The sequence below is a fragment of the Spermophilus citellus genome, assembly GCF_964194105.1.
Source record: "Spermophilus citellus genome assembly, chromosome: 2".
Lineage (NCBI taxonomy): Eukaryota > Metazoa > Chordata > Mammalia > Rodentia > Sciuridae > Spermophilus > Spermophilus citellus.
In genome coordinates, this window is record NC_138183.1 from 990,044 (window position 1) to 1,115,219 (window position 125,176).

At 57.8% G+C, this 125,176-nt stretch overlaps 4 protein-coding genes and 1 long non-coding RNA gene across 10 annotated transcripts; 2 read left to right on the forward strand and 3 right to left on the reverse strand.

The window, feature by feature from the left end:
* Positions 1-10,825: 10,825 nt before the first annotated feature.
* LCN12 (lipocalin 12) lies at positions 10,826-14,754 on the reverse strand (the record flags this gene model as incomplete). The annotated part of the gene is made up of 4 exons (XM_081269469.1): positions 10,826-11,193; positions 11,326-11,546; positions 12,899-13,219; positions 14,675-14,754. 4 exons carry the CDS (start codon positions 14,752-14,754, stop codon positions 10,826-10,828), a joined length of 990 nt encoding a protein of 329 aa, XP_081125595.1.
* Positions 14,755-15,107: 353 nt separating this feature from the next.
* Positions 15,108-18,220, reverse strand: C8G (complement C8 gamma chain). Of its 2 annotated transcripts, XM_081281048.1 has the most exons (7): positions 17,735-18,220; positions 17,446-17,582; positions 17,235-17,305; positions 17,054-17,161; positions 16,711-16,812; positions 16,602-16,640; positions 16,341-16,519 (listed from the first exon to the last, which is right to left on the reverse strand). In XM_081281048.1, exons 1-7 carry the CDS (start codon positions 17,963-17,965, stop codon positions 16,488-16,490), a joined length of 720 nt encoding a protein of 239 aa, XP_081137174.1. In that variant the 5' UTR covers positions 17,966-18,220; the 3' UTR covers positions 16,341-16,487. The 2 variants fall into 2 exon arrangements, with proteins under 2 accessions (XP_081137173.1, XP_081137174.1); XM_081281047.1 differs by having other exon boundaries at positions 15,108-16,640.
* A 147-nt stretch (positions 18,221-18,367) lies between these two features.
* Positions 18,368-22,819, forward strand: FBXW5 (F-box and WD repeat domain containing 5). 2 transcript variants are annotated; one of them, XM_081281045.1, is made up of 9 exons: positions 18,368-18,515; positions 19,352-19,567; positions 19,869-20,026; positions 20,348-20,522; positions 20,593-20,741; positions 20,832-21,261; positions 21,576-21,723; positions 21,813-22,025; positions 22,105-22,819. In XM_081281045.1, the coding sequence occupies exons 2-9, from the start codon at positions 19,375-19,377 to the stop codon at positions 22,346-22,348; spliced, it is 1,710 nt and encodes a 569-aa protein (XP_081137171.1). In that variant the 5' UTR covers positions 18,368-18,515; positions 19,352-19,374; the 3' UTR covers positions 22,349-22,819. The 2 variants fall into 2 exon arrangements, with proteins under 2 accessions (XP_081137171.1, XP_081137172.1); XM_081281046.1 differs by having other exon boundaries at positions 18,381-18,515; positions 19,410-19,567.
* Positions 22,820-29,993: 7,174 nt separating this feature from the next.
* On the reverse strand, positions 29,994-110,978 carry TRAF2 (TNF receptor associated factor 2). Of its 4 annotated transcripts, none has more exons than XM_081282566.1 (12): positions 110,909-110,978; positions 103,218-103,436; positions 101,485-101,563; positions 101,099-101,197; positions 94,194-94,355; positions 93,242-93,316; positions 88,754-88,828; positions 86,214-86,495; positions 85,633-85,810; positions 36,372-36,520; positions 32,704-35,597; positions 29,994-32,669 (listed from the first exon to the last, which is right to left on the reverse strand). In XM_081282566.1, exons 2-11 carry the CDS (start codon positions 103,403-103,405, stop codon positions 35,379-35,381), a joined length of 1,506 nt encoding a protein of 501 aa, XP_081138692.1. In that variant the 5' UTR covers positions 103,406-103,436; positions 110,909-110,978; the 3' UTR covers positions 29,994-32,669; positions 32,704-35,378. The 4 variants fall into 4 exon arrangements, with proteins under 4 accessions (XP_081138692.1, XP_081138689.1, XP_081138691.1 ...); XM_081282563.1 differs by having other exon boundaries at positions 101,485-101,566; XM_081282565.1 differs by lacking the exon at positions 110,909-110,978 and adding an exon at positions 108,346-108,366 and having other exon boundaries at positions 101,485-101,566.
* A 183-nt stretch (positions 110,979-111,161) lies between these two features.
* LOC308641990 lies at positions 111,162-116,479 on the forward strand. The gene is made up of 3 exons (XR_014020477.1): positions 111,162-111,626; positions 112,509-112,588; positions 115,295-116,479. It is a non-coding gene; the product is annotated as an uncharacterized lncRNA (long non-coding RNA).
* The last annotated feature ends 8,697 nt before the right edge of the window (positions 116,480-125,176 follow it).

The following is a 125,176-nucleotide window of genomic DNA, read 5'->3' on the forward strand; positions in this document are numbered from 1 at the left end:
GATTCAGGGTCCTCTGCTTCCCAGGCTTCCCCGGGCAGTGGCCTGTGGCCGCCTGCTCTGCCCTAGGAGCTCCTCTGGGTGCTGTGCAGCAGGTGGGGAGCACCAGGGGCCTGGAGGCAGCTGACAGCCCAGAAGCCTGGGGCAGTGCTTCCCCTGGCTCCCCACCCTGGCTCAGTTGGTCGATCCAGGGAGTGGCCGTCACCTACCCTCAAACCCAGTGCCCCCGAGAGCCAGGGTGCCCTGCCTGTAGCTCTCTGGTGGCCAAAGCCCTGAAGGCCCAACAAGGAAGAGGCCCCAGAGCAGATTCTCGGGCCGGGGACCTGCTGCGGTGTAGGTGTGCCCTGTGTCCCAACAGCTACAGCGGCTCATGCCACCCCAGGGCGGAGACACCGGGACTCACAGGACACAGCCCCAGTGGGACACCAGCCCACCCTGCACAGCGCCTGGGATTGCTGGAGTCCCCCGCGCAGCGGCCCTGAGGCCAGGAGGAAGGAGGGAGGGGCCGTGGGGACAGCCTGTTTGCTTCTAGTGGAGGCCAGGACCCCACAGGGGCAGAGCCTGGGGGCGCAGTGGGGAGGACAGAGAAGGATCTGGAAGTAGGGGGTGCAGATCTGCCCTGTGGACTGAGCCTGGGCAGTGCACACTGTGTGAGGGGACATTAGGTCCAGCCTTAGAGGGGACAGTGCAGTCAGGGAGGGTCTGGAGGCCTGGGCCTCACTGGCTAGGCCAGGATCTGGAGGGGAGGATGCACCTGTGCCCACAATGTGCCACCCCTAAACCTCGGGTCCCCCAAGGCTGCTTCTTTCTGGGAGCTGGCCCCTCACCTGCCCTCTCCCTAGAGTCCCAGTGAAACACTTGCCTCGTGTGGAATTTTCGTTCCCCAAACTCAGAACCCTACGTCCCCATTCTGCAGCATCCCTCAGCACTGAAGTCCCTGTGCCACTGGCTGCCCGTCTGCCACCAGCCCAGGCCTCCTCACCTTCCTGGGGTTGGCCCTGGGCCCTCCTCTAGCCCTAGCCCCTGGGCCCCGGCTTGGCTGGTCCCCGGTGATAGAGCTTACTCCCGGTAGGCACTGCCTCCACCCCCTGGAAGTCACCCTCTGTCCCCTGCCAGCCCAGTCGCCTCATCACCTGGCAGGACTTGGTCCCACCTGAGTGAGACAGGAGTGATGGGCAGCTGGTGGCCCCTGAGTCTGAAAGTCGCCATCTACACCAGGAACTAGGCTCCGTCCTTGCTCCTAAAGGTGTTGCTGGCCAGGCCAAGGACCAGCCACTCCCCCTGTAACTATAGAGCTGGTGACAGGCAGGGGCAGGCGCACAGTTCCAACCTCCCTGAGCAGCCCCGGCAAGACCCCTGCCCAGGCAACAGACTCTGGCATGAGGCTGCACCAGTGGTGCTGGACCTGGGCTGCAGCTTCCCCATGTGGACAGAGGAGTTGTCCCCTGTTGGTGGGCTCCCAGGATGGGGGAGTGCTCACGGTGGCTGGAGCTGGCTGGGCGCCAGCTCTCCTCTGCCCCTGCCTTGGTGCCCCCCCCCCCAGGCTGGGACGTAGGCAGACCTTGTGGAAGGGCAAGTTTGGGGCCTGGGGACGCGGGTGCCCCCAAAGCTGTTTGGGGCCTTGGCCCTGAGTCTGCCCAGTCCCCAGCAGAGGGGGACCCATCCACAAGGGCTCCATTCTTGGCTGAGGAGGTGAGCCCTGGGCAGCACTGCAGGCCGGTGGCGGGTGCAGTGTGGGGTGAGGACTGGCCTCAGGCTCCTGGTAACAGTTCACCTGCCAGCCCTGCCCAGGACCAGCCCCGCCCTGGACCAGCCCCACCCAGGACAAGTGACTCAGATACAAGAGGAGTAAGATTTTCCCCTTAGGTCTTCTTGGCAGGACCCAGCAAGGGGCATGGCAGGAAGGGCAGCGGATCCTCTGACTTGGCCAGCAACAGTCAGGGAGTGGGTCTCCCATCTGCCTTCCCTTGGTCCCTGGATCTCCTCCTGGGGAGGGTGGTGCCTGCAGAGACCGGAAGGTCCCAGGCCGCCCTTTCCCCACAGGCCCCAGCCCTGCCTGCACTTCTGTCCCCCAAGACCATCTGAGCCCCACTCCGGGCACCAGGCCAGGGCAGAGCTCCCAGCCCAAGTCTGGCAGAGCAGCAGCCAGCATCTGTGAGGGTCCACTGTGTGCCCAGCACTGCGATCCTGTCTGGCACAGCCTCTGCATTCACCACCCCCGCCTGGGAGCAGGCCAAGCCGGTCCCTGGTCCCTGCTCCCTGGGACAGGAGAGCAGGGACAGCGTGTGCTGTGCTCTGGCCAGCCCAGCACCATCCCACTCTGCCCACAGGTTCAAGGCCACTGTCCCTGCCCCAAACCTCCTCTTCCTTAGATGCACTTGCTCTGCTCCCAGCCCCCCTGCCGTGGTGGCTGCCCGAGGACATGAGATTCCCACCCCCAGCCTACCCTCTGGTCCCTCTCACCAGCTGCTGAAAGGGGCAGCTGCCAGGATTCCCACCAGCTGAGTCCTGAAAGGGGACCCTGGGGTTGGGCAGACCTGGGAGGAGCCTCAGAGTGACCTTGGTCTTGGTCTCCTGCAGCCCAGTTCTCTGGGTCTGGGGACAAGGGAGTTTGGTGGCCCAGACCCTGAGCTGCAGGAACACCCCCATCCAGAGACCATGACTCATGCTGAGGCAGCCCTCCGTGCTGCAGCCCCTTAGCACCTTGCGCGGTCACTGTCCTCTTCCAAGGTCTGAGCAGCAGCTTAGAGTGCAGCCTGGGCCAGCAGAGCTGGAAGGACTCATGGGCCCCTGGTGTCTGCCACATACCTGGCTGCTGATAGACATTCAGAGGCCAAGAGGATGTACACACAGAGCTCGGAAAATGCCCCAGCTAAGGACACCCAGGTAGGCGTCTTTGTGCAAGTGTAAACAGGTGGTGTCCATGTGGGCTCTTCGGCAGAGACCATGAGGCAGACGGGGTCACTGGTGTGGCCTTTGGACATAGGGTGACCTGGGCCTCTCAGAGGATGCAGTTGCCTGAAGTCCCAGGAATGAATGTTTGATTCTCAGCTTTAAACTTGCCGAGGAGATGTGGGCAGTGGGCAGCACTCTCACCCGCCCTGGACCCCTACGCCAGCGGGCGCTCGTCACTGTCACCATCTGGCACGGAGGCGTGGGCCCTGCCCTCTCTCATCCAGACATCTCCGCCTCCTCACAGACTTCTGTCAGCATCCGCCCAGGACCCTGGTGCCTCCTGGCACTGCTCTGGGCGCTGGCTCCTGGGCTTCACGACCACCGCGGTTGCCAGGAGCCCTGGCCAGGCGTTTTGTCCACTCTATCTTATGATTCAGGGTGGTGACAGGAAGATTCTGGAGGTGAGGACATGGCCTGGTCACCACAGTGCATGGGGGTCACCGTCCACACAGCCTTTCCTGGCTGATGTGACCCTGGCCACCTGACCGAGTCTGTGCCCAGGCTCTCCTCCCGAAGTCACTTCCCATCCCTCTCTCACGCTGGCTCCTGCAGGAGCATCACCGGGGGCAGCCCATGGCCAGAGCAGGCCCTGGGACCCCTCCTCCTGGGGTTTTGCTATTTACGAGTCACTCGCAGGTTTTCTGCATGAGAGATCTGTCCCTCTTTTATTTCCTTTCTCAACTATCGGTGGACCTCGGCGTGGCCTCGGGGCCGTCTGTTCTGTACTTTGCAGTATAAAACCTAATGCTTCACTGCTGACTCTGGTGCTAGGATCTTCCTCACTCTGGCTGTTGGGAGTTGGGTCATTTGACCCCCGTGTCCTTTGACATGGCTCCCTCTGGGGGGGTTTCTCTGTTCTTTATTTCCTTGGCAATTTGAGGTGTGTGGAAACCCACAAAACCACCCCTGGAATCAGGATCTCGTCTGCACCCCAAGACCCCTCCCACCACTCCCCACCCCCGGGCCTCTGGCTGTCCCCACTGAGGCTCTACTTGGTCCTGTAGGTCGCTGGCACTTCCAGGTTTCCTGAGGGGTGTCACACCTCAGACACTGGACGACTTCCTGCACCTAGCAGCCATGGATCCTCGGGTCACCTGGCCTTGGAAAGGGTGGTCACTCAGCTTCCTGTTGCTGTGTCCAGGTGCGAGGATGCTCCGCGGTCGGTCCTCCTTCTCCTGTTGATGGACATGGGGTGGCTTCCAGCTTGGGGCTGTCACCAATAAAGCTGCGGGAAATCCAGGCAGACCCCTCTGGGTATGTGCTCGGGTCCTCATGAGGACACGGAGGGCCGTGGTGGCCATGGGTGGGGCTGAGCTGAGGCACCGCCAAGCTGCTCCCCAAACTCCCCAGGCGGGCTCTTCTCCTGTGGCCACCAGAGGGGAGCAGGAGCACCTGGGGGACCTGTGGGGTCTCTGGTCCACTGCTGCCAGGCTGCAGCTCAGCCCAGGCCCCGCGGCCCCCCGAGGGAAAGAAGGTGGTCACAGGCATGCGGGCAGCCAGGACAGGACTGGGCCATGGACTCAGCATCCAGCTTAGACTTGGGACAGAGTGGTGGGGCTGCTCTCACGGTGGACCCCGGGGCCTGAAGGCCTTCTGGGAAGGGAGGCTCGGAGGCCCCAGGAACGGAGGCGGAGAGGGTGTGGGGGCACGCTAGGCAGTCTGAGGTCTGAGGCCTCCTGGCCTGGCTGGCGGGGTGGGGGGCTCTCAGGTCCCAAGGCCTCAGGGCCACCCCACAGGGGCAGTGCCACTGTCTAGCAGGGCTTCTCTGGCCCCACAACACACAGACCCCACAGAAGGGGCCTGGCTTGCCCTGAGCCCAGAGCCAGGCCTCCTGGCCCCTCAGGGGATGTCTGCTGCCACCCGGGCCTTCCCCACACTGCCCCTCCTGTCACTGTGCAGTGCCCTCACAGGACCAGGGGATCCCTCAACGTCTCCTGGCAAACTCTCCAACCCTCCCTAGATCCCAGCCTGATGATTCCTAGCACCCTGAGCCCCAGCCCAGGGCAGAGCCCTCATGGGGATGCAGCTGGGGACGCGCCGATCACAGGAGGCCCGATGGAGAAACCCGACCCCTGTTGGTCCACACAGAGCCAAGACGCAGACTGCATCCTGGCTGGCGCAGCCACCCGTCCCCAGGAGGGACAGCAGCTGGGCAGAGGCAGCCTGTAGTGTGTGCCTCTGCATGCCTGTGCCCGCACCTGCCAGCCTCCTCCAGATGGCTTGGGGACCACAGCTTCCTCTCAAGGTGGCCGAGCCCACAGACCCTGTGAGCTCCAGTGAGGCCCACTCCCATCTCATATGCCAAGAGGACACCAAGGGGGTCCCAGGGTGCTGAGTGTATCTGGTGTTGCTGAGACCTGCCCTTGGCCACAGGTGGCTCCGGCCACTGTGCATTGTGGTGAGGGACCTCAGCATCTGCAGCTTGTGGGAGGCCTGAGGCCCCTGCCTGTGGCAGTAGGCTGGAAGGGTCCCCAAGCCCCGGCTTGGACTTTGGTTTGGTGGCCAGGAATGCCCTGGTCTGCCTCTGGCTCTGGGTTTCGCTCACCAGGCACCCCCTTCCTCACTCCTGAGCTGCCCCAGGGCAGGATCTGGATACCCCAACGTGCTGACCACTGGGGCCCTCCCCGTCCTCCAAGCCTTGTGTAGGCGGGGACTAGCCATGTGGTGGGTCCTGACAAGTCAAGAAGGCCCTGCCTGCTCAGGGGGTCTGCAGGGGTCCAGGCTGAGGGTCTCCTTCCCAGTCTAAGCTCAGGTGAGGACGTCAGCCCTGTCCCCAGAGGTGCCAACCTGCACCAGCCTCTGCCCCTCTCTAAGACCACTGGGCCTGGGCTGCCCTTTCCAAAGATCCCCCAAAGTCACCCCCTTCCCAGTGAGGGGTCTCCAACACAGAGCCCTGAAAAGAGGGAGGCTATGTATCCCACCTTTCCCCAAGGGCGAGGAGGGACAGAAGGATACCCCCATGTCACGCCTGCATCAGGAGCGGGGCTGCCAGTGGACAAGCAATCTTGACCCTGTGGATGACCCCTGGGGCACCCTAGGGTGGGAAAAGATGGGGTCTCCCCAGGGAAGAGGGGGCAGCTGGGTGGGCCTCGGGACCCAGGAGGGAGGGTGTCAAGAGTCGGAGACCAGAGCAGGAACTCAGTGCAGCTCCACCGCCACAGGGCTCACCGTGGGCTGACCATGCTGGCCCCCACCAGGCCCAAACCTTCTGACCCAGCTGCCCACTTCCTCCTCCAGTAAACTGCAGGCTCAGCTCTGGAGGCTGCAGGAGCCGGTCCAGGGCCAGCAGGCCCAGGTGGTGCCTGGAGAGCCGCACTCTCAAGCCAAGGTAAAGACTCCAGGGCCTGAGGGTGGGGACGCTGGCCCCAGGAGGGCTGGGCAGGCACCACCCAGGGTCCAGAAGCAGGGGCCAGCCAGAGCTGCCCACCTGAGGAGTAGTGTGTCCAGGCCCCAGCCCTGTCCACATCTCTGGGCCAAAGTTCCTGGACAAGCCCTGGAAGCCCCTGACCCTGCAGATCTAAGGGGGGCCGGGAGGGGCCAGGTCTTCCCCTGGCACTCTCTCACAAGGCTGGCCTCCTCCCACCTCTCTGAAGGCCTCTGTCCTCTCTGTAGTGCCACCAGCAAGAGTGAAGGTCCACGTGGGGCCAGCAGGCAGCAGAGGGACCCAGGACCACCGCCAGTGCTCACAGGGTCCTTGCCCGCTGCCCATCTCTGTGCACAGCCTCGCACGGGTCTCCCGACTCTGCACAGCCAGGTCCACCAGGGCCCTGCGGTGGGGCCCCCGACCACACTCAAGCAGCCGAAGGTGGCAGGGTGGCTTCCTGAACACAGCGACAGTGGGTGGACAGGCTCTGATCTGAGAATGTGGGTGTGAGCAGGATGCTGTCCACCACAGCCAGAGTCCAGGACCCAGAGCCAGCCGAGGTGGCTCTCTGCAGGCATGCAGCTGCCCACAGGGCTTTGCTTCCTGTCCAGCTTTCAGCTCTGTCTGGTGGTCTGGGGCCTCCATGCCACCAAAACTATCAGCATCAAAAAGTGCCTCTACACTGACTGGAGAGACCCGTGCCAACGGCCAAGGTGGGTCCTGCCACAGTGCGCGAGGTGGCCGTGCATGGAGCCAGAGGTCCTGGGTGCCCCATGGTGCCTCCCAGTACCTCCAGGCCCACTGGTGAAGGTCCTGAAGACTGAGACTCTCCAGGATGGAAGGCCCATGAATGTCAGTCCCCCTTGAGTCCCTCGGGCTTCCTGGGCTCTGGCACCAGGCTGAAACCAGGCCCACTGCTTGTAGCAGATTATTTATGGTGTTTGTGTAAAAACCACTATGGTCGTTATCCACAAGTGTGGCTGAGTGTATTGGGCCCGTAGTCAAAGACGGGTAAGATCCAATTACAATGGTACCAACCTAAGACAGGAGGCTGACGATTTGAGGTCAGACCATCCAATGACGGGTAAGGACCATATGTAGTATTGGACAACCTAAAACAGGCACGGTCCCTAAGCCACATACTTGTTCTTTAAATTAAACAAAAGGGGGAGATGTTAGGGTCCGTAAACAAGTCAAGATGGCACCTGGCACTTGGCCAGAGGGAGTGGTTTGTGAAGTAATGCCAGTGAGCCATTAAGATGATAGAGATTCCTTAATGACTGACTGCTGTGTCTAGATTATGTCAATTAAGTTAAGCTGTGTGTAATCATGAAGATGATGAGGATTCCTTATTGGCTGACTGCTGTACCTAGTTTATGTTAATTAAGATAATTAAGACAGTTAAGTATATATACCTCTGCCGTCCAGCAATAAAGCGGCTCCCGCTGTATCAATCCTCACAAGTTGCTTGTCACTCCCCCTGGTTATTTTGCTGCAGCCAGACTGCAGCACACCCAGAAGGCTGTGTGTTACAGTGATTATGACAATGTGTCTTTGGCCCTGAATAAGCTACACGCCCACATATCACTACAAAGTTGGCCCTATTGCCTCAGCTTCAGTTGCTCCTGCTGTGTGGACATGGAGATGTGGAGGGAGGAGCACTGTGTCCAGGCTGCTCTCCAGCAGGCCACAGTAGCTCCATGTCCTTTGCACTGTGGTTGTGGGCTCTGGTTACAAAGTGTCCCCTGATGTGCCACCAGGGGACATTACAAAAGATGGCATGGTAAGATTGTGGGGCCTTGCAGGCACCGTGAGTAGAACGTGCCATCCTGAAGGAAAGGAGGAACACCATGTCCCTCTCCATGCCTGAGCACTAGCGGGTTCAAGGACAGGAGCATGGGTTTGGGCTGCAAGGTCCAGATGTGACTTGTCCCGAAGGACGTGTGCTGTCACAGAGTGACTCCCTGCACACAGGCCAGGCTCCTCGGGAGCTGGTTGCCACTGGACAGGGCCCCAGAGGGACAGAGGTGTGCTTTCTGGGGAAGTGCTGGAGGTAGCATGAGAACCATGACCTCAGGTTGTCCTCATGAGCATCCCACACCCCGTCTCTGTCTCTGTGGGGTCTTTGGTGTCTTGATGACCTATCTCACTGCCCAGAACAATGAGGCTGCGGACAGTGAGAAGGGAGGAGGGAGGAGGGGCAGAGGGCAGGAGGGAGAGGTGGAGAGGGTGAGGAGCCGTGTTAGGAGAGAGGAGGCGCTGTCGTGACAAAGCCTGGACGTGGCGCTGAGACACTGCGCCCAGCTCCCTGTGGGATGGCAAGGGCGGTGCCCCGGGGCCCCCGACTCTGTTAAGCTGAAACACGACCAAGACGGAAAGTCGGGAGGCCAAGAGGCTGGGCCCACCTGCTCCAGCGTGGATGAGCTTCGGGGCAGCCGTCCTGGGTGCCAGCCGAGCCAGGGGCTGGAGGCCTTCCCTCAATGCTGCTTTGTGCCAGCCGTCCCTGCTGGACCACGAGCAGGCAGAAGCCCAAGGCAGGAAGGTGAGCTCTTCCTCCCAATCTCTCCACTGCGAAGGGGCCAGGTGCCGGGTAAGGAAGGTCAGCAATGGGATCTGGAGCCAGATCCAGGAACTGACCCCGTGCTGGACACCGCTCTCGCCCCCTCACGGACTCGTGGACACAGTGGACGTCTACTAATTCACTTAAGGAAACCCGCCATCCTCACACATGTGAGGGGCTCTTGCTTCTTTCCCGGAACGAGGACCCACGGGGCCACACGCCCCCAGAACCCTCACTTGGTGTTGTTGACCCCTCAACTCCAGGCCCACTGAATGTTCTGTCTCCAAAGCTGGAGTCGAGAAGCTGATCTCCAACAGCCGTGGAGAAACAGTGGAGCCTGAGAGGGGAGGCACAGGGGGCAGAGAGCAGGCCGGGCACCCCTGCCCAGCCGCACGCTCAGAGCCTCCATCCTTGCTGGGTGTGCTTTCTTCCTGTGGGGACGGAGCCAGGCCTGGCACAGGCAGGGCAAGTCTCTGTCACGGAGTCACCTCAGCACCTGGGTTGGGTTTCAGCCTGGTGCCGGAGCCCAGGAAGCCACCATGTTCTTAGTCCTAAAGCCTGGGTGTCAAGGGAATTAAGGGGGCTTTGGTTGTCCCCTGACCCTCCCAGGGACAGGGGAAGGGCTGGAGGGTCCATCCAGGCCGTTCTCCTCAGCGCCTGGGACAAAGGAGGCCAGGTTGTGGGGCTCAGGACCTGGCTGTGCAGGGGAGCCCTGCTCTGGGGGAGCACAGTGGGCCAGCAGGAGGGGGCAGGGGGCAAGGCAGGAGAGAGTGAAGCCAGCGATCCGGGACCTGTGCCCACCACCCAGTGGTGGGAAGCCACACGAATGACCACACCTTCCAGTCCTGATGCCTCAGATCCTGACCGACCACTGCATTCACTCGGATAGTAAGGGGTCTTCTTTGTGGGATGTGCCTCCAGCGCTGAGTCACAGCCACCTGTCCCCGGTAACCCTGCCCTTCTGGCCTTTTGGGGATAGGGCTTTCTAAAGAACCAGAGTGCCCCCATAACAGCTCCCCTGCGAACACACTTGCTCCCACCGGGCTCTAGTGACTTTCCCTCGCTCTCCCTCTGGGGAGCCTGAGGCCAGGAGCGGAGAAGCCATCCTGAAGCCTGTTCAAAGTACAAGTGTGCGTCTGTGTTTTATTTGGTGTCCGTGCAAGTTCCCATGAGTGACCTTAAGTTCAGGTCCCGCGCAGGTTGGGGTGGCACCTGGTAGCCAGCCCACCCATGGGGGAGAGACCCTTCCTGGGCACCTTTAGGAAGGGCCACCCAACCATGGCCCTTCTGCCGCAGCCTTCCCAGGGTCGACTCCAGGAAGATGGCTGCAGATGTCTGACCCCAAGGCCCAGGTCCTCATTAGCAGCTGCAGTGCAGAGCCAGGACCAGGGTGGTCTCTGTCCTCACAGGCCCACACGTGTCCCAGCACTTCAGACCAGACGGACTCATGGCCTTGAACCCCAGCCTCCTGACCCAGAGCGCAAGACCAAAAGAGCAAAAAACCCTCCCTCACCCCCCATCATCCCTCTACCCATACCCCTCACCCACTACCAGCCAGCCTCCCTACGGCCAGTGGGGGCCAGGCCTAGACTGCTTATCCCCACTCCACCTCCCATCTCCCAGCCCCAGGCATCCGCAGGGGCCTGCTCCTGTCCTGGGGCCCTGCCTGCCCGGCTGACCAGGGCAGAGGCCTAGGGACAGCCTGGCCCTGTTGGGCCCCCTCTTGGCTGCCCAGAGCTCCGCTGGTGGAGTGCACACTTGGGGGTAGTGAGGGAGGCTGGCCTGTCCTGGGGTGGCCATCATGGCCCTGCCTTGCCATGGGTCTCTTTGTCCTTGCCTCTCACTGACCCCAAGGTCACAGCAGCCACTCTGGGGTCCTGGGCACAGGGCCTTTATTTGTGCTGACAGTGGGGGAGGGCAGGGCGGGTGAGGCAGGCCCTTCAGCAGCGTCAGCAGGCAGGGTCGGGCAGCTCATCTGGCGGGGTGAGGGACAGTGGGATAGGCCATGAGGAGAGGAGAGGGGTGGGCCTGGGAGGGACGTGAGGGGAAACAGGCAGGTGACTGGGAGGGGGCGGAAAGGGGACCAGGGGGAGGGAGAAGGGACCAGCCTGCTCTGGCGTAGGGGCTGGGGACATCAGCCTGGGGTCCTCTGGAAGGCCCCGCCCAGCCTGCCTGCTCTCCATTTCCCACTGTCCACTGCCTGTGAACGCGTTACCTATGGCACTTGGGAAGACGATGTTGTCCTTGGTGAGACCCTGAGCTTTGACCAGGCAGGTGAATCTGTCCAGTGTCCAGCGGGGCAGATTCCAGTGTCTGCCTGTGCTGACCAGTAGGAGAGCTCTCAGCCACTCAGATGGGTGGGTGGGAGAGCCAATTGTCCCCAAGTCACCCGGTCAGTCCCAGCCCCCACCAGGGTCACCACAGGGCTCAGAGCGAGGAGGGGGCTCACCCAGCAGACTGATCCTGATTGTGGTCTGTCTGCCCATCCGTCTGACGGACAGCAGAAGGGCAAAGACTGTGTAGTCGCCATCGACCACCTGGACGTCTTCACTGAACGTGCCGGTCCCCGCCCTCCCGCCTGGGTCAGCCTCGCCCTTGGTGTCCACGGTGAAGTGCCCAGGCTGGGCTGCTGGGATCAGCACGTAAGACCAAGTGTTGCAGTGCTTGCCCCTGCGGGCGGGCAGGCAGGGCAGAGAAGGCTGAGAGGCTGGCCAGGCCCAGCCCAGAGGCCCCCAGGGAGACACAGAAGGCTGGAAACTGTCCCACAGCTGGAAACTGTCTCAGCCCTGGACCCCTCAGTCCCCCCTCTGCAGCCCACCCATCCACATGCAGGCGGCTACCCGTCAACTTGGCACAGAGCCCCCAGTCCACAGTATGTGCAGTGGGAGAATGGCCTTTTCTGGGTCAGCCCTGCTCTGGGGCAGCGTGGCTGGACTCCATCCTGCAAGCCCTGGGCCAGATGGTGTGGGGGTGAGGGGTCCGGAGGGCCAAGGGCAAGCTGTCCCTGGCTGAGGCCAGCAACCCCATGTGCCACTCTCTTGGGCCTCAGGAAAGCGCCCAGAGCCTCAGGGCTTCTCAGGGAGTTTGCTTATTCAGAGAGCCCCAGGGGCAGTCAGACTGCGGTGACACGGAGGCGAGAATGGACCCCTCGCTCCCCCAATCAGGCCTGACCCGACCCAGGCCAGTGAGATCTCCAGGAACCTGAGGCCTGGGAGGGGTTCTGAGTGCAGCCACACCCCCGCGGGTGACTTCCAGCCTCAGGGCTCTGTGCCCACCTGCCACAGGCTGGGCCAGTGTGACGTGAGGCTGGGGGAGGATCTGGGGACACACACCCAGGTGCTGCCTGCCACCAGCCTGGGGTCCCTAGTCTGTGTGGCAGCGTCCCCTGGCTTCAGTCCAAATCCCCAGAGGCTGGAATGCCTCTGCCTCCCTCCCCTTGGTCTGTGTGGCAATGTCCCCTGGCTTCATGATCAGATACTAGGTGGACTCTAAGAGTCCTAACCAGAGCAGTCACCTGGCCCTCTTCCCCCGCAAGCCAGCCAGGTGCTCAATGAGGCGGCCAGGCTGCGGAGGGGTAGCAGAGTTAGGATGCTGTCCCTGGCATCCCCAAAGGGCGCCCCTCCCCCGGAGGTTCCCATAGGCTGTCCCCCAAGGCCAGATGCTTCTCCAGCCAGGTGGTGGGCTCTTCATCCAGGTGGGCCAACGAGAGCACCTGCGGCCCTGGGTGTAGCAGCTGGGGGACACTTACTCCAGCAGGGCCACTTGAAGGTTGTCCCCGGCAGACCATCTGGGGCTGCCCACTTCTCTCCTAACACTGTGAGATGACAACCGGATTGGACAGAGGTTGGGCTGAGGCAAGCAGAACTGACCCCGGGTCTATCAGCCTGGAGCTCACTGAGCAGCCTGTGCACTGGACAGAGGCCTCAGGACGTGACGCTGCAGCCCACAGTATGACGGAGGCCATGGTGGCTCCTGGGAGAGGACCCAGATCCTCAGCTTCTCAGACAAGAGAGCCCACTCACCGGGTCATGGTGTTGGAGACCTCAAAGTGGCCCTTTTGGTTGAGCCCAAATGTCGTGGAGAAGGTATTCAGCAAAGCCCGGTCTTCTCTCCTGTAGGTGTTACTTGCCAGACCAAGGACAAACCACTGCCCCTGGAACTGCAGGACGGGTGACAGGAGGGCCAGCAGTCCGTACCCCACCTCGCCATACCCTGGACAGCCCTGAACCAGGATCCCTGCCAGACAGCCGCCCCAGGGCTGGGCCTGCACCGCGACTCTGGCAGCAGTCACAGCCTGTCCTGCATCTGGCAGGGACTGGGTGGCCTGGCCAATTGCCAGTGGCCTTCCAGAGCCTCAGTTTCCCCACATGTGCAGAGTCTATGACCTGTGGGAGCCACAGGAGGGAATGTCAGTGTCCTGCTCTGTTGGAGGCCAGGGGAGCCTGAGAGAAGGGCCTGCCTGCCTGGACTCCGGGGCAGTGCCCGCCACCCTCCTCCCTGAACCTGAACTTGGGCCCCAGCCCACTGCCCCGCCAACCCTGTACCTGTTTACTTTGGAAGTTTGCCACCTGTGGTGGGGTGGTTGGGTCCTGGCCCTGCAGGACTGTTGGCAGGGTGAGTGACAGCAACAAGACACACCCAGGGCCCATCCTGGTAGCCACTGGCCCCAGAGGGACCTCTTTAGGGCTCACCTGGCGGGTGCCCCTCCCAAGGGGGTGTGGCGGAAGAGATGTGGAGGGAAGTCTTGGGGAGGCAGGGCAAGCAGGACGGTCCCTCCTCAGACCTCTCCGGCCATGGTTCCCTGAGTCCCTGGGCAGGAGGGACTGGGAAGTCCTGTTGGGCCTGGCCTGGGCCTGGCCTTTGGATCCCTCTGTGCCTGCGCCCCCTTTCAAGTGTCCCACAAAGGTGGGGGCCCTGCCCAGCCCTGCCCTGACGACCCTTCCCAACACAGAACGTCCTGTCCCAGGCAGAGAGCATGACTGGAGCAGTCCTGATGGGATATCTGCCCCACAGAGCTGTCCCCAGCCCCCAGGACTCCACATGACCCCTGTCCTGAGTGAGTGTGGGTGGCACACCAGCTGGCCCTGCGGCCAGGAGGGCATGGGCGGAGCCAGCCAGAGGGGAAGGGGAGGCGGCCTGGGCGCACCAGGGCTCCCAGGTGAGAGCGGCAGAGACTTCCAAAGGGACCTCTACCCAAGCTGAGGGCAGGGGCTGTCCCTCTAATGGAAGTAGGGACCCTGCCAGGGTCCTGCCCAAAAAAGGTCTAGCGAGGAGGACCCAGACAGTCATGGGCTTCCAGCTGCCCTGGCCCTTTGGAAGTCAGGCCTGAGAAGTAAATGCCCCTCTATGGACACTCCTCCTCCCACCCACTGGCAGCTGAGGAGGTCAGGAGGCTGTGGCCAGGCCCCTGCCTGACAGGGCACCTCCTCTGCGAGCTCCCTGTCCTGGCCATCTCCTCCTCTCTCCTGCCAGGGTCCCTGGCCATCTCCTCCCTCTCCCAGCCCTGCTCATGGGGGACTTGGGCCCATCCCAGGAAGTCCCTGGCCTGGCAACCTGTGCTGGGCAGGAACCCCACCACAAGGCTGAGGGCCTCAGGGCCAGACTTGCCCTCGCCTGGCAAGGGGGCAGCCTGCTGTGCTGACTGGTCCCCATGACTCCTGGCCTTAGTCACCCAGGAAGAGAATGGTATGAACCGAGCACAAGACTCCTCTGTACCCTGAGGTTCCAGAAGCACCTTTCTACTCACATCTCCTGGGGCCTTCGGGAGCCTGATCAGCAGCCCCGGGGCCCACTCTCACCTGGCCAGACACTGCTCCTTCCCAGCTGTCTTAGTCACAGGGCACTCTGGGGAGATGTGGGGAGCAGCAGTCAACAGCATGTCCCAAGCACAGGGACAGCTGGGCTCTCCATACACACACCCAAGCAGGGCCCTGTGGTGGACAGGGCACTGGGGACCCCGAGACAGCCCCTCACCCAGACAGGACCCAGGGCAGCCCTTGCCCCCGTTCCCGAGGCCCTCCTGCTCCCCCTCCCTGACACAGGTCTCAGAAAAGGTGACCAGGGAAGCATTAGTTTCCACAGATTCTTAAAACAATTATTCTCTTAAGATGTTGCAAACCACCTATCAGAATTCAAAGGCAAAATACAAACTATAAGAGCTCTAAGTAAAAAAGATGCGCAAGGAGCTATCGTTGTTTAACAGAACGGTTGTTCATTTTAACGCACGTCAGTTCTAATGTGCTGCATCTTCTTTTCCCAGGTCAGATCCACAATGCGGTGCAGACCTCCAGGGCGGAGTCGTAGGGTCAGGCCACTCGGTCTTTTGGAAGGGTCTCTGGCACCCCCCTCAGAACAGAGAGAAGAGCACGCAGAGTCTGGCGACAACGCCATGGGGGACAAGGCTCTCTGTGGCTGAGAGACCTTAGGGTCTCTCGGGGTCCTATGTGATGTGGTTGCTCTTGGGGTCCCTATTCTGGGGTCTCTGGGACATGGAGCTGGAGGGCAGTCTCCTGGGTGGGGCCTGTCCCTCGGTCCCTGCCTCCCCTCTCCCTCCAGCCCTACTTCCCTGCTCTCCTGAGTCCAGCTGCACAGGGACCCTGGGGGGAATGGCAGGGGGACCGCCCACAGGACACGGAGCCCATTGGGCAGCTGCTGGATCTTCCTGGTAGCCACCCACCCCAACCTGAGTCCCTCTGCTCTCTCTGAGAGTGGCTGGGCCAGCAGAAAATGTCCAAACACCAGACAGACAGCCATTCCTCTGTGGCCCAAAGGTCACTGGGCACCCTGGGTCTTGGGCCTGAGGAAGGAGGTTGTTGGAAGGGAGGGCATAGAGAGCAGGGGCCCAGCACAAGGTCCTGCCCCCCCCCCCCCCGCCTCCCTGTCTGTGACCTTGGGGGACTCTGGGTTTGCCAGGGGGTCCTCCCGCTGTCCAGAGTCCCCATGCTCACCTTATCTGGCCCAAGCAACAGCTGGCTTTCTCCTCAGAGACTCCCACCTCTCTCACCTGGGTGCCCTCCCCCAGTGTCAGGGCACCCAGGTGGCCAGTCCTGCTCTCAGAAGCCCCTGGCTCACAGTGTGCAGGACATTGAGGCCTCAGCCCAGCCAGGCACCGTGTCCAGGGATGGTGAAGCGACCTTGCTGTCCATCTCTGATATGCCATCCTACCTCAGGCTACAGGGCCCCTGGGCCTCTGGCTCTTCAGCTTCCAGTAGGGGGTCCTGACAGGAGCCCCTCCTTAGGGAAGTCCACCCTGGGCAGGGCCCTGGGGCCCAACAGGCTGTTGGAGAGGGCAGCCCAGAGGCCAGCACAGGGCAGGGGAAGACAGCTGCTGCAGGGCCACGCTGAGGGGGAGTCAGGGCCCAGGGGTTCTAGGAAGCTCCCCAGCCCCACCTTGCTGGGGAGGGGGGTTCTCAAATGATGGGGGAACAAGCCTCCTCCTCCTCTGGTGCGAGTGGGGACTGAAAGGAGCCAGGGGTCCACTGTGATGTTTAATGAGCTCCCAGGGGGAGGTGGCTTCTGAGAGCAGACAGGGGAGACTCCTCAAGAACCACAGGGCCCTGACCTTGACCAGCGCTGCTCTGGTGCTCACCGAGGAGGGCAGCAGATGACCCATCACGGCTCCCGCAGGCCTTGCCCCCTCACTTCTGTAGCAGACAGGAGACTCAGCAAGGGGCAGGAAGGAACCTGCACTGTGGCCACTGGCCAGCTGCCCTGCTGCCCACTCACCATCCAGGATGTGGAACTGGTCAGCAGCCTTGCAGAAACCTGGGGGCCCAGGCAGTGGTCAGGGAGGGCAGGATGTTGGCCAGGAGGGGGACCTGCTGGGGACACTCACCATACTTGGGGAAGTATAAGATCTGGTCTTCAGTCAGGTTGGCACTTTTGACCTGCTGCTCGAACACACTCAGGACAGAGTCACTCACAGGCAGTGATCGGGCTGTGGGATAGACAGGGCCACTGATGCAGGAGGGTGTGGGGTGCTCCAGGAACAGAGTCTGTGTGTCCAGGACTAGCTGTCTGTGCCCACTCCCACCCTAACCCCACACCAGGCCCATCCAGCAGCTCCTCCCTGGGCACCAGCACAGGAGGTCAGGATGGGGTGGCAAAGGGGAGGGTCTGTGAGGGCCCCTTGCATTTGCAGGGCCTGGGATCCCAAGTGGACACAGGCCATCACACACCGTATAGCTTCACAGACAGCTGCCTCGCCCGCTCCAGGTGCAGGATGGCGAAGCCCTGGTAGTCAGTCGCAGCAACCACCATGTGCACAGGGGCCCGGGCTCCTTGAGCTGAGGCAGAGCCACGGCAGGTATCAGTCCCTACCCAGCTCTTCAGCCCTACCCCCTCACCTGCTGCCCTCACCTTGGAGCAGGAAGTGGCCAGGGACCTCTGTGTCTCTGTAGAGCTGTCGCACCCGCCAGCAGATCCCATCCCTGGGGATGGGGGGAGTGGGAGGAGGCGCCAGGCACCAGGGACCCCACCCAGGTGGGACCATGTGGGATATCAGTACAGGCGACTGCAGGGCTGGGGCCAGGGGACTAGGGCAAGGGTAGTGGACCATGCCAGGACTCACAGCTTGCGGGAGGTGTTGATGACCATGGCTGCACCCTGGGGAGTCACGTGCAATGTGGTGGCCTCAGCCTGGTGACCCTGCTCCTGTAGGAAGCGGCAGGCAGAGCCCACACCCACGAGGAGCCATGTCCCTGAAAACTGGGGTTAGGCACCAGAGGGACTCCAGGACACTGAGGGGAGAGGGTGGTCTGGACCCACCCTTGTAAAGCTGGGCAAGCTCCTGCCCCCCATCTACCTCTATTACCTGCCCCCACCTCCCTCCTTCCTCCCCCTGTCCCCCAGCTTCTCACCTGCTGAGCATTGAATCTGGCCTTGGGCTGGATGCTGCTGATGAGGGTTGGGGACCAAGGGGGTCGAACCCTCTGGGCCAGTGAGTTGGCCACCAGCAGCAGGGTCAAGAGCAGTGGGGTCTCAAGGGGCAGCATGGCGATAGTGGCAGCGATGAGGAGGCCAAGGGCAGCAATGTCCCAGGTCAGAGTCCACTGTCCAGCCCCACAGGAAGCCCAGCCCAGGAAGTCCATGGCTGTCTCCTACCTCCCCAACCCCCCACCCTGAGCAGTGGTCCTCCCAGCCTCCTCAGGAGCCTGGTCTCAACAGGAACCAGGCCCCAGGTCCTGGATACACGGCCCCGGTTGGCCTTAGACTCCTTGCCCATCTATTTCTACAACCTTGATTTCCACCGGGTCAGTGCGCAGCACCTTGCACATCTATCACCTTTAAACTACCAAACTCCGGTTTCATCCTCACAGTCAACAACTCTGGGCTCCTGGAGCTCAAGGCCAAGGCAGTAGGCCCAGGGCAGTCTCGAACCCGCGGACCTAGAGCCCCGCCCCCGGGTGCATCGCCGCCGCCGCTCCCCCAGGGGCGCTGTTCCGGAAGAGCACGGGAGCGCGCAGGCGCACAGACGCGCAGGCGCGCGAGAGGCCGACCCGGGCTGCTGGGCCGTCGGCCCTCCGAGGCCATCGATGCCTCGGGGCTCGGAGCGTCGGGCCTGGCGGCCTCTTCCGTAGAGACGCGGGGGCGGCGGCGACGGAAGCGGCTCCGCGCAACGCAGCGGGCGGAGGCGCTGCGGTGAGTCCCGCCTCGGCTCTGCCGCACTCGCCGGCGCCCCTGGCCTTGTCCACGCCTGGCCTGGTCTTGTGCCCCGGTACCAGCCTTGTCCCCAGCGGAGTACCCCGCCTGCGCCGGCCCGGCGAATGAATGTGCTGCCGGCTGCCTGTGCCCTGTCCCGCCCCGCGGCCCTGCCCGGACCCTGTCGCCTGCCCCTTCACACCCTGACCCGCTGCCCGCACGTCCCCCACCTGGCCAGGCCCTTAGGGCAGAGGCCAAGGGCCTGCCGGGCCCCTTCTAAGAAGGAAGTCTGTCTTGAACTGACAGTCGTACACCTTGGGGCAGCAAGGTCAGCTCAGGGGGTCACTGGCCCTTGACGGCTTAAACTCGGACCGACCAGTACAGGCAGCCCAGACCTGCTTACCTGCCCTGGCACCCAGCTGTTTCCCTGGCCCCGGGTTGGTGGGGGCGGTCAAAGGGCCCCATCTGAAGGATGTGACCTGGGCCAAGGCCTTTTAGAGTAGACAGATCTGGGGTCCAGCGGCCCACCTGCGCTCCACCTCAGGCTGCCCCAGGCCCAGCCGTGCTGAGGTGCCTGTGCCTGCTCCAGTGCTCTAGCAAGCCCTAGGAGCTAGCTGCAGGGGTTGGGGAGAAATGGCTGTGCAGGCTTGTCATGGAGCTGCAGTGGTCAGTGCAGCAGTACCCTCCACAAACACCCAGTCCAGTGGAATTCCCAGCGTGGCACTTGGTGGGGCTGGAGGAACAGTGGGGCTGCCACAGCTTGAGCTCCAGGTCTGCACCTCTCCTAGAGGCTGGGGTAGAGGTTTGGGTTCAGGGCAGCCTCTGGTGGATTTCAGGGCTGCCTGGGCAGAATGTCACGATGGACGAGGGGGGCACGCCCCTGCTCCCTGACAGCCTCGTCTACCAGATCTTCCTGAGCCTGGGCCCTGCGGACGTGCTGGCTGCTGGGCTGGTGTGCAGACAGTGGCAGGCTGTGTCCCGGGATGAGTTCCTATGGAGGGAACAGTTCTACCGTTACTACCAGGTGGCCCGCGATGTACCCCGACACCCAGGTCAGTACCTGCACATGCCCCAAAGCCCATTCAGCAGCCATGTGGGAGGCCAGGGCTCTCCCTGCCATGTTCTGAACCATGCTGGGGAGCTCCTGCAGCCTACCTGCTGGGGCCATGGACCATTCAGGCAGGAAGGGCTTCAGAGCAGAAGATGCACTCCCAGCTGAGTCCTGATTCCAGACTGGCTGGCTCCAGAGGCACCAGGGCCCTCACTCCTGGTGGCCCCACTCTTCAGGGTGGTCTTGGCTGTGAGGAGGAAGGGTTGGGACCAACACTAACAGTGACGCCGTCCTGCCCACAGCGGCCACGTCCTGGTATGAGGAGTTCCGTCGGCTCTACGACATGGTACCCTGCGTGGAGGTGCAGACTCTGAAGGAGCACACTGACCAGGTCCTGCACCTCAGCTTTTCCCACTCTGGGTACCAGTTTGCCTCCTGCTCCAAGGACTGCACTGTGAAGGTGAGGATGCCCCACCCAGGCAGGTGGGTTGGGTGGGAAACGGCCAGTCTCTGCATCCAGCAGAGAGGCTCAGCTAGGAAGAAGCACTTGCGCTGGGACCTGGAGCCCCAGCCTAGATCACAGGACCCAGTGCTAGGACATCCCTGACTACTGGAGAGTACGGGAAGGCAGGATTCCCAGGTCCCCTGGGGTAGGGGGGATGAGGTGCTTGAAGGAGTCCCCGCCCCACAGCATCTCTAGGCTGCCTCAGTGGAGAAGGGTCCAGGACTTCCTATACAGCCACCAGCCCTGGCCAGTCACCCACTGGCTCCTCTCCCGTAGATCTGGAACAACGACCTGACCATCTCGCTGCTGCACAGCGCAGACATGCGGCCCTACAACTGGAGCTACACCCAGTTCTCCCAGTTCAACCAGGATGACTCCCTGCTGCTGGCTTCAGGCGTGTTCCTGGGGCCACACAACTCCTCCTCAGGCGAGATCGCAGTCATCAGCCTAGGTGAGCAGGAGCCTGGGTGGGTCTTCCACTGCCTGCAGTCGGCAGCCTGCTCAGCTCCGCCTCCCTGCAGACTCCTTCGCCCTGCTGTCCCGCGTGCGCAACAAGCCTTATGATGTGTTCGGCTGCTGGCTCACAGAAACGAGCCTCATCTCCGGGAACCTGCACCGCATTGGAGACATAACATCCTGCTCAGTGCTGTGGCTCAACAACGCCTTCCAGGTGCGGGTGGGGCCGGGCAGGTGGACCAGGCCTGAGGAAGCTGGAGCTCCCCAGGCATGGCCCTGCACCTACGCACCTGTCCCTGCCCAGGACGTGGAGTCAGAGAACGTCAATGTGGTAAAGCGGCTCTTCAAGATCCAGAACCTCAATGCCAGCACCATTCGCACAGTGATGGTGGCCGACTGCAGCCGCTTTGACAACCCTGACCTCCTGCTGGACGCCAGCGACCAGGCTACACCCCTCTGCCAAGTCTTTGACCTGGGTGGTGACAGCGAAGATGAGGCTGCCAGCCCCCCTTTGCGCAACCCCCGACCGGGCCGCGCCAAGGAGGGCTTGCGGCGTGTGCTGGATGGTGTGCTGGATGGGGGCACGCAACTATCGGAGCGTGCGCTGGAAACCAGGGTGGCCGAGCTGCTGGCCCAGGGTCACACCAAGCCCCCAGAGCGCAGTGCCGCTGATGCCAGGAACAAATACCTCATTTTCACCACCGGCTGCCTCACCTATTCGCCACACCAGATCGGTAACAGCAGCACAGGGCCTGCAACAGCACAGGGCCTGCAACACCCCAGGTCCTGCCTGGGCCTGCCTGGGCCTTCCTCGGTGCAGAGCCCTTAGGGCAGGACAGCCCATAGGTCACTTTTGCTCCTGAGGGAATGGGGCTGAGATGTGGAAGTGCAGGTAGTGCTGGTCAACCAGTGAGTGGGTGCGTCTGACTCAGAGCTGGGCCCCAGTATAGGCACAGCCCATGGTCCCCTCGGGTGCTATCGGGTGGGGGTGTCCTGGAGGTGACCTCCCTGCAGCTCTAGTCAGGGCCCTGGCCCGGCCTCTCCACAGGCATCAAGCAGATCCTGCCACACCAGATGACGACTGCCGGGCCTGTGCTGGGCGAGGGCCGGGGCTCTGATGCCTTTTTTGATGCACTGGACCATGTCATTGATGTGCATGGGCACATCATTGGCATGGGCCTATCCCCTGACAACAGGTGGGCCTCTGACACGTCCTGGGTGGGGGTGCCTGCAGGTGACCCATACCTAGCAGCCCACCTGTACCTAGCGCATGCCCCTCGCTCAGGTACCTGTACGTGAACAGCCGCGCCTGGCCCCCAGGCTCTGTGGTGGCTGACCCCATGCAGCCACCACCCATTGCAGAGGAGATCGACCTACTGGTGTTTGACCTCAAGACCATGCGGGAGGTGAAGCGGGCCCTGCGAGCTCACCGCGCCTACACACCCAATGATGAGTGCTTCTTCATCTTCCTGGATGTCAGCAGGGACTTCGTGGCCAGGTGTGCTTGGGTGGGCCTCAGGGCTCAGGGCGGGACACAGCAGGAGGGTGGCAGGCTCATCCCAGGTACTGTCCTACAGTGGGGCTGAGGATCGGCATGGTTACATCTGGGACCGCCACTACAACATCTGCCTGGCCAAACTGCGGCACGAGGATGTGGTCAACTCGGTGGCCTTCAGCCCCCAGGAGCAGGAGCTTTTGCTGACAGCCAGTGATGATGCCACCATCAAAGCCTGGCGCTCACCACGCACAGTGCGCGTCCTCCAAGCCTCACGACCACGCCTGCGCCCCTTCTTCTCCTGGTTTGCCAGCCACAGGCGCTGAGGACTCCAGTGTTGGGACCCACAGGGACAAAGCCTGTAGCTATTCCCTGAGTGGGGCGGAGAAGTTCACAGCAGCCATGCCTTAGAACGGGGACAGCCCAGCCCCACACGCTTGCTCACGTAACCTGCTCACGGCCATCAGGCTCGGCACTAGGGTGGCCGCTGTGGGCGGTACCATAGATCCCATATCAGCCTCTTGGCCAGCTTGGGTGCACAGGATACTAGACGCCCTGCTCCTTGCCCACCCCTATCCCTGGGCTGGAAGTTCACGTAGTCCTGAGCTGGCCTTGGTCTGAGCCCTTGGGACAGCCAGGGCAATCTGCACCTGGGGGCTGTGGGTTACTGCCCATTGGTGGCAGAGCGCACCTGGTTTGTGCACTGAGGCGCTTGGGAGGGGCCAGTCTGCTGGGCCTATTGTGCTGCACGTGCACGCCACCTCTTCAGGGTCTTGAATAAAGAGCTGGCCACAGCACGTGGTTGTCCAGTCTCTATCCGCAGGGAGGGGGCCCCGGGCACTGCTGGCCCCGCTGCCTGGTGGTGACTACCTTAGGATTCCTCCCAACAAGTGACGGGAGGCTGAAGCAGAAGTGCTGATGCAGGCATAGGTCCCTCAGACCTTTTTTTTTTTTTTTAATATTTATTTTTTAGTTCTCGGCGGACACAACATCTTTGTTGGTATGTGGTGCTGAGGATCGAACCCGGGCCGCACGCATGCCAGGCGAGCGCGCTACCGCTTGAGCCACATCCCTAGCCCCCCCCCCCCAGACCTTTGAAGTGCCTGTGTGCTCTGCTGCGCCCTGTGCTTATGGCCCGGGGGGGACTGTGGGACACAGCCCAGGCCAGTGCTGAGCAGGTGTCCCCAGGGAGTTCCTTGACTGGTGGGGAAGCACGCAGCTGCCTGGAGCTCTGGGGCTGAGGGAAGGGGCAAGGTTCAGCAGGGTCAGCCTCTACTGTGATCCCCCAAGAAGCTGCTATGCTGGGAACTTGTGCTGAGCTGTCCTCAGTCCCACCAAGGAGCAGAGAAAGGCAATGTGCAGGGAGAAGTGCCTAGTGAGGCAGTGTCCCTCCAGGCCAGGCAGCAACCAGCAGAGGCCGCCTCGGTCTTGCTGGACTCAGCCCACTGGCCACAAGGAGGGGCAAGGTTGGACTCCACATGCAGGTAGGGCTTGCAGGGCGTGCAAAGAAAGCAGGCAGAAATGCAGTGAATGTCTCTCAGCATGCTCAAGGGATGGGGCCACAGGGCTGAACCACAGAACTACAAGACGTGCTAAGCAAGGAAAGATGGGAGCGACACAGCAGCCACAGTGGGGCTCAGTGTGGCCTGCACTCCTGGCTCAGGCCAGCCTCTGTCCCCAGCACTGCAAAAGCATAGGCTGGGGTTGTGGCTCAGTGGTAGAGTGCTTGCATAGCACGGTGAGGCATTGGGTTCGATCCTCAGCACCACATAAAAATAAATAAAAAAATAAACGTATTGTGTCCAACTTAAAAAAAAAAAAAAAAAAAGCACAGTGCTACACACCAGGCACCTAATGTTGGGGGTCCAGCACCCGCAGGAAGCTGCTTGCCATAGAGTAGCCCAAGTTCAGCTAGTGCACGTATGCTCCTGAAAAGCTGAAAACCATGAGCAACTCCTGAGGATGTAATAACTGTCTCATTCAAAGTGGAAAGGAGTCAAGGAGACGAACAAGAGCATCCATTAAAAAAAAAAAAAAAGCACTGCAGAACAAAAGCAGGGAGGCAGAAAGAACGAAAAACACAGACAAATGGTGGGGAATATCAGGCAGATCCGAAAGTTCAATCCAGGACAAACGCTGGACTTCACCTGGTCAAAACCAGAGCAGCAGATGGAGGAAAATCACCGAGTATCCCAGGGAAGGGGAGAAGAGCAGGCAGCAGCACCCACACCCTGACTGCAGAGCCACAGGGGCTCAGTGTTCAAAGGGAAACACGGCTGGACTAGGGAAAGAAACCTCAGAAAATCTCTGTTGAGCTTTGAACAGGAAAAGCAACCACACCTGAGCTTCATCCTGGTGAAAGTGTGGCCCAGCAAGGACACACAGCACACCCTAGAACTCAGCTGCAGTGGCGCGGGCATGCAAGGCCCCATGCCCTGAGCAGAACAGACCGGCAGGGCTGGAGGGGCCTCACAGCTGGCACTCGTGCTGTCCAACCTGCCCCTTGGTACCCATGGCCTGACTCGGTGTGTCCAGGATCTTGAGAGGCAGCAGTCCAGGAGAGGTCTCTGATGTGAGCACAGGGATGCCCTGGATTTTTTCTTCTGTCCTTTCATGCCCAGGCCCCACTGTGGCAGGAGTGGTGGCTTTAGAAACCCGTGAGAGTGGAACTGAGTCCTTGGAGCTGTCTGCCCTGTCAGTGCAGCTGAGGTTCAAGAGGGAGGGGACCCCATTACTTCCTTCCCTTTACTTCTTGCCTCATGAACCCCACCATGGCCCAACAGAGGAAGGGTGTGACAAAGCAGGATGACTAGAGCCCCTCATGTCTGGCTGAAGGACAGAGGGAGTCTATAGAGTGGAGGCTGGGGAAGTGGTCCCATAAAATGGTTTCTGAACACAAGGCTCGGCCCCTACTGCAGAGTGACTGTCACAATCAGGTCCGACAGCCCGCTGGCAGCTTCAAGCCCAGAGAGGACCTCGAGAGCAGAGGCCTGCTAGATGACAGCATTTCCACAGGGTGGGACAAGTCTAGCTCTCAGGAAGTTTAGAACATCTTGAAGACAATCCAGAATTGCCCAACACATGAAGAACAGTGAAAATGTCCCCTGGTAAGGAAAGTCTGCACAGCAGCTGAGAAGAGAAAACAGATGTGAGATCGTTCACATGTGTGAGCAGCAACCACCGCACCACGATGGATGCAGAGACATAGCATGAGCAAGACAACAGAGAAGCAAAAGTTCTACACAGAAATGGTGGACTCTACAGAAAAAGCAATCAAAACTCAAACGACCAGACTCTTTCGACTCGTCCAGACGCAGCACAGCATGTAGGTGCACCTGTCCGCATCGACTAGCATCATCCAGCTGGAACAAGGCGGAACCAAACCACAGCCCGGGGACCTGGGGGACAATAACCAGAGCAGGAGTGCTGTGCAAAAATACTGGCTGCTAGCTTCCCAGGCACAGTGAGAGTGTGAAGCTATTTTCGAGAACCAAGTGAACCTAAAACAGAATAAACCCAAAGAAATCCACTGGGGACCCCCATTAACAAACTGCTGAAGGCTAACCCTGAAGGCAAGCCCACCAGGAGTGGCCTCCAGGCAGTGCGCTGAACAACGGTGGGTCTCTCCTCAGGACCACGGAGGTCACAGGAAGAGCACAACCTTAACATGCTGGGCAGGGTGGGGGTCTGACAGCCTGAACTCTATCTTGAAAGTGTCCTTCACAAATAAAGGTGAAATAAATCCATCAATAGAAGGAAACACAAGAGTCTGCTGCCAGCAGGCCCAAGGGGCCTGACACAAAGGGCGGGCGGGCAGGCACTGAGCCCTGCGCAGGCGCTAAGAAAGATGCTGGAAGCCGGGAGAAGGCAGCACTGCTGGGAACACGGTGGAAGGACCCCACATCCTGATTAAAGCAGCCTGTAAAAGCGCAGTATGCATTTTGATCCTTAGGACAACACAACAAGCATTATGCAAAGAGGTATAGGTAAAGTCAGAAGAGCGAAACTAAAATGGAATACCAAAAATGCTCACAAAACTACAGCATTGCAAACAGGAAAAAGCAGAGGTACAGACCAGAGAACCATCAGAAAACAAATGTGAAATGGTAAACTGAAATCTAACCATATCAATAATCACAACATCGGGGCTGGGGCTGCAGCTCAGTGGCAGAGCACTTGCCTAGCACGTGAGGCACTGGGTTCCATCCTCAGTACCACATAAACCAGGACTCAACTACAGGAAGGCCTCATGCAAGTAATGACAAGGAGGTCCCAAGGAAGGATGGATGTGTCCCCACAGAAATACCCATGAAAGGATACAGGACTGGCCATGAGTGAGGGGCATAGCACACCTGGGAAGAGTCCTCCAGGGATGAAGAGGGACTGATGATGATGACAGGGAAGTGTACCAGGGGGACCCCTGAATAAAGCCTCAAACACAAGAACAGAGAGCAGTGGACTGGGAGAAGCGCAGACCCACAATCTCAGGACAGGCAAGGACAGGTCGCTCCCTAGGATGGCCACTGCAAGGCACCCCAGACCAGGTGGCTTACCATAGTGCAGATTTATGGTTCTGAGGTTCTGGAGAGCAGCTGTGGACATCAAGGGTGGTGGGGAGTCTGCCCAGTCTCTCCCCAGCTGCTGGTGGCTTACGGCTGTCTCTGGCACTCCTTGGCTCGAGGGTGCCACTCTCCTGTCTTCTGTCTTCACACGGCCGTCTTGTCCCTGTGACCGTCCATCACCTTCCCTTTATGTCGGTGTCCAAATCCCGTCTATCGGGACATCTGTCATGCTGTGTTAGGGCCCACTCTAATGATCTCCTTTTAACTTGATTACCTTTATAAGAAACCTACTTCTAAGGTCCTGGGGGCTAGGGCTCCAACATACCCATTTGGGTGGGTACATAATTCAACTCCTCCCAACCACCTAATTGGTAAGCACAGAACATTCCAGTCCACACCAGAAGAGTTGCACCTGGACCACCTCCCCTACGGACCAGAGCCCAGGCTGGGGCAAGTCTCTGCATGTCCCCTACGTTATTCAAGACAAGTGCCACACTATATTTTTTTCCTCTAGTACTGGGGATCAAACCCAGGGGGCACTCTTCATCAAGCTACATTTCCAGCCTTTTTTCCCCCTTTCTTTGCAACAGTCTCATTAAGTTGCTGAGGGACCCTCCTGCCTCAGCCTCCCAAGTGGCTGGGATTGCAGGTGTGGCCACTGTGCTGCACAACCCTGCATCTTGGTCTGTTCAGCTGCCTAACACACACCATGAACTGGGCTCACAGACAACAGGAATTCACTTCTCACAGATCCTCAAGTCCAGGGTCAAGGTGCTGCTGACGCAGTGTCTGATGAGAGCTGCCTGCTGGTTCATAAAAGGCTCAGGTGGGGCAAGCATGCTGTCTGGAGCCAAGGCCCTGGGGCTCCACCCTCGTGACCTGTTCACCTCCAACTCCCATCACACTGGGGATGTGTTTTAACCTAATGAATTTTGGGTGGGAGGCAAATAATCAGTCTTAGTTCATTTCTGCTCAATAAAAAATTACAGGAGACCGAGTAATCCACAATGGACAGAAGTTTATTAAAACACAGTTGTGAAGGCTAGGAGTCCCAGAGCAAGGGGCTTGCCCACGGGAGGGCTTCCTGCTGGGTACCACTGGTGGAAGGTGAGAGAAGGCAAGAGGGGAGCCCACTCTTCCACAGTAGCACCAGCCTGTCCAAGAGGTGAAGCCTTCTTGCCCAGTATCTCTAAGAGCCCCACCCCTTATTACTGTCACCAAGGCAGTTAAGTTTCCAGGAATTTTGGCAGGACAGACATTAAAACCATAGCATTCTGCCCCTGGTCCCCCAGACTCATGTCCTCCTCACCTATAAAACATAACATTCACCCCAACCCTAAATCCTAACTCTTTCCAGCACCAACTCAAAAGGGGCAAGAAGGCAGAACCCTGTGAGTCAGACAGGCTAGGACTCATGACTCAGCTATCGGCCAACGTCTCCGTGAGACTGCAGGGCTAGTTAGGCCCTTCCAAAGTGCAGTGGGGGCAGCCACAGGACAGCCTCCCATCCCAAGGAGGGGGACAGGCAAGGTAAAGGGACAACAGGGCCCAAGCAAGCCAAGCTGACAGGGCAAACCCTACGAAATCCTAAAGCTGGGGTATAATCTCTGACTGTCCTGCCTTCCAGATACCCCAAGTAGGGCTGGGCAGCCACCACGGCTGTGCTGGAGTCTCATACACAGCTGTCCTAGACAGCTGCTGTGCCACGGTGGCCCCACCGGTCTGGGGTCTTGGGTTGCCCCACTGGGCACTCTCTGCAGTGGCTTTGTTCCTGTGATGTCTCTGCACCCCTGCTATCCTTGAAGGCCAGCTGGAGGCTGCCATAACCTCTCCTCCTGCATCCTTCACATCTGCAGAATGAGCACCCAATGGGCACTGCCTGCGTTTATGGCAGTACTTTCTGGATCAGCACATACAGCCATATCTGGGCCAGACTGAGTCATGGTTGGTGAGTGCTGTGCAGGAATGTGGGGGGCAGAAACTTGGGGCCTGGAAAGCAGAACCCAAGGTCCCCTGGGCACCCTAGGCCTCTCCTTTGAAATATTTCCCTCCTTCAGCCCTGGCCTCTGGGCCCATGGTAGGGCAGCCAATGCTTCATCTGTACGCACAGGCACTTGGCTCCATGCTGGGATTCTTCTCCTGAAAATGTGCTTTCATTCTCTCTCATAGCCAAGCTGGGCAGCCTTCTGGCCACTACATTCTGCTAACCTTTCTGAAAATAGAACTGCCCATCCACATTGCTCTCGCCTCTGACACCCAGCTACGTGCAATCCAAGGCTTGTAGTACCTGGAATGCTGACCTGCCTGCAGATTTGAGTGCATATCTCTTTAAGTTCCACCTCCCACAAATCCCTGGGAGGCTGGCAGGGAACTTGCATCCCTCCTGCCTCAGACTCCAGGACAAAGTCTCCCAAGTCCCTTGCCACTCTGGACAAGGCTGGCCTTTCCCTGGTTTCCAACACCTGGTCCTCACTTCCGTTGGAACCCTCACTAGATGCCTTTACTGTCTTGGGAGTCCTTTTCCAGCCTGCTCCTTCCAGGATTCCCCGCCCCACCCATGAACCAATTCTAAAGCCACTTTCACATTTTGGGGTATTTGTTGTACTAACAACCTCACTCCTGCTATCAATTTTCTTTCTTTTTTCCTTAAAAAAATACCTGCTATCAATTTTCTTTCTTTTTTCCTTAAAATTGATAGCAGGAGTGAGGTTGTTTATATATATTTTAGAAATAGTTGGACACAATACCTTTATTTTGTTTATTTATTTTTATGTGGTGCTGAGGATCGAACCCCGGACCTCGCATATGCTAGATGAGCGCTCTACCGCTGAGCCACAATCCCAGCCCTCCTGCTGTCAATTTTTTTACTATAGAAACTTAACACCAAAACCAGACAAACACAACACAGAGTCCCCTACCTAACCCATGGGAGATGGGATCCAATGCCCCCAGGGGATGCCACAAACCGTGGACGGCATCAGATTCTAGATATACTAGGTATTTTCCTACACACGCACACCTGTGGCAATGCTCAATTTAGAAATTAGGCACAATCAGAGACTAACCAATGGCATAATAAAAAAACCATAAAAATGTACCATAATGAAAGTGATGTGAACGTGGTCTCTCTCTCAACCTCACTGTATTTCACTTTTCACTTAATGGCTTCTCTTGGGCATTTCTGACCTCCAGCAGAATTCTCTTGCACCTTGGGTCAGTGCTAAGGAACAAGGCTACAAGCAAACAGCACTGGTACTGCCAGTGCCTGTGGGTAGGTGGGGCATATGCATGTACATGCTGGATGCAGGGGTGGTTCACATCTGGACACCACAGAAGAAGAATGGTACAAGGATGGTGAGATTTCAACATGCTCCTCAGATTGGCACACAACCTGAAACTTATGCATTGCTTATTTCTGGAATTTTCCACTTAACATCATGGACTACAGCTGAACAAAGGTAACATATCAGGGAAAGTGAAATCATGGATAAGGGACAACCATACAAAAAGAGAACCACAGACGAGTATACCTCACACACACAGATGCCAAGAGTCAACAAAACATCAAATCAAACCCAGCAGCAGGTAAAGGTGAGGCACCACCACACGGGTTACTCCAGGAAGGCAAGGCTGGTCCGGCACAGCAGATGGCCACAGTGCGTGAATTCACAATGCGCTCACCAAGAAAGGCCACATGGAGCCCCTCCCATGAGAATAAGGGCTGAACAAAACAGCACACAATTAAAAAAAAAAAAAAATTCCAGCCAGGAGTGGTGGCGCCTGTGACCCCAACAACTTGGGAGGGTGAGGCAGGAGGGATGCAAGTTCCCGGCCAGCCTCAGAAACTTAGCAGACCCTGTGTCAAAATAAAAAATGAAAAGGGCTGGGGAGCAGCTCAGTAATAGAGCACCCCTGGGTTCAATCCCCAGCACACACACAAACAACTCCTGGCAAGCTACAAAGAAGAAGGAAGCTGTTCAACCTGGTAAGTGCCCAACAAAAGCCTACACCACCACACTCAGTGGAAGAGGAGCCTTCGCAAGTCCAACCCTGTGCCAAATGCCAGCCAGGAAATGCAGGGAGCAAATGGACACTTCAGTGAGTCAGCCCTGCACACGCATCATGAGGACAACCAAGTACTGACCCTACCCAGTGCTGCTGAGTGCCTGGACCGCAGAGCCACAGCATGGTGGTGCTCCACTCAGGAGCGTTCTTCTAGAAGGAGTCTGACAATAGGCTCACCAAGCAGGCGCGGTGATGTATTCCTCCAGCCCCAGCTGCTGAGAGGCTGAGGCAGGAGGACCACTTGAGCTCAAGCACTGGAGACCAGCCTGGGCAGCACCGTGAGAACATGTCTCTAAAAGCAAATAGATATGTGAGATGATTCACTGTGTGACCAGGCCACCCACTCTCAGGCTCTGCCTTAGAGAAATGAGACCTGCTCATCATACACAATGTTACAGCAGCTCTATTCATGACTGCAAAAACGAAACAAAACTGAACAAACAACAAAAACATACAGGGGCTGGGGTAGTGGCTCAGCAGTAGAGCGCTTGCCTCGCACATGTGAGGCACTGGGTTTGATCCTCAGCACCACGTGAAAATAAATAAACAAATAAAATAAAGGTATTGTGTCCATCTACAACTGAAACAACAACAAAAACAAACAAAAAAAAAACATACAAACATGCTTCCAGGGGTGAACAGACTCCCCATGGTCATCTGTGCACTGGACTCTGCCGCAGAGTGGGGCAGTGGCACCCTGACTCTCAAGAGGCACAATGCCGTGTGCACCAGTACACCACAGGCTGCATGGCCCCACTCACACACACCAGCCAGGGAGGACAGGGAGTGGCTGCTGGGTGCGCCTGGGAAGGGCAGGGGCCTGGGAAGACAGAGCCACCTGCATGCTGCCTACAGGGGTTAAATTCCAGAACTGCACCAAAAGGGGAAAAAACAGTTCTACTATGTGAAATTTAAAAAAGCACTAGGGAGAAAACTCATTTTACCTGTACAAAGCACAGCAGGCAAGCAGCAGATGTTGAAGCAACAGATTCAGGTAACAGGACTGTGGCCTCAAAGTGCTGAGGAAAAATCACCCACCCAGAAAGCTAAGCCAAATAACCTGTACCAAGAAAGGGTGAGACGGGGTGGTGCAGGGGGACAGCTGCAATGCCGCCCTCGAGGTTCAGATGGCGGATGGCTTGCAGAGAGCCCAGGCACAGGAAGTCTGAGGCCCCTGGAGAAAGAATGCCAGTGTTCTTTCTCAAGACAAGCAAGACAGAGACACAAGAAACACCGCGAGCAAGGAGACACGCTGAAACTGGCACTGCTGTTGCATGCTTCAGAGTCAGTGTGCTGGAGAGACGTGACGGGACTGAAGTCCCAGCTGACACGAGTGCAGAGGACGACCAGAGGACAGCACAAACTGAGACGCGCTCACTGATGGGAAGAGATGATGCAGCTGAGCACCAAGGGCGCCAAACCTGGCTGGGTGTGGCTCAGAGGTGGAGTTTGCCCAGCATCTGCGGGAGACCCTGGGTTCACCCCCGAGCACTGGGAAAAAAAATAAAATAAAAAAGCTGAACACAGCCCAGAGGCTCTACCCCCAGGTAGGGAGAGTTGAGAGAAATGAAAACACGTCCATGGGCAACAGCGAATGTTCAGAGACAGCATTTTCAGGGTGACTAGTAAGTGGAAACCACCCAAATGTCCATCAACCGAGTGGAGACACAAACAGGTCCCCACAATCCAAATGTAACAAAGTGGAACTCTGACACCACGCTGGGTGCCAGAAGCCAGACACACATCACCACAGGCCGATCCACAGGGTGAGGCAGATCTGAGGCCATTAGTCTGAGGGACAGGATGGAGTGGCTGCTGTCAGGTTCCTAAAATTAGTGATGTGAACACTGGTGACCAGGACATGAGCAGGGCCCTCGCCTCCCTGGAGGGCAAGCACAGCAGGCCAATCCAGCTCATAGGTCTCCCTGGAGGATCCCCTCCTCTTCTCCCCTCTTCAGCTGCAGCCCCTCTCTGCACTGGGGTGGGGACCGTCCTTGGCTTTCCTCTAGGTCCTCCAGACCTGTCACCCCTGCAGGGTGAGGTTGAGGGGACACCTGTCACCCCTGCAGGGTGAGGTTGAGGGGACACCTGCCCCCAGGACAGCAAAGAGGCACCTGCAAGCGATCCCCTTCCACTCACTGCCCCTTCCCCACCCCAGGGACCCAACAGGTTGGCAGTCCACCACCTCCACCCGCTTCTGCTCGGTTTCCACTCCCTGACCCACTTTCCACTTCCAAATGAGATTAGGACTCTTTGCTGTGGCCTTCTTCCCAACTTTGTCCCCACTCCTCTCACTCTGTAGTTCCATTTCTTTTTTACCTTCTTCTTTTGTGTGTGTGCTCATGCATGCCAGGGATGAAACCCAGGGCCTGGTGCGGGCGGGCACATGCTCTGCCATTAAGCTGTACCCATCTATTTCCTCCTCCCCCTCTCTTCTGGCAGTGCTGGGGAAGAAACCCAGGGCCTTGTGCATGCTAAGGTGTATCACCAGCCTTTCGGATTTTTCCAATTTTATCTTGAGACAGGGTCTCAGTAAGTTGCCCAGACTGGCCTTGAACCTGTATCCTCCTTAGCATCCCAAGTAGCTGGGATTAATAGATTTGCACCACCACACCCAGCTTCATTTTTCTTTGAAGGGAAAGAAAATGATATCAATGATCCCTCAGCTTTAACCTGAATTCATTCTAAGAATATATATTGGGGCTTGGGCTGGGGATCAGCGGTAGCGCACTTGCCTGGTATGTGTGAGGCACTGGGTTCAATTTGCAAGTACCTCATATAAATTTAAAAAAAAATAAAGGTCTATCAACACTTAAAAAAAATAATAATACAAAAGAATATACATTACAGATCAACAAATCCCCAAACATAGAAACCCACTATATTAAAACAAAACTTTGCCTGTGATTCAGTAACTCAGGAGGCTGACAGGAGGACTGCAAGCCTGAGGCCAGTCTCAGCAACTTAGCAAGGCCTTTTCTCAAAAAGTAAAAAGGTCTAGGGATGTACCTCGGAATAAAGCACTCCTGGGTAAATCCCAGGTACCAAGACACAAAACAAGACTTTAAAACCAATATTCAACTGAGCCTATCTAAAATTTTCAGTTTCACACAAACATTTCAAACCAAGGACTAGTATCCAGGGAGAGGAGGAGGAAACCAGGTCAACATCCCAATAGAACAGTGGACACAGACACAAACTAACAATTGCTGTAGGGGAATCCCAAATGAACAATGAACCTAATAGGGAGGGAGGCCTGACCCTACTGTGTCAGGAAATGTGCATTAGGATGGGCTGTCCACACACGGTAAAGTCTGACAACATGAAACACTGCAGGGACAAAGGTGTCCCAGAGCAGGTCAGCAGCAGCTAAGAAGGGGAGACCCCGTGGCCCAACTCTCAAGGTCCACAGAAGGTGGCCAGGTCTGTGCTGATGCTTACAGTCATCAATATTCAAAGACATGGTCTCAGGACAAAGGACCAAGTTGTGTCCTCCAGCTACACACCACACAGCAGCGGGACGTGCCCAGCAAGCCACCACACGAGGGGCCTCTGACAGGTGAGTGAAAAAGCCAGCCACCTGCCCACATCTCAGGGCACTTTCTATACACTGTAAAACATAACACTCTCAGAAACACAGATAGAGCTCAGAAACCCAGGCAGAATGAGAGACAATCAGTGACAAGCATGTACATGACAGCACACCCCAAGCAGTCCTGGTGCCACCCTCACTTGCTCGGTGCCTTTCTACCCAGTGACATCTCAAAACACCCAGTGGGAGGGTGGAGGAGGTCACACTTCCTCCCAGCGGTCAACACACCAGCGAGCCTGGTGGCACAGCCTGGGACTAAGGAGCAACCCACACCCACGCCCCACCCACACAGTCCTGGGAACAAGCCAGGCCAGGATCCTTGAGTGGCTCCCTGCATGCAGGGAGGCCAAGGGTCTACTCCTTTGCCCTACCACAGCCAGGCCCAGGATGGGGTGGTCACATGGGCCCTTGCCTCACGGGAACCTCTGGGGAGCTGGCAGCAGGGAAGGCCGCCCCACTTGTTAGAAAAGGCCCATGGGAAAAGAAGAAGGCTCCAGAGGGTCACCACTGCCCAGGCGGAAGCCACAGGCAATCTGAAGCCAGATGGACACAACTCACCACAGAGGTCGGAACAGTTTAATAGTGATTTCTCCTCAGCCTGATGGTGTAGCCAACACGGGGCAGGGCTACACACCGCTTCTCAGCCTGGCCAGCACAGACGGGCTCCTGTCCTAAGAGCACCTGGGTTCTGAGCACCCTTTCTCTTCCGGGCCACACTCTGCAGACAGAGGCCCTTCTCCCAGCGCAGACCACGCCTCCTTTCTGATGACTACACCAAAGGCACCAGGCCACCCACCACACTCCTGCGGCTCAGACAGCTCTTCAGAGCTTCAGCTCCCCTCTGAGCACCCCACCCAGGAACTCTCCCCACACTGCACAGAAAACAGTGAGGGAAGTTCTGATGGGAATCAGAAGAGCTCTGGCCAATCCCACCAGGGACCTGGGGTGAGCCATCCAGGGTCTCTCCAGTCTCTGCCAGCTGAGGACTGGCCAACAGCTCCTTCCTCATGTGACAGTGAGCATGGCTGCAGGCTGAGGCCTCCCCAGCACCTACACCCAGACTGCCTGCCCTGCACAGCAGGGCTCTTGACCAGCGTGTCAGCTCCTCACTGAGCTCCTGCACCTGCCGAGGGGTGGCTACAGCCCAGTCAGGTCCACAATGGCCTTGATGAAGATGGCATCATCTCGCACGTAGGAATTCTTGGCCTCCATCTTGGACACAGGGCAGAAGAGGGGGCAACCACTGGCAATGTTCATGTCGCTGACTGGCCTCTGGAAGGAGGATGAGGTTATGTCGGGCCTGAAGGCATCGATCACGTGCTCCCGGTTGTTCTGGTCCAGCAGCATCAACGTCACCTGACGGGAGGCAGCCCAGGGAGGGAGACAGGTACCCATGAGTCACCCAAGACCTCCTGTGCTCTGGCTCCCAAGAGACCTGAAGTGGCTATACACTCCCAGAATAGAGCACTTGGGCACCCTGGCCACAATGTGCTCCGCGTCTTGCTTAAGAATGTGCTCATGTTGGCACTTGTGTGTATTGATAACTGGAACCTCGGGTCAAAGGGGCTGCTCCCTGTGCTGCCTCTGAACAGCACTGACAGAGAAGCAGCACACTGCCCACCTGGAGGAAGGCACTTCTGGAGAGAACCCCAGACCCCCTGGGTGCAGACTGCTCATCGGCACTGGGCCTCCTGCCACTCCCCCTCCCAGCTGCCCCCTCTGCTGGCTGCTGGAAGGATGGTGGAGGGAAGGGTCATCCTCATTCCGACCTGGTCTCAAGCTTCAAATCCTCAACCAATATGGACCTGGTTTCAAATACTCAATCATACCCCCAGACAGCCCTGTGGCTGCCACCTTCCTCTGGAGCACACGCTCCCAGATGGACCTTCAACCCTAGTGGTGGATCATGAAGCCAGTTGCCCATATCTTAACCAGCACTCAGTAACCACGGAACAGACTAGAAACTACCAAAGCCTCATGCACCTGCTGCACCCTGGAGGACTCCCAGGAACTCCCGCAGGCAAAGGGATGGTCTCTCACACCTTCCTGTCCCAGACAACCTTGCCTCTTGGAAGTTGCACCCCAGGGGCTCCCAGGCACTCCCCCAGACAAGGGGATGGTCTCTCACACCTTCTGGTTGAAGGGCCACCGCAGGAGGGCATCATTGGGGCCTTTCATCACCACAAAGAAGAGAGACAGATGTGTTCCTCTCCCGGTGCCATCACCGTTCAGGTAGACTCGAAGACACATCTTGTAGCCATACCTGCTGGTGTAGAAGGCTGGAGAGATGGGAGGGCCAGTTAGGGCGGCAGCACTCTTCCTGCCAGGAAGCCCTCCCACAGAGACGAACACAGGAGAACATCCAGCTTCCAGGGTACCTAAATATGCAGTTGGTTGCTAATGGAAATAGTTTTTCTTTATAACGATTAAAATAGCAATTTTAGGAACCCTAAATGTTACCCCTATTCTGGCAATGCACAAAATAACCGTGAACCTAGAGGTGAGGAGCAAGAACCACCCACTCCAGCATCTGGAGCAGAGGTGGGAGCCAACCTGCCTCAGGAGAGGAAACCACCAGGCAGAGGCCCAGAACAAGCTCCAGGTAATGTCCCTCACATGCAACGGTGCACAGTCAGGAGCAACAGCTGCAGCCTGGCCAGGCCACATGGGGCACGATCTGCCACTCTGGACAGAAAATGCAGCCAGGGACTGTGGTGGCTCATTTCAGTGGCACCTGACTGGTTAAGGAACACCTAGAGAGCTGGGAAAGCATTGTCTGTGGGCATGTCTGTGAGGGTGTTTCCAGGAGACTGGGGGGCCAGTGGAGGACTGAATGGTGAAGACCCAACCAGCCATGACCCAGAAGGAGCACAGATAGAAGGCAGGCCCTGTCTGAGGCCCTGGTGTCCTAAGGCCTTCAGACTTGGGCGTAGCCTGGCTTTTAGCAGCCAGGTCTCAGTCTGCAGCGAGACCTGCTGTGGACTGCTCGGCTCTGCCATCTGGCGGTTACTTCTAGCAGCCCCTCTGGTGCACTTATGTACTCATCTGCTCTACAGTGGGTCTGGAGTGTTCCCCTGGGCCCATGTACTGAAGGTTTGAACCCAGCCTGTAGCACTGCTAGAAGGTGACGGAAACTACAAGGTGGGGGCCTATGGGGAGGTCTTCCAGTTACTGGGGGTGGACCCTCAAAGGGGAGAGAAGAACCCCCAATCCATTGCTCTGTCAACTCTCCATCCGTCATCAGACAGAGGAGTTTTGCTTCACCACAGCTCCCTGCCATGAAGTGCTGCACAGGCTCAGAACAGTGGGGCCAAGCCACCATGGACTGACTGCAGGCTTCAAAACTCGGAACCAAAATACATCTTTCCCTCTTTTTTTCTTTTGGGATTGAACTGGGAGGCTGGCACATGTGGGCAACACTAAGATTTGCCGCTAGCCTGCAATCATCCACTTTTTACTTATTTACTTTTTTTTTTTGATAACTTTTGTAAAAAATTGTCTACGGACATTGATTTTTATTTATATGTGGTGCTAAGAACCAAACCCAGTGCTTCACACATGCTAGGCAAGCACTCGACCACTGAACTGCAGCCCCAGCCTTCAATCTCTCCTCTTCAGGAAGTGCTGACTACACAGACTCCACCCTGTCAGTTCCACAGTCTCCCACCACACTGTCCTGGAGCACCCTGTCAGTTCCACAGTCTCCCACCACACTGTCCTGGAGCACCCTGACAGTCCCACAGTCTCCCCCCACACTGTCCTGGAGCACCCTGACAGTCCCACAGTCTCCCCCCACACTGTCCTGGAGCACCCTGACAGTCCCACAGTCTCCCCCCACACTGTCCTGGAGCACCCTGACAGTCCCACAGTCCCCAACACACTGCCCTGGAGCACCCTGTCAATCCCACAGACTCCCCCCACACTGTCCTGGAGCACCCTGACAGTCCCACAGTCTCCCACCACACTGTCCTGGAGCACCCTGACAGTTCCACAGTCTCCCACCACACTGTCCTGGAGCACCCTGACAGTCCCACAGTCTCCCCCCACACTGCCCTAGAGCACCCTGACAGTCCCACAGTCTCCCCCCACACTGCCCTAGAGCACCCAGACAGTCCCACAGTCTCCCACCACACTGCCCTAGAGCACCCTGACAGTCCCACAGTCTCCCACGACACTGCCCTGGACAACCCTGACAGTCCCACAGTCTCCCCCCACACTGTCCTGGAGCACCCTGACAGTCCCACAGTCTCCCCCCACACTGTCCTGGAGCACCCTGACAGTCCCACAGTCCCCAACACACTGCCCTGGAGCACCCTGTCAATCCCACAGACTCCCCCCACACTGTCCTGGAGCACCCTGACAGTCCCACAGTCTCCCACCACACTGTCCTGGAGCACCCTGACAGTTCCACAGTCTCCCACCACACTGTCCTGGAGCACCCTGACAGTCCCACAGTCTCCCCCCACACTGCCCTAGAGCACCCTGACAGTCCCACAGTCTCCCCCCACACTGCCCTGGAGCACCCTGACAGTCCCACAGACTCCCCCCACACTGTCCTGGAGCACCCTGACAGTCCCACAGTCCCCAACACACTGCCCTGGAGCACCCTGTCAATCCCACAGACTCCCCCCACACTGTCCTGGAGCACCCTGACAGTCCCACAGACTCCCCCCACACTGCCCTGGAGCACCCTGTCAGTCCCACAGACTCCCCCCACACTGCCCTGGAGCACCCTGACAGTCCCACAGTCTCCCCCCACACTGCCCTAGAGCACCCTGACAGTCCCACAGTCTCCCACCACACTGCCCTGGAGCACCCTGACAGTCCCACAGTCTCCCCCCACACTGCCCTGGAGCACCCTGACAGTCCCACAGACTCCCCCCACACTGCCCTAGAGCACCCTGACAGTCCCACAGTCTCCCCCCACACTGCCCTGGAGCACCCTGTCAGTCCCACAGTCTCCCACCACACTGCCCTGGAGCACCCTGTCAGTCCCACAGACTCCCCCCACACTGTCCAGGAGCACCCTGTCAGTCCCACAGACTCCCCCCACACTGTCCTGGAGCACCCTGACAGTCCCACAGTCTCCCACCACACTGTCCTGGAGCACCCTGACAGTCCCACAGACTCCCCCCACACTGCCCTAGAGCACCCTGACAGTCCCACAGTCTCCCACCACACTGTCCTGGAGCACCCTGACAGTCCCACAGACTCCCACCACACTGCCCTGGAGCACCCTGAGAGTCCCACAGTCTCCCCCCACACTGCCCTGGAGCACCCTGACAGTCCCACAGTCTCCCACCACACTGCCCAGGACAACCCTGACAGTCCCACAGTCTCCCCCCACACTGCCCTGGAGCACCCTGACAGTCCCACAGTCTCCCCCCACACTGCCCTGGAGCACCCTGTCAGTCCCACAGTCTCCCCCCACACTGCCCTAGAGCACCCTGACAGTCCCACAGTCTCCCTCCACACTGCCCTGGAGCACCCTGACAGTCCCACAGTCTCCCCCCACACTGCCCTGGAGCACCCTGTCAGTCCCACAGTCTCCCCCCACACTGCCCTGGAGCACCCTGACAGTCCCACAGTCTCCCTCCACACTGCCCTAGAGCACCCTGACAGTTCCACAGTCTCCCCCCACACTGCCCTAGAGCACCCTGACAGTCCCACAGTCTCCCACCACACTGTCCTGGAGCACCCTGACAGTCCCACAGTCTCCCCCCACACTGTCCTGGAGCACCCTGACAGTCCCACAGACTCCCCCCACACTGTCCTGGAGCACCCTGACAGTCCCACAGACTCCCCCCACACTGTCCTGGAGCACCCTGACAGTCCCACAGTCTCCCACCACACTGCCCTAGAGCACCCTGACAGTCCCACAGTCTCCCACCACACTGCCCTGGAGCACCCTGACAGTCCCACAGTCTCCCCCCACACTGCCCTGGAGCACCCTGACAGTCCCACAGTCTCCCCCCACACTGCCCTGGAGCACCCTGACAGTCCCACAGTCTCCCCCCACACTGCCCTGGAGCACCCTGACAGTCCCACAGTCTCCCCCCACACTGCCCTGGAGCACCCTGACAGTCCCACAGTCTCCCACCACACTGCCCTAGAGCACCCTGACAGTCCCACAGACTCCCCCCACACTGCCCTAGAGCACCCTGACAGTCCCACAGTCTCCCCCCACACTGCCCTGGAGCACCCTGACAGTCCCACAGTCTCCCCCCACACTGCCCTAGAGCACCCTGACAGTCCCACAGTCTCCCACCACACTGTCCTGGAGCACCCTGACAGTCCCACAGACTCCCCCCACACTGCCCTAGAGCACCCTGACAGTCCCACAGTCTCCCACCACACTGTCCTGGAGCACCCTGACAGTCCCACAGTCTCCCCCCACACTGCCCTGGAGCACCCTGTCAGTCCCACAGTCTCCCCCCACACTGCCCTAGAGCACCCTGACAGTCCCACAGTCTCCCACCACACTGCCCTGGAGCACCCTGTCAGTCCCACAGACTCCCCCCACACTGTCCTGGAGCACCCTGACAGTCCCACAGACTCCCACCACACTGCCCTGGAGCACCCTGACAGTCCCACAGACTCCCCCCACACTGTCCTGGAGCACCCTGAGAGTCCCACAGTCTCCCCCCACACTGCCCTGGAGCACCCTGACAGTCCCACAGACTCCCCCCACACTGTCCTGGAGCACCCTGACAGTCCCACAGTCTCCCCCCACACTGCCCTAGAGCACCCTGACAGTCCCACAGTCTACCTCCACACTGCCCTGGACAACCCTGACAGTCCCACAGTCTCCCACCACACTGTCCTGGAGCACCCTGACAGTCCCACAGACTCCCCCCACACTGTCCTGGAGCACCCTGACAGTCCCACAGTCTCCCACCACACTGCCCTAGAGCACCCTGACAGTCCCACAGTCTCCCACCACACTGCCCTAGAGCACCCTGACAGTCCCACAGTCTCCCACCACACTGCCCTAGAGCACCCTGACAGTCCCACAGTCTCCCACCACACTGCCCTAGAGCACCCTGACAGTCCCACAGACTCCCCCCACACTGTCCTGGAGCACCCTGACAGTCCCACAGTCACCCACCACACTGCCCTAGAGCACCCTGACAGTCCCACAGTCTCCCACCACACTGTCCTGGAGCACCCTGACAGTCCCACAGTCTCCCCCCACACTGCCCTAGAGCACCCTGACAGTCCCACAGTCTCCCCCCACACTGCCCTGGAGCACCCTGACAGTCCCACAGACTCCCACCACACTGCCCTAGAGCACCCTGACAGTCCCACAGTCTCCCACCACACTGTCCTGGAGCACCCTGACAGTCCCACATTCTCCCCCCACACTGCCCTAGAGCACCCTGACAGTCCCACAGTCTCCCCCCACACTGCCCTAGAGCACCCTAACAGTCCCACAGTCTCCCACCACACTGCCCTGGAGCACCCTGTCAGTCCCACAGTCTCCCACCACACTGCCCTAGAGCACCCTGACAGTCCCACAGTCTCCCCCCACACTGTCCTGGAGCACCCTGACAGTCCCACAGTCTCCCCCCACACTGTCCTGGAGCACCCTGACAGTCCCACAGTCTCCCCCCACACTGTCCTGGAGCACCCTGACAGTCCCACAGTCTCCCCCCACACTGTCCTGGAGCACCCTGTCAGTCCCACAGTCTCCCACCACACTGTCCTGGAGCACCCTGACAGTCCCACAGTCTCCCCCCACACTGCCCTGGAGCACCCTGTCAGTCCCACAGTCTCCCACCACACTGCCCTAGAGCACCCTGACAGTCCCACAGTCTCCCACCACACTGTCCTGGAGCACCCTGACAGTCCCACAGTCTCCCCCCACACTGCCCTAGAGCACCCTGACAGTCCCACAGTCTCCCCCCACACTGCCCTAGAGCACCCTGACAGTCCCACAGTCTCCCCCCACACTGCCCTAGAGCACCCTGTCAGTCCCACAGTCTCCCACCACACTGCCCTAGAGCACCCTGACAGTCCCACAGTCTCCCCCCACACTGTCCTGGAGCACCCTGACAGTCCCACAGTCTCCCCCCACACTGCCCTAGAGCACCCTGACAGTCCCACAGTCTCCCCCCACACTGCCCTGGAGCACCCTGTCAGTCCCACAGTCTCCCACCACACTGCCCTAGAGCACCCTGACAGTCCCACAGTCTCCCACCACACTGTCCTGGAGCACCCTGACAGTCCCACAGTCTCCCCCCACACTGCCCTGGAGCACCCTGACAGTCCCACAGTCTCCCCCCACACTGCCCTAGAGCACCCTGACAGTCCCACAGTCTCCCACCACACTGCCCTGGAGCACCCTGTCAGTCCCACAGACTCCCCCCACACTGTCCTGGAGCACCCTGACAGTCCCACAGTCTCCCACCACACTGCCCTGGAGCACCCTGTCAGTCCCACAGTCTCCCCCCACACTGCCCTAGAGCACCCTGACAGTCCCACAGTCTCCCACCACACTGTCCTGGAGCACCCTGACAGTCCCACAGACTCCCCCCACACTGCCCTAGAGCACCCTGACAGTCCCACAGTCTCCCACCACACTGTCCTGGAGCACCCTGACAGTCCCACAGTCTCCCCCCACACTGCCCTGGAGCACCCTGTCAGTCCCACAGTCTCCCCCCACACTGCCCTAGAGCACCCTGACAGTCCCACAGACTCCCCCCACACTGCCCTAGAGCACCCTGACAGTCCCACAGACTCCCCCCACACTGCCCTAGAGCACCCTGACAGTCCCACAGTCTCCCACCACACTGCCCTGGAGCACCCTGACAGTCCCACAGTCTCCCCCCACACTGCCCTGGAGCACCCTGACAGTCCCACAGTCTCCCCCCACACTGCCCTGGAGCACCCTGACAGTCCCACAGTCTCCCCCCACACTGCCCTGGAGCACCCTGACAGTCCCACAGACTCCCCCCACACTGCCCTGGAGCACCCTGACAGTTCCACAGTCTCCCACCACACTGTCCTGGAGCACCCTGACAGTTCCACAGACTCCCCCCACACTGTCCTGGAGCACCCTGACAGTCCCACAGTCTCCCCCCACACTGTCCTGGAGCACCCTGACAGTCCCACAGTCTCCCCCCACACTGCCCTAGAGCACCCTGACAGTCCCACAGTCTCCCACCACACTGCCCTGGAGCACCCTGACAGTCCCAGAGTCTCCCACCACACTGTCCTGGAGCACCCTGACAGTCCCACAGTCTCCCCCCACACTGCCCTGGAGCACCCTGACATTCCCACAGTCTCCCCCCACACTGCCCTGGAGCACCCTGACAGTCCCACAGACTCCCCCCACACTGTCCTGGAGCACCCTGACAGTCCCACAGTCTCCCCCCACACTGTCCTGGAGCACCCTGACAGTCCCACAGTCTCCCCCCACACTGCCCTGGAGCACCCTGACAGTCCCACAGACTCCCCCCACACTGCCCTGGAGCACCCTGACAGTCCCACAGTCTCCCCCCACACTGTCCTGGAGCACCCTGACAGTCCCACAGTCTCCCCCCACACTGTCCTGGAGCACCCTGACAGTCCCACAGTCCCCAACACACTGCCCTGGAGCACCCTGTCAATCCCACAGACTCCCCCCACACTGTCCTGGAGCACCCTGACAGTCCCACAGTCTCCCACCACACTGTCCTGGAGCACCCTGACAGTTCCACAGTCTCCCACCACACTGTCCTGGAGCACCCTGACAGTCCCACAGTCTCCCCCCACACTGCCCTAGAGCACCCTGACAGTCCCACAGTCTCCCCCCACACTGCCCTAGAGCACCCAGACAGTCCCACAGTCTCCCACCACACTGCCCTAGAGCACCCTGACAGTCCCACAGTCTCCCACCACACTGCCCTGGACAACCCTGACAGTCCCACAGTCTCCCCCCACACTGTCCTGGAGCACCCTGACAGTCCCACAGTCTCCCCCCACACTGTCCTGGAGCACCCTGACAGTCCCACAGTCCCCAACACACTGCCCTGGAGCACCCTGTCAATCCCACAGACTCCCCCCACACTGTCCTGGAGCACCCTGACAGTCCCACAGTCTCCCACCACACTGTCCTGGAGCACCCTGACAGTTCCACAGTCTCCCACCACACTGTCCTGGAGCACCCTGACAGTCCCACAGTCTCCCCCCACACTGCCCTAGAGCACCCTGACAGTCCCACAGTCTCCCCCCACACTGCCCTGGAGCACCCTGACAGTCCCACAGACTCCCCCCACACTGTCCTGGAGCACCCTGACAGTCCCACAGTCCCCAACACACTGCCCTGGAGCACCCTGTCAATCCCACAGACTCCCCCCACACTGTCCTGGAGCACCCTGACAGTCCCACAGACTCCCCCCACACTGCCCTGGAGCACCCTGTCAGTCCCACAGACTCCCCCCACACTGCCCTGGAGCACCCTGACAGTCCCACAGTCTCCCCCCACACTGCCCTAGAGCACCCTGACAGTCCCACAGTCTCCCACCACACTGCCCTGGAGCACCCTGACAGTCCCACAGTCTCCCCCCACACTGCCCTGGAGCACCCTGACAGTCCCACAGACTCCCCCCACACTGCCCTAGAGCACCCTGACAGTCCCACAGTCTCCCCCCACACTGCCCTGGAGCACCCTGTCAGTCCCACAGTCTCCCACCACACTGCCCTGGAGCACCCTGTCAGTCCCACAGACTCCCCCCACACTGTCCAGGAGCACCCTGTCAGTCCCACAGACTCCCCCCACACTGTCCTGGAGCACCCTGACAGTCCCACAGTCTCCCACCACACTGTCCTGGAGCACCCTGACAGTCCCACAGACTCCCCCCACACTGCCCTAGAGCACCCTGACAGTCCCACAGTCTCCCACCACACTGCCCTGGAGCACCCTGACAGTCCCACAGTCTCCCACCACACTGTCCTGGAGCACCCTGACAGTCCCACAGACTCCCCCCACACTGTCCTGGAGCACCCTGACAGTCCCACAGACTCCCACCACACTGCCCTGGAGCACCCTGAGAGTCCCACAGTCTCCCCCCACACTGCCCTGGAGCACCCTGACAGTCCCACAGTCTCCCACCACACTGCCCAGGACAACCCTGACAGTCCCACAGTCTCCCCCCACACTGCCCTGGAGCACCCTGACAGTCCCACAGTCTCCCCCCACACTGCCCTGGAGCACCCTGTCAGTCCCACAGTCTCCCCCCACACTGCCCTAGAGCACCCTGACAGTCCCACAGTCTCCCTCCACACTGCCCTGGAGCACCCTGACAGTCCCACAGTCTCCCCCCACACTGCCCTGGAGCACCCTGTCAGTCCCACAGTCTCCCCCCACACTGCCCTGGAGCACCCTGACAGTCCCACAGTCTCCCTCCACACTGCCCTAGAGCACCCTGACAGTTCCACAGTCTCCCCCCACACTGCCCTAGAGCACCCTGACAGTCCCACAGTCTCCCACCACACTGTCCTGGAGCACCCTGACAGTCCCACAGTCTCCCCCCACACTGTCCTGGAGCACCCTGACAGTCCCACAGACTCCCCCCACACTGTCCTGGAGCACCCTGACAGTCCCACAGACTCCCCCCACACTGTCCTGGAGCACCCTGACAGTCCCACAGTCTCCCACCACACTGCCCTAGAGCACCCTGACAGTCCCACAGTCTCCCACCACACTGCCCTGGAGCACCCTGACAGTCCCACAGTCTCCCCCCACACTGCCCTGGAGCACCCTGACAGTCCCACAGTCTCCCCCCACACTGCCCTGGAGCACCCTGACAGTCCCACAGTCTCCCCCCACACTGCCCTGGAGCACACTGACAGTCCCACAGTCTCCCCCCACACTGCCCTGGAGCACCCTGACAGTCCCACAGTCTCCCACCACACTGCCCTAGAGCACCCTGACAGTCCCACAGACTCCCCCCACACTGCCCTAGAGCACCCTGACAGTCCCACAGTCTCCCCCCACACTGCCCTGGAGCACCCTGACAGTCCCACAGTCTCCCCCCACACTGCCCTAGAGCACCCTGACAGTCCCACAGTCTCCCACCACACTGTCCTGGAGCACCCTGACAGTCCCACAGACTCCCCCCACACTGCCCTAGAGCACCCTGACAGTCCCACAGTCTCCCACCACACTGTCCTGGAGCACCCTGACAGTCCCACAGTCTCCCCCCACACTGCCCTGGAGCACCCTGTCAGTCCCACAGTCTCCCCCCACACTGCCCTAGAGCACCCTGACAGTCCCACAGTCTCCCACCACACTGCCCTGGAGCACCCTGTCAGTCCCACAGACTCCCCCCACACTGTCCTGGAGCACCCTGACAGTCCCACAGACTCCCACCACACTGCCCTGGAGCACCCTGACAGTCCCACAGACTCCCCCCACACTGTCCTGGAGCACCCTGAGAGTCCCACAGTCTCCCCCCACACTGCCCTGGAGCACCCTGACAGTCCCACAGACTCCCCCCACACTGTCCTGGAGCACCCTGACAGTCCCACAGTCTCCCCCCACACTGCCCTAGAGCACCCTGACAGTCCCACAGTCTACCTCCACACTGCCCTGGACAACCCTGACAGTCCCACAGTCTCCCACCACACTGTCCTGGAGCACCCTGACAGTCCCACAGACTCCCCCCACACTGTCCTGGAGCACCCTGACAGTCCCACAGTCTCCCACCACACTGCCCTAGAGCACCCTGACAGTCCCACAGTCTCCCACCACACTGCCCTAGAGCACCCTGACAGTCCCACAGTCTCCCACCACACTGCCCTAGAGCACCCTGACAGTCCCACAGTCTCCCACCACACTGCCCTAGAGCACCCTGACAGTCCCACAGACTCCCCCCACACTGTCCTGGAGCACCCTGACAGTCCCACAGTCACCCACCACACTGCCCTAGAGCACCCTGACAGTCCCACAGTCTCCCACCACACTGTCCTGGAGCACCCTGACAGTCCCACAGTCTCCCCCCACACTGCCCTAGAGCACCCTGACAGTCCCACAGTCTCCCCCCACACTGCCCTGGAGCACCCTGACAGTCCCACAGACTCCCACCACACTGCCCTAGAGCACCCTGACAGTCCCACAGTCTCCCACCACACTGTCCTGGAGCACCCTGACAGTCCCACAGTCTCCCCCCACACTGCCCTAGAGCACCCTGACAGTCCCACAGTCTCCCCCCACACTGCCCTAGAGCACCCTAACAGTCCCACAGTCTCCCACCACACTGCCCTGGAGCACCCTGTCAGTCCCACAGTCTCCCACCACACTGCCCTAGAGCACCCTGACAGTCCCACAGTCTCCCCCCACACTGTCCTGGAGCACCCTGACAGTCCCACAGTCTCCCCCCACACTGTCCTGGAGCACCCTGACAGTCCCACAGTCTCCCCCCACACTGTCCTGGAGCACCCTGACAGTCCCACAGTCTCCCCCCACACTGTCCTGGAGCACCCTGTCAGTCCCACAGTCTCCCACCACAATGTCCTGGAGCACCCTGACAGTCCCACAGTCTCCCCCCACACTGCCCTGGAGCACCCTGTCAGTCCCACAGTCTCCCACCACACTGCCCTAGAGCACCCTGACAGTCCCACAGTCTCCCACCACACTGTCCTGGAGCACCCTGACAGTCCCACAGTCTCCCCCCACACTGCCCTAGAGCACCCTGACAGTCCCACAGTCTCCCCCCACACTGCCCTAGAGCACCCTGACAGTCCCACAGTCTCCCCCCACACTGCCCTAGAGCACCCTGTCAGTCCCACAGTCTCCCACCACACTGCCCTAGAGCACCCTGACAGTCCCACAGTCTCCCCCCACACTGTCCTGGAGCACCCTGACAGTCCCACAGTCTCCCCCCACACTGCCCTAGAGCACCCTGACAGTCCCACAGTCTCCCCCCACACTGCCCTGGAGCACCCTGTCAGTCCCACAGTCTCCCACCACACTGCCCTAGAGCACCCTGACAGTCCCACAGTCTCCCACCACACTGTCCTGGAGCACCCTGACAGTCCCACAGTCTCCCCCCACACTGCCCTGGAGCACCCTGACAGTCCCACAGTCTCCCCCCACACTGCCCTAGAGCACCCTGACAGTCCCACAGTCTCCCACCACACTGCCCTGGAGCACCCTGTCAGTCCCACAGACTCCCCCCACACTGTCCTGGAGCACCCTGACAGTCCCACAGTCTCCCACCACACTGCCCTGGAGCACCCTGTCAGTCCCACAGTCTCCCACCACACTGCCCTAGAGCACCCTGACAGTCCCACAGTCTCCCACCACACTGTCCTGGAGCACCCTGACAGTCCCACAGACTCCCCCCACACTGCCCTAGAGCACCCTGACAGTCCCACAGTCTCCCACCACACTGTCCTGGAGCACCCTGACAGTCCCACAGTCTCCCCCCACACTGCCCTGGAGCACCCTGTCAGTCCCACAGTCTCCCCCCACACTGCCCTAGAGCACCCTGACAGTCCCACAGACTCCCCCCACACTGCCCTAGAGCACCCTGACAGTCCCACAGACTCCCCCCACACTGCCCTAGAGCACCCTGACAGTCCCACAGTCTCCCACCACACTGCCCTGGAGCACCCTGACAGTCCCACAGTCTCCCCCCACACTGCCCTGGAGCACCCTGACAGTCCCACAGTCTCCCCCCACACTGCCCTGGAGCACCCTGACAGTCCCACAGTCTCCCCCCACACTGCCCTGGAGCACCCTGACAGTCCCACAGACTCCCCCCACACTGCCCTGGAGCACCCTGACAGTTCCACAGTCTCCCACCACACTGTCCTGGAGCACCCTGACAGTTCCACAGACTCCCCCCACACTGTCCTGGAGCACCCTGACAGTCCCACAGTCTCCCCCCACACTGTCCTGGAGCACCCTGACAGTCCCACAGTCTCCCCCCACACTGCCCTAGAGCACCCTGACAGTCCCACAGTCTCCCACCACACTGCCCTGGAGCACCCTGACAGTCCCAGAGTCTCCCACCACACTGTCCTGGAGCACCCTGACAGTCCCACAGTCTCCCCCCACACTGCCCTGGAGCACCCTGACATTCCCACAGTCTCCCCCCACACTGCCCTGGAGCACCCTGACAGTCCCACAGACTCCCCCCACACTGTCCTGGAGCACCCTGACAGTCCCACAGTCTCCCCCCACACTGTCCTGGAGCACCCTGACAGTCCCACAGTCTCCCCCCACACTGCCCTGGAGCACCCTGACAGTCCCACAGACTCCCCCCACACTGCCCTGGAGCACCCTGACAGTCCCACAGACTCCCCCCACACTGCCCTGGAGCACCCTGACAGTCCCACAGTCTCCCACCACACTGCCCTGGAGCACCCTGACAGTCCCACAGTCTCCCACCACACTGTCCTGGAGCACCCTGACAGTCCCACAGTCTCCCACCACACTGTCCTGGAGCACCCTGACAGTCCCACAGTCTCCCCCCACACTGTCCTGGAGCACCCTGACAGTCCCACAGACTCCCCCCACACTGTCCTGGAGCACCCTGACAGTCCCACAGACTCCCCCCACACTGTCCTGGAGCACCCTGACAGTCCCACAGACTCCCCCCACACTGCCCTGGAGCACCCTGACAGTCCCACAGTCTCCCACCACACTGTCCTGGAGCACCCTGACAGTCCCACAGTCTCCCCCCACACTGCCCTGGAGCACCCTGACAGTCCCACAGACTCCCACCACACTGCCCTGGAGCACCCTGACAGTCCCACAGTCTCCCCCCACACTGCCCTAGAGCACCCTGACAGTCCCACAGACTCCCCCCACACTGCCCTAGAGCACCCTGACAGTCCCACAGTCTCCCACCACACTGCCCTGGAGCACCCTGTCAGTCCCACAGTCTCCCCCCACACTGCCCTGGAGCACCCTGACAGTCCGACAGTCTCCCACCACACTACCCTGGAACACCCTGACAGTCCCACAGTCTCCCACCACACTGTCCTGGAGCACCCTGACAGTCCCACAGTCTCCCCCCACACTGCCCTGGAGCACCCTGACAGTCCCACAGACTCCCACCACACTGCCCTGGAGCACCCTGACAGTCCCACAGTCTCCCCCCACACTGCCCTAGAGCACCCTGACAGTCCCACAGACTCCCCCCACACTGCCCTGGAGCACCCTGACAGTCCCACAGTCTCCCCCCACACTGCCCTGGAGCACCCTGACAGTCCCACAGTCTCCCACCACACTGTCCTGGAGCACCCTGACAGTCCCACAGACTCCCCCCACACTGTCCTGGAGCACCCTGACAGTCCCACAGACTCCCCCCACACTGCCCTAGAGCACCCTGACAGTCCCACAGTCTCCCACCACACTGTCCTGGAGCACACTGTCAGTCCCACAGTCTCCCCCCACACTGCCCTGGAGCACCCTGACAGTCCCACAGTCTCCCACCACACTGCCCTGGAGCACCCTGACAGTCCCACAGACTCCCCCCACACTGTCCTAGAGCACCCTGTCAGTCCCACAGTCTCCCCCCACACTGTCCTGGAGCACCCTGACAGTCCCACAGTCTCCCACCACACTGTCCTGGAGCACCCTGACAGTCCCACAGTCTCCCCCCACACTGTCCTGGAGCACCCTGACAGTCCCACAGTCTCCCCCCACACAGCCCTGGAGCACCCTGACAGTCCCACAGTCTCCCCCCACACTGCCCTGGAGCACCCTGACAGTCCCACAGACTCCCCCCACACTGCCCTAGAGCACCCTGACAGTCCCACAGACTCCCCCCACACTGCCCTAGAGCACCCTGACAGTCCCACAGTCTCCCACCACACTGTCCTGGAGCACCCTGACAGTCCCACAGTCTCCCCCCACACTGCCCTAGAGCACCCTGACAGTCCCACAGTCTCCCACCACACTGTCCTGGAGCACCCTGTCAGTCCCACAGTCTCCCCCCACACTGCCCTGGAGCACCCTGACAGTCCCACAGTCTCCCACCACACTGTCCTGGAGCACCCTGTCAGTCCCACAGTCTCCCCCCACACTGTCCTGGAGCACCCTGACAGTCTCACAGTCTCCCACCACACTGTCCTGGAGCACCCTGACAGTCCCACAGACTCCCCCCACACTGCCCTAGAGCACCCTGACAGTCCCACAGTCTCCCACCACACTGTCCTGGAGCACCCTGACAGTCCCACAGTCTCCCCCCACACTGCCCTGGAGCACCCTGTCAGTCCCACAGTCTCCCCCCACACTGCCCTAGAGCACCCTGACAGTCCCACAGTCTCCCACCACACTGCCCTGGAGCACCCTGTCAGTCCCACAGACTCCCCCCACACTGTCCTGGAGCACCCTGACAGTCCCACAGACTCCCACCACACTGCCCTGGAGCACCCTGACAGTCCCACAGACTCCCCCCACACTGTCCTGGAGCACCCTGAGAGTCCCACAGTCTCCCCCCACACTGCCCTGGAGCACCCTGACAGTCCCACAGACTCCCCCCACACTGTCCTGGAGCACCCTGACAGTCCCACAGTCTCCCCCCACACTGCCCTAGAGCACCCTGACAGTCCCACAGTCTACCTCCACACTGCCCTGGACAACCCTGACAGTCCCACAGTCTCCCACCACACTGTCCTGGAGCACCCTGACAGTCCCACAGACTCCCCCCACACTGTCCTGGAGCACCCTGACAGTCCCACAGTCTCCCACCACACTGCCCTAGAGCACCCTGACAGTCCCACAGTCTCCCACCACACTGTCCTGGAGCACCCTGTCAGTCCCACAGTCTCCCCCCACACTGCCCTGGAGCACCCTGACAGTCCCACAGTCTCCCACCACACTGTCCTGGAGCACCCTGTCAGTCCCACAGTCTCCCCCCACACTGTCCTGGAGCACCCTGACAGTCCCACAGTCTCCCACCACACTGTCCTGGAGCACCCTGACAGTCCCACAGACTCCCCCCACACTGCCCTAGAGCACCCTGACAGTCCCACAGTCTCCCACCACACTGTCCTGGAGCACCCTGACAGTCCCACAGTCTCCCCCCACACTGCCCTGGAGCACCCTGTCAGTCCCACAGTCTCCCCCCACACTGCCCTAGAGCACCCTGACAGTCCCACAGTCTCCCACCACACTGCCCTGGAGCACCCTGTCAGTCCCACAGACTCCCCCCACACTGTCCTGGAGCACCCTGACAGTCCCACAGACTCCCACCACACTGCCCTGGAGCACCCTGACAGTCCCACAGACTCCCCCCACACTGTCCTGGAGCACCCTGAGAGTCCCACAGTCTCCCCCCACACTGCCCTGGAGCACCCTGACAGTCCCACAGACTCCCCCCACACTGTCCTGGAGCACCCTGACAGTCCCACAGTCTCCCCCCACACTGCCCTAGAGCACCCTGACAGTCCCACAGTCTACCTCCACACTGCCCTGGACAACCCTGACAGTCCCACAGTCTCCCACCACACTGTCCTGGAGCACCCTGACAGTCCCACAGACTCCCCCCACACTGTCCTGGAGCACCCTGACAGTCCCACAGTCTCCCACCACACTGCCCTAGAGCACCCTGACAGTCCCACAGTCTCCCACCACACTGCCCTAGAGCACCCTGACAGTCCCACAGTCTCCCACCACACTGCCCTAGAGCACCCTGACAGTCCCACAGTCTCCCACCACACTGCCCTAGAGCACCCTGACAGTCCCACAGACTCCCCCCACACTGTCCTGGAGCACCCTGACAGTCCCACAGTCACCCACCACACTGCCCTAGAGCACCCTGACAGTCCCACAGTCTCCCACCACACTGTCCTGGAGCACCCTGACAGTCCCACAGTCTCCCCCCACACTGCCCTAGAGCACCCTGACAGTCCCACAGTCTCCCCCCACACTGCCCTGGAGCACCCTGACAGTCCCACAGACTCCCACCACACTGCCCTAGAGCACCCTGACAGTCCCACAGTCTCCCACCACACTGTCCTGGAGCACCCTGACAGTCCCACAGTCTCCCCCCACACTGCCCTAGAGCACCCTGACAGTCCCACAGTCTCCCCCCACACTGCCCTAGAGCACCCTAACAGTCCCACAGTCTCCCACCACACTGCCCTGGAGCACCCTGTCAGTCCCACAGTCTCCCACCACACTGCCCTAGAGCACCCTGACAGTCCCACAGTCTCCCCCCACACTGTCCTGGAGCACCCTGACAGTCCCACAGTCTCCCCCCACACTGTCCTGGAGCACCCTGACAGTCCCACAGTCTCCCCCCACACTGTCCTGGAGCACCCTGACAGTCCCACAGTCTCCCCCCACACTGTCCTGGAGCACCCTGTCAGTCCCACAGTCTCCCACCACACTGTCCTGGAGCACCCTGACAGTCCCACAGTCTCCCCCCACACTGCCCTGGAGCACCCTGTCAGTCCCACAGTCTCCCACCACACTGCCCTAGAGCACCCTGACAGTCCCACAGTCTCCCACCACACTGTCCTGGAGCACCCTGACAGTCCCACAGTCTCCCCCCACACTGCCCTAGAGCACCCTGACAGTCCCACAGTCTCCCCCCACACTGCCCTAGAGCACCCTGACAGTCCCACAGTCTCCCCCCACACTGCCCTAGAGCACCCTGTCAGTCCCACAGTCTCCCACCACACTGCCCTAGAGCACCCTGACAGTCCCACAGTCTCCCCCCACACTGTCCTGGAGCACCCTGACAGTCCCACAGTCTCCCCCCACACTGCCCTAGAGCACCCTGACAGTCCCACAGTCTCCCCCCACACTGCCCTGGAGCACCCTGTCAGTCCCACAGTCTCCCACCACACTGCCCTAGAGCACCCTGACAGTCCCACAGTCTCCCACCACACTGTCCTGGAGCACCCTGACAGTCCCACAGTCTCCCCCCACACTGCCCTGGAGCACCCTGACAGTCCCACAGTCTCCCCCCACACTGCCCTAGAGCACCCTGACAGTCCCACAGTCTCCCACCACACTGCCCTGGAGCACCCTGTCAGTCCCACAGACTCCCCCCACACTGTCCTGGAGCACCCTGACAGTCCCACAGTCTCCCACCACACTGCCCTGGAGCACCCTGTCAGTCCCACAGTCTCCCACCACACTGCCCTAGAGCACCCTGACAGTCCCACAGTCTCCCACCACACTGTCCTGGAGCACCCTGACAGTCCCACAGACTCCCCCCACACTGCCCTAGAGCACCCTGACAGTCCCACAGTCTCCCCCCACACTGTCCTGGAGCACCCTGACAGTCCCACAGTCTCCCCCCACACTGCCCTGGAGCACCCTGTCAGTCCCACAGTCTCCCCCCACACTGCCCTAGAGCACCCTGACAGTCCCACAGACTCCCCCCACACTGCCCTAGAGCACCCTGACAGTCCCACAGACTCCCCCCACACTGCCCTAGAGCACCCTGACAGTCCCACAGTCTCCCACCACACTGCCCTGGAGCACCCTGACAGTCCCACAGTCTCCCCCCACACTGCCCTGGAGCACCCTGACAGTCCCACAGTCTCCCCCCACACTGCCCTGGAGCACCCTGACAGTCCCACAGTCTCCCCCCACACTGTCCTGGAGCACCCTGACAGTCCCACAGACTCCCCCCACACTGCCCTGGAGCACCCTGACAGTTCCACAGTCTCCCACCACACTGTCCTGGAGCACCCTGACAGTTCCACAGACTCCCCCCACACTGTCCTGGAGCACCCTGACAGTCCCACAGTCTCCCCCCACACTGTCCTGGAGCACCCTGACAGTCCCACAGTCTCCCCCCACACTGCCCTAGAGCACCCTGACAGTCCCACAGTCTCCCACCACACTGCCCTGGAGCACCCTGACAGTCCCACAGTCTCCCACCACACTGTCCTGGAGCACCCTGACAGTCCCACAGTCTCCCCCCACACTGCCCTGGAGCACCCTGACATTCCCACAGTCTCCCCCCACACTGCCCTGGAGCACCCTGACAGTCCCACAGACTCCCCCCACACTGTCCTGGAGCACCCTGACAGTCCCACAGTCTCCCCCCACACTGTCCTGGAGCACCCTGACAGTCCCACAGTCTCCCCCCACACTGCCCTGGAGCACCCTGACAGTCCCACAGACTCCCCCCACACTGCCCTGGAGCACCCTGACAGTCCCACAGACTCCCCCCACACTGCCCTGGAGCACCCTGACAGTCCCACAGTCTCCCACCACACTGCCCTGGAGCACCCTGACAGTCCCACAGTCTCCCACCACACTGTCCTGGAGCACCCTGACAGTCCCACAGTCTCCCACCACACTGTCCTGGAGCACCCTGACAGTCCCACAGTCTCCCCCCACACTGTCCTGGAGCACCCTGACAGTCCCACAGACTCCCCCCACACTGTCCTGGAGCACCCTGACAGTCCCACAGACTCCCCCCACACTGTCCTGGAGCACCCTGACAGTCCCACAGACTCCCCCCACACTGCCCTGGAGCACCCTGACAGTCCCACAGTCTCCCACCACACTGTCCTGGAGCACCCTGACAGTCCCACAGTCTCCCCCCACACTGCCCTGGAGCACCCTGACAGTCCCACAGACTCCCACCACACTGCCCTGGAGCACCCTGACAGTCCCACAGTCTCCCCCCACACTGCCCTAGAGCACCCTGACAGTCCCACAGACTCCCCCCACACTGCCCTAGAGCACCCTGACAGTCCCACAGTCTCCCACCACACTGCCCTGGAGCACCCTGTCAGTCCCACAGTCTCCCCCCACACTGCCCTGGAGCACCCTGACAGTCCGACAGTCTCCCACCACACTGCCCTGGAACACCCTGACAGTCCCACAGTCTCCCACCACACTGTCCTGGAGCACCCTGACAGTCCCACAGTCTCCCCCCACACTGCCCTGGAGCACCCTGACAGTCCCACAGACTCCCACCACACTGCCCTGGAGCACCCTGACAGTCCCACAGTCTCCCCCCACACTGCCCTAGAGCACCCTGACAGTCCCACAGACTCCCCCCACACTGCCCTGGAGCACCCTGACAGTCCCACAGTCTCCCCCCACACTGCCCTGGAGCACCCTGACAGTCCCACAGTCTCCCACCACACTGTCCTGGAGCACCCTGACAGTCCCACAGACTCCCCCCACACTGTCCTGGAGCACCCTGACAGTCCCACAGACTCCCCCCACACTGCCCTAGAGCACCCATACAGTCCCACAGTCTCCCACCACACTGTCCTGGAGCACACTGTCAGTCCCACAGTCTCCCCCCACACTGCCCTGGAGCACCCTGACAGTCCCACAGTCTCCCACCACACTGCCCTGGAGCACCCTGACAGTCCCACAGACTCCCCCCACACTGTCCTAGAGCACCCTGTCAGTCCCACAGTCTCCCCCCACACTGTCCTGGAGCACCCTGACAGTCCCACAGTCTCCCACCACACTGTCCTGGAGCACCCTGACAGTCCCACAGTCTCCCCCCACACTGTCCTGGAGCACCCTGACAGTCCCACAGTCTCCCCCCACACAGCCCTGGAGCACCCTGACAGTCCCACAGTCTCCCCCCACACTGCCCTGGAGCACCCTGACAGTCCCACAGACTCCCCCCACACTGCCCTAGAGCACCCTGACAGTCCCACAGACTCCCCCCACACTGCCCTAGAGCACCCTGACAGTCCCACAGTCTCCCACCACACTGTCCTGGAACACCCTGACAGTCCCACAGTCTCCCCCCACACTGCCCTAGAGCACCCTGACAGTCCCACAGTCTCCCACCACACTGTCCTGGAGCACCCTGTCAGTCCCACAGTCTCCCCCCACACTGCCCTGGAGCACCCTGACAGTCCCACAGTCTCCCACCACACTGTCCTGGAGCACCCTGTCAGTCCCACAGTCTCCCCCCACACTGTCCTGGAGCACCCTGACAGTCTCACAGTCTCCCACCACACTGTCCTGGAGCACCCTGTCAGTCCCACAGTCTCCCACCACACTGTCCTGGAGCACCCTGTCTGTCCCACAGTCTCCCCCCACACTGCCCTGGAGCACCCTGACAGTCCCACAGTCTCCCCCCACACTGTCCTGGAGCACCCTGACAGTCCCACAGTCTCCCACCACACTGTCCTGGAGCACCCTGTCAGTCCCACAGTCTCCCCCCACACTGCCCTGGAGCACCCTGACTGTCCCACAGTCTCCCCCCACACAGCCCTGGAGCACCCTGACAGTCCCACAGTCTCCCCCCACACTGTCCTGGAGCACCCTGACAGTCCCACAGTCTCCCCCCACACTGCCCTAGAGCACCCTGACAGTCCCACAGACTCCCCCCACACTGCCCTGGAGCACCCTGTCAGTCCCACAGACTCCCACCACACTGTCCTGGAGCACCCTGACAGTCCCACAGTCTCCCCCCACACTGCCCTAGAGCACCCTGACAGTCCCACAGACTCCCCCCACACTGTCCTGGAGCACCCTGTCAGTCCCACAGACTCCCACCACACTGTCCTGGAGCACCCTGACAGTCCCACAGTCTCCCCCCACACTGCCCTAGAGCACCCTGACAGTCCCACAGTCTCCCACCACACTGTCCTGGAGCACCCTGTCAGTCCCACAGTCTCCCCCCACACTGCCCTAGAGCACCCTGACAGTCCCACAGTCTCCCACCACACTGCCCTGGAGCACCCTGACAGTCCCACAGACTCCCCCCACACTGTCCTGGAGCACCCTGACAGTCCCACAGTCTCCCCCCACACTGCCCTAGAGCACCCTGTCAGTCCCACAGTCTCCCCCCACACTGTCCTGGAGCACCCTGACAGTCCCACAGTCTCCCACCACACTGTCCTGGAGCACCCTGACAGTCCCACAGACTCCCCCCACACTGCCCTAGAGCACCCAGACAGTCCCACAGTCTCCCACCACACTGCCCTAGAGCACCCTGACAGTCCCACAGTCTCCCACCACACTGTCCTGGAGCACCCTGTCAATCCCACAGACTCCCCCCACACTGCCCTAGAGCACCCTGACAGTCCCACAGTCTCCCTCCACACTGCCCTGGAGCACCCTGACAGTCCCACAGTCTCCCTCCACACTGCCCTGGAGCACCCTGTCAGTCCCACAGACTCCCCCCACACTGTCCTGGAGCACCCTGACAGTCCCACAGTCTCCCCCACACTGCCCTAGAGCACCCTGACAGTCCCACAGTCTCCCTCCACACTGCCCTGGAGCACCCTGTCAGTCCCACAGTCTCCCCCCACACTGCCCTGGAGCACCCTGACAGTCCCACAGTCTCCCTCCACACTGCCCTGGAGCACCCGTCAGTCCCACAGTCTCCCCCCACACTGCCCTGGAGCACCCTGACAGTCCCACAGTCTCCCCCCACACTGTCCTGGAGCACCCTGACAGTCCCACAGTCTCCCCCCACACTGCCCTGGAGCACCCTGACAGTCCCACAGTCTCCCACTACACTGTCCTGGAGCACCCTGACAGTCCCACAGACTCCCCCCACACTGTCCTAGAGCACCCTGACAGTCCCACAGTCTCCCACCACACTGTCCTAGAGCACCCTGTCAGTCCCACAGTCTCCCCCCACACTGTCCTGGAGCACCCTGACAGTCCCACAGTCTCCCCCCACACTGCCCTGGAGCACCCTGACAGTCCCACAGTCTCCCCCCACACTGTCCTGGAGCACCCTGACAGTCCCACAGTCTCCCACCACACTGCCCTAGAGCACCCTGACAGTCCAACAGACTCCCCCCACACTGTCCTGGAGCACCCTGTCAGTCCCACAGACTCCCCCCACACTGTCCTGGAGCACCCTGACAGTCCCACAGACTCCCACCACACTGCCCTAGAGCACGCTGTCAGTCCCACAGACTCCCCCCACACTGTCCTGGAGCACCCTGACAGTCCCACAGTCTCCCACCACACTGTCCTAGAGCACCCTGACTGTCCCACAGTCTCCCACCACACTGTCCTGGAGCACCCTGACAGTCCCACAGACTCCCCCCACACTGTCCTGGAGCACCCTGACAGTCCCACAGTCTCCCACCACACTGCCCTGGAGCACCCTGTCAATCCAAAGACTCCCCCCACACTGTCCTGGAGCACCCTGACAGTCCCACAGACTCCCCCCACACTGCCCTGGAGCACCCTGACAGTCCCACAGTCTCCCACCACACTGCCCTGGAGCACCCTGACAGTCCCACAGACTCCCCCCACACTGCCCTAGAGCACCCTGACAGTCCCACAGACTCCCCCCACACTGCCCTAGAGCACCCTGACAGTCCCACAGTCTCCCCCCACACTGCCCTGGAGCACCCTGACAGTCCCACAGACTCCCCCCACACTGTCCTGGAGCACCCTGACAGTCCCACAGTCTCCCACCACACTGCCCTAGAGCACCCTGACAGTCCCACAGTCTCCCACCACACTGCCCTGGAGCACCCTGACAGTCCCACAGTCTCCCCCCACACTGCCCTGGAGCACCCTGACAGTCCCACAGACTCCCCCCACACTGTCCTGGAGCACCCTGTCAGTCCAACAGACTCCCCCCACACTGCCCTGGAGCACCCTGACAGTCCCACAGACTCCCCCCACACTGTCCTAGAGCACCCTGACAGTCCCACAGACTCCCCCCACACTGTCCTGGAGCACCCTGACAGTCCCACAGTCTCCCCCCACACTGTTTTGGAGCACCCTGACAGTCCCACAGACTCCCCCCACACTGCCCTGGAGCACCCTGAGAGTCCCACAGTCTCCCACCACACTGTCCTGGAGCACCCTGACAGTCCCACAGTCTCCCACCACACTGTCCTGGAGCACCCTGACAGTCCCACAGACTCCCCCCACACTGCCCTAGAGCACCCTGACAGTCCCACAGACTCCCCCCACACTGTCCTGGAGCACCCTGTCAGTCCCACAGTCTCCCCCCACACTGCCCTAGAGCACCCTGACAGTCCCACAGTCTCCCACCACACTGTCCTGGAGCACCCTGACAGTCCCACAGTCTCCCACCACACTGTCCTGGAGCACCCTGACAGTCCCACAGTCTCCCCCCACACTGTCCTGGAGCACCCTGACAGTCCCACAGTCTCCCACCACACTGCCCTGGAGCACCCTGACAGTCCCACAGTCTCCCCCCACACTGTCCTGGAGCACCCTGACAGTCCCACAGTCTCCCCCCACACTGTCCTGGAGCACCCTGACAGTCCCACAGTCTCCCACCACACTGTCCTGGAGCACCCTGACAGTCCCACAGTCTCCCCCCACACTGCCCTGGAGCACCCTGACAGTCCCACAGTCTCCCCCCACACTGCCCTGGAGCACCCTGACAGTCCCACAGTCTCCCCCCACACTGCCCTGGAGCACCCTGACTGTCCCACAGTCTCCCCCCACACTGCCCTGGAGCACCCTGACAGTCCCACAGTCTCCCACCACACTGTCCTGGAGCACCCTGACAGTCCCACAGTCTCCCCACACACTGCCCTGGAGCACCCTGTCAGTCCCACAGACTCCCCCCACACTGTCCTGGAGCACCCTGACAGTTCCACAGTCTCCCACCACACTGTCCTGGAGCACCCTGACAGTCCCACAGTCTCCCCCCACACTGTCCTGGAGCACCCTGACAGTCCCACAGTCTCCCACCACACTGCCCTGGACAACCCTGACAGTCCCACAGTCTCCCACCACACTGCCCTGGACAACCCTGACAGTCCCACAGTCTCCCCCCACACTGTCCTGGAGCACCCTGACAGTCCCACAGTCTCCCACCACACTGCCCTGGACAACCCTGACAGTCCCACAGTCTCCCACCACACTGCCCTGGAGCACCCTGACAGTCCCACAGTCTCCCCCCACACTGCCCTGGAGCACCTGTCAGTCCCACAGTCTCCCCCCACACTGCCCTAGAGCACCCTGACAGTCCCACAGTCTCCCCCCACACTGCCCTGGAGCACCCTGACAGTCCCACAGACTCCCCCCACACTGCCCTAGAGCACCCTGACAGTCCCACAGACTCCCCCCACACTGCCCTAGAGCACCCTGACAGTCCCACAGACTCCCCCCACACTGTCCTGGAGCACCCTGACAGTCCCACAGTCTCCCCCCACACTGCCCTAGAGCACCCTGACAGTCCCACAGTATCCCCCCACACTGCCCTGGAGCACCCTGACAGTCCCACAGACTCCCCCCACACTGCCCTAGAGCACCCTGACAGTCCCACAGACTCCCCCCACACTGTCCTGGAGCACCCTACAGTCCCACAGTCTCCCACCACACTGCCCTGGAGCACCCTGACAGTCCCACAGTCTCCCCCCACACTGTCCTGGAGCACCCTGACAGTCCCACAGTCTCCCCCCACACTGTCCTGGAGCACCCTGTCAGTCCCACAGACTCCCCCCACACTGTCCTGGAGCACCCTGTCAGTCCCACAGTCTCCCCCCACACTGTCCTGGAGCACCCTGACAGTCCCACAGACTCCCCCCACACTGTCCTGGAGCACCCTGACAGTCCCACAGTCTCCCACCACACTGCCCTGGAGCACCCTGTCAGTCCCACAGACTCCCCCCCACACTGTCCTGGAGCACCCTGTCAGTCCCACAGACTCCCCCCACACTGTCCTGGAGCACCCTGACAGTCCCACAGTCTCCCACCACACTGTCCTGGAGCACCCTGACAGTCCCACAGACTCCCCCCACACTGTCCTGGAGCACCCTGACAGTCCCACAGTCTCCCACCACACTGTCCTGGAGCACCCTGACAGTCCCACAGTCTCCCCCCACACTGCCCTAGAGCACCCTGACAGTCCCACAGTCTCCCCCCACACTGCCCTGGAGCACCCTGACAGTCCCACAGACTCCCCCCACACTGTCCTAGAGCACCCTGACAGTCCCACAGTCTCCCACCACACTGTCCTGGAGCACCCTGACAGTTCCACAGTCTCCCACCACACTGTCCTGGAGCACCCTGTCAGTCCCACAGTCTCCCCCCACACTGCCCTAGAGCACCCTGACAGTCCCACAGTCTCCCACCACACTGCCCTGGACAACCCTGACAGTCCCACAGTCTCCCAACACACTGTCCTGGAGCACCCTGACAGTTCCACAGACTCCCACCACACTGTCCTGGAGCACCCTGACAGTCCCACAGACTCCCCCCACACTGTCCTGGAGCACCCTGACAGTCCCACAGTCTCCCACCACACTGCCCTGGAGCACCCTGACAGTCCCACAGACTCCCCCCACACTGTCCTGGAGCACCCTGACAGTCCCACAGTCTCCCACCACACTGTCCTGGAGCACCCTGACAGTTCCACAGTCTCCCACCACACTGTCCTGGAGCACCCTGACAGTCCCACAGACTCCCCCCACACTGCCCTAGAGCACCCTGACAGTCCCACAGTCTCCCCCCACACTGCCCTGGAGCACCCTGACAGTCCCACAGACTCCCCCCACACTGTCCTGGAGCACCCTGACAGTCCCACAGTCTCCCACCACACTGTCCTGGAGCACCCTGACAGTTCCACAGTCTCCCACCACACTGTCCTGGAGCACCCTGTCAGTCCCACAGTCTCCCCCCACACTGCCCTAGAGCACCCTGACAGTCCCACAGTCTCCCACCACACTGCCCTGGACAACCCTGACAGTCCCACAGTCTCCCACCACACTGTCCTGGAGCACCCTGACAGTTCCACAGTCTCCCCCCACACTGTCCTGGAGCACCCTGACAGTCCCACAGTCTCCCCCCACACTGCCCTAGAGCACCCTGACAGTCCCACAGACTCCCACCACACTGCCCTGGAGCACCCTGACAGTCCCACAGACTCGCCCCACACTGTCCTGGAGCACCCTGACAGTCCCATAGTCTCCCACCACACTGTCCTGGAGCACCCTGACAGTCCCACAGTCTCCCACCACACTGCCCTAGAGCACCCTGACAGTCCCACAGTCTCCCACCACACTGCCCTGGAGCACCCTGACAGTTCCACAGTCTCCCACCACACTGTCCTGGAGCACCCTGACAGTCCCACAGTCTCCCCCCACACTGCCCTGGAGCACCCTGACAGTCCCACAGACTCCCCCCACACTGTCCTGGAGCACCCTGACAGTCCCACAGACTCCCCCCACACTGTCCTGGAGCACCCTGACAGTCCCACAGACTCCCCCCACACTGTCCTGGAGCACCCTGACAGTCCCACAGTCTCCCCCACACTGCCCTAGAGCACCCTGACAGTCCCACAGTCTCCCCCCACACTGCCCTGGAGCACCCTGTCAGTCCCACAGTCTCCCCCCACACTGCCCTGGAGCACCCTGACAGTCCCACAGTCTCCCTCCACACTGCCCTGGAGCACCCGTCAGTCCCACAGTCTCCCCCCACACTGCCCTGGAGCACCCTGACAGTCCCACAGTCTCCCCCCACACTGTCCTGGAGCACCCTGACAGTCCCACAGTCTCCCCCCACACTGCCCTGGAGCACCCTGACAGTCCCACAGTCTCCCACTACACTGTCCTGGAGCACCCTGACAGTCCCACAGACTCCCCCCACACTGTCCTAGAGCACCCTGACAGTCCCACAGTCTCCCACCACACTGTCCTAGAGCACCCTGTCAGTCCCACAGTCTCCCCCCACACTGCCCTAGAGCACCCTGACAGTCCCACAGTCTCCCACCACACTGTCCTGGAGCACCCTGACAGTCCCACAGTCTCCCCCCACACTGCCCTAGAGCACCCTGACAGTCCCACAGTCTCCCACCACACTGTCCTGGAGCACCCTGTCAGTCCCACAGTCTCCCCCCACACTGCCCTGGAGCACCCTGACAGTCCCACAGTCTCCCACCACACTGTCCTGGAGCACCCTGTCAGTCCCACAGTCTCCCCCCACACTGTCCTGGAGCACCCTGACAGTCTCACAGTCTCCCACCACACTGTCCTGGAGCACCCTGACAGTCCCACAGACTCCCCCCACACTGCCCTAGAGCACCCTGACAGTCCCACAGTCTCCCACCACACTGTCCTGGAGCACCCTGACAGTCCCACAGTCTCCCCCCACACTGCCCTGGAGCACCCTGTCAGTCCCACAGTCTCCCCCCACACTGCCCTAGAGCACCCTGACAGTCCCACAGTCTCCCACCACACTGCCCTGGAGCACCCTGTCAGTCCCACAGACTCCCCCCACACTGTCCTGGAGCACCCTGACAGTCCCACAGACTCCCACCACACTGCCCTGGAGCACCCTGACAGTCCCACAGACTCCCCCCACACTGTCCTGGAGCACCCTGAGAGTCCCACAGTCTCCCCCCACACTGCCCTGGAGCACCCTGACAGTCCCACAGACTCCCCCCACACTGTCCTGGAGCACCCTGACAGTCCCACAGTCTCCCCCCACACTGCCCTAGAGCACCCTGACAGTCCCACAGTCTACCTCCACACTGCCCTGGACAACCCTGACAGTCCCACAGTCTCCCACCACACTGTCCTGGAGCACCCTGACAGTCCCACAGACTCCCCCCACACTGTCCTGGAGCACCCTGACAGTCCCACAGTCTCCCACCACACTGCCCTAGAGCACCCTGACAGTCCCACAGTCTCCCACCACACTGTCCTGGAGCACCCTGTCAGTCCCACAGTCTCCCCCCACACTGCCCTGGAGCACCCTGACAGTCCCACAGTCTCCCACCACACTGTCCTGGAGCACCCTGTCAGTCCCACAGTCTCCCCCCACACTGTCCTGGAGCACCCTGACAGTCCCACAGTCTCCCACCACACTGTCCTGGAGCACCCTGACAGTCCCACAGACTCCCCCCACACTGCCCTAGAGCACCCTGACAGTCCCACAGTCTCCCACCACACTGTCCTGGAGCACCCTGACAGTCCCACAGTCTCCCCCCACACTGCCCTGGAGCACCCTGTCAGTCCCACAGTCTCCCCCCACACTGCCCTAGAGCACCCTGACAGTCCCACAGTCTCCCACCACACTGCCCTGGAGCACCCTGTCAGTCCCACAGACTCCCCCCACACTGTCCTGGAGCACCCTGACAGTCCCACAGACTCCCACCACACTGCCCTGGAGCACCCTGACAGTCCCACAGACTCCCCCCACACTGTCCTGGAGCACCCTGAGAGTCCCACAGTCTCCCCCCACACTGCCCTGGAGCACCCTGACAGTCCCACAGACTCCCCCCACACTGTCCTGGAGCACCCTGACAGTCCCACAGTCTCCCCCCACACTGCCCTAGAGCACCCTGACAGTCCCACAGTCTACCTCCACACTGCCCTGGACAACCCTGACAGTCCCACAGTCTCCCACCACACTGTCCTGGAGCACCCTGACAGTCCCACAGACTCCCCCCACACTGTCCTGGAGCACCCTGACAGTCCCACAGTCTCCCACCACACTGCCCTAGAGCACCCTGACAGTCCCACAGTCTCCCACCACACTGCCCTAGAGCACCCTGACAGTCCCACAGTCTCCCACCACACTGCCCTAGAGCACCCTGACAGTCCCACAGTCTCCCACCACACTGCCCTAGAGCACCCTGACAGTCCCACAGACTCCCCCCACACTGTCCTGGAGCACCCTGACAGTCCCACAGTCACCCACCACACTGCCCTAGAGCACCCTGACAGTCCCACAGTCTCCCACCACACTGTCCTGGAGCACCCTGACAGTCCCACAGTCTCCCCCCACACTGCCCTAGAGCACCCTGACAGTCCCACAGTCTCCCCCCACACTGCCCTGGAGCACCCTGACAGTCCCACAGACTCCCACCACACTGCCCTAGAGCACCCTGACAGTCCCACAGTCTCCCACCACACTGTCCTGGAGCACCCTGACAGTCCCACAGTCTCCCCCCACACTGCCCTAGAGCACCCTGACAGTCCCACAGTCTCCCCCCACACTGCCCTAGAGCACCCTAACAGTCCCACAGTCTCCCACCACACTGCCCTGGAGCACCCTGTCAGTCCCACAGTCTCCCACCACACTGCCCTAGAGCACCCTGACAGTCCCACAGTCTCCCCCCACACTGTCCTGGAGCACCCTGACAGTCCCACAGTCTCCCCCCACACTGTCCTGGAGCACCCTGACAGTCCCACAGTCTCCCCCCACACTGTCCTGGAGCACCCTGACAGTCCCACAGTCTCCCCCCACACTGTCCTGGAGCACCCTGTCAGTCCCACAGTCTCCCACCACACTGTCCTGGAGCACCCTGACAGTCCCACAGTCTCCCCCCACACTGCCCTGGAGCACCCTGTCAGTCCCACAGTCTCCCACCACACTGCCCTAGAGCACCCTGACAGTCCCACAGTCTCCCACCACACTGTCCTGGAGCACCCTGACAGTCCCACAGTCTCCCCCCACACTGCCCTAGAGCACCCTGACAGTCCCACAGTCTCCCCCCACACTGCCCTAGAGCACCCTGACAGTCCCACAGTCTCCCCCCACACTGCCCTAGAGCACCCTGTCAGTCCCACAGTCTCCCACCACACTGCCCTAGAGCACCCTGACAGTCCCACAGTCTCCCCCCACACTGTCCTGGAGCACCCTGACAGTCCCACAGTCTCCCCCCACACTGCCCTAGAGCACCCTGACAGTCCCACAGTCTCCCCCCACACTGCCCTGGAGCACCCTGTCAGTCCCACAGTCTCCCACCACACTGCCCTAGAGCACCCTGACAGTCCCACAGTCTCCCACCACACTGTCCTGGAGCACCCTGACAGTCCCACAGTCTCCCCCCACACTGCCCTGGAGCACCCTGACAGTCCCACAGTCTCCCCCCACACTGCCCTAGAGCACCCTGACAGTCCCACAGTCTCCCACCACACTGCCCTGGAGCACCCTGTCAGTCCCACAGACTCCCCCCACACTGTCCTGGAGCACCCTGACAGTCCCACAGTCTCCCACCACACTGCCCTGGAGCACCCTGTCAGTCCCACAGTCTCCCACCACACTGCCCTAGAGCACCCTGACAGTCCCACAGTCTCCCACCACACTGTCCTGGAGCACCCTGACAGTCCCACAGACTCCCCCCACACTGCCCTAGAGCACCCTGACAGTCCCACAGTCTCCCCCCACACTGTCCTGGAGCACCCTGACAGTCCCACAGTCTCCCCCCACACTGCCCTGGAGCACCCTGTCAGTCCCACAGTCTCCCCCCACACTGCCCTAGAGCACCCTGACAGTCCCACAGACTCCCCCCACACTGCCCTAGAGCACCCTGACAGTCCCACAGACTCCCCCCACACTGCCCTAGAGCACCCTGACAGTCCCACAGTCTCCCACCACACTGCCCTGGAGCACCCTGACAGTCCCACAGTCTCCCCCCACACTGCCCTGGAGCACCCTGACAGTCCCACAGTCTCCCCCCACACTGCCCTGGAGCACCCTGACAGTCCCACAGTCTCCCCCCACACTGTCCTGGAGCACCCTGACAGTCCCACAGACTCCCCCCACACTGCCCTGGAGCACCCTGACAGTTCCACAGTCTCCCACCACACTGTCCTGGAGCACCCTGACAGTTCCACAGACTCCCCCCACACTGTCCTGGAGCACCCTGACAGTCCCACAGTCTCCCCCCACACTGTCCTGGAGCACCCTGACAGTCCCACAGTCTCCCCCCACACTGCCCTAGAGCACCCTGACAGTCCCACAGTCTCCCACCACACTGCCCTGGAGCACCCTGACAGTCCCACAGTCTCCCACCACACTGTCCTGGAGCACCCTGACAGTCCCACAGTCTCCCCCCACACTGCCCTGGAGCACCCTGACATTCCCACAGTCTCCCCCCACACTGCCCTGGAGCACCCTGACAGTCCCACAGACTCCCCCCACACTGTCCTGGAGCACCCTGACAGTCCCACAGTCTCCCCCCACACTGTCCTGGAGCACCCTGACAGTCCCACAGTCTCCCCCCACACTGCCCTGGAGCACCCTGACAGTCCCACAGACTCCCCCCACACTGCCCTGGAGCACCCTGACAGTCCCACAGACTCCCCCCACACTGCCCTGGAGCACCCTGACAGTCCCACAGTCTCCCACCACACTGCCCTGGAGCACCCTGACAGTCCCACAGTCTCCCACCACACTGTCCTGGAGCACCCTGACAGTCCCACAGTCTCCCACCACACTGTCCTGGAGCACCCTGACAGTCCCACAGTCTCCCCCCACACTGTCCTGGAGCACCCTGACAGTCCCACAGACTCCCCCCACACTGTCCTGGAGCACCCTGACAGTCCCACAGACTCCCCCCACACTGTCCTGGAGCACCCTGACAGTCCCACAGACTCCCCCCACACTGCCCTGGAGCACCCTGACAGTCCCACAGTCTCCCACCACACTGTCCTGGAGCACCCTGACAGTCCCACAGTCTCCCCCCACACTGCCCTGGAGCACCCTGACAGTCCCACAGACTCCCACCACACTGCCCTGGAGCACCCTGACAGTCCCACAGTCTCCCCCCACACTGCCCTAGAGCACCCTGACAGTCCCACAGACTCCCCCCACACTGCCCTAGAGCACCCTGACAGTCCCACAGTCTCCCACCACACTGCCCTGGAGCACCCTGTCAGTCCCACAGTCTCCCCCCACACTGCCCTGGAGCACCCTGACAGTCCGACAGTCTCCCACCACACTGCCCTGGAACACCCTGACAGTCCCACAGTCTCCCACCACACTGTCCTGGAGCACCCTGACAGTCCCACAGTCTCCCCCCACACTGCCCTGGAGCACCCTGACAGTCCCACAGACTCCCACCACACTGCCCTGGAGCACCCTGACAGTCCCACAGTCTCCCCCCACACTGCCCTAGAGCACCCTGACAGTCCCACAGACTCCCCCCACACTGCCCTGGAGCACCCTGACAGTCCCACAGTCTCCCCCCACACTGCCCTGGAGCACCCTGACAGTCCCACAGTCTCCCACCACACTGTCCTGGAGCACCCTGACAGTCCCACAGACTCCCCCCACACTGTCCTGGAGCACCCTGACAGTCCCACAGACTCCCCCCACACTGCCCTAGAGCACCCATACAGTCCCACAGTCTCCCACCACACTGTCCTGGAGCACACTGTCAGTCCCACAGTCTCCCCCCACACTGCCCTGGAGCACCCTGACAGTCCCACAGTCTCCCACCACACTGCCCTGGAGCACCCTGACAGTCCCACAGACTCCCCCCACACTGTCCTAGAGCACCCTGTCAGTCCCACAGTCTCCCCCCACACTGTCCTGGAGCACCCTGACAGTCCCACAGTCTCCCACCACACTGTCCTGGAGCACCCTGACAGTCCCACAGTCTCCCCCCACACTGTCCTGGAGCACCCTGACAGTCCCACAGTCTCCCCCCACACAGCCCTGGAGCACCCTGACAGTCCCACAGTCTCCCCCCACACTGCCCTGGAGCACCCTGACAGTCCCACAGACTCCCCCCACACTGCCCTAGAGCACCCTGACAGTCCCACAGACTCCCCCCACACTGCCCTAGAGCACCCTGACAGTCCCACAGTCTCCCACCACACTGTCCTGGAACACCCTGACAGTCCCACAGTCTCCCCCCACACTGCCCTAGAGCACCCTGACAGTCCCACAGTCTCCCACCACACTGTCCTGGAGCACCCTGTCAGTCCCACAGTCTCCCCCCACACTGCCCTGGAGCACCCTGACAGTCCCACAGTCTCCCACCACACTGTCCTGGAGCACCCTGTCAGTCCCACAGTCTCCCCCCACACTGTCCTGGAGCACCCTGACAGTCTCACAGTCTCCCACCACACTGTCCTGGAGCACCCTGTCAGTCCCACAGTCTCCCACCACACTGTCCTGGAGCACCCTGTCTGTCCCACAGTCTCCCCCCACACTGCCCTGGAGCACCCTGACAGTCCCACAGTCTCCCCCCACACTGTCCTGGAGCACCCTGACAGTCCCACAGTCTCCCACCACACTGTCCTGGAGCACCCTGTCAGTCCCACAGTCTCCCCCCACACTGCCCTGGAGCACCCTGACTGTCCCACAGTCTCCCCCCACACAGCCCTGGAGCACCCTGACAGTCCCACAGTCTCCCCCCACACTGTCCTGGAGCACCCTGACAGTCCCACAGTCTCCCCCCACACTGCCCTAGAGCACCCTGACAGTCCCACAGACTCCCCCCACACTGCCCTGGAGCACCCTGTCAGTCCCACAGACTCCCACCACACTGTCCTGGAGCACCCTGACAGTCCCACAGTCTCCCCCCACACTGCCCTAGAGCACCCTGACAGTCCCACAGACTCCCCCCACACTGTCCTGGAGCACCCTGTCAGTCCCACAGACTCCCACCACACTGTCCTGGAGCACCCTGACAGTCCCACAGTCTCCCCCCACACTGCCCTAGAGCACCCTGACAGTCCCACAGTCTCCCACCACACTGTCCTGGAGCACCCTGTCAGTCCCACAGTCTCCCCCCACACTGCCCTAGAGCACCCTGACAGTCCCACAGTCTCCCACCACACTGCCCTGGAGCACCCTGACAGTCCCACAGACTCCCCCCACACTGTCCTGGAGCACCCTGACAGTCCCACAGTCTCCCCCCACACTGCCCTAGAGCACCCTGTCAGTCCCACAGTCTCCCCCCACACTGTCCTGGAGCACCCTGACAGTCCCACAGTCTCCCACCACACTGTCCTGGAGCACCCTGACAGTCCCACAGACTCCCCCCACACTGCCCTAGAGCACCCAGACAGTCCCACAGTCTCCCACCACACTGCCCTAGAGCACCCTGACAGTCCCACAGTCTCCCACCACACTGTCCTGGAGCACCCTGTCAATCCCACAGACTCCCCCCACACTGCCCTAGAGCACCCTGACAGTCCCACAGTCTCCCTCCACACTGCCCTGGAGCACCCTGACAGTCCCACAGTCTCCCTCCACACTGCCCTGGAGCACCCTGTCAGTCCCACAGACTCCCCCCACACTGTCCTGGAGCACCCTGACAGTCCCACAGTCTCCCCCACACTGCCCTAGAGCACCCTGACAGTCCCACAGTCTCCCTCCACACTGCCCTGGAGCACCCTGTCAGTCCCACAGTCTCCCCCCACACTGCCCTGGAGCACCCTGACAGTCCCACAGTCTCCCTCCACACTGCCCTGGAGCACCCGTCAGTCCCACAGTCTCCCCCCACACTGCCCTGGAGCACCCTGACAGTCCCACAGTCTCCCCCCACACTGTCCTGGAGCACCCTGACAGTCCCACAGTCTCCCCCCACACTGCCCTGGAGCACCCTGACAGTCCCACAGTCTCCCACTACACTGTCCTGGAGCACCCTGACAGTCCCACAGACTCCCCCCACACTGTCCTAGAGCACCCTGACAGTCCCACAGTCTCCCACCACACTGTCCTAGAGCACCCTGTCAGTCCCACAGTCTCCCCCCACACTGTCCTGGAGCACCCTGACAGTCCCACAGTCTCCCCCCACACTGCCCTGGAGCACCCTGACAGTCCCACAGTCTCCCCCCACACTGTCCTGGAGCACCCTGACAGTCCCACAGTCTCCCACCACACTGCCCTAGAGCACCCTGACAGTCCAACAGACTCCCCCCACACTGTCCTGGAGCACCCTGTCAGTCCCACAGACTCCCCCCACACTGTCCTGGAGCACCCTGACAGTCCCACAGACTCCCACCACACTGCCCTAGAGCACGCTGTCAGTCCCACAGACTCCCCCCACACTGTCCTGGAGCACCCTGACAGTCCCACAGTCTCCCACCACACTGTCCTAGAGCACCCTGACTGTCCCACAGTCTCCCACCACACTGTCCTGGAGCACCCTGACAGTCCCACAGACTCCCCCCACACTGTCCTGGAGCACCCTGACAGTCCCACAGTCTCCCACCACACTGCCCTGGAGCACCCTGTCAATCCAAAGACTCCCCCCACACTGTCCTGGAGCACCCTGACAGTCCCACAGACTCCCCCCACACTGCCCTGGAGCACCCTGACAGTCCCACAGTCTCCCACCACACTGCCCTGGAGCACCCTGACAGTCCCACAGACTCCCCCCACACTGCCCTAGAGCACCCTGACAGTCCCACAGACTCCCCCCACACTGCCCTAGAGCACCCTGACAGTCCCACAGTCTCCCCCCACACTGCCCTGGAGCACCCTGACAGTCCCACAGACTCCCCCCACACTGTCCTGGAGCACCCTGACAGTCCCACAGTCTCCCACCACACTGCCCTAGAGCACCCTGACAGTCCCACAGTCTCCCACCACACTGCCCTGGAGCACCCTGACAGTCCCACAGTCTCCCCCCACACTGCCCTGGAGCACCCTGACAGTCCCACAGACTCCCCCCACACTGTCCTGGAGCACCCTGTCAGTCCAACAGACTCCCCCCACACTGCCCTGGAGCACCCTGACAGTCCCACAGACTCCCCCCACACTGTCCTAGAGCACCCTGACAGTCCCACAGACTCCCCCCACACTGTCCTGGAGCACCCTGACAGTCCCACAGTCTCCCCCCACACTGTTTTGGAGCACCCTGACAGTCCCACAGACTCCCCCCACACTGCCCTGGAGCACCCTGAGAGTCCCACAGTCTCCCACCACACTGTCCTGGAGCACCCTGACAGTCCCACAGTCTCCCACCACACTGTCCTGGAGCACCCTGACAGTCCCACAGACTCCCCCCACACTGCCCTAGAGCACCCTGACAGTCCCACAGACTCCCCCCACACTGTCCTGGAGCACCCTGTCAGTCCCACAGTCTCCCCCCACACTGCCCTAGAGCACCCTGACAGTCCCACAGTCTCCCACCACACTGTCCTGGAGCACCCTGACAGTCCCACAGTCTCCCACCACACTGTCCTGGAGCACCCTGACAGTCCCACAGTCTCCCCCCACACTGTCCTGGAGCACCCTGACAGTCCCACAGTCTCCCACCACACTGCCCTGGAGCACCCTGACAGTCCCACAGTCTCCCCCCACACTGTCCTGGAGCACCCTGACAGTCCCACAGTCTCCCCCCACACTGTCCTGGAGCACCCTGACAGTCCCACAGTCTCCCACCACACTGTCCTGGAGCACCCTGACAGTCCCACAGTCTCCCCCCACACTGCCCTGGAGCACCCTGACAGTCCCACAGTCTCCCCCCACACTGCCCTGGAGCACCCTGACAGTCCCACAGTCTCCCCCCACACTGCCCTGGAGCACCCTGACTGTCCCACAGTCTCCCCCCACACTGCCCTGGAGCACCCTGACAGTCCCACAGTCTCCCACCACACTGTCCTGGAGCACCCTGACAGTCCCACAGTCTCCCCACACACTGCCCTGGAGCACCCTGTCAGTCCCACAGACTCCCCCCACACTGTCCTGGAGCACCCTGACAGTTCCACAGTCTCCCACCACACTGTCCTGGAGCACCCTGACAGTCCCACAGTCTCCCCCCACACTGTCCTGGAGCACCCTGACAGTCCCACAGTCTCCCACCACACTGCCCTGGACAACCCTGACAGTCCCACAGTCTCCCACCACACTGCCCTGGACAACCCTGACAGTCCCACAGTCTCCCCCCACACTGTCCTGGAGCACCCTGACAGTCCCACAGTCTCCCACCACACTGCCCTGGACAACCCTGACAGTCCCACAGTCTCCCACCACACTGCCCTGGAGCACCCTGACAGTCCCACAGTCTCCCCCCACACTGCCCTGGAGCACCTGTCAGTCCCACAGTCTCCCCCCACACTGCCCTAGAGCACCCTGACAGTCCCACAGTCTCCCCCCACACTGCCCTGGAGCACCCTGACAGTCCCACAGACTCCCCCCACACTGCCCTAGAGCACCCTGACAGTCCCACAGACTCCCCCCACACTGCCCTAGAGCACCCTGACAGTCCCACAGACTCCCCCCACACTGTCCTGGAGCACCCTGACAGTCCCACAGTCTCCCCCCACACTGCCCTAGAGCACCCTGACAGTCCCACAGTATCCCCCCACACTGCCCTGGAGCACCCTGACAGTCCCACAGACTCCCCCCACACTGCCCTAGAGCACCCTGACAGTCCCACAGACTCCCCCCACACTGTCCTGGAGCACCCTACAGTCCCACAGTCTCCCACCACACTGCCCTGGAGCACCCTGACAGTCCCACAGTCTCCCCCCACACTGTCCTGGAGCACCCTGACAGTCCCACAGTCTCCCCCCACACTGTCCTGGAGCACCCTGTCAGTCCCACAGACTCCCCCCACACTGTCCTGGAGCACCCTGTCAGTCCCACAGTCTCCCCCCACACTGTCCTGGAGCACCCTGACAGTCCCACAGACTCCCCCCACACTGTCCTGGAGCACCCTGACAGTCCCACAGTCTCCCACCACACTGCCCTGGAGCACCCTGTCAGTCCCACAGACTCCCCCCCACACTGTCCTGGAGCACCCTGTCAGTCCCACAGACTCCCCCCACACTGTCCTGGAGCACCCTGACAGTCCCACAGTCTCCCACCACACTGTCCTGGAGCACCCTGACAGTCCCACAGACTCCCCCCACACTGTCCTGGAGCACCCTGACAGTCCCACAGTCTCCCACCACACTGTCCTGGAGCACCCTGACAGTCCCACAGTCTCCCCCCACACTGCCCTAGAGCACCCTGACAGTCCCACAGTCTCCCCCCACACTGCCCTGGAGCACCCTGACAGTCCCACAGACTCCCCCCACACTGTCCTAGAGCACCCTGACAGTCCCACAGTCTCCCACCACACTGTCCTGGAGCACCCTGACAGTTCCACAGTCTCCCACCACACTGTCCTGGAGCACCCTGTCAGTCCCACAGTCTCCCCCCACACTGCCCTAGAGCACCCTGACAGTCCCACAGTCTCCCACCACACTGCCCTGGACAACCCTGACAGTCCCACAGTCTCCCAACACACTGTCCTGGAGCACCCTGACAGTTCCACAGACTCCCACCACACTGTCCTGGAGCACCCTGACAGTCCCACAGACTCCCCCCACACTGTCCTGGAGCACCCTGACAGTCCCACAGTCTCCCACCACACTGCCCTGGAGCACCCTGACAGTCCCACAGACTCCCCCCACACTGTCCTGGAGCACCCTGACAGTCCCACAGTCTCCCACCACACTGTCCTGGAGCACCCTGACAGTTCCACAGTCTCCCACCACACTGTCCTGGAGCACCCTGACAGTCCCACAGACTCCCCCCACACTGCCCTAGAGCACCCTGACAGTCCCACAGTCTCCCCCCACACTGCCCTGGAGCACCCTGACAGTCCCACAGACTCCCCCCACACTGTCCTGGAGCACCCTGACAGTCCCACAGTCTCCCACCACACTGTCCTGGAGCACCCTGACAGTTCCACAGTCTCCCACCACACTGTCCTGGAGCACCCTGTCAGTCCCACAGTCTCCCCCCACACTGCCCTAGAGCACCCTGACAGTCCCACAGTCTCCCACCACACTGCCCTGGACAACCCTGACAGTCCCACAGTCTCCCACCACACTGTCCTGGAGCACCCTGACAGTTCCACAGTCTCCCCCCACACTGTCCTGGAGCACCCTGACAGTCCCACAGTCTCCCCCCACACTGCCCTAGAGCACCCTGACAGTCCCACAGACTCCCACCACACTGCCCTGGAGCACCCTGACAGTCCCACAGACTCGCCCCACACTGTCCTGGAGCACCCTGACAGTCCCATAGTCTCCCACCACACTGTCCTGGAGCACCCTGACAGTCCCACAGTCTCCCACCACACTGCCCTAGAGCACCCTGACAGTCCCACAGTCTCCCACCACACTGCCCTGGAGCACCCTGACAGTTCCACAGTCTCCCACCACACTGTCCTGGAGCACCCTGACAGTCCCACAGTCTCCCCCCACACTGCCCTGGAGCACCCTGACAGTCCCACAGACTCCCCCCACACTGTCCTGGAGCACCCTGACAGTCCCACAGACTCCCCCCACACTGTCCTGGAGCACCCTGACAGTCCCACAGACTCCCCCCACACTGTCCTGGAGCACCCTGACAGTCCCACAGTCTCCCCCACACTGCCCTAGAGCACCCTGACAGTCCCACAGTCTCCCTCCACACTGCCCTGGAGCACCCTGTCAGTCCCACAGTCTCCCCCCACACTGCCCTGGAGCACCCTGACAGTCCCACAGTCTCCCTCCACACTGCCCTGGAGCACCCGTCAGTCCCACAGTCTCCCCCCACACTGCCCTGGAGCACCCTGACAGTCCCACAGTCTCCCCCCACACTGTCCTGGAGCACCCTGACAGTCCCACAGTCTCCCCCCACACTGCCCTGGAGCACCCTGACAGTCCCACAGTCTCCCACTACACTGTCCTGGAGCACCCTGACAGTCCCACAGACTCCCCCCACACTGTCCTAGAGCACCCTGACAGTCCCACAGTCTCCCACCACACTGTCCTAGAGCACCCTGTCAGTCCCACAGTCTCCCCCCACACTGTCCTGGAGCACCCTGACAGTCCCACAGTCTCCCCCCACACTGCCCTGGAGCACCCTGACAGTCCCACAGTCTCCCCCCACACTGTCCTGGAGCACCCTGACAGTCCCACAGTCTCCCACCACACTGCCCTAGAGCACCCTGACAGTCCAACAGACTCCCCCCACACTGTCCTGGAGCACCCTGTCAGTCCCACAGACTCCCCCCACACTGTCCTGGAGCACCCTGACAGTCCCACAGACTCCCACCACACTGCCCTAGAGCACGCTGTCAGTCCCACAGACTCCCCCCACACTGTCCTGGAGCACCCTGACAGTCCCACAGTCTCCCACCACACTGTCCTAGAGCACCCTGACTGTCCCACAGTCTCCCACCACACTGTCCTGGAGCACCCTGACAGTCCCACAGACTCCCCCCACACTGTCCTGGAGCACCCTGACAGTCCCACAGTCTCCCACCACACTGCCCTGGAGCACCCTGTCAATCCAAAGACTCCCCCCACACTGTCCTGGAGCACCCTGACAGTCCCACAGACTCCCCCCACACTGCCCTGGAGCACCCTGACAGTCCCACAGTCTCCCACCACACTGCCCTGGAGCACCCTGACAGTCCCACAGACTCCCCCCACACTGCCCTAGAGCACCCTGACAGTCCCACAGACTCCCCCCACACTGCCCTAGAGCACCCTGACAGTCCCACAGTCTCCCCCCACACTGCCCTGGAGCACCCTGACAGTCCCACAGACTCCCCCCACACTGTCCTGGAGCACCCTGACAGTCCCACAGTCTCCCACCACACTGCCCTAGAGCACCCTGACAGTCCCACAGTCTCCCACCACACTGCCCTGGAGCACCCTGACAGTCCCACAGTCTCCCCCCACACTGCCCTGGAGCACCCTGACAGTCCCACAGACTCCCCCCACACTGTCCTGGAGCACCCTGTCAGTCCAACAGACTCCCCCCACACTGCCCTGGAGCACCGTGACAGTCCCACAGACTCCCACCACACTGCCCTGGAGCACCCTGACAGTCCCACAGTCTCCCCCCACACTGCCCTGGAGCACCCTGTCAGTCCCACAGTCTCCCCCCACACTGCCCTAGAGCACCCTGACAGTCCCACAGACTCCCCCCACACTGCCCTAGAGCACCCTGACAGTCCCACAGACTCCCCCCACACTGCCCTGGAGCACCCTGACAGTCCCACAGACTCCCCCCACACTGCCCTGGAGCACCCTGACAGTCCCACAGACTCCCCCCACACTGCCCTAGAGCACCCTGACAGTCCCACAGTCTCCCACCACACTGTCCTGGAGCACCCTGACAGTCCCACAGACTCCCACCACACTGTCCTGGAGCACCCTGACAGTCCCACAGACTCCCCCCACACTGCCCTAGAGCACCCTGTCAATCCCACAGACTCCCCCCACACTGCCCTAGAGCACCCTGACAGTCCCACAGTCTCCCACCACACTGTCCTAGAGCACCCTGTCAGTCCCACAGTCTCCCCCCACACTGTCCTAGAGCACCCTGACAGTCCCACAGACTCCCCCCACACTGTCCTGGAGCACCCTGACAGTCCCACAGTCTCCCCCCACACTGTTTTGGAGCACCCTGACAGTCCCACAGACTCCCCCCACACTGCCCTGGAGCACCCTGACAGTCCCACAGTCTCCCACCACACTGTCCTGGAGCACCCTGACAGTCCCACAGTCTCCCACCACACTGTCCTGGAGCACCCTGACAGTCCCACAGACTCCCCCCACACTGCCCTAGAGCACCCTGACAGTCCCACAGACTCCCCCCACACTGTCCTGGAGCACCCTGTCAGTCCCACAGTCTCCCCCCACACTGCCCTAGAGCACCCTGACAGTCCCACAGTCTCCCACCACACTGTCCTGGAGCACCCTGACAGTCCCACAGTCTCCCACCACACTGTCCTGGAGCACCCTGACAGTCCCACAGTCTCCCCCCACACTGTCCTGGAGCACCCTGACAGTCCCACAGTCTCCCACCACACTGCCCTGGAGCACCCTGACAGTCCCACAGTCTCCCCCCACACTGTCCTGGAGCACCCTGACAGTCCCACAGTCTCCCCCCACACTGTCCTGGAGCACCCTGACAGTCCCACAGTCTCCCACCACACTGTCCTGGAGCACCCTGACAGTCCCACAGTCTCCCCCCACACTGCCCTGGAGCACCCTGACAGTCCCACAGTCTCCCCCCACACTGCCCTGGAGCACCCTGACAGTCCCACAGTCTCCCCCCACACTGCCCTGGAGCACCCTGACTGTCCCACAGTCTCCCCCCACACTGCCCTGGAGCACCCTGACAGTCCCACAGTCTCCCACCACACTGTCCTGGAGCACCCTGACAGTCCCACAGTCTCCCCACACACTGCCCTGGAGCACCCTGTCAGTCCCACAGACTCCCCCCACACTGTCCTGGAGCACCCTGACAGTTCCACAGTCTCCCACCACACTGTCCTGGAGCACCCTGACAGTCCCACAGTCTCCCCCCACACTGTCCTGGAGCACCCTGACAGTCCCACAGTCTCCCACCACACTGCCCTGGACAACCCTGACAGTCCCACAGTCTCCCACCACACTGCCCTGGACAACCCTGACAGTCCCACAGTCTCCCCCCACACTGTCCTGGAGCACCCTGACAGTCCCACAGTCTCCCACCACACTGCCCTGGACAACCCTGACAGTCCCACAGTCTCCCACCACACTGCCCTGGAGCACCCTGACAGTCCCACAGTCTCCCCCCACACTGCCCTGGAGCACCTGTCAGTCCCACAGTCTCCCCCCACACTGCCCTAGAGCACCCTGACAGTCCCACAGTCTCCCCCCACACTGCCCTGGAGCACCCTGACAGTCCCACAGACTCCCCCACACTGCCCTAGAGCACCCTGACAGTCCCACAGACTCCCCCCACACTGCCCTAGAGCACCCTGACAGTCCCACAGACTCCCCCCACACTGTCCTGGAGCACCCTGACAGTCCCACAGTCTCCCCCCACACTGCCCTAGAGCACCCTGACAGTCCCACAGTATCCCCCCACACTGCCCTGGAGCACCCTGACAGTCCCACAGACTCCCCCCACACTGCCCTAGAGCACCCTGACAGTCCCACAGACTCCCCCCACACTGTCCTGGAGCACCCTACAGTCCCACAGTCTCCCACCACACTGCCCTGGAGCACCCTGACAGTCCCACAGTCTCCCCCCACACTGTCCTGGAGCACCCTGACAGTCCCACAGTCTCCCCCCACACTGTCCTGGAGCACCCTGTCAGTCCCACAGACTCCCCCCACACTGTCCTGGAGCACCCTGTCAGTCCCACAGTCTCCCCCCACACTGTCCTGGAGCACCCTGACAGTCCCACAGACTCCCCCCACACTGTCCTGGAGCACCCTGACAGTCCCACAGTCTCCCACCACACTGCCCTGGAGCACCCTGTCAGTCCCACAGACTCCCCCCACACTGTCCTGGAGCACCCTGTCAGTCCCACAGACTCCCCCCACACTGTCCTGGAGCACCCTGACAGTCCCACAGTCTCCCACCACACTGTCCTGGAGCACCCTGACAGTCCCACAGACTCCCCCCACACTGTCCTGGAGCACCCTGACAGTCCCACAGTCTCCCACCACACTGTCCTGGAGCACCCTGACAGTCCCACAGTCTCCCCCCACACTGCCCTGGAGCACCCTGACAGTCCCACAGTCTCCCCCCACACTGCCCTGGAGCACCCTGACAGTCCCACAGACTCCCCCCACACTGTCCTAGAGCACCCTGACAGTCCCACAGTCTCCCACCACACTGTCCTGGAGCACCCTGACAGTTCCACAGTCTCCCACCACACTGTCCTGGAGCACCCTGTCAGTCCCACAGTCTCCCCCCACACTGCCCTAGAGCACCCTGACAGTCCCACAGTCTCCCACCACACTGCCCTGGACAACCCTGACAGTCCCACAGTCTCCCACCACACTGTCCTGGAGCACCCTGACAGTTCCACAGACTCCCACCACACTGTCCTGGAGCACCCTGACAGTCCCACAGACTCCCCCCACACTGTCCTGGAGCACCCTGACAGTCCCACAGTCTCCCACCACACTGCCCTGGAGCACCCTGACAGTCCCACAGACTCCCCCCACACTGTCCTGGAGCACCCTGACAGTCCCACAGTCTCCCACCACACTGTCCTGGAGCACCCTGACAGTTCCACAGTCTCCCACCACACTGTCCTGGAGCACCCTGACAGTCCCACAGACTCCCCCCACACTGCCCTAGAGCACCCTGACAGTCCCACAGTCTCCCCCCACACTGCCCTGGAGCACCCTGACAGTCCCACAGACTCCCCCCACACTGTCCTGGAGCACCCTGACAGTCCCACAGTCTCCCACCACACTGTCCTGGAGCACCCTGACAGTTCCACAGTCTCCCACCACACTGTCCTGGAGCACCCTGTCAGTCCCACAGTCTCCCCCCACACTGCCCTAGAGCACCCTGACAGTCCCACAGTCTCCCACCACACTGCCCTGGACAACCCTGACAGTCCCACAGTCTCCCACCACACTGTCCTGGAGCACCCTGACAGTTCCACAGTCTCCCCCCACACTGTCCTGGAGCACCCTGACAGTCCCACAGTCTCCCCCCACACTGCCCTAGAGCACCCTGACAGTCCCACAGACTCCCACCACACTGCCCTGGAGCACCCTGACAGTCCCACAGACTCCCCCCACACTGTCCTGGAGCACCCTGACAGTCCCACAGTCTCCCACCACACTGTCCTGGAGCACCCTGACAGTCCCACAGTCTCCCACCACACTGCCCTAGAGCACCCTGACAGTCCCACAGTCTCCCACCACACTGCCCTGGAGCACCCTGACAGTTCCACAGTCTCCCACCACACTGTCCTGGAGCACCCTGACAGTCCCACAGTCTCCCCCCACACTGCCCTGGAGCACCCTGACAGTCCCACAGACTCCCCCCACACTGTCCTGGAGCACCCTGACAGTCCCACAGACTCCCCCCACACTGTCCTGGAGCACCCTGACAGTTCCACAGTCTCCCCCCACACTGTCCTGGAGCACCCTGACAGTCCCAGTCTCCCCCCACACTGTCCTGGAGCACCCTGACAGTCCCACAGTCTCCCCCCACACTGTCCTGGAGCACCCTGACAGTCCCACAGACTCCCCCCACACTGCCCTGGAGCACCCTGACAGTCCCACAGTCTCCCACCACACTGTCCTGGAGCACCCTGACAGTCCCACAGACTCCCCCCACACTGTCCTGGAGCACCCTGACAGTCCCACAGACTCCCCCCACACTGTCCTGGAGCACCCTGACAGTCCCACAGTCTCCCACCACACTGCCCTGGAGCACCCTGACAGTCCCACAGACTCCCCCCACACTGTCCTGGAGCACCCTGACAGTCCCACAGTCTCCCACCACACTGTCCTGGAGCACCCTGACAGTTCCACAGTCTCCCACCACACTGTCCTGGAGCACCCTGACAGTCCCACAGTCTCCCACCACACTGTCCTGGAGCACCCTGACAGTCCCACAGTCTCCCCCCACACTGTCCTGGAGCACCCTGACAGTCCCACAGACTCCCCCCACACTGTCCTGGAGCACCCTGACAGTTCCACAGAATCCCACCACACTGTCCTGGAGCACCCTGACAGTCCCACAGACTCCCCCCCACACTGTCCTGGAGCACCCTGACAGTCCCACAGTCTCCCACCACACTGCCCTGGAGCACCCTGACAGTCCCACAGACTCCCCCCACACTGTCCTGGAGCACCCTGACAGTCCCACAGTCTCCCACCACACTGTCCTGGAGCACCCTGACAGTTCCACAGTCTCCCACCACACTGTCCTGGAGCACCCTGACAGTCCCACAGTCTCCCCCCACACTGCCCTGGAGCACCCTGACAGTCCCACAGTCTCCCACCACACTGCCCTAGAGCACCCTGACAGTCCCACAGTCTCCCCCCACACTGCCCTGGAGCACCCTGACAGTCCCACAGACTCCCCCCACACTGTCCTGGAGCACCCTGACAGTCCCACAGTCTCCCACCACACTGCCCTAGAGCACCCTGTCAGTCCCACAGTCTCCCCCCACACTGCCCTAGAGCACCCTGACAGTCCCACAGTCTCCCACCACACTGCCCTAGAGCACCCTGACAGTCCCACAGTCTCCCACCACACTGCCCTAGAGCACCCTGACAGTCCCACAGTCTCCCCCCACACTGTCCTGGAGCACCCTGACAGTCCCACAGACTCCCACCACACTGCCCTGGAGCACCCTGACAGTCCCACAGACTCCCCCCACACTGTCCTGGAGCACCCTGACAGTCCCACAGTCTCCCACCACACTGCCCTAGAGCACCCTGTCAGTCCCACAGTCTCCCCCCACACTGCCCTAGAGCACCCTGACAGTCCCACAGTCTCCCACCACACTGCCCTAGAGCACCCTGACAGTCCCACAGTCTCCCACCACACTGCCCTAGAGCACCCTGACAGTCCCACAGTCTCCCACCACACTGCCCTGGAGCACCCTGACAGTCTCACAGACTCCCCCCACACTGTCCTGGAGCACCCTGACAGTCCCACAGTCTCCCACCACACTGCCCTAGAGCACCCTGTCAGTCCCACAGTCTCCCCCCACACTGCCCTAGAGCACCCTGACAGTCCCACAGTCTCCCACCACACTGCCCTAGAGCACCCTGACAGTCCCACAGTCTCCCACCACACTGCCCTAGAGCACCCTGACAGTCCCACAGTCTCCCCCCACACTGTCCTGGAGCACCCTGACAGTCCCACAGACTCCCACCACACTGCCCTGGAGCACCCTGACAGTCCCACAGACTCCCACCACACTGCCCTGGAGCACCCTGACAGTCCCACAGTCTCCCACCACACTGCCCTGGAGCACCCTGACAGTCCCACAGTCTCCCACCACACTGTCCTGGAGCACCCTGTCAGTCCCACAGTCTCCCACCACACTGTCCTGGAGCACCCTGACAGTCCCACAGACTCCCACCACACTGTCCTGGAGCACCCTGTCAGTCCCACAGACTCCCCCCACACTGTCCTGGAGCACCCTGACAGTCCCACAGTCTCCCACCACACTGTCCTGGAGCACCCTGACAGTCCCACAGACTCCCACCACACTGCCCTGGAGCACCCTGACAGTCCCACAGTCTCCCACCACACTGCCCTGGAGCACCCTGACAGTCCCACAGTCTCCCACCACACTGCCCTAGAGCACCCTGACAGTCCCACAGTCTCCCACCACACTGTCCTGGAGCACCCTGACAGTCCCACAGTCTCCCACCACACTGTCCTGGAGCACCCTGACAGTCCCACAGACTCCCACCACACTGTCCTGGAGCACCCTGTCAGTCCCACAGACTCCCCCCACACTGTCCTGGAGCACCCTGACAGTCCCACAGTCTCCCACCACACTGCCCTAGAGCACCCTGACAGTCCCACAGACTCCCCCCACACTGTCCTGGAGCACCCTGACAGTCCCACAGTCTCCCACCACACTGTCCTGGAGCACCCTGACAGTTCCACAGTCTCCCACCACACTGTCCTGGAGCACCCTGTCAGTCCCACAGTCTCCCCCCACACTGCCCTAGAGCACCCTGACAGTCCCACAGTCTCCCACCACACTGCCCTGGACAACCCTGACAGTCCCACAGTCTCCCACCACACTGTCCTGGAGCACCCTGACAGTTCCACCCCGCCAACAGCAGCTGACCTCCTCCTGCTTCTCCATAGTTCTGGTTTCAGGCTCTGAAGAGGAATGCAGGCCAAACGCAGTCCCCAGAGCAGAGCCCCAGGCATAACACTTGAAAACCATCTTCCCTGCTTTCCGCAGCAACTGCCAGATGCAAGCACAGGTTACCAAGTCTCCTAAAGCAGACTTTTTCTGCAAAAAGGACCTTTTGCACAAGTGTGGTTCCCACACAAGCCCTGCCATGATGGCCCTTCATACCAGGCTCTCTACAAATGTCCAACGAATGACACTAGTCCACCTGCAGAGGAAAGCCCAAGGGGAACACGGCCCAAACCCCATCCAGAAAGAGAAGCACCATGCCCCACAGGTTGCCCCAGAGCGCTTCCTTGAGGTCTTCCCAAGACAAACTTGTTCTTTGAATCTCACTCCAAGGAAGCCAGAGTGTATGGTTTTTGTTCATTTCTGGCCCTTGCTGAAGGCACTACACAATGTGCCACACAGGAGGGTGGTGGTGCAGGTCCCTAAAGAGCAGGGACAGCAAGCCAAGGCCACCCAACTAGGGGGCCTCAGCCTCTTAGCCTCAATCCCAGAACCTACTGTTTCATCAGCAGGTTCCCTAAGAAAACACAAAAACAGACTGTCCTCCAGGGAGATGGTATCTAAGTCTGAGCCAATGATGGGCCTGAGCAGGGACAGGGACGATGGCCAGGGCCATGCCACCACCAGGAGGGCCTCCAGGCACAGAGGAGGTGCTCTGAAGTACCCAGGAAGGTGGCTCCAGCAGCATGCTGAGAAGCACAATCCTGGCATGGCAGACCTTGTCACAGAAACAAACTGGCCCACAACTAGACGGCCCTCCTGGCCCCACAGGAGTGCCTTCCGGAGGAGACCCGCAGGTCCCCTTCAGAAGACCTCAGGCCTCCAGTTTGCAGCAGACACCAGAAGCCAGACCACAGGGGTTGACCAGCTCAGCCACTGACACCCGAGAGCGCCCTGTTCCTCCTTATGCTGGCCCATCTTCCATCACCATGCCCACGTGCCCTCCGCTCACCCAGTGGCAAGGGGCACACCCTGTGAGGAGCCAGCCTGACATCTAGCAGTTCTCATGTTGCCCAGCTGAGGGGTGCCTCAGAAGTACAGATGTTCCTGGTGTCAGCTGGGATGCTCCCAGCCCTGCCTCAGGAATCGTTCCATGTGGCCACTGGGGCAGGGGACACAGGTGTACAGAAATGCAGCTGGGTAAGTGGGGAGCTCTGAAACAGCACCTGGGGAGAAGATGGCAGGTGTACGGCCAGCCACAGCCTCCTGGCGCTTCCTGGCAAAGTCTGAGATCTTCCATATAAAGACCCCATCGTAGGTGGATGCCTCCAACTCCAGGACCTTCTGCTCCAGGTCAGCCATGGCCAGGTCTTTCAGGCCAATGCTCCTCTCCAGCTGCTGCACCTGCAGGGCAGTGGTCACCACATGCGCCATGGGCCCCAAGCCCCCACCTCCCATACCCAGCAGTCTCAGGAGGACAGCCACCCCAGCTCCCTTGGCTCAGCTCTTCCTAGGTCTGTTCCTTCCAGGTATGAAGTGAGGCTCCAAGTCCACACTGAAGGCTCTGGGCCTAGTGTGCCCAGAAGCTGCATAGCACAAGTTACATGACACTCCTGATGCCACCCTCCCCGGCCAGAAAGAAGAGGTTTTGGCTGTCACACCTTGCAACCCTTCAAGTCAGGTCCCTCAGAGAAATGCAGGTGGCCATAGCCGAAGGAAGGCACCGTGCTCGGCTGGGGGTACAGAAGGGGTTTATGCTGCCTAGGCTCCAAAGCTGATGAGCCACTAGACCCCACCAGGCACAAACCTTGTTACTCAGGGCTTCAATCTTGTCCTGGTCTAATCGGTGTTGCCGGCTGCAGGCCTCAGCAGTCACAGCCACCCTCTCCACCTCTCGGTTCAGGACACAGACGATGTTCTCAAAGGTGGCCGTCTTTTGCTCCAGGGTCTGACACCGCTGCAGCAGCTGTGGTCCCACCTGGTTCTGGCCCCCAGGGAGAGTCTGTGCCTCCAGGAGGGAGCTCAGCACCAGGGCCAGATGCTCCCGCAGCTGATGTGCCTCATGCTCCTGCAGCTCCTCAGCCTCCATCTGTAGACACAGGGCAGGAGGCTTCAGCCATGTCTGTGCAATGCTAATGCTGGCCAAGACAGCTGTTGTGCTGTGGGCCTTATTCCACTGAGGTCATACGGCCATCAGGACACAGGAATACCCAAGACACTGGTAACAGCTGGGCTCAATCACTTCCATCCTTTTTCTCAGTACCATGATGTTTAATCTGCCACTGTCCAAAAGTATGTTTCAAAAATACAAAGCTTCCGGGCTGGGGATGTGGCTCAAGTGGTAGCGCGCTTGCCTGGCATGTGTGTAGCCCAGGTTCGATACTCAGCACCACATACAAACAAAGATGTTGTGTCCGCCAAAAACTAAAAACTAATATTAAAAAAAATTCTCTCTTAAAAAAAAAAATACAAAGCTTCCTATGTAACTTGCTTTTAAAATAAATAGGCAGCTGGACAATGTGAGCTGGACAGTGTGGCGCATGCCTCTAGCTCCAGCACTCAGGCAGGCGACACAGGAGGAGGGTCATTTGAACTCCGGAGCTTACGGCCAGCCTGAGCAACACGGTGAGACCCTGACTCAACACAAAATAAACAGACAAAGGAAAAAGGAGGGCCTCCAGGCACAGAAACAGCTGTCCCTGCAGGAGGGTGGGAAGGCAGGGCTAGACACCACCAGGCTTTCTTAGGGATGCCTCTATTATAGGTCTGTCTTTGCAACTAATTATTTTTCAAACTTCTGCAACACAACTTAAAAATGTTTAAAACTCTCAAAAATTAAAAGTAAAAAAACAGAAAGGGCGGGCTGGAGATGTAGCTCAGTGATAGAGCACCTGCCTAGCACGTGTGTGGCACTAGGTTCAATCCTTGGCACCACATAAAAATAAATTAAAAAAATAAAGGTATTGTGTCCAACTACAACTTAAAAAAAAAAAAAAGGTATTCTGTCTATCTACAATTTAAACAACAAACAAACAAAAAAAGACACAAAGGTACTCATTTGGGTGTCCAGTTAGAAGCACAGTCACCCAAAAAGCAGAGGGTGCCCTTGGTACCTGCCCTCTCTTCAAGGCATGAGGTCGTTGGGAACAGGATGTATGTGATGAAGAAATGCAACTCCCAGAGGCCTGCTGGCTTCACCAGCAGGGGCATCAGTGCTGGATCAACTAGGTTACCAGTAACATTGCTCTGATCTGGAGAAACCCATGAACTCATGATGGGTTCTGAGTTAATCTGAGTACTGAAGAGGCCCACAACAGGGACCAGAAAGCAGCAGCATTGGCTCTGGTGGTGGGCTCTAAAACTACCTCCTGCATGGAACCCCACTCCTCCTAGACAACAGCAGCTCTCCTCTTCACCACTGCTCAACACAAAAGGCTATGTGAAAAATCACCAGACAGGACCCCCCACCATGACTGCTGCCACCATTGAGTGCTGCTAAGCTCATTTTCCAGAGGAAGAGGCATCAGCTGGTGGACACTATCCCCAGACCTGCAAGAGCTCGGGCTGCCCACCCACCCAGCACCTCCCGAGGGAAAACTAGAGTCCAGACCTCAAGGGGCTCTCATTGTACAGAGCAAGAGGGACAAGATACAATGACTGTGAAAACAGCAGGGTACAGGTTGGTCTGCATGGGTAGAGAAAGGTTATCATGGACAGGGGCATGCTGAGGTCTGAGGGGCCTCTGGAATTTGTCAGGTCAAGGGCCTGGGGTGGGAACAGATCAGCAGTCGCCAGCACAGGTCAGGACCAGGGTGAGGGAGGGGTGAGGATGGAGAAGCTCGGGGACTGCAAGCAAGGACAGACCAGAGCAGCCATCCTGGGGCAGGGTGCAGCTGCCAACAGTCAAGCATCTATCACCTGGATGTGAAGTCTGGACCAGAGCAACATGTGGCACAACTGCCAGGCATAGGGCCTTTGGCTGAACAACCAGGTGATGGTGGTGCTCTTTTCTGGTGAGAAGGAAGGCAGGGGATGGCAGGATGAGTCAAGCTGGCTGTGGTGAATATGGGATGCCCAACAGGCATCAACGGAGGCTTGGGTGCCAGGTGAACACACACATTTGGTTAAAGCCAGGACACTATGAGATCTCCAAAAGAATGAGAGTGAATGGAGTTCCCAGGCTGACCTGGGACCTGAGGCCAGGAGGAGGGGTGCCACAAGGGAGACCCAGGGGAAAAGCAAGGAGGTTGGGGAACCAGGAAGATCTGCACTGCAGGCTGAGTGAAGACCGTGCCCAGGATGAGGGACAGGTTTGCCCAATCTCTCACTGCAGACCCTTGGACTCACCATCTCAGGGCAGCCAACAGAATGGAATCTGCAGGGGACCCGGCACTTGCCACACGTCCTGATGTGGTCATGAAACTGGAGGGGTGAAAGGGATGAAGTCACATGGGCTGCTTTTGCTTTAGCTCACCCCACTGAACCCCTTCTGCACTGATCATGTCAGAGTTTACAAAGAGAACCACTGGCCCTACTGTCACGGGCTAGTTCTCATCAGAATAAAACCTGACCACCCATTTCCAAAGCTGTGTACACACACATCCTGGCCACCAGCCCTGTCAGTAACTGAGGTGGGCTGGCATCTCAGGATGCTGGTGGGGAGTCCAGGGTGTTCATGAGGAAGTCTGTGTCCCACAGAAAATAGCCACACTTCGTCACCTTCAGTTGCAAGGATGCATGGCACTGAGGCCCTGGGGCCCACACATGGGCCCACAACCTAGAAGTGCCAGAGGACAGGACAGGCCTTTGACAACCTCAGCATGTGCCACGGCAGGAGAGCAAAGATGGACCACAGAGGAGCGCACGAGACCCAGGAAGAGGCCCCAGAGCAGGTATTCTGCATACTGTACTCAGACCAGGGGAGGAAAAGGACTGCTGCTTTGACAAGCAGCCTCAGAGCGAGGCAGCAGCTGGAGGACGGAGCCCATGTGGGAGCCCTGCCTACTCCACTTGCAGGCTGCACCGTGAGAAAGTCATCCTACAGGTCCTGGGAGGAGGCCCGGAGTGGGGTACACCCAATTACACGTCAGAATCCAGGAACAGTGACAGAAGTCCTCAGACACTGCCCCCACATAGAGGGCTAAACACACCATTAAGCAACACAGAAGAACAAATGATCACCACCCCTACCCCCTGGCACCTCTAAGGACCAGATAGGAGCCTCCTATGGCGCCTCCCAGCAAGGAGCGCAAGTGCACTCACTCTGGGAAGTGCCACTGGGAACCCCTCAGCCAGTGCTATGCAGAGCCTCCCTCAACACCACACACCAAGGGCAGGTCTGCAGACAGAGCCTCACAGGGGACTGGGCCAACACTATGACACATATCCCTGGACATCTGGGAGTACACATTCTACAGGTTCGTTTTGGGGGCACAGGACCGTTTTACAAAAGCATGGAACATTTCTTAAAGTACCATCTTCAAATAAAAGTCAAAAGCAAAATGAAATAAGCGGTCTCAATAAGTCAGAGAACTACTTTTGGTGGCTTCAAAACACAGTCATAACCTATAGATTCTCAGAGCAAAGAAAGACAGCAATTCCATCAAAAGCCAGCCACCAGCCACATGGCCAGCACTCACACTGCTGCTGGTGCAGAGCTAGAAGCCACCAGGTTCAAGTCAAGAGGACTGGGTTTTCTGCAAAAAGAAGACATGACCAAAACTCAGTTAAAGATCTGGAATGAAAAAATTGCTATGAAACCCCAGAGTATTTTTTTTTTCCTAAAAAACAGGTGTTTTCAGGTGAAACACTGGGCTGTGGGAAAGCGTGGAGCAGGAGTGAGAGCCCCTCCACCAGACACCCCACTCTGGAGCCCTGTGTACCAGAGAAAGCTCAATAACGGATGGGAAACTGGAACCCTACTGCAAGGGGCCATGGGGGGGGGCACAGCTGGAAATGTGTGGAGTCCAGGTCCACCAAGCCAGCTGCCTGGCCTCCTGAGTCTCTGCTTGAGAGGGACATCCCCCAGTGCCCCCAGCAAACCTTGGCCTGGGTTACTGTCACTCTCCTCATCAGTGGCAGATATATTACCACATGTAAAGGCATTGTGGCTGACCACTGCTCCCAGGTTTTTCTGGCCTGAAGCCCACAGCCAAGGCCAGCACCTGCCTCACTGATAGGCATGAAAAGACCTAGCTCCCAGCTCTCCTTTCAGAGAGAAAGATACCACCAAAACCTGAGGCAGCAGGGTAGACAGGGCCCAGAGAGGCTGTCAGCATGGGACTGCTCTAGTGGACCCTTAAAGGGTTTGACGAGTTAGGCAGGTGTTTCAGACCAAAAATCAAAAGCAAATAAAAAGACAAACATCCACCACCTTTAAAATAATTGAAGCAAATTAACTACCCATATGCCAGTATGCCTGCATATGTCAGGGACACAAAGAGAAAAATTTTGCATTACAACTGACCTCAGAATGCAGTACTTGGACCACAACCCTCAGTAAGATATTCTTCCAAAGACAAAATAGACCTCAAAGAAATTGTAAACTTCACTTTTTTTATTGTACTTTCATTTTAAACCTATCATCTATATACACATAGAATAAACAAATAAATTATTATTAACGCTGCCAAAAAGTAGGATTTCCAACCAGAATATAAAGTTTAAAGAGCTAGCCATGGTGGTGCACGCCTGTAATTCCAGTGACTTGGGAAGCTGAGACAGGAGGATCCTAAGTTCAAGGCCCTCGACAACTTAGCAAGACTCTGTCTCAAAAATTTTTTAAAAAGCGGGGCTGGGGTTGTGGCTCAGAGGTAGAGTGCTCGCCTACCATGCATGAGGCACTGGGTTCGATCCTCAGCACCACATTAAAAAAAATAATAAAATAAAGATAAGAAAAAAAAATATTTTAAAAAGCGCTGGGGATATGGCTCAGTGGTAAAGTACCCCTGGGTTAATTCCCAATACAAATATATAAATATATATACATAAGTATGTATATTATATATATAAAAAATAAATAAAAATTAGAGAGAGAGAGAGAAAAAATTCTTACAGAGCTGGGTCTCTTGCTCCCCAAGAGTCCAGCAGCATGGCAAGTCCTGCCATCCTAACATGCCAGGGCCCTGACTCTCCATCTAATCACTGCATCCCTACGAGCCCTGCAGTATCCAGTCCCCTCACTCTTAGAAACAGCAGTGTGAACTCCTTTTTCGCTCTCTCCTCTGAAAAGGCCTAGGAACACAGACAGTCAGAGGAGCATAGGGCACTGACACTGAGGCCCCTAAATGTTACTTTCCACCAAGGACTGAGCTCCAGGCCTGGATGAGGACTTTCTAGAGGAGCCACACACTGGCACTGGGTACTGCACAGGTGAGGGACCTGTGAGAAACAGACCCAGGGCACCTGAAGATGAGGGCCCTGAGTATGAAGATGAAGATGAGTATGGAAAGCTACATGCCCTAAAGACAGGAGAGAGGAACAAAGCCCACCAGACCTGCTGGTCCAGGCCAGTTCTCTCACTCTATAATGGAAAACCACAGGGAGAGGATCCATCCTGGCTTTGGTGGATGGGCACCGATAGAGGACACTGCAGACTACACCCAGCTGGGACAGCACCTGCCACCACAGCAGACAGCCTCACAGCACTGGATACCAGGAGGCACCCTGGCCACCACACCCATCACAGGCCCATCAAGGGTTGAAGCTGAACTTCACTGAGCCCCCGAGCCAGCTCCAGTCCCTGGTGAAGGCCAAATGCCACCTCAAGGAAGCACTCAGCCAAGGCAATAGGAGAACCTTCAACAGGACAGCTCAACCAGAGAAGAGAGACCTGGCCCTCAGAGCAACCCATTTCAGGACTAGGGCCATGACCCGTATTTAAATGGAAGCAAATCAGACAGGCACCAGCTGAAGGGCCAAGAGAACAGGATGGGCTTGGACAGTCTACAGTCCTTCATGCTGCCATCCAGACAAAAAATGCAACCACTGGCGTCATCTGACCTCTAACACCAATGCAGTCACACACCAGCTCTTGCTGCTTCAGCCTCTTCATCCCCTCCCTGACCTCACAAGCCAAGAAGAAAGGTGTGGCAAAGTTCATTTCCGCAAGCATTCCCAAAGTCCCTCTTTGCGGGGTCCTCCTCCACAGCGCTGGCTCTATGCAGGGAAGGAGCCGTCCTCCTCACAGGACGAGCATGCGAGGAGATGAATGCCTGGACCCCAGACATTGAGGTCTCCACACCCTGGTCTCCTGCTGCAGACCCCTTGCTTGAGGCCAGTACAGCACTTCTCAGGCGCAAGCACAACTTTTTTGGGGGGAGGGCAGGAGTACCGGGGATTAAACTTAGGGATGCTCAACCACTGAGCCACATCCCCAGCCCTATTTTGTATTTTATTTAGAGACACGGTCTCACTGAGTTGCTTAGCACCTCACTGTTGCTGAGGCTAACTCTGAATTCACGGTCCTCCTGCCTCAGACCCCCAAAGCCACTGGGATTACAGGGGTGCGCCACTGCACCTGGCAAGGACAACTTTAATGTTTAATTTTCGCAATAATTAAGATGTAACTTTGGCTGGGGATATAGCTCAGTAGTAGAGCACTTATCCAGTATACTCAAGGCTCCATCCCCAACAAGGGAAAAAAAAAAGTAACAAGGTATGCCGGAAAGCAGAGCACTGGCTCAACCAGGAGGCTGGCTGTCATGCCCAGGCATGCCATGCCCATCCCGTGATCCCAGCAGCAGGGAGGCTTTCTGCTCTAGGCACATCATGTGGCATAGACCCTCCCTGCAAACCCTTAAGCCAAGGTCCTCAGGACATAAGGAAGCACCTTACCTTTTCCCGAGGGATCTTCTTTTTGCCACAGCCTTCACAGGTCAAAGGGAACTTGGGGCAGACTTCATGGTGTGCCTTGAAGAGAAGCAGTCAGGGGCATGAGGAGGGGACATCAATGCCAGGCACTGGGCAGTGAGGGAGGAAGAGACTGAACAGTCTCAGATGGTGGCCGGCTTAGTCCCCAGCATGGCACTGAGGGGAGGTGATGGAACCTTCAAGAGGTGGGGCCTAAGCTGGGCATGGTGGCCACGTCTGTAACCCCAATGACTCGGGAAGCTGAGGCAGGAGGATCACAAGTTCCTGGTAGCTCAGTGGCTAAGCACTCCTGGAGTTCAATACCCAGAATTGGAAAAAAAGATAGGGCTGGGGACATAGCTCAGTTGGTAGAGTGCGTGCCTTGCAGGCAACAAGGCCCTGGGTTCAATCCCCAGCACCACACACACAAAGACAGACCTAGGGGAGGACTTTCGGTCCTTTGGGGATGTGCACCCCAAGGAGTGATGAAAGCCCAACACCTCCCTCTTCCTGCCTTCCCTCTCCCAGAAGTCGTACTCCACCATGTACTCCAGAGCCCAAGTAAACCTTTCTCTCTGTAAGTGCATTACCTCAGGTACTTGTTAGAAGGGAAAGCTACCCGTAGGAGACATGGCCACAACGCACTGCGCTCCAGGCCCTTTGGATTGCGGCCACTCGGGGATGCCATGTCAGACCTGTTGGCTAGCAGTCTGGGGAGGGACAGCTTGGTGGTGGTGATGCACCACCTCACACCTGAGTGCCTGAACCTTTTCTAAAGTCGCTCCGCATGGATATTATGCCCAAGCCCAGTCCCACCAAGAACCCTCCACCCTAGGGCCTCAGGAAAGCTGACACTGTTGTTACAAAGGCAGAGGAGCCAAACCAGCTCCACCACTGGCACTGAACCCAAGCTGTGGTCCTGCCCTGCCCCGCACACCTCCAGGTCAGCATGGCCACAGGGCTCCTGGCAGTGCTGGCAGTTCAGGTTCCTCTCTGGGCATTCCTGTTCCGCGTGGCGCTCCTTCTCCCCAAGGCGGACCAGGCCTTTACACGCAGGGCACTCAGTCAGGAGGAAGGGGCAGAGTCCTTCGTGGCAGCTCTAGAGACAAAGAAGGCATCAGCAGAGTACAGGCAGACACCACAGCACAGCAACCCGAGCACACAGCATCGCATCCCTGGGTTGTGCTGCTGTCCCTCCTGGAGATCCCCTCCACAGGTCAAAAGGACAGTGGAGATCCAATGTGCCCCCCCCCCACTCCCAGATGCCAGGGACATGGATCACTCCTTGTCCCAGACTGAGCCAAGGTGACACCACAATTGCTGTCTGGGTGGGCACCACCACCCAGGCTCCCTGTCTCTGCCCTCACCTCTGGAATAGCTGAATGCGCACCTGGTACCAGGGTCTCCCCAAGACAGCTTCCTACCAAGCAAGCAGGTCATGCCCCAGCCCTCAGTTACAGTGAATAAGTGGAGCCAGAGGCCACGCCCGGAGACATGGAGACACTGTGAAAGTGGCCACCCTGCAACTAGCACCAGGTCACCCAGCAAAAGACAGAGGCCCAAGACCAGCCCAGCCATCATGGTGCTGGAGGCCAGGCCTGGTGGGGCTGTTTTAAATGTACAGTATTACATATGGGAGACCAACCTTGCACGTGACTGAGTCACACTCCCCGGCTGGGTGCTGAGGCGCTCAGTCACAGAAATGTGGCAGAGCTTTCCCCACCCTTCTTGGATTCCAGGGTCCATGTCTCGTGCATGGGCGTGTCTTCCTGTATCCCCATGGGTGGAGCTGCGCTCATCTGTTCCTTTGTAATATAACCCCTTGCCCTGTTTAGGACAGATTCTTCCATGGAAGTGCCTTGTGTGTGTCCCCTTCTCTTACTGTGCCCTTGGGTGTGGCCTACCCAGGTGTCAGTCAACCTGCTGACAGTGGACATCATGAAGGTAGACTCAGCCCCCTGAAACCTGACCCCTGGCCTCATTTGACTAGCTTCTCCTCAAAAAAAAGAGTCAGCTTGTGCTCTCCCTCTCGCTCTCTCTCTTCCTGCGAACCATTAAGGTCAGAGGAGCCGTCACAGAGACCCCAAAGAAAAAGGTATTTGTGTCTCTTGTGTGGTTATCTCATGCAGCCCAGTCAGCCCGGTTTACCTGGAGTGACCCCTGAGCCTTTTAGTTGCGAGAACAGAAACCCAGCAATTATACCTGAGGAGACCTACATTGTGAGGAAAATGGGCCGGGCCGAGGGGACCAGAGTAAGAAGCAGGGACCACCGCAGAGCCCACTCACTGGTCCCAACACACTGAGAGCCAACCATAAGCCATGTGGGGCCATGAACACAGATGAGTCACTTGTGGCACTAACCACCAACATGGGAACACCCTCCCCAGTGAGCAAAGACAAGGTGCTGGAGATGAGACAGAGCTGGGGAAAGCACCCTGTGCTGCAGTCTAGAGAAGGCCAGAACCCCAAATTGCAGGCCAATGGTTGGATGAGGGGGGCCTACATGGTCCCAGGGAAGGGCTGGCAATGTGTAAAAGAACCCAGAGGGAGAAGGCAGAGCAAGAACCTGTCCAGGCACCTCTCAGGCCCAAGGCTGCCCTGGGCTGGTCCTCACAGATGGTCCCAGGGATGCTTTACTGTGAGGGTTCTAGAAAGAAAAGTGGCAAGACCTAGCTGAGCCCTTCGAGGACTGCATACTCAGCATGCTGTGCTAGGTAGGACAGAAGTCTAACAGGCCCCAAGCCTCTCAGTCCCCAGCCACAGGGGGAATGAGGCCAGCCTGCAGATGCCAGGGAAATGCAAAAACCAGTACCACAAGCCTGAGACAGGTGCACTGTGAGGCAGCACTGGAGGGTCACTGGGAGCACAGAGCCCAAGATTGGTTGGCAAGCTTTTAATTTGGGATAAAAATACATACAACTTACCATCCTAACTACTTTAAGTGCACAATTCAATGGCACTCACACATTCACACTGTTGGGCAGCTGTCAGTCATTGCCGCTATCCATCCATAGCACTCATCTTCTCAAACTGACCCCTTGAACCCATGAATACTGACCTCCTCTCCCCGGCTCCTGGAAATCTCCATTGTACTGTATCTCTATGGACCTGAAGGCTGTGGGGACCTAACAAATGAATCCCAAAGGACAAGTCCTTCTGTGCCTGGCTCATCCCACTGAGTGCCAGGTGAGGATCTGAACAGGAGATAGCAGGGCATACCAAGTGTGACAGCACAACCGGGAGAGGGGAAATAACATCAAAGAGGGAACATGCCTATGGCTAAGAGATGGTCCACAGTAAACAAGAAAGGACTTGACTGCAGGGCCCCTCGTGGTGGTTCAGTACCTCCACAAGGACTAGGGCTACAACCCAGGATTTCCTGGACGACTCTGGAGTAAGGTCATTCTAAAGGAACGGGGCACCCTCATTCAAGTTCTGGGAAGCAGGTGGGATTCTAGACAGGAAAGCCATTGTCTATGGAGCAGCATTTTCAAGGCTCTCAGAAAACAGCCCTTTCCCCAGGGATGGGGATCTGTAAGCAGCTGAGCTACAGCCTGAGTGACAGGGCCTCCCACAAGCTGGGAAGCACAGGGCCTGGGACAACCATACCAAGAATCATCAGGTCTAAGAGGCTGGGCTTTAGGGGTGTCTCTGGCCAGCATGGACACGCTTGTGTGCATGATCCCACCATGCAGCTTTGAGAGTACATGCCAAGACACTAAGGGCCGCTACATATGCAACCATCAGCAAACTGAACAGAGGGACCTCAGGGGCTACTGATCTTTAGCAGTGTATGAAACAAAAAGTGAAGCACGAATAGTTAAGCTACTAAAACTTAAATAAAAAACTGTTCTTTGCCAGGCACACTGGTATATACCAGTGACTCAGGAGGCTGAGGCAGGAGGGTTCTAAGTTCAAAGCAGCCTCAGCAAGTTAGTGAAACCCTGTCTCAAAAAATAAAAAGGGGGCTGGGGATGTGGCTCAAGTGGTAACGCACTTGCCTGGCATGCACGAGGCACTGGGTTCGATCCTCAGCACCACATAAAAATTAAAAATAAAGATGTTGTGTCCACTGAAAACTGAAAAATAAATATTAAAAAAGTTCTCTCTCTCTTCTCTCTCTTAAAAATAAATAAATAAATAAATAAATAAATAAATAAATAAATAAATAAATAAAAAGGGCTAGGGACATGCTCAGTAGTTAAGTGCCCCTGGGTTAAACCCCCAGTACCAATAAAAAATAAAAAATAAAAAAATTATTCTTTAAAATTTTATTAAAATAAAATTCTTGTGGGGCTGGGGTCATAGCTCAGTGGTAGAGTGCTTACCTAGCACACTCGAGGCACTGGGTTCAATCCTCAGCACTACATAAAAATAATAAAATAAAGGTATTAAAAAATAAATTACTCATAAGACTGGGGATATAGTTCAGAGGTAGAGTACCTGCCTAACATATACAAGGCCCTGACTTCCACCCCCATCACCACAAAAAATAAATAAACGAAATACTCATAGGTGAAATGATACGATGTTTCCAGAAGGGAAATGTGGTAAAGGATATAGCTGAAAGAGGACTGGAAAAGGACGGTCACTGCTGCAGGTGACAGGGCCAGGCGCTCCCATGCTGACCCACTCTCAGCTTATTGCTCCCTGCTCACACTTGCTGTGCATGAAGCCACAGTAATACATAAAAATTTTCTCCTGGGCTGAGGGTGTACCTCACCAGTAGAGTGTGTGCTGAGCGAGTGCAAGGCCTGGGTTTGATCTCCCTTGATGGTTCCTGAAATTCCCAGCTGAGCCCAGGGTTCTCGACAGTAGATGTGCTGTAGCACCACACTTAGGCAATCAGAACCAAGTGCAGTCTCCTTTCAGCCCACACAGAATTCCAGAAAGCTCCTTTTCTCTTTTCTTTTTTATTTTTTTGGTGGTACTGGGAATTGAACCCAGAGCCTTGCTCATGCTAGGAAAGTACTGTATCACTGAGCTGTGCCCCCAGCGCTTTTTAATTTTTGAGACAAAGTCTTGCTAAGGTGCCGAGACTGGCCCCAAACTTGTGATCCTCCTGTCTCATCCTCCAAGTTGCTGAGATTACAGCCATGTACCACCACGACACCTGGTAGATAACAGTATTTATTCAACCAGAATTTGACTTTAATTTTTAAGTAAATACAGTTGTTGTAATGCTGCATTTCCCAACAACACAACACAGGATGAGACCAAGCACACTGGCTACTCCTGCCTCTCCCATGCTGGCGTGCACACCCATATCTGAGAGGCCTCTGTGCCCACCACCCAGCCCCTGCACTCAGCCCTACTGCAGTAGTGGGACCACCTGACCAGAGGCTCTCTACAGCCATTTAGATAGCTCAGACTGTGGGGCTTTTTAAAACCATTCCATTCTTTGAAGGAAAGACATCACCAAAAGGAAAAACAGAGCCAAAGGCTAAACAGAACTTTTGTCATTTTTCCAACTTTTCAATAGCCCAGACTATCAAGAGAAAACTGCTTTAGCAGTCAAGCAATAGATGTGGGCTGGGCAAGAGGAGAGGGAGACTCTACAGAGAACAAGATCTTTGTCCCTGCCCCTGATACTTACTGCCAGGAAGAGGTTGTATCAATAAAATCAGGCCATGGCCAAGCTGCCCCAGAGCAGTGCCTGCCCCTCCCACATGACCAAACCCAACTCCTCTCAGGGACTTTCCAGAGCCCTCAAAGGGCAAAGCCAGGGACTTTCCATCCTGCATGCCTGTGGGGCCGCGTGGCACCCAAGCCCATGCCTGGCTGCTATCCCTAGCCCTCAGTTGAGGCCCACATAGCCACTAACCTCACCTACCACGAGCTTAGAGGCGACAGAGAACACAGAGGGATCCAGAGCTAGCACAGAGCTGGGGACTGTTATTTTGCCTGCTCTAAGAGATCTCCAGGGTCCCTTAAGGGCAACAGGACATACAGCACCCCAGGTGTTTATGCCCACATTGTCCTTGTACCCACCCAGGATCCCACCCTCCCAGAAGACCCTGATCCCATATCAGCTCCGTAGGGACCAGCTCTCTCAACAGCACTGAATAGTAGTTCACTCTGGGCAAACAGCCAAGGTTGTGACCACATGATCAGGCTGTGACAGACCCCAAGCTGGTGAGGACAGTGCAGCTCTTGTCACCCAGGTACAGCCCAAATTGTTCTTCTGGCAAAACAGAACTCATAACCCAAAGATCACAAAGTGGAGTTGATCAAAACAATGAGGGATGTGGCTCAGTGGTACAACACTCACCTAGGAAGTGTGAGGCCCTAGGTTCAATCCTCAGCACCACATAAAAATAAATTAAAAAAAGGTTGTGTCCAACTACAACTAAAAAATAAAAATAAATTTAAAAAACAATGCAGGAGGGACTGGGGATAGCTCAGCAATAAACTGTGTGCTTAGCATTCACAAGGACCTGGGTTTGATCCCCAGCACCAAAACATTTAAAATATTGGAAAAAACAAGAACAGGGAACAAAATAGGAAAAACCCATCAGGAACGAGGATTCCAACTGCCCCACGGTCCTGCTCAGTCAGAGACACCCAGGCCCACTACCAGGGCATGAAGGCATCCCAGTGGGCCTTGGCCCCAGCAACCTGACCTGGGAGTCCCGTGCGCATAGAAAAGTCAGGGTTCTGAGCAAACAGTCCTTCACAATCTCACCACCCAGGACTGGATGGGATTGCATCAAGATGCCTCCCCCTTTGAGATCCCAATTTATTACTCTGCACCCACCAACATGGTACAACTTCCATCCCCTAGTACCCATCATTCTACTGTGTGTCTCCATGGATTTGATGACTCTAAGGACCTCATATAAGGGCAATCCTACAGGGTTTGTCTTTCTGTGGCTGGCTTCTTCACTCAGCATGCTGTCCTCAAGGCTGTAGCAGGTGTCACAGGTCTCTTCCTGTTTAAGGCTGCACAACGTTCCATAATATGGAAGGACCATGTGCTATTTATCCATCAGACGCCAGTGGATGCTTAGGCTGTTTCCGCCTTGAGCTACTGTGGATAGTCTAATGCTGTGAAACGTTCGGAACTAGCACCTGAGATAGAAACTTTTAAAAGGGCATTTACTAAGATGAGAAAGAATGAGTAAGTTGGTGGACTGCAGTAGCCGAACTAGCTCTCAGCACCTCTCAGCTCACACTGAAGGTTTAGCAGCAGATGCCTAAAGGTGAGGTGAGGATCACAATGAAGTCCCCAATATGCTGACACAGGACGAGTCAGCCTCAGCTGACACAGAGACAGTGCATAAATCAGGCACCATTCACTACTGTCACTGGCCAGAAGCCTTTTGAGATCACAGAACCTCTGTGCCCATTTCCAGTCCAACAAGATTAACAACAAGGGATACCTTGTAGACACAAGGGATACAACGCAAAACCCTACCAGGCTTGGAAGCTGCTCGCCACTGCTGGTAAACCTACGGCTGAAACAAACACTCTCCAGGGCTAGCATGATCCCAGGACCTCACACACATGGGTGGTCTTCACACACCTCCAGTCCTCACCAACCCCAAAGCTACATCCTATGAGCAGACAAAGAAGTTGAGGCACAGAGAGGGGAAGTATCAGACCCCGTGGTACAGGCCTATGCACAGCACGGTTTGAGTTTCTGAAAGAACATTTCTAACCTATACCTCTGAGCTATATCTCTCTAAACACATCAGACAGGCTCCATCCCACCAAGAGAAGAGCACAGCTCCAGTCAGAGCTCCTGTGAAGGGCAGAAATCTCAACTCCCTGGCTCCAGCCACCCAACATACCTGCGGGCCTCTTGGAGCCGCCCAGCAAAACAGGAATGCCTATCTTTACCTCATATTCTTTCAGGGTCCCCTTCCAAGTGCACCCATCATTGGGACAGACGGCCGGCAGGCTCTCCACCTCCCTGCGGGCAGCATTATCTGGGAAAGCCTGGGAAAAAGAAAGCCAGGGGTTAGGCCTCCTCCCAGCACCCAGCTGCTATTGAAGTGCTGTCCAAAGCGCAGGACTCAACATGCACAGTCTTCCTGAGCAGCTCCAGAAGCAGAGGATAACTCTGAGGACCACCTCACCTCTGTGCACCAACCCTGAACATTCATGTCTGCTCATGGGCAATTTCTAGCTTCTAAGGTCTCATTCTGCCACTAATGTTATTAAAGGAAATTCCAAAATATTTTCTTTTAACTTCAACATTTTTAGCTTTAAGATGTTGTACTTACCGAACTGCTTTCTAAAATAGAAATGCCTTCTTCATATATGCCCTCATGAACACAGGCAGCACAATTCTGAGGCCCAGAGCTGCTGGAACAGAGGAAAACAGAACCCCACTGTAAAAACTATTACAAAGAACAAACAGGCCAGGCATGGTAGTGCACATCTGTAATCCTGGTGAGAAGTGAATTCCTGCTGTCTGTTCACGATGTGTTAGGCAGCTGAACAGACCAAGATGCAGGGTTGTGTGGGTGTAGTGCCCACACCTGCGATCCCAGTCACTTGGGGGCTGAGGCAGAAGGGTCTCCAGTCCGAGGCCAGAATCAGCAACTTTTTTTTTTCTTAATATTTATTTCTTTTAGTTGTACACCATGCCTTTATTTTTATTTATTTATTTTTAGGTGCTGCTGAGGATCAAACCCAGGGCCCTGCACACGCCAGGCGAGTGTTCTACCACTGAGCCATAACCCAAGCTCCAGAGAATCAGCAATTTAATGAAACTTTGTCTCAAAACACAAAAATTAAGTCTGGCATGGTGGCCCATGCCTGTAATTCCAGTGGCTCAGGAGGCTGAGGCAGGAGAATCACAAGCTTAAGGCCAGCATCAGCAACTTAGCAAAGCCCTGTCCCAAAATATAAAGAAGGTTAGGGATGTAGCTCAGTGATAGAGCACCCCTGGATTCAATACCCAAGACCAAAAGAAAAAAAAAAACAACAACAAATGAACAGAATTTGCCCAGTCCATAAATTCCACACCATAAATTCTTCTTTTAGTCATTTAATTGTAGATGGACACAAGACATTTATTTAATTTATTTATTTTATGTGGTGCTGAGGATGGAACCCAGTGCCTCACACATGCTAGGCAAGCACTTTCCCACTAAGTACAACCCCAGCCCCCCCATAAATTCTTAAAATTTTCTCACATTTTTCTTTTCTTTTCTTTTCCTTTTGGTACCAGAGGTTGAACTCAACAGCACTTAACTACTGAGCCACATCCCCAGCCCATTTTTACATTTTGAGACAGGGCCTCACTAAATTGCTGGGGCTGGATTTGAACTTGCAATCCTCCTGCCTCAGCCTCCTAAGCCACTGGGATTACAGGTGTGTACCACTGTGCCTGGCACTTTCTCACCTTAAATTAAATCAACAGCATATATCAAATGTACAGTATTTAAAAGATTTCAAACAAATGAGACAATTCAAACCCTGAAAGGGACATGGAGCTTGGACCTCTGAGGCTATGACTTATGACTCTGCTGTGAACGAGGCACACGCTCTCTGAAAAGCCACCCAAAAGTACACGTTGCAGATGCCCTCCCTAGAGGCACGGCCACTGTCACGCAGACCATGACCACGGGTTTTCTGCCACTGTCAGGCACAGAGCTCACCCTTAGACCACTGGATAGCCAACACACACCAACCAGCCACTACCAAGGAGTGACATGCCCTGCCTATCTGGAGCAGTGTAGAGCCGTAAGCCTCACATCAAATTTAGAAACTCTGGTACACTCATTACCAACAACCAAAAACAGGTGAGAGACATCTTAATGACATATTGTACTTAACCCCACATATCCGAAATTAGCATTTCAACAAACAATAAATGATTAACTTCACATTCTTTGTGCTAAGCCTCTGGAACCCAGGGAGGATTCATACTGGGAGCGACCACACTGGGGGGGCACATCTCAAGCAAAAGTGCCACCCACCTGTCCCCACCCATCCTGGCCATGCGCACCTGAGGATGCTGGTTAGACAGAATGAGCAGTAGCGATGGCCACACTGGGCCTGGAAGGGCCTCCGTAGGACATTTCTGCAGGCAGAGCACAAATACTTGGCCTCTAGCTTGGTCCCGAGGAGGGTCTTGGAGAAGCCGGGCTGCAGCAGATCTAGGGAGCCAGGGGGTGTCACACTGGCTGCAGCCATGAGAGCTGTATCCCCTACACGTCACGAAGCCCTAAGGAAGAACACAGCCCACGTTACGCTTCAATTCCCAAACAAACCTCTGGAGGGAAAAATGAAGGCGATGGAGCCCACCAGTAGCAAGTGGTAAAGGGTCTGAGCTACTGCATCTGCACAAAACTGTAACGGGGACCTAGCACAGAGCTCTTGGGAGCCTTGGTGACAGGCTAGTCCAATCTCCTGTTACGATGTGGAACCTGCGGCTCAGAGAGGGTGATGGCCATACTCTGGCGCACACGCAGACCATGACCACGGGTTTTCTGCTGGCATGATCCCTGGCTGGGAAAACAGGCACCTTCTGGCTTACACTAAAGTACACCATCATCCATCCTGTGCCCATGGTCCTATAAAAAGCGTGTTTGGGGATGGTGCCCACCTGCCAGTTTGTCAGGTCCTAGACAGTGCCCAGAGGCAGCCCCACTTGGGCAGGGAATGCAGCTGGCTAGGCACTGGCCATTGTGCTCCCCGTTTGCTCAGTTCCTGCACCATCCAGGCTAACCACAGAGCTCTGTGTGCCAGCTCAGCTCTGGCACCTGTTGGTACTTGGCCTCAGTAAGCCCCACAGAGGAGCTTTACTTGGATTGCCCAGCGTCTGGTGCCCATTTCTTCTGCCTCTTCTAAAGACTGCCAATTGAACCTGCAGAGCTGCCTCTTCCTACCCCCGCCCCCACCCCATTCTCCTTTCTGATGAACTGTAGCACTTCCTCACCCGCCCACCTCCCTCACCCTCCAGCACTGACAGTCTCCACTGGGTTCCTGCTCCAGACTGAACAGGCTTCTCTCTTCCCTGCCCATCAGGAGGCCTCACTATGCAGAAGCCCGGGAAGAGGCATCTGCTTCGGGCTGGATGATGATGGGCAAGGATGCCAAGACCCACTGATCAGGCAGAGAGGAAAAGCAAACAGCACCTAGCTGCCAAGCGTTCTCCTCCCAGACAGCAGCCCTGTCTCGGATCTTGGCAGCAACATCCATGAGTTCAGTTCCCCTGAACTCCCTGGCAGGGGAAAAGGGGGCCAGAAAGGACAATTTACTACAAAGTTCCCAATCATGGCCTTGGACCCCTCTCTTCTGCCAACATTTTCAGGAGCAGAGGAGAGGACAAGCACCCCGCCCCAGGAAATTTAGTAAAGCCCAGGTACACAGATCTCAGAGCTTCTGGCTAAAGTGAAGTCAATTCACATGTGTTGGGTCCAGCGGGCACAGAAACATCCATGTCACAGGCACCAATGAGAAGCTGTGAACCAGAAATGCAGCTGGACAGCAGCACAGACATGGGGAGCCCTGGGTTCCCCAAGCTGCAGCAGGACACCTCTGACGAGACAAGCAGGACTGCTGCTCACAACCTCACACCTGGCAGGCCACAGCCCCAAGAGCATGCTGCTTGCTAAGGACAGCTTCCCTGCCACAATCCCCTTCCAAAAGCAGCCTACAGACTGGGACCAAGCTCTGACTACGCTGTTCTCAGGGCCCCTCCTGGTAAGAAGGATGTGGGAATCAGGTCACCTCTCAGGCAGAAGAACAAGCTTGTACAAGTGAGGATAAGGGGGTAAATGGGGGCACTCCCAACATAGCACACAGCTGAGGGGCAGACCCAGGTGGCAGTGGGTGCATGCCCTGGAGCAAGGAGCAGGAAGGAGGGCCTGGTGTCTGAGGAAACTCCTTAGAAGAAGTAGGGAAGCCAGAGAGGCTGCAAGCAGCTTGAAGCAATACGCTTCCAAGAATCTCTTCAGAGCAAAACTCTGGTCATGTTTTATTTAAGGAATCAGCTCTCTTGGGGCTGGGGATGTGGCTCAAGTGGTAGCGCGCTCGCCTGGCATGCGTGTGGCCCGGGTTCGATCCTCAGCACCACATACCAACAAAGATGTTGTGTCCGCCGAGAACTAAAAAATAAATATTAAAAATTCTCTCTCTCTCTCACTCTCTCTTTAAAAAAAAAAAAGGAATCAGCTCTCAGAACTACTCCAAAATTCAAGACGCAAATATGTTTCCCCTTCCGCTGCAGGAGCAACAGGCATGCTGACTGCCCTGTGCATGGACAACAGCCCTAACCAGGGCCCTTGCTGCCTCCTGGAGCCTGACTACTCTCTTTAGCTGGGCTGTGCGGGTCTACCTGGCTACAGGCCCTATCAATTTGCCTGCCCAAGGTCCAAGTCATCAAGGGTGTCCTGGTGGCCCTCAATGCCTTAGGTCACCCTGATCCTGGCATCAGCAGGGCCTCACCCAGCAGTCACATCACTGGTGGCAAGACTATGGTGGGGTAAACAACACTGTTATGTGGTCATGACCCAGCAGTGCAGGTCACTCGGTCCCACAAGTGCTCACCTGCAGCAGACCCAGTGACTAGACAGTCCCAGACAGACCCAGGAGGCTGCTAATGCCCCTCCTTCCTCCTCTCTGGTCTCTGTCCTGGATGCTGCCCCAGAAAGTGGGGTTTCTGGTCTCAAGACCACTTGGCGCTTGCTAGGGACTTGCCAAACCCAGAAGATTGGGTCCACTCCTTGCTCAAGCACCAGCCAATTCTGCCCACTCTGCCTCCCGCACCCGCAGTACTAGCCCCTCTCATCTCCACCCTGCCCCCTGCTTTTCTCCAACACCTGCCAGATGGAAGCCCTCACCTAAGGTGTCCTGTGCACTCAGAAGAAAACTAGTTACAGACCCCACCACCTTCACCGTGACCCCGACCCCACTGGTGTCCACTGCTGTCCCAAACAAACTGAGCCTCGGGCCCCTCCTTTAAACATGCCCTCACTGCCCACACGGTGCACACTCGGGCCTGCTCCTTGTGCCTGTGGCCCTGGGAGGTCACTGAGTGACCTAAGCACTGACAGAATGTTCCTGGACACAGTAACACAGCCTGTCAAGGTATACCAGCTGATTTTGAAGATGGCTACCTGACTTATGAGCTGTTTACTATTCCTTCAAGCACACCATAATTTTGATTACATATATTAAAATAATCCCACAACACATACCACACAACAGGAACTGCTGTTTTCAGACCCCCAGCAGCCAACATAGCTGGTCCCTGTGGACAACTACCTCCAGAGACCTCACATCAAACCTCTATGCAAAAAAATTACTAAAAGAAAAAAAAAATGGAACATCCAGAGCTCAAGCCTACAAACCCTAGGAAAGGGGCACCTATGACAGCCCCTGAACAGGAAGCACTTTTAACTCAGAAATCCTGTGGCCCCAGAAGTTGCTACACCCCTGCTCACTCTTGGAAACAACTTACACATCTCCAAGCAACACTCCAACCCCACATCTGTAGGACCAGCACCCTCCATGGCAGAAGGCACAGACTTCCAAGCCATTAGGTCACTGCAGAGCCTCTCAAAGACCTGCAGAGGGCAGCAACCAAGAGCTGCTCTCACTGTCCTAGGCTGGTCTGACACCGTAGAACAAGTGACAAGATCCTATGGGTCATCTTACATCTGCTGGACACTACCCAATTTCAAGCAACACTTCTAAATTTATAATTCAATGATACCTCATCCATATGACAGAGTCCACTCCCCTAAGCACCCAACAGAAGTGATGCTGGGGCTCCACATGCCCAAGGTCCCCTGGAGAGAGAAAACACTTGTCTCTATCCTGAGGTGGATGTGTTCTCCACACCACGTGTGCCCACCCCTGTTGGTGGCATATCTTTAAAAATGTCTTTGAGAGGCTGGTGCAGTGGCATGTACCTACAGTCACAGCTACTCAGGAGGCTGAGGCCAGAGGATCACCTGAGCTCAAGAGTTTGAGGCCTGGGCTGGGGCTGTGGCTCAGAGGTAGAGCACTTACCTAACATGCGTGAGGCACTGGGTTCGATCCTCAGCACCACATAAAAATTAAAAAATAAAGATTTTTGTGTCCACCTATAACTAAAAAATAAATATAAAAAAAAAAAAGTTTGAGGCTAGACTGAGCAACACAGCAAGACCCCATCTCAAAAAAAAAAAAAAGAAGTCCAGAGAGCTCACAAAACACCAACACTAGCCAGGACAGACAAAGGCAATCCTGCTTACCTCCACAGCACACAAGACAGCACCCTCAGTTCACAGCTTCCAGTGGTCCTGTGTGACTTACAGTATCTCCATATGCAACTGAAACAAAAGGCTCCTTAAACTATACTTACTCTTCATGAGTGGTATTCTGAATTTTCTATTTTATTCCTTTTTTTTTTTTTGGATAGAAGCTGCTTAACTGATTTCATGAGCCACTGCAGCTGGGCAATGCTGGCACATGCCTATAATCCCAGCAGTTGAAGGCTGAGGTAGAAGGATTCCAAGTTCAAGGCCAGCCACAGCAACTTAGCAAGACCCTGTCTCAAAATTAAACATTAAAAATGGGCTGGGGGTGTATCTCAGTGGTTAAGTACCCCTGGGTTCAATCCCCAGTAGCAAAAATAAAAAATAAAAAAATTACACTGCAGACCTTTCAGGTTCCAGATTGGTTTTACTGTGAAGTTGTGCTCTATCAGAGCAGTGGCTTGAGAACAGAACTGACATCCACATGTATTTGGGGGGGGGGGGGGGGGAGGGAATGTGTGTGTGTGGGGGGGGGGTGGTCATAGGAAGTTCTGATTTCCTCACTCTCAACTGTAGTCCACATACAAATGCTCTAGCTTCATATAGAAGACTTACATTTTACTAAAAGGGCATTCCAAGCCAGGCAGCTACTCAAAGAGGCTGAGGCAGAAGCATCCCAAGTTCCAGGCCAGCCACAGAAACTTAGCAAGATGTCATTTCAAAATAAAAAGGGCTGGGGGTATGGCTCAATGATAAAGTACTTGTCTAGCACGGAGGAGGCCCTGGGTTCCATCCCCAATACTGCCAAAAAAGGAAAAAAAAAAAGTACAAAACAGTATTTGGGGAATGGTACCAGTTATGTGCAGTTCAAGGCTAGGCAAAACAAACCTGTGATGACAGAAGTTGAGTGGTCATTATCTCTGGAGGTCAGTGTTGCCCTTCAGGGTGAGGAAGAAGCCTTCAAGGGTACTAAAAATGATGTACATGCAGACAAAAATATACATGGCTGACTACTTAGAATTTATTCATAAAAACATAAAGCTGAATTTCTATTTCCAAAGAGCTAAAAAAAGATGGTGATGTGCTTAATTACCAGACACATGCCTCCTTCTCCAAAATAATCCAATCTCCTAAATATCAAAGAGTGGCAAAGAGAAACCTCAATAATGGGCCCCCCAGCCACCCCGGAGATTGTGGGCTATCAGCACCTGGCCGCTGCCTGCCCCTTCCTTCTGCTACAGGGAGAACCTGGCAGCATGTGCCCTACATAAGTCCAGCTCCAGCCCAGGTACTATAGTCCTGGGCCACTGTCTAGGGGAAAGAGCAGCAAGCAAAGGGAAATAGGGACATGCCCCCAAGAATACTCTGTGACCCTAATGAGGCTGAAATCACCTAAGCTTGCACTTAAGATTCAACACCCCTAATCTGGAATGTGAACATGGCTGAGTAATATTGTTGCAAACCCCAAAAAGCAGATTGTATGTTATGAAAATCAACATTGCCCAAACCAAGACATCAAAAGCAGGGCTGGGGATGTGGCTCAAGCGGTAGCGCGCTCGCCTGGCATGCGTGCGGCCTGGGTTCAATCCTCAGCACCACATACCAACAAAGATGTTGTGTCCGCCGAGAACTAAAAAAATAAATATTAAAAATTCTCTCTCTCACTCTCCTCTCTCACTGAAAAAAAAAAAAAAAAAAAAAAAAAAAAGACATCAAAAGCAGATAAGGATGCAACCTGGCCATATGGGGTGGAACTGCCTTGCCCCTGGCCAATGTTGATGTTTATGCCAGAGCCTATTCTTCAAACAGCAGACTCCGGAATAACCCAAATGCTAGGGATTCAAGTTCCCCAAATGTGTGTTTCCACCAATGGCCCACTACTGTTTTATACAATTTTAAGACTCCACATAGTAGTCCACTTGCTCTTGCATACTTCTAACCCATGTACATAACAGGCAAGATTTAATCTGCACACAGCCCAAGTATGAGGCCCCTCAAAGTACTAGAAATCCACTTCAAAATTATAATTTTATACCTAACCTCATCTTTTTTTTTTTTCAGGCACAACATAATAGCAAACAGAAACGTGTACCAATTTGAATACCTGAGGATATTTTCTACAAAAATATCACAAGCAAATGCTGTGGGAAAGGACAAGTGTTGGATGATGTTTATTCATACAATCAGTATTTAGTTTCTCTTATTAAAAGCTAGGTCACTGGGCTGTGGTGTGGCTCAGTGGTAGAGTGCTGGCCTAGCACTCATGAGGCCCTGGGTTCCAGTCCCAGGACCACACACACATGCATACAATAGGCTTACCAACAGAGAGGTTATTTAAACTATGAAGCAATAGTGTTTCTTTGAGATCACGTGGGTACATGATAGGGTCTGTTTTCTGATGGCACTGGCTATAGGAACTCTGCTCCCTGACCACTTCATGTGGAGTGTCAGGGATTGGTCAGCAACTCTGTAAATATCCCCAAATGTGTCTAAGGACAGTTCCAGCCTGACCAATGCACCAGCTTCCTTGCGGCCACCCAGGCCCTCCTAGCCTCACTCTCCTCCCTGCAGCAAGGACCTTTAACACAGGATTCAGTCAGGACCTCTCCTCCACCAAGAACCCCAACTCCACCTGTCATACCCACCCCCAACTGCCACCTTTCCCCAAGGGTCTTGGTCTTCCAGGATAACCCTCCTTAAACCTGCACCAGCCGCTTCTACTACCAGCACTTGGCTCGTGGGCAGCCTGCCAGGAGACCAACTCGGAGGCACGAGTCCAAAGTCTAGGCCATTGCCAGACCTCCATGCTCTCCCACTACCTCCCAGGTAGGCGCCCTGCGCGGCTGCACTGCACGGCTCAGCTGGCCTGGGCTCAACACAGCACCCGCACCACGGCCGGCCCATCCTGCCCACACCTCTCCCGGGAAACAGCAAAAGGACTGGGGGCGGGGCGGGGCCGAGGCGGAGCACAGGGCAGGGGGTCCTCTGGGCAGAAAGGCCTGAGTCAGGAAAGGGGCCTGGGTCCCAGCGAGGCCCGGGGAGCGAGGGGACCCGCGCCTGAACCCACAGATGGGAAAGCCCCGGGGGCCAGAGGCCGGCTGCAGAGGTGGCCCTGGGGGACCAGGCGGCAGCAGGTCCAAGTCAGGGCTGTGGCATCCCGCGGCCACGACGAAAGGGTCGGGCAGGGCCCCGGGACCCAGCGGCCGAGACCCCGGGACCGCGACCCGTGCCGCGCACCCCAGGGCCCGCGCCGTCCGCACGGCCGCGAGCGTCGCGAACTTTCCCGCCCCACACCCGACTTTCGGTTTCCGGCTCCTCGGCTCCGAGAAGTCCCCGCAAACAGCGGCGGCTGCGCGACCGCCCGCGACCCCGCCCGCGACCCCGCCGCTGCCCCGGACTCCAGCCGGACCCCGCGCCGGGCCCGACCCGACCCGGACCCGCGCTGCCTCACCCAACGGTCTCTGAGCGCCCGGAACTCGGCGCCCGCGCGGCCGCCGCCCCCGCCGCTGTCGGCCCGCCCCGCCCCAAACCCTCCTGATGGACTGACGCGCGAGCCTACCACGAACGCGAAAGGAGCCGCGGAGAGCGCCTATTGGTCGGAGTCGCCTGCCGTGGGCTCGCCTCCTGACGGATTGACACGAGGGCCTACCGCCAGCGTTCAGGGAGCCGCAGCAGGCGCCGATTGGTCGGCGCTGCGCAGCTTGAGACTTCAGTTTGCTCTCTCAGGTTGCAAGCGGTCGCGGAGTCCAGTGTGCTAAATCTGCTGTGAGGTCCGGACTGCGAGGGCCAGCCTAAGGCTCTCTCGTTCCCCACGAAGGCTCGAATCGCCGGAACAGAGGCATAGTCTCTTTGGGGGATAGTGAGACATCTAGAACTAACTGGATTGTACACCGCAAAAGGTTTAAATGGTCCTTTCTTAGGTTGTGTGAAATTTACCACCAAAGCAAAGCGTCTCCTCTGCCTTTTTGACACATGGAAATGTGGAACAAGCAAACAGGAACCTCTAGAAGGAGGCATCGCTGGGAGGGCTGACTCCGTCATCTCCATAAGGGATCAGCCAGCATTGGACAGGATAGCGCGTGGGCTTTGCCAAAAAATGAGCAGACACTCTCGTGTTCCGTGAGTTGCCACAGCTCTCTCCCTGGGCTGGAAAGGAAGAAGGTTCAGAGGTAAGGTCCCTGGGAAGCCTTGGAAACTGCTCCAGGATGGAATGGGCTGAAAGGTGGGGTGGTTTATTAGACCACACTGCTTGCACCACGTCATGGTTTGGAGTTGGAATTTCCCCCACCTGAAACTCGCTTCCTGGGACATGACAGCAGGGCCTCCCTGCCTCAGATAGAACTCAGAGAGTTACCAGGACGGTTAGCTTCATGGAGGTTGCAAACAGCCCTGGAAATATTCTGAGTTCTCAACTGCAAGGTCAGGAGAATATCATTCAAGCCCAGAAACTAACTGCTCTGAGGCACAAGGAGGGTCTCCTCCCAGCTGCATCTAGGTCCTGAGAATCCAGCATCCCAGAATGAAGGGGTCTACCTGCAGCAGAGCTCAGATACTTCCTCAGAGTAAAATGGGAAAGTTGTGGGCTGGGAATGTAACCCAGCGGTAGAGCACTTGTCCAAAAAGCACAAGGCCCTGAATTTGCGCCCCAGCACGACAAGAAAAAGGCCTGAGCGCGGCTGCACTGCACGGCCAGCCTTCAGGCAGTGGGCCCTTCCTCGGGAGTTAGAACCCCTGGCAGGATGGCGACATCCAGAAGGGAAGGGGCTCAAGACTACCTCAGCCCCATCTACATCCAGAGATTTCCCCAAGGGCAAGGGTGTAGCTCAGTGTCAGAGTGCTTACTAGCATGTATGAGGGAGGCCCTGGGCTCAATGCCCAATACTGGAAAAAAAAAATTTTCCCAGCAAGACAAATGCTGATAGCACTTCAGGGCCACGGGGACAATGCCAGTACCAGTGTGGCAGTGCTTCTGTCACAAAAATACCTTCATTTATTTTAGACTTTCCTGTGTTCAGAGGGTTTTCACACTTTTTTTTCCATTCTGATAACAGGCCTGTGTACAGAGCTGAGACTTACTAGACTCAAGAGGTGCTCTGAATGGGAAGTGGCCACTGGCTCAGCTCAGAAAAAGGTGACTCACTCTGGGGATTACCACACAGGTTCCTTCCTGCCAAAAGAAAGCAAAAGTCGAGACCTGGGTTGTGGCTCAGTGGCAGGACGCTCACCTAGCATGTGTGAAGCCCTAGGTTCAATCATCAGCACCACATAAAAATAAATAAGTGAAATAAAGGTATTGTGTCCAACTACAACTAAAAAGTAAATATTTAAAAAAAGAAAGCAAGAAAGCAAAAGTCATCCCACCAGGGCAGCCCCTGAGGGCAAGGCAGGGCATGTCCCCTGGGCAGACTCAAGAGGGGCCCCAGCATCTCCCAAGCCCTGAGAACCAGCAGTTACATTCCCGTAGCTTCAGGGTCTGGGGTGCTCATGAGGTGGCCACTGTCCTGGGCCTCAGTATCCTGACCTGAGAGTGCTGGAGCCCCTGCAGAAAGTGTGAGGCTCACCATGGACAGGGCTAGATGCAGTGGACACCAGCTCCTGTGACTTGGCCACAGAGGGGAGGCCCCAGCAACTGCCCATGGGACCTACAGAGCCCTGAAGGGGACAACTGCCAGTGGCCCCCACTCTACCTGAAGGTCCTCAAGGAAAGCAGCTGCCCCTTGGCAGTCCAACCACTGACGTCTCTCTCTGCTGCTGCTGCTTCTGCTTTTCATTTCATGTCCAGTGAGGGCACTGTGGACACTTCTGAACACAACTGAGCACTCACCTTTCCCAGACAGGGCCTCTGTCCTTGAGGCCCATGCCTCACGTCCTTTCCTCCCTCGGGCCTTTGGGGTGACAGCCAACTTGCATGTGGGAGCAGGAGGCACAAAGGCTATACACAGGATGCCCCTCATGTAATGGTGCTGCTCCCAGGGAGGGAGTCCACCTCACAGAGGCCACAGTCCCCTTGCTTACCCTAAAAGTGGCTCTTTTTCCTCAGTCATTTGAAAGTTTCCTTGTGCTGCCACTCCTGAAAGACACCAGCTGCCCTGTCTGCCACTCTCTGATAGAAAGGCCAAAACAGCTCCAAGCCAGGGTCCCCCACACAAGCACACCGTGGGGGCTTTTCCCTAGGTCAGTGCACAGCCTACAGCCAGCTGGAGGTGCAGCATCTCCTGGAGCCCTGTAGGGTGTTGGGGGGGACCCTAGTGAAGGGAAAGACAGTGACAAACTTCCTGCGGCATTGCTCTGGGGCCAGCAGGTGGGCTGCCTCCTGGGTGCAGGGATGGGGCAGGTCTCACCCCCAGGTAGTGGCTCAAATGTCTAAAGGGTCAGTTCAGGACCACCGCTCAGGAGACCATGTATGAGGGTGAGCTCCTGAGGCAACATGGGCATCAGTAGGGATGGTACAGCAGGCAGCCGCCTGCTCAGGTCCCATTCTGAACAAACCTTCTTATGTTTCCCATGGTCCATGTCAGAATGTTTCTGGTCAGGCACAGTAGTCACACCTATGATCCAGGGACTCCAGAAGCTCAGAATTCCAGCCAACCTCAGCAAGACTGTCTCAAAATAAAGAGGACTTGGGGTGCAGTGTGGTGGAAAGACTCCCTGGGTTCACTCCTCAGTGGCCCCAAAGTTTTTTGCTTTAAGCAACACAGGTCACTTGGGGAGGTCTGGAAACTACAGAAAGGACCAAGAAGAAAGTAAAGAAGACTCCTCAGTTCCCTCATCCATGACGACGCCTGAGGTGCAGACCTGCTCCAGTGTGACCCTCAGCCAGCCTCAGAGCCACCTCACACCAGAGCCAAAGGCCCAGCCTGGCCAGGCCTCTACAGCAGCAGCCCTCACCTGGCACCCCTCCTACCCTGCTTGGCATATCCTGGGCCTTTTTTGGATTTTTTTTGTTGTTGTTTTATTGATTTTATTTTTTTAAATACACAACAGCAGAATGCATTACAATTCTTATTATACAAATAGAGTACAGTTTTTCATATCTTTGTATAAAGTATGTTCACGCCAATTCATGCCTTTATACATGTACTTTGGTGTTTTTTTTTACATTGCAATTTTTTTTATAAGCTTGCTTTAATTTGATTTTATTTATTTTTTTAAAGAGAGAGTGAGAGGGAGAGAGAGAGAATTTTAATATTTATTTTTTAGTATTTGGCGGACACAACATCTTTGTTTGTATGTGGTGCTGAGGATCGAACTCCGGCTGCACGCATACCAGGCGAGTGCGCTGCCGCTTGAGCCACATCCCCAGCCCCATTGCAATTCTTATTACACATATATACCACAATTTTTCATATCTCTGTTTGTTTATGAAGTATGTGGACACCCAGTTTCATATCTTCATACATGTACTTTGTATAATGATGTCCATCACATTCCACCATCCTTGCTAACCCCCTGCCCCCTTCCCTTCCCCTCCCACCCCTCTGCCCTATCTAGAATTCATCTATTCCTCCCATGCTCCCCCTCCTTACCCCACTATGAGTCAGCCTCCTTATATCAGAGAAAACATTTGGCATTGTTTTTTGGGGGGACTGGCTAACTTCACTTAGCATTATCTTCTCCAACGCCATCCATTTACCTGCAAATGCCATGATTTTGTTCTCTTTTATTGCTGAGTAATATTCCATTGTGTATATTTGCCACATTTTTTTATCCATTCATCTACTGAAGGGCTTCTAGGTTGGCTCCACAGTTTAGCTGTTGTGAACTGTGCTGCTGTAAACATTGATGTGGCTGGGTCCCTGTAGTGTGCTGTTTTTAAGTCCTCTTTTTTGGATTTTAGGATGAAGCTGGCCTCTCTCCTGGTGACCCTGATTTTCCACTCCCTACACCCTTGTCCTTACTGAGGAAGTGGAAGCTGTTCCTTCATAGGAGCCCTCCAGGTCATGCCTGGGGTCTGGCCTGGGGCCCTGTTTCCTTGCTGGCTGAAAGGCAAGCATTGAACAGAGCTCAGGTCCCTGTGGCCTCTCCTGCCACCTGCTGGCCAGGATGGGAACTACTGCCCTGGCTGGTCAGGGGGGCCATCTGCCCAGCAGTGGAGTAGTAGACGTGACCTGCATCCTGACCAGCTGTCAGAACCATGCATGCTGGTCTCATGGTAACCCACACTCCTGAGCCAGCAAGTGAGGTCACCTGGTGAGGCCACATAGTCCTGTGTCAGAGATGCTCCTGCGGCCTGAGGGGCTCCCCTCTACCCTGAGGCAACTGGGTGCTCCTAGCCCCAGGACACCATCCTCCCAACCCTACTCCCACCTTTTCTGCTTTTCTACCGTGGGCCAGGGTCCAGACCAGCTGGCACCTCTGCCCCTGCTCCTGTGCACAGGCCTAGCTGCTAGGTCTGCCCCTTCCACCTCGGGCCTCGTCTCCCCTTGGCTATCTTCCCACCTTGTTCCTGACCAAGTCCTGGCCCCTCTGCTCAGCAGGTAGTGGGGCAGACTTGGGAGGCCTGCTGTAGAAATCTGGGGGGCTGGCACCTACCTTGCCCTCCCTGGACTCCACCTACACACCCAGGGTGCAAGAGGCCATGGCACTGAACCCCACAGTGGGACGGGAGGCATCACCCACACACCAGCATGGTGCCTGTGGGAATTGGTAACATTGTAGTCATTTCCGTTTTTGAAAATTTAACACTGTGAAAAACCCCATTTTGGAGCTGGGCTTGTGTCTCAGTGGTAGAGCGCTTGCCTGGCATGTGTGAGGTAGTGAGTTCCATCCTCAGCACCACATAAAAAAAATTAATAAACAAAATAAAGTTATTGTGCCCATCTACAACTAAAACTATCTTTTTAAAAAAAAACATTTTAGGGGGCGGGGTTGTGGCTCAGTGGCAGAGCACTTGCCTCGCACATGTAAGACCCTGGGTTTGATCTTCAGCACCACATTAAAAAAATAAATAAGTAAAATAAAGGTATTATGCCCAACTAAAACTTTAAAATAAATATTTAAAAAAAAAAAACTTTTAGCTAGGTGCGGTATATCCCAGTGGCTATAATCCCAGTGGCTTCAGAGGCTGAGGCAGGAGGATCACTAGTTCAAGGTTAGCCTCAGTAATTTAGCAAAGCCCTTAGTGAGACTGTCTCAAAATAGGGCTGGGGATATGGCTCAGTGGTTAAGCACTCCTGGGTTCAATTCCCGGTACCAAAAACCAAAATAGACTATTCATCCATATTTATCAAATTTTCCTCCTAGTTGATCAAAGAATACCTTTTTAAAAATATTTATTTTTAGTTGTAGTTACACACAATACCTTTATTTTATTTATTTATTTTTATGGGGGTACTGAGGATCGAAACCAGGACCTCACATGTGCTAGGGGAGTGCTCTACCTCTGAGGCACAACCCCAGCCCAAGAATACCTTTTATTTTATTTTATTTTATTTTATTTTATTTTATTTTATTTTATTTTATTTTATTTTATTTTACAGTACCAGGGATTGAACTCGGGGCACTTGAGCACTGAGCCACATCCCAAGCCCATTTTTGTATTTTATTTAAAGACAGGGTCTCACTGAGTTGCTTAGCATCTCACCCTTGCTGAGGCTGGCTTTGAACTAGTAACCCTCCTGCCTCAGCCTCCAGAGCCACTGGGATTACAGGTGTGTGCCACCATGCCTAGCAAGAACACCTTCTATTAAACTGAAATTTTCTTTTGCTTAAAGCCACAGGAAGAACCTCAGGCCCAGGATACAGTGTTTAGAAAAGGTACATAAAGCTTCTACATCACAGTACATTCTAGAAATTATGAATCTATACAATCCTAGCAGCCTTCAGACTTCTTTGCAGTCAAAAATCAAAAGGGGGGGCTGGAGATGTGGCTCAAGCGGTAGCGCGCTCGCCTGGCATGCGTGTGGCCCGGGTTCGATCCTCAGCAGCACATACCAACAAAGATGTTGTGTCCGCCGAAAACTAAAAAATAAATATTAAAATTCTCTGTCCCCTCACTCTCTCTTTAAAAAAAAAAAAATCAAAAGGTCAAATAAAAACCCAAGGGACCCCCGGACTGACCATTGACATACCTCAAGCACAGCTAACGTCTGTTTTGCTGTCAAACACAGGCACCATGGTGCAAAGTTTCACCAGGACTGGAAGCACACACTGCACCCAAGTTTTAGGAACTTCCTCTGGAAACAGTTCAGCTGGTTTCCAGATAGCATACAAAGTTGATGAAAGGGTGGGGCAAGCTCTGACATCAGAGCTCAGTCACATCAGCAAATCCTGCACTTAACTAACCAAAGGTACTTTCCTGAGGAGTATTTTATCACTGGCATTATGGAGGGTTGCTGGCATCCATTAATAATAGAAAGCAAAAAAACTTTTAGTGAATTTTGTTATGTAAAATCTACCTTTGTCTGCCCTCCAGGTTGCAGGATAAAGCAGGCCCTAAAGAAGCAACCTAAGCCAGGCATGGTGGTGCACACCTGTGATCCCAGCTACTCAGGCGATTGAGACAGGAGGACCATAAGTTTGAGGCCAGCCTGGGCAACTTAGCAAGATCCTGTCTCAAAACAAAAAGGGCTGGGGTGTAGCTCAGTGTTAGAGCACTTGCCTAGCATGCATGAAGCCCTGGGTTCCATCCCCAGCAACACACGCCCACACACACACAAATAACAAGAAAATACCTCTCAAATAGAAGGGTATTGTTGTCCAAATTGAGAGGCCCTAGAATGCTGAGCAGATGACAGAGGGAAAACCCACTCTAAGTCCCTCATTATGAAGCTGCAGACAGTGAGTTTACATTGAAGATCCTGAAAACTTTCAGACAGGCAGTGGAGCAGGACCAAATGTAAGGTCTGTGAAGGATTGATCACGGGAGGGCACCAGCTTTCCACAGTGATCTGGACAGTGGGAGACCATGGCCGGGGCCACTGAGTCTTGAGAACAGTTTCCCGCCCACAGTTGAGTGCTCTGACAGAACAGAGGCATTTTCCCATACCCGGGGTCTCAGGAACCTGCCTCCACATGCTCTGTCTGAACACTGCCGGGTCCTGGCCTGGAGGCAGCCCACCTGGACAGCACTGGGGAGAGCAGGCTGCTGAGCAGGGGCCCCAGGTGCAAAGGGCCGAGAAGGTCACTGATGCTGTGTTATTTCTGAAAGGCACTTCACAGATACCTAAAAACAAAGGAAATAAACACACAATTTAAAAAGTTAGAGGCAGCTGAAAGGGAATGTGACCACGGCGTACACGCACACCATGAGCAGCACTCCTGCGTGAACTGCAGCAGTGAGCCCAGGGCCTGTGAGTCGGCAGCCAGAACCAGGTAGAGCGGGAAGACCAAGGGGACACTCAGGGTCCCCCTCTGGGGTGGGGGAGGAGGCGTGCAGGGCGGGCGGGGCAGGCGGGGCGGCCACCTGCGGTCGCTTTTTTGCTTTTGATTGTTTGTGGACCTATGAGAACAGCACATGTTTAGTGGGCATAGGCGATGTTCTGCTCTGTGTGTACCAAGTGCCAGGTTCGGGTCAGTGGGACTGTCCGTTCCATCCCCTCAGACACTGGCCACTGCTTTGCACGGGAACATTCAAAACATTCAAAACATTCTACTGGATATTTGGAAAGACCCATCCATCTTTGCCACCACAGTTGCTCTACTACCTGGCTGCTCCCCCCCACACACACTGCCTTCCCTCAGGTTTTTTTGTTTTGTTCTGTTTTGAGTTGGGGTCCAGCCTGGACAGCAGCCTTGAACTCCAGGTTCGAAGTGACCCACCTGCCTCAGCCTCCCAAGGAGCAGGTGTGTGCCGTCATGCCCCGCCAGGATTTTTGCTCTGACCAGGCAGTGCTGCAGGTGAACTGTGTTCCCGTGTCATCTTACGCTGCGACCCAGCAGCGAACGCTTTGCATGGGCCTGTTTATCTGACTGCACACCAGGGCTGCCCTGGAGGCCTCACTCCTCTGTCCCCTTCTCCACTCCCCGGCCCTGGCCAGTCCCAGTCCCCACATCCTGCCTCAGTCTCCCTCTGCCCACCTACCACATGCTGTGCCCCCAGCTCTTCCTCAAAGGAAGATCTGAGTGTGTCATCCCAACTGAATGACCTGGGGATCAAGCCACCTTCTGCTCAGAGAATGTCTGTCAGGAGGTGTTATCTCCCACTACATCTCCCATGCTGGAGACACAGCCAGGCACCCCCTTCCTGGACCATCCACCTGTGTCCCTTGATCCCCTCGATGCCCATCCTTGCCTCTCTGCACACTAGTGATGCTATGTTGAGATTTTCTGTTTATATGGCCATCTTATTGCCCCTCCCAAGTACGAGCTCACAGGGACACCTCACGGAACTTGTCTCTGCCTAGAAACAAGCTCCGGTAACAGGTGGGTGGATGGGCAGATGGAAAGACAGGTGGTGTGGTCCACTTGGTGGCACGAATGACACTGGGTGTGTGCGGGCTAGTTCTCATTGCGTTTCCTGTTCCTAGTGCCCAGACTTCCCTGAGGATGCCATTGGACATCGATCAGGGAAGGAGTGGGTCCCGTTCTCCTGATGTCACGCCAGCAACACTTCAAATGTAAACACCAAGGAAGCTTAGATCAAGCTTTAGATCAAGCTAATCATGACCAGGAAAGCCGTGGAGAGCAGCCCTGGGCCAGCATTCTCTGTCTGGTGTCTGTAAATGGAATCCAGCTTGCATTCTTGAGCTGCAGGCTTCTTGGTGGTCAGGTCCAGAATGGCACGAGGCGGTCAGAAACAGAGCTGTCAACGGTAAGTCGTCTACAGGAACCATCTTCAATAAAGTTGGGGACCAAGGAACAGTTGCGAAATGGAATCCTAGAAAATCCGCTTTTTCCTGTGACCAGTCCCGGCCTGGACCTCCACCATGAACAACCACGAAGCTGGACAAGTCCAGGAGGGACTGTTTCCAGGCACCAGGCAGCAGGCAGCACAAGGCAGACTCTGTGAGAAGGGAGGCCCACGAGGTGGCCCAAGTTCTGGCTTTCTGCTTGGAGCAGTTGCCAGCCTGTCCACAGACGGGGAGGCCACCTGCAGCAGGAAGCTCAGCACTGCTGCTGGGCTGAGGGGGAGCAGCAGGGGCAGCTGGAATCGGCAGAACAGGAAGGCAGAGCGCAGGGAGCGCACTGAGGGATGGAGAAGCCCCCTGTGACCCCCCCTTGGCAACACTCTGGGCACTTAGCTGGACCTCCAGAAACGGGACTAGGGACAGGCTACAGCCGACACTTGAGACCCAGACTCCCTGCCACATGACGTCCAGGACGTCCAGCATGAAGTGGCCAGATGTGCAAAACAGGTAAATGTATTGTTCTGTCCCACCAAGCCTTCAGCTAGAGTTGTCCCCAAAGTGGCAGCAGGGGAGGTCCACAAGGCATGCCCATGCCATCCTGAGGTGGAGCCAGAGGGACCTCAGAGAGAAGCACCAAAGACCGGGCAGAGCAGTGCCAGGCACTTGCCAGGGCAGCACACCTAGCGAGGGCAGAGTTCATCCTCACAACCGAGAGGGAGAGGGTGCTGAGCCTGGCGTGGCCACAGCCAGCGGTCAGGGAAGGGGTTGACAGGAGGGTTCACAGAACTTCGGCTCAGGTTGGGGCCAGTTTCTTTCCATGTTTTAGACAACATAAGTATCTCCACTGGCATCTAGGAAGATTCAAGGCCTCTGCTTGGGCTCAAACCGGATGGGGAAGCCTGCAGCTGGCTGGTCACCGAATGGTCAAGACACCCTGTAGTTCTCCAGAAAGACACTGCAACAAAGTGAGAGAGAAAATACAATCAGCAGAAAAGATTCTAGATTGACACAGATGTTGGATTTAAAAGATAGAGCCTTGGCTGGGCATGGTAGCACATGCCTGTCATCCCAGTGGCTCAGGAGGCAGAGGCAAGAGAATTGTGAGTTCAAAGCTAGCCTCAGCAATTTAGTGAGCTACTAAGTGACCCAGTGAGTCTCTGTCTCTAATAAAATACCAAATAGGGCTGTGGATATGACTCAGTAGCCTAGTACCCCTGAGTTCAATCCCTGGTACCATAAATAATAAATAAATAAAAGATAGAGCCTTTGCCAGGTGCACACTTGTGATCTAGTGGCTCAGGAGGCTGAGGCAGGAGGATCACAAACTTGAGGCCAGCCTTAGCACCTTAGCAAGGCCCTGTCTCAAAGTAAAATAAATAAGTAAAAAGGACTGGGGGCGTAGCTCAGTGGTAGAGTGTCCCTGGGTTCCCCACACCACAGTGATCTTTAATACAGTTGTTATGTTCAAAATCTTAAAGCATATTTTTAAATGAATAAATACTTCTCTCACCAGAGAAGTTGAAATTATTGAAAAGAATCAAATAGAAATTATATTACTGAGAAACATAAAAAGTACATTTTTACAGTTTTGGTGAAAACGTTCAAAATCCTTTCTTTGAGCTTTTTGAAGAGTACAGCACATTGTCATTACCTACAGTCACCATCTGGGAAAGGATCATGGGTTTAGTATCATGGCTGGGAAAGGATCAGTAATCTTGAAGAAAGAGCCCCAGGAAGTCATCCAGCTAGAAGACTGGAGAGAATAAAGATCAGAAAAAGAATGGCGGGGCACATCAAGTGCAATTACATACATTATTTGGAATCTCAGAAGAAGGAAAGAGAAAATGAGTGGGGCATGGTGATACATACCTGTGACCCAGCACTGGGGAGACTGAGGAGGGAGGGTTAGCAAAACCTTGTCTAAGTAAAAAATAAAAAGGGCTGGGGATGTGGCTTGGTGGGTAAGTGCTCCTGGATTCAATCTTAAATCATGAGTACAAAATAAAGTGAGCAAGAGAGAAAAAGAATGAGAAAAAAATATATATATAAATGTTAGATAAATCCCACCAAAATGATGAAAAACTTTAACATGCAATTCTAAGAAGTTTGGTCAACCCAAGCAGGATAAATATAAAGAAAGCTGCCCTTGGAGGGGCTGGGGTTGTGGCTCAGTGGTAGAGTGCTCACCTGGAGTGTGCAAAGCCCTGGGTTCCATCCTCAGCACCACATAAAAATAAATAAATAAAAACAAAGGGAGCTGGGGTTATGGCTCAGCGGTACAGCACTCGCCTAGCACATACGAGGCCCTGGGTTCGATCCTCAGCGCCACATAGAAATAAATAAATAAAGATATTGTGTCCAACTAAAAAATAAATATTTAAAAAAAACAAAGGGGGCTGGGGATGTGGCTCAAGTGGTAGCATGCTCGCCTGGCATGCGCAGGACGCTGGGTTCGATCCTCAACACCACATTAAAAAAAAAAAGATATTTTTTTAAATAAACATTTAAAAAAATTCTCTCTCTCATACAAACAAAGATGTTGTGTCCACCGAAAAAACTAAAAAATAAATATTTAAAAAAAAGCACAAAGGTATTATGTCCTTCTGCAACTAAAAAATACATATTAAAAAAGAAAAAAGAAAAGAAAGAAAGCTGCACTTGGGAAGTAATAGGAAAACTGAAGACCAAGGGGAAATCCGTCAGTCAGAGGTCAGCTCACACGGCCTGCAGGGGAACAAGGGAATGCATGGGTGTAAGTGACAGCTGACTTCTCATGGGAAACCCAGGAAGTCAGAGGGCAAGGGGAAGGCTTTGTAACAGCACTCCTTCAGAAACAGGGTAAACAGAGACATTTTAGTGAAATGAAAGGCAGAGGGTACTCAAAATACGGAAGGGAAAGGGTGCTGGAGAGGAGCTCAGCTCTGGAGGTAGGAACAAATGGCCGTGGGTGTGTGTGTGGTTTTCCAGGAGACTTTTGAACTATCTTTCCTCTTGTACATCCAGGAAGTCAAGTGGAGAACTTCGGGAGTCTGCTTTCCTTAACAGTGTGACAGAGGGTTCACTCAGTGGCCATGGTGTCATGTTTCTGGGGAGGCATGAACTGCTTATCCGAACACCAAGAGGAGACAGGACGGGGCTGAACAGGTGACCTCAGAGGGAAAAAAAGGGATGAGGGAACAGCTTCAGAGACACCACACCCAGCTGCACCCTGGTAGCTCAGGAGCACCAAGGATTAAGCAGAAGACCTCTTTGTGGCATCAAGGCTGGACTCCTGAGAGCTGGATGGGATGATGGCTGTCCCAGTGGACTCCTACACAAGGACAGTTAGGTCTAGATGCCCCCTCTCCCAGCCCAGGCCAGCCAGAGTAGACACACTATGGAGCTGGCTCTGCTACATTCCCCCAGGGGCCTCCCAGCATGTCCATGTGGTCAAGTCCTTCATCACACTCTTTCGGTGTCCAGCAGCACTGGCATGACTACTATGTGACTAAGGGGAACAAGATGAGGAGCATTTGTCAGGGTCTATGGGACATTTCCATGCAGTTCAGTCTTTTTTTTTTTAATATTTATTTTTCAGGTTTTGGTGGACACAACATCTTTTTTTTTTTTTTTTTTTTTTTTGAGAGAGAGAGAGAGAGAATTTTTTAATATTTATTTTTAGTTTTCGGCAGACACAACATCTTTGTTTGTATGTGGTGCTGAGGATCGAACCCGGGCCGCACGCATGCCAGGCGAGCACGCTACCGCTTGAGCCACATCCCCAGCCCCTGCAGTTCAGGCTTCTAAGGATGTCCACTACCCTCCACATAGTGGTGGACACTGAAGTCAGTACGAAGTGAAGAGGAAAAGGGGCTGGTGTATACCTAGCCAATGGAGAGTCTCTGCAGAATTCTTCCAATCACCCAATCTGCACAGTGTGGGCAAAGGGCTTGGTTCCCCTGCTGCCTGGGTGCAATGAAAACTGTCTCCTCCCAGCAACGTATTTGGAACTGCAGCACATACAACTCTATACACATCTTTTTTTCTTCTTGGCTGGTATTGCATTTTTCAGAACTCCTGTTTGTGGAACATAATAAACCTGTAGCAGTATCAACAAACAATGAACTCATCCATGGGATGAGTTCATTGTTTGTTGTGAAGGCTTGAGCTTCCCAAGCCAATGTCAGTACTAACAATTACATACAAATTTGATCAAGCACATTACAGAAATGTCTGAGTCATCTTTTTCTTCCATCTAGAAAACAATTCTGAAAATCATGAGGAGGCAAAGAAAACACAAAGTAAAAATAGCAAGCAAAAGCATTAAAGACATGCACCATGCAATTGCTAATTCACACAGTTGTTATTTTTCTGAATGTTGTGATGCTTGTGGCATTTATATTTTCAAAAATTATAATTTCTCACTATACAAAATTTTTGCAAAACATTACAGAATTATTTTAAAATAACACACACACACACCTTACACATTATACGCATATCAAGCTGGGAGTGTTGCTCAGTGGTAGAATACATGCACAAGACCCTGGGTTCAATCAGCAATACTGCCAAAAAAAGAAAAAGAAAGAAAAGGAAAGGAATGGGATATTATAGTCCAGCCCGGTGAAACACGCCTGTAATCCCAGCCACTCAAGAGTTAGGCTAGTAACTTAGGAAGACCCCGTCTCAAAAGAAAGAGGTAGGGATGTAGCTCAAGGGTAAACTGCACCTGGGTTCAATCCCAGTACCAAGCAAACAAATTATACAAAACACTCATTTCTGTAACTAGTTCTTTTTTCACAGTTTAGCATTCTTTTTCCTAAAGAGACCACACCCCCTACCGTTGTATACGTTTCAGGCACCACAAAACCTGCCCCCAACACTTTTGCCTCCCATGAACTCAACTCCAGAGAACCAGAACTTTAAATCCAGGGCAGAGTAGAAAAGCTAAG

What these genes read in the sequence shown, in the direction of transcription:
- C8G (XM_081281047.1), bottom strand. Translation starts at nt 17,965, where the DNA reads ATGGACTTCCTGGGCTGGGCTTCCTGTGGGGCTGGACAGTGGACTCTG. An exon ending in CCAGATTCAATGCTCAGCAG is followed by an intron (nt 17,583 to 17,734) that starts GTGAGAAGCTGG and finishes GCCTAACCCCAG; the next exon opens with TTTTCAGGGACATGGCTCCT. An exon ending in TGGCCACTTCCTGCTCCAAG is followed by an intron (nt 17,162 to 17,234) that starts GTGAGGGCAGCA and finishes GCTCTGCCTCAG; the next exon opens with CTCAAGGAGCCCGGGCCCCT.
- FBXW5 (XM_081281045.1), top strand. Translation starts at nt 19,375, where the DNA reads ATGGACGAGGGGGGCACGCCCCTGCTCCCTGACAGCCTCGTCTACCAG. An exon ending in CCAAGGACTGCACTGTGAAG is followed by an intron (nt 20,027 to 20,347) that starts GTGAGGATGCCC and finishes CCTCTCCCGTAG; the next exon opens with ATCTGGAACAACGACCTGAC. An exon ending in AGCAGGGACTTCGTGGCCAG is followed by an intron (nt 22,026 to 22,104) that starts GTGTGCTTGGGT and finishes ACTGTCCTACAG; the next exon opens with TGGGGCTGAGGATCGGCATG.
- TRAF2 (XM_081282563.1), bottom strand. Translation starts at nt 103,405, where the DNA reads ATGGCTGCAGCCAGTGTGACACCCCCTGGCTCCCTAGATCTGCTGCAG. An exon ending in TGTCTAACCAGCATCCTCAG is followed by an intron (nt 101,567 to 103,217) that starts GTGCGCATGGCC and finishes CCTCTGTTCCAG; the next exon opens with CAGCTCTGGGCCTCAGAATT. An exon ending in GGACCCTGAAAGAATATGAG is followed by an intron (nt 94,356 to 101,098) that starts GTAAAGATAGGC and finishes CTTTGTCTCTAG; the next exon opens with AGCTGCCACGAAGGACTCTG.